The 144,179-nt window shown below is 43.8% G+C and overlaps 1 protein-coding gene across 1 annotated transcript; it reads left to right on the top strand.

Annotated features, from left to right (window-relative positions):
- Positions 1–28,265: 28,265 nt before the first annotated feature.
- Positions 28,266–80,688, top strand: LOC122928370 (protein NDNF-like). The gene is made up of 4 exons (XM_044281145.1): positions 28,266–28,385; positions 42,791–42,984; positions 75,599–75,699; positions 78,940–80,688. Exons 2-4 carry the CDS (start codon positions 42,830–42,832, stop codon positions 80,307–80,309), a joined length of 1,626 nt encoding a protein of 541 aa, XP_044137080.1. The 5' UTR covers positions 28,266–28,385; positions 42,791–42,829; the 3' UTR covers positions 80,310–80,688.
- The last annotated feature ends 63,491 nt before the right edge of the window (positions 80,689–144,179 follow it).

The following is a 144,179-nucleotide window of genomic DNA, read 5'->3' as shown; positions in this document are numbered from 1 at the left end:
TAGTGGGGTCATTCGTTCTTTGAAAAACAGGTGTCAATTTTTGCCCTTATTTAAGGAAGGAAGACAGCAAATGTTGTACATTTCTCTCTGAAATTCTGAGGAAATTGGGTCGTTTCAGACATTGTTCAGAAGAACAGCGTACCTTGAATCCTCAATTAAAAAGTTGATTGGAGAGGAGAAAACATATAAAGAAGTGCAGAAAATGATAGGCTGCTCAGCTAAAATGATTGCAAATGCTTTAAAATGGCAACCAAAACCTAAAAGACGTGGAAGAAAGCGAAAAACTACCATTCGAATGGATAGAAGAATAGCCAAAATGGCAAGGACTCAGCCAACAATCAACTCCAGGAAGATCAAAGAAGGTCTAAAGTTACCTTGTGAGTACTGTTACAATTAGAAGACGCCTATGTGAAGCCGAGCTATCTGCAAGAAGCCCCTGCAAAGTCCCACTGTTGAAAAAAAGACATGTGCTGAAGAGGTTACAATTTGCCAAAGAGCACATTGACTGGCCTAAAGGGAAATGGCGCAACATTTTGTGGACTGTTGAAAGCAAGATTGTTCGTTTTGGGTCTAGTGACCGGATACAGTTTGTCAGACGACCCCCAAACACTGAATTCAATCCACAGTACACTGTGAAGCATGGTGGCACAAGCATCATGATATGGGGATGTTTCTCATACTACTGGTGTTGGGTCTATTTACCGCATACCAGGGATCATGGATCAGTTTGAATACATCTGAATACTTGAAGAGGCCATGCTGCCTTATGCTGAAGAGGAAATACCCTTGAAATGGGTGTTCCAACAAGACAATGACCCCAAACACACCAGTAAACGTGCAACATCTTGGTTCCAGACCAACAAGATAGACGTTATGGAGTGGTCAGCCCAATCCCCGGATCTTAATGCACTTGTGGGGTGACATCCAAAATGCAGTTTCTGAGGCAAAACCAAGAAATAGAGAAGAACTGTGGAATGTAGTCCAATCATCCTGGACTGGAATACCTGTTCACAGGTGCCAGAAGTTGTTTGACTCCATGCAACACAGATGTACAGCAGTTCTCAGAAACAGTGGTTATACAACTAAATATTCGTTAAGTGATTCAAAGGAAAGCAAAATCTTCAAACATTTTTCAGTTTATATAGTGAATGTTTGAGATTGTAAAGAAGAATACAAACACTGATTTTTTTTAACAGTCTAATATTCACTACATTTATTTAGAGGAACGAGACAAATTTGATATATTTTTCTTCATGTTTTGATTTGGAATAGAATGTGTAGTGTTCCCAATGCATTTATGTGTATGGAAATAAAAGCTATTCAAAGGATTTTGAGATTTATTCACCTTTTTAAACACACTCTTATTATTTTGAACACAACTGTATATATGTGTATGTGTATATATATATATATATATATATATAATATATGCAATTGCAAATTTTAGGAAGTTTTCATGTTTTTTAGGACACATCTATTGAAGGATACAAGATCAATGACTCCCAGTGTGTTCATGTCGTCAAACATTCTTGAACAGAAAAGTATATTCATAGCTGTCATTCTTGAAATATGTGACATTTTCAGCTAGTAGATTGTGCTTTAGGCATCCTAAAGGTCAACATGTTTCATCAGCAAATAAAGATATCACCTCATTGCAGAGTTTATATGGACAGGCTGGGCACATTGAGCTTTTTGTGTAGTATACTGCATATACTGTTCAGTAAGCAAATGGGACTACTGGTAATGGACTTGTCTCCATGAGGAGTGCAGTCATAGGGTGGCGAAAGAAGACACCAGTATTGTAAAGGTCATCTGATTAATTAATAAATACAGACCCCAGATCAGACCTGAATATTTTGACTACATTCACACAATGTCAGTTTTTCATGGCCATTTTTCAAACATTAGTGTGTTTTTTGGATATTTGTCTGTCTTTAATGGCCATTAAAGACATACATTTAATTAGCTTTTTTTTTACCATCCCAACCCCTGCAGCTCCCTCAGTTTATATTATGCCACCAGCAGTGCCCCCTGGACATCACATGGCCCCCATAGTGCCTTCTCAATATAAATAATGTCCCCCTCAGTGCCCTTCAGTGTGTATATATATATATTGTAGGAAGGAACAAGGGGCCATCATTGATGGTCAGTACGTGTCACCGAGGTTCCTGGCTTTGGTGAGGTAAGAGACGTTTTTCTTCCCCCTGAAGTATCATTATTGCAGATTGCAGTCTGACACTTCAGCTGTTTAGTAAGGCTGTAAAGCTGATCCGGGACGGCTCTTACTGGGAGTAGCCAAAGTTCTTGGTGGGTGGCTGCTCCCCATGTTCCAGGCCAGGTCTTGGCAGGCTTATAAAAAGCAGTCAGCACTATCAGGTGGGGTGAATTTTCCACAGTGAAGCTGTGAAGTCCTCTAGGCTGAAGACTGCAAACAGGCCATGTGTGAACCGACACCTAGGATTGCAGGTGAACATTGTTTTGTTTTTGCTGTATGTGAACAAGCATCAAGACTGTTATGTTTTGCTGAATGTGAATAAAACACATTCGTTCTTTCTCTCAAGGGAAAGAATGTGCTCAGTGAACAGTTCCAAGTATTTGCTAAGGAGCCTTTAAACTAGGAAAGGGGGCAAAAGAGTGATAATCCAGCAGTCCAACTGCCCCCTGGAACAATGCCAGAAGATGCCAGTAGCACATAGGTTAAGAAATGACAAGCTCAGAGTCTTGTCTACAAATGCTCGCAGTTTAGGGAATAAGATCAATTAACTTGAGGCTATAATGGCATCTGAGAATATAGATTTAGTGGCTGTTACTGAGACGTGGTTCAATGGGAGTAATGACTGGGATATAACAATACCAGGGTTCTCTCTATATAGGAAAGACAGAGAAGGCAAGAAGGGGGAGGGTGGCCCTGTATGTGAAACATAGCATGAAATCTAATTTTATACAAGTTAGCGAGACCAATTTATAGTCAGTTTGGGTTACCTTGCAGCTTGATAATCATAAGGTAACTCGTGTAGGTGTGATATATAGACCACCTAGCCAAGTCATAGAATTAGATGATCTACTAGTTGAGGAAATAGCTAAAATGACATTGAAGGGGGAAGTTATCATTATGGGAAACTTTAATCTTCCTGATGTAAACTGGAAAACCAAAATAGCTAGTTCTGCCAGGAGTACAGATATTCTAAATTCCCTACTGGGATTATCTCTACAGCAAGTAGTTGAGGAGCCAACCCAGAAGGAGGCCATTTTAGATTTAGTATTAACAAATGGGAATTTGGTATCTGATATTACTGTAAGGGAAAGCTTGGGATGTAGTGATCACCAGTCAGTGTGGTTTATTATAAGTACAGTGACTGATTCACACCACACAAAAACAAAAGTTTTAGATTTTAGAAAAACTGACTTTTCTAAAATCTGATTAGTGGTATACGAGTCCCTATCAGATTGGAACAGTTTCAATGGAGTCCAGGAGAAAGGGGACTACTTAAAAGTGGCACTATTGAAGGCAACAGAAAATTTCATTAGGCTTGTCAGTAAAAGCAAAAAAAGGAAGAGACAACTGTGGTACTCAGCAGAAGTGGCCAAAATCATTAAAAACAAAAAGATAGCATTTAGTAATTATAAAAAAAAAAAACGAGGATGACAGGCAAATTTTATAAAAATTAGGCAGAGAGACGCCAAACAAGTTATAAGAGCTTCTAAAGCACAGACAAGAGAAATTAGCTCAGTCAGTGAAAAAAGGCGATAAAGACATTCTTCAGATACATAAATGAAAAAAGGAAACTTAAACAAGGAATTACCAAATTAAAAACAAAAGAAGGAAGGTACATAGAAGAAGATAAAGAACTAGCTGACTGCCTCAATGAATACTTCTGTTCAGTTTTTACAAAGGAAAATGAAGGAAAAGGACCTCAGTTAGGAAGGAAGACTAATGAATCTTTTGATGCATGTGCCTTTACAGAGGAAGAGGTTCTAAGTCAGCTGTCTAAAATTAATACAAATAAGTCACAGGGGCCTGATGGGATACACCCAAAGCTATTAAAAGTGGAACTAGCAAAACGATTAACAGATTTATTTAACCAATCGCTGGTAACAGGAGTCATCCCAGAAGATTGGAAATTAGCAAATGTTGTGCCCATTCACAAGAAAGGTAGTAGGGAGGAATGGGGCAACTATAGGCCAGTATGCCTGACATCAATAGTGGGGAAATTAATGGAAACCATACTTAAGGAGAGGATTGTGGAACATCTAAAATCCATTGAATTGAAAGATGAAAAACAGCATGGGTTTACTTTAGGGAGATCATGCCAAACTAATCTTATTGATTTTTTTGATTGGGTGACTAAAATAATAGATGGCGGAGGTGCAGTAGACATTGCTTATCTAGACTTTAGTAAGGCTTTTGATACTGTCCCACATAGAAGGCTTATCAATAAATTGCATCCTTTCGGCTTGGACTCTCATATTGTTGAATGGATTAAGCAGTGGCTGAGGGACAGACAACAGAGGGTTGTAGTCAATGGAGTATATTCAGACCATGGTCTTGTTACCAGTGGGGTACCTCAGGGATCTTTTCTGGGACCCATATTGTTTAATATCTTTATCAGCGAAATTGCAGAAGGCCTCGATGGTAAGGTGTGTCTTTTTGCTGATGACACAAAGATTTGTAACAGGGTTGATGTTCCTGGAGGGATACACCAAAATGGAAAAGGATTTAGGAAAACTAGAGGAATGATCAAAAATCTGGCAACTAAAATGTAATGTTGATAAGTGTAAGATAATGCACCTGGGGCATAAAAACCCAAGAGCAGAACATACAATCAGTGATACAGTCCTAGCCTAAGTATCTGAGGAATGGGATTTAGGGGTCATTATTTCAGAAGACTTAAAAGTCGGTAGACAATGTCATAGAGCAGCAGGAAATGCTAGCAGAATGCTTGGGTGTATAGGGAGAGGCATTACCAGTAGAAAGAGGGAGGTGCTCATGTCGCTCTACAGAGCACTAGTGAGACCTCATTTGGAGTATTGTGCGCAGTACTGGAGACCATATCTCCAGAAGAATATTGATACTTTGGAGAGAGTTCAGAGAAGAGCTACTAAACTGGTACATGGATTGAAGGACCTTAACATGTATAGCTTGGAAGAAAAACGAGACAGAGGGGATATGATAGAAACTTTTAAATACATAAAAGGGAATCGACAAGGTAAAAGAGGAGAGAATATTAAAAAGAAGAAAAACTGCTACAAGAGGACATAGTTTTAAATTAGAGGGGCAAAGGTTTACAAGTAATATCAGGAAGTATTACTTCCGTTTTTCCTTTTTATATTGTGAGTAAGTGCCTATTCCCATTGGACGAGCATCCATTAATTTACATCTGTCTGTGCTGCCATTTTTCTATGTAGTGAGTATTGAAGGTGCAAAGGGCGAGTTCAAGTGGATGAGCTGAGTATTTTTATTTTAACCCTTAAAAGGTCCTTGAAGCCATTTTTAACAGCTGTTAGACAGATGAACGCGTGTCTATGGGCCCATTTATTTCAATGGGGTCTGTTTGGCCATGAAAACTGCCCAATATATTTTGATGGCCACTACCATTAAAAAAATGCCCATGTGAATAGCCCCATAGACTTTAATTGGTTCTAAAATCAGCCATGTTAATGTAGCCTTAACCCCTTTCCAACCTATGCTGTAATAGTACGGAAGTTGGGTTTTTAAAGATGGCGCCCACCCGCAAGTGGAGCGGGCATCATGGCCGCCTGGTCTCTGCTGTTTCATACTGCAGACACCCAGGGCTAATTTCTGCGATTAGTGGTAATGCCAATCACAGGCATTTAACCCCTCAGATGCGCTGCACTTTTGGGCCTGTAACAGCTCCACCACGCAGCAATCGATGGAGCCATTTGTTGTTTGTGAAAGGCCAGTGTCTGCTGAGGCTCTGAAGCCTTTCACAGATACAGGGAGTGCAGAATTATTAGGCAAGTTGTATTTTTGAGGATTAATTTTATTATTGAACAACAACCATGTTCTTTGATTAATATCAAAGTTGAATATTTTTGGAAGTAGTTTTTAGTTTGTTTTTAGTTTTAGCTATTTTAGGGGGATATCTGTGTGTGCAGGTGACTATTACTGTGCATAATTATTAGGCAACTTAACAAAAAACAAATATATACTCATTTCAATTATTTCTTTTTACCAGTGAAACCAATATAACATCTCAACATTCACAAATATACATTTCTGACATTCAAAAACAAAACAAAAACAAATCAGTGACCAATATAGCCACCTTTCTTTGCAAGGACACTCAAAAGCCTGCCATCCATGGATTCTGTCAGTGTTTTGATCTGTTCACCATCAACATTGCGTGCAGCAGCAACCACAGCCTCCCAGACACTGTTCAGAGAGGTGTACTGTTTTCCCTCCTTGTAAATCTCACATTTGATGATGGACCACAGGTTCTCAATGAGGTTCAGATCAGGTGAACAAGGAGGCCATGTCATTAGATTTTCTTCTTTTATACCCTTTCTTGCCAGCCACGCTGTGGAGTACTTGGATGCGTATGATGGAGCATTGTCCTGCATGAAAATCATGTTTTTCTTGAAGGATGCAGACTTCTTCCTGTACCACTGCTTGAAGAAGGTGTCTTCCAGAAACTGGGAGTTGAGCTTGACTCCATCCTCAACCCGAAAAGGCCCCATAAGCTCATCTTTGATGATACCAGCCCAAACCAGTACTCCACCTTGCTGGCGTCTGAGTCGGACTGGAGCTCTCTGCCCTTTACCAATCCAGCCACGGGCCCATCCATCTGGCCCATCAAGACTCACTCTCATTTCATCAGTCCATAAAACCTTAGAAAAATCAGTCTTGAGATATTTCTTGGCCCAGTCTTGACGTTTCAGCTTGTGTGTCTTGTTCAGTGGTGGTCGTCTTTCAGCCTTTCTTACCTTGGCCATGTCTCTGAGTATTGCACACCTTGTGCTTTTGGGCACTCCAGTGATGTTGCAGCTCTGAAATATGGCCAAACTGGTGGCAAGTGGCATCTTGGCAGCTGCACGCTTGACTTTTCTCAGTTCATGGGCAGTTATTTTGCGCCTTGGTTTTTCCACACGCTTCTTGCGACCCTGTTGACTATTTTGAATGAAATGCTTGATTGTTCGATGATCACGCTTCAGAAGCTTTGCAATTTTAAGAGTGCTGCATCCCTCTGCAAGATATCTCACTATTTTTGACTTTTCTGAGCCTGTCAAGTCCTTCTTTTGACCCATTTTGCCAAAGGAAAGGAAGTTGCCTAATAATTATGCACACCTGATATAGGGTGTTGATGTCATTAGACCACACCCCTTCTCATTACAGAGATGCACATCACCTAATATGCTTAATTGGTAGTAGGCTTTCGAGCCTATACAGCTTGGAGTAAGACAACATGCATAAAGAGGATGATGTGGTCAAAATACTCATTTGCCTAATAATTCTGCACTCCCTGTATATTCCAATGTAGGCCTGCAAGTGTCAGCGCTACATTGCAATATGCTGAAACTTCTATTTGTCAATGGACTTATTTCCAATGATATATACAAGTGTCAATCTAACAATAGCATGACATTAGGTCCTTAGTGTGGCAGGCGCAGCACTATGAAGTGCCTTTTGCATTGTGGCATTAGAAGAATTTTGATATCTCCGACTTTTAGTCTAACCAGCCTGTCTATTGCTCTGTAATTCCTCTAGCGCCGTTCTATGGAAACAGTAGGTTTAAAGAGCACAACAAATGCTTGAAATAACTTCCTTATTAACTTCAACTTTTCCTCATATATAACACTACCACCTCCGCAGCAGATAGTCCATGTAAATAAGACGTGTTGAAAAGATAGCACAAAATGGCGGTATGCATAAGATGGTGGTTCAACTGTTCAATCTTGTCATTCAACATAAAATTGTGGATATCTTTCTCTCTTGAGTATCTGTACTCTCACTTTAAGTTTTTTAAAGGGTTTTTGTCATCACAAAATTCATTATGTAGCTGGCTGACATTAGCGATGTGCTAATGTCAGCAGTACATAACTGTGTAACTTTTATCTGCCTACATGCCGCTGTTCGCCCAGAAAACTAACTTTTAAATAATGCAAATGAGCCTCTAGGTGCTATTGGGGCGTTGCTGCAGCACCTAGAAGCTCCATCTCCTCACCGTTCGGCACGCCCATTTTGCTTTGATGGACATCTCTGCTCTGTGCTTTGAAAGAAAAATTCTGTGTGGACCCGTTTAGTGTTCAGCGCAGACGCAGTGAGTGAAGCACGCTCGCCTGCTGCCGGCTTCCTCACTGCGCCTGCGTCAAATATGTCACAGAGCTCCACGGAAGTGAAGACAGCCGGCAGCAGGTGAGCGTCCTTCACTCATTGCGCCTGCACCGAACACTAAACTGGGACCACACAGGCGCGGGATTTTACTTTCAAAGCGCAGAGCAGAGATGTCCATCAAAGCAAAATGGGCGTGCTGAACGGTGAGGAGACGAAGCCTCTAGGTCCTGCAGCAACGTCCCAATAGCACCTAGATGCTCATTTGCATATTTTAAAAGTTAGTTTTCTGGGCGAACAGCGGCATGTAGGCAGATTAAAGTTACACAGTTATGTACTGCTGACATTAGCACATCGCTAATGTCAGCCAGCTACATAACGAATTTTGTGATGACAGAAACCATTTAAGCACTTTATGATCTCTCTGAGAGGTATATCTGAGGTCTAACTAATAGTTCTACTTGCTGAATTTGGTTGCAATTTGCAGTATGCAGTTAGCATTAGCTATTTGCAGATTGGTTGAGTATGATCTAGTATGGTTGTATGCAATTTGGATTGCAATATGGAATTTGAATTTGGATTGTGAACTTTGTAGTTTGAAATTGAATTTGTAGTTTGCAATTGGTGAAACTGTAAGTAAACACGCAAAACTGGTTCAGTATACAGTTCTAATCACTATATTAACAGTAGGAACATTATATAACTGTTTTCAATAACTATTTTGGCCTCTCTGCTTTCATAAAACACAGCTCTTAGTGGAGTGAATGTCTGTTCAGCTTCTCTCCTCTGGTGGAATGATTCTAGCAACTCCTGCTAGGGGTATTTCCTACATAGGCTTTGTGTGAGGCTGGCTGTAATTGGTCAAAACTCTTGCTGTGTGTGAGGCTGGCTGTGATTGGCCAAGACTCCTGCCCAGCAACAACAGTTTAAATCTATGCTTTCTGTTGTGAACCCAATATATAAGAGTTTTATGACATCCAAACATGAAGTCACTGTAAATAACTCTGCTTTTGTCTTTAACACACAAACAGGAACTGAATTAAGGTTATTGGCAGGTTTAGCTGTATTAACATATAAGCTATATTAGCAACCTAGGACAGGTCTTAGCTGGCCAGCTACACTTGGGGGCCTAAAAGAAAGTAGAAAAATGTTAGTAGTTTAAAAAAAATATAAAAAAATAAAAAATTTATAAAAATTAAAAATGACCCCTTTTCCCCCCAGAATGAAAATAACAATAAACAATGAAAAAAAGGCATTGCTGGGTGCAAAACACCCGTACTATTAAAATATATAAATATTTATCCCATACAGCGCAATGGTAAAGTATTAAAGCACAAGAAAAACTATATAAATGTGGTATCTCCGTAATTATACTGACCTAGAGAATGAAGGTCACGAGTCAGTTTTACTGCATAGGGAACATGGAAGAAAGAAAACCAATTTCACCCCATTTGGAATTTTAATCAAGCTTTCCACTATTTTGTATGAAATAATAAATGGTGCCACTGGAAAGTAAAACTTGTCCTGCAAAAAACAAGCCCTGAATAATCTATGTGAATAGAAAAATAAAAAAGGTTATGGCTCTGGGATGGCAGGGAGTAAAAAACGAAATTGTAAAAATGGGAAATTGCGGGGGTAGAAGGGGTAAAATGAAGACATGCTCATGTAGTCGATACATCCTGCTTTGCTGTCACCTCAAGCTGCACCTTTAAAAGGGTTCTTAAGATTTTTTTTTAAATAAAGCAGGGAGTTGTGTAAAATGAAAAAAACACACCTTTATTCACCTTTAAAATGCCCGCCACTACCGCTGAGCCTGAAGTGTCATATGTCCAGCATTCACATGACGCTGCACTCAATCAATGGCCTCAGTGGTCATGTGTCATTCGTGCACATGTGACCACTGAGGCCAGCAGTTGGCATGAACTATAAACTGGATGTAATCACTCCAAGCTCAGCAGGGACTGGAGTGGCAGCACAGTAAGAACTGAACATTTTAAATATATGTAATCTTTTTATTTTCTCCCATATTCTCTATCTATTCAAAGAAAAATATATATTCGGGCACCCCTTTAATTTCTGTGTTACCATATCTATGCAGTAAGCTTGATTTTACTACCATAAATATGCAGTAAGCATTTTTAAGAGAATGCTATGTAACCAAATAAAGCACATTGTGCTGCAGAGAGCATTGCATGTTGCTATTTTCTCATCACATTTGATATGGGCTGGTGAGGTTTCTGTGCCAGAGCTTCTCTTTAGTCCCAGTCCGGCTCTGGTTGATTGCCACTGTGAAGTTGGGAGCCATCAGCACCCTGATTCACCATTTAAATCACAGCTGCAATGTTGTGCAGATGCAGGTCAGGTCTCTGTTGTCCAGGCCTTCGTCTGTGTAACATGGGAGGGGATGTGATGACATCACTGCACCGCGTGCAGAGACAAGTCGTGGCAGGAAGATGTCATCATGGTCGTCTGAATCAGACAGAAAGAAAGGGAAAGAAAGTAACTCCAAAAGAGACATCATCTTTAAAGAGGACCTTTCACTAATATACAAACTAAAAACTAACTCTATCTGTGGGCAGAGCGGTGCCCAGGGGTCCCCCTGCACTTACTAGTATGCCTGGGCGCCGCTCCGTTCGCCCGGTATAGGCTCCGGTGTCTCAGCTCCGTCTGTTGTATTGGACTGATTTTTTTGTAGGAGGCATGTCCCTTGCTGCAGTGCTGGCCAATCGCAGCGCACAGCTCATAGCCTGGCTATGGGAAAAGGGGAACAGAAACCCCTCTACACAGGCGCAGATGAGACCGCAGGCTCGGTGCCTGTCCTACAGGGATGCTGGATGGTCGGTCCAGATCCCCAGCCATCTCCGCAGGGATACCAGGAGGAGAAGGTAAGCGAGCCCTCCCCTTCCCAGCTACTTCCCAACAGAGTTCTGGGGGCAGGGGATGAGCCTGCGATACCCACTGATCTCTCCAACCGAGTTCTGGGGGCAGGGGATGAGCCTGCGATACCCACTGATCCCTTCCCAGCGGAAGAGCTGGCATCCGGGCAGAGCACCGCTAGCCTCTGCTCCACCGACTCCCTTGTTACAGGGCTGGCTTGCACCCCCCTCACCCCAGCAGAAGAGCTGGCATCAGGGCAGAGAGCCGCTAGCCTCTGCTCCACCGACCCCCTTGTTACAGGACTGGCTTGTACCCCCCTCGCCCCAGCAGAAGTGCTGGCATCAGTGCAGAACACCGCTGGCCGCTGTTCCCCAAGTAGCCCCAGCGGTTTGCCTAGCTGCACCAGGGAGACTGAGGATGCGGAACTGTTTCACCACAACCTGGGACCTACAGACCAGTACTGTCCCTGGTAGGTGAGCTACCCTGTTAACTATATACTGTGGGTGGGCAACTCTGCTAATGTTTCTTTGTGGGGGAGCTTCCCGACTAATCTAGGTACTGACCGACAGGCGGTCAGATACCTGTTTAGTCTTAACCCCAAAGGGAAGATATGTGACAAACTCCCCTCTTTTGAGGTTGCAACGAGTGCTTGGAGAGGACTACTTGCCAGCCTCTTACCATGTGATTATGGTCCCATGTTTTATGCAATAGCGGCATAGTTATATAAGTTCATGTAATTTTCTGTCTTTGGAATTGTATTGTATGTTATGTGAGAGTACCTAGCTAGCTAATTTTAGTGTATTCGTGTAGTCTGAGTGCCATTTACCTAATAATATGCACTCAGACTTGAACAATCTGGGGATATGTTAAATGTCTGTGTTTACTGTAAGGGTTGTGACATTGTATGTTTAAATGGTGATTTCTGTCCTGTTGTCTCCACATGTGTATTGGCGATTCCCCTTTGTCCTGAGAGATAATTGAATTGCTCCTCGAGTGTCTCCAGGGCAGAGAGGAGGAAACCATGATGCATTGTGGGGATGTATTGTGTCTGTGTATCCTGAATTGCTGCATATCTGTCCTGTGTCACAGTCTTCCTTCTGGTCCCCTAGGGGAGGGTCCACCTGATGGGGACCTGCATAAATACGGGCGGGTAGCCCTCAATAAATAGTTCCTATTTTACATTCAACATACAGCCTCGTCTCATGTGTGTGGGGATTGCTATACGTGTATACTCCCCTGGCTATTACTACTAGCTCTTGTAAGAGCTGTTCCTGCTCTCTGGATGTAGGAGAGGTTCACCCACTGGAGCCTGGAGCCTTGTCGTAGGTCCAGGGTGGGTAGGAGACGGTGAGACCTCAACCACGCTTCGGCGGTTTGTGGGGTCTGCAGCGCTTACAGTGTCAAGTGGAGTGCTTGGAGTCCTCGGGAAGCACTAAGAGCATCATTCGATGGAGGTACCCAGTCGGGGTGCCAGGAGTTCCGTTACAGCCAGGAACTGGGAATTGTCAAGACCAAATTTGTCACGCAACTCCGGAAACGTCAGGTATCTCTTCCCTGAAATATGGAGCACATCTAGAAATGTGTGGATTCCTCTGGTCCTCCAGATCTTAAACATTTTGTTTTGTGCCCCTAGGGGGAATTCTGGGTGACTCCAGAGTTCCATATTCCTGGAAGCCAGGAATGGTCTCTTGGCTAACTTGCATACCTCTTTCCATGCAACTATGATGTCCCTTAGTATCAGGGACTAGATGGGGTGGGAGTGTCTGCCTCTTAGTATGCAGTAAATTCACCAGCGGCCATTCAGCAGCCAATTGTTGCTCCAGAGTGGGGTCTGAGCAAAAATGAGTCTTATGTGTCCAGTCCAGGCAGTGCCTGAAGAGACAAGCAAGGTTATAAAGCCACATGTTTGGGATATTTAAACCCCCTCGGTACCTGGGCAGCATTAATTTGGACAGGGCCACTCTGGGTTTTTTCCCCGACCACAAGAATGATGTGAACATTGACTGGATACCCTTGATGTCAGAGTGTTTCAAGAGTAGCGGCAATGTTTGCATGGGGTACAAAAGCTTTGGGAAGCATATCATCTTGATGAGATGACCTCTGCCCGTTAATGACAGTGGCAGATTTTTCCACCTCTCCAAATCGTATCTGATTGCTTTAAATAATGGGGTATAGTTCAGGGTGTAGAGTGATTCAGGGGTTCTCCCTATTTTAATACCTAAATATTTGATATACGTATCAGCTACTACAATCTGACTACATGACTCCGGCAATTTAAGTTTTGACGAAGACGATCTTAGTGTGAGTAACATACATTTATCCAGGTTTATCTTAAAGCCTGAGACCGGGCCGAATGAGGTTAAGAGTCGCAGCACTTTCTCAGGGTCCGGCAACGGGTCGGCTAGAAAAATGAGCAGATCGTCAGCAAAAAGCGACGTCCGCACCTCTTGATTCCCTACTCTTATACCTTGAAAAATATCCCCCTCTTCTAACAACCTAATCAAAGGCTCCAGCGCTAGATTAAATAATGGCGGTAAGAGGGGTCTGCAGCGCTTACAGTGTCAAGTGGAGTTCTTGGAGTCCTCGGGAAGCACTAGGAGCCTCCAATCTATCCAGATCCATCTGTAGCAGTATACTGTCCTCTTCCGTGTCAATCACTTTACACAGTTTAGTGAAAAACAGGGATCACAGCAGCATATCCGGTGCGTCTTTTTATTGGAAGCCTTGAGTGCACACACAAGCAAAGTACTGACATTTCTGCTACGCAGTAGCCTTTATCAAGTATACAAATAATAAAACTGGCAACCATAAATACTCATAAGTGGCCACTCCTATATCATAATAGAGCCAATCACCTAAAGGCTCAGCTCAATCAACACATGTGCATAATTAAAAACAGCCCAAACACTGATCAGACTGTCTGTGACTCATTATAATAAAATGTGTACCTGATCCATATTAAATAGCATCTGACTGTGCCGCGTGTATTTGCGCTCCAAGTCGGCATCTCTCTAAATGTACTGCGCATGCCCATGACATCATCACCCCCGCTGTCATAGGGTATCGCCGTCCAGGATCAAAGAGATGCGCGTACGTCTCCTACTCACAGTATGTGTGCACGTCTGATGACAGGATTCATGTGCATCACGTGTCACACAGTCAATCCCCGATCACATGATCATCACATGACAAGCGTAAGGTCCTGCACCCGTCATGCGAATATAGTCCTATGAAAGACCATATATGCGGAGATCACTGATGGCTATATATGCATAAATGGGGACAATGTGTCTCACACATACTATTGCACCATAAGGCCAGGTTTATTATTAAAAAAAAAATTCAAAGTGATCATCCATATTTTTATTATAATGAGTCACAGACAGTCTGATCGGTGTTTGGGCTGTTTTTAATTATGCACATGTGTTGATTGAGTTGAGCCTGTAGGTGATTGGCTCTATTATGATATAGGAGTGGCCACTTATGAGTATTTATGGTTGCCAGTTTTATTATTTGTATACTTGATAAAGGCTACTGCGTAGCCGAAACGTCGTACTTTGCTTGTGTGTGCATTCAAGGCTTCCAATAAAAAGACGCACCGGATATGCTGCTGTGATCCCTGTTTTTCTCTATTGTTCTCCGGACTGCTGTGGATCTGTGGTCCTATAGCGGCTGGTGCATTCCTGGATTGGTCGATGAGGTCGTTTGTGCTGCTCTGCAACTCTTTTTGTTTACACAGTTTAGTGTCATCTTCAAAAATGACCAAAAAAAAATTACTGTGCAAGCCTTCTACAAGATCATTAATAAATATATTGAAGAGAATAGGGCCCAGTACTGACCCCTGAGGTACCCCGCTAGTGACAGTGACCCAATCTGAGTGTGTACCATTAATAATAAACACCCTCTGTTTTCTATCATTGAGCCAGTTACTTACCCACATACAGACATTTTCTCCTAGTCCGAGCATTCTCATTTTCTATACTAACCTTTTATGCGGTACAGTGTCAAATGCTTTGGAGAAGTCCAGATATACGACATCCATTGATTTGCCGCGGTCAAGTCTAGAACTTACCTCCTCATAGAAACTGATTAAATTAGTTTGACATGACCGATCCCTCATGAAGCCATGCTGATATGGCGTTATTTGCTTATTTTCATTGAGGTGCTCCAATACCCATGACAGATGTTAAACTTACAGCCTATAGTTTCCGGGCTCTGTTTCTGGACCCTTTTTGAATATTGGCACTACATTTGCTATGCGCCAATCCTGTGGAACACTTCCTGTCAGTAAAGAGTCCTTAAATATCGGAAATAAGGTTCTGGCTATGATATTACTTAATTCTCTTAGGATACGGGGGGGGGGGGGTCCTGGTGATTTGTCTATTTTAATCTTTTTGAGATGCTGCTGTACTTCTTCCTGGGTCAGACAGGGCACCTTTAATGGGGAATTTACTTTTACATTCTGCATTTCATCTGACAGTTTATTTTCCTCAGTGAATACAGTGGAGAATAAAATATTTTACAGCTTTTCTTTCTCCTCGTCGCTCTCTGCAACTCCCTCCTCATTACTCTGTAAAGGGCCGACACCTTCAGATTTATACTTTTTACCATTTATATAATTGAAGAACATTTTAGGGTTAGTTTTACTCTTTGGCAATTAATCTCTTGGTCTCTAGTTTGGCCGCTTTGATTTGTTTTTTACATATTCTATTTTTTTCCCTATACCTTTTCAGGGTTACCTCACTACCCCCCTGTTTTAGTGATTTAAATGCTTTCTTTTTGTCATTTATTGCCTTCTCTACAGTTCTATTTATCCACATTGGTTTCTTCTTGTTCCTTAACCTTTTATTCCCATAAGGTACGTACCTCTCACAATTAGATTTTAGGATGCTTTTAAAAATATTCCATTTTGTGGCTGTATTTTTATTTTTAATGACTTTGTCCCAGTTAGTTAGGCCTATGGCCTCTCTTAGTTGGCTAAATTTAGCTTTTTTGAAGTTTGGTATTTTTGTTCCTCCCTGTTACAGATCAGTGAGTGTGGACCCACTGTACCAACTAACTGGTTTGGCTTTGGGCTAAACCCTAAGGATGTTATTCCAGTGCTCCCATGGTATTCACCCTTTAATCCTTGGGCAGGAATCTGGATTTTGCTGAAGGAGAGCATCCAGACTGCTATCTCTATTTGATAGCTGACCCACTGGGCTCAGGGAGGCTGGTGCAAGCACAAAGAGCTCAGAATAACAAAACCTCCCCATAAAGGCACTAAAACTACAGGTACAGTCTGAACAACTACTTATACCGATATACTTATGTGGTCTTTGGCAGAACTTAACTCTAGGACACTTGGCGGGATGGCTGAGATGCAAGGGATCCGCACCACTATCACAGAAACAGTCATAACAATTTCTAATACGGGAACTGCAGATATTTGCCAAAACTTAACTGGAAACACTAGGAGAGCTTGTGGGGTAGTGGTGGATACAGGAACAAGGTGGGCAGGAGCCAAGACTGTACAGGACAGACAGACTCTGAGAACTTAAACACAGACTTCAACTAAAAGCTGGACTGTGAGGTCAGGAATACACAGTCAGGATGGATACACAGCAGGAACACAGACTGCATAATGCAGGAGAAAACACAACAGAATCGCTGAAGCACTAAGTCTTCCAAACAACTTTTCTGGTCACAGGGAACCTTAACGCTCTCCAGGCAGAGGGTGCCTTTACTCCTTAAGGACCCATGACGTACATGTATGTCATCTCTGGCCGTGACTTAAGGACCAGAGAAGTAAATATACATCATAGTGATTGGGTGGGTGCAGGAACTGCGTCTGCCCAATCAGTGGCAGGGGTCCGGTAGTCACTGATAGATGGACCCCTGCTGCATGTGCATTAACCCCTGCACAGCCGCAGTCAGCGCTGACCGTGGCACGTGCAATGTCCGTGCAGGGAGGAAGCAGCCATCGGGGGGCCCTGTGCTGCTGTGACGGGACCCAATGGCATGGAAGGCAGCCCAGTGCCTTCCTTAGGCATCGTGGCTGCCTTCCGGGAGAGCCTGTGAGATCTAGCCCCCTGGATCTCACAGGCAGGAAGGCTGTAAGTGTATTACAGTGTGTAATGCACTTACAGCCAATGTATAACAATACAGAAGTACTTAAAGTGAAACACCAAGCGATCAAAAAGGCCGTATTCCCCCCAAAAGAGTACCAATCTAACAGTCACCTCATTCCGCAAAAAATAACCCCTACCTAAGACAATAGCCCAAAAAATTAAAAAATTTATGGTTTAGAATATAAGGACACTAAAACATATTTTTTGTTTCAAAAATGCTGTTATTGTGCAAAACTTAAGTAAATAATAAAAAGTTGACATACAGTCCTTATCAAAAGCTTAAGACCACTTGAAAAATGGCAAAAAAATCAGATTTAGCATGGCTGGATCTTAACAAGGTTCCATGTAGAGCTTCAACATGCAACAAGAAGAAATGAGAGTGAGACAAAACATTTTTTGAACATTCAATTTAATGAAAACAACTAATAAACTGAAACAGGCTGTTTTCAGCTTATCAACAGTTTAGAAGCACACCTCCCAAAAAAAACTAAACCACCCCCAAAACAGAAATCCAACTTCCAAACATGAACTCAGTAATGAGTAGCTCCGCCGTTATTGTTTATCACTTCCAAAATTTGTTTCGGCATGCTTGATGCAAGCGTTTCCATGAGGTGAGTGGGAACATTTCTCCAAGTGGTGAAGACGGCCGCACAAAGGCCATCTACTGTCTGGAACTGTTGTTCATTTTTGCAAACTTCCCTTGCCATCCATCCCCAAAGGTTCTCCATTGGATTTAGATCAGGGAACACGTAGGATGGGCCAAAAGAGTGATGTTATTCTCCTGGAAGAAGTCCCTTGTCCTGCAGGCATTGTGTACTGTAGCGTTGTCCTGTTGAAAAACCCAGTCGTTACCATACAGACGAGGGCCCTCAGTCATGAGGAATGCTCTCTGCCACATCTGGACATAGCCAGCGGCCGTTTGACGCCCCTGCACTTCATTGAACTCCATTGTTCCACTGTAGGAAAAAGCACCCCAGACCATTATGGCGCTCCCTCCACTGTGGCGCTTAGAAAACATCTCAGGTGGGATCTGCTTGTCATGCCAGTAACGTTGGAAACCATCAGGACCATCAAGGTTAAATTTTTTCTCATCAGAGAATAAAACTTTCTTCCACCTTTGAATGTCCCATGTTTGGTGCTCTCTTGCAAAGTCCAAATGAGGAGTTCTGTGGCGTTCAAGGTGACAAGGTCTTTGAAGACGTTTTTTGTTTTTGAAGCTCTTCAGTCTCAGATGCTGTCTGATGGATATGGGGCTGCAGTCAGCACCAGTTAGGGCCTTAATTTGTGTCGAGTATCATCCAGTGTCTTGACGGACAGCCAATTGGATCCTCCGGCTCAGTGCTGATGAAATTTTTTTGGGTCTTCCACTTGACTTTTTGTTCCATAACCCTCAGGATCATTTAAGAAATTCCAAATGACTTACTGCATCCCACCTCAGCAGCGATTGCGCTTATGCAGTTCAACAACCCGACTACGTTCAAAAAGGGAGAGTTTTTTTGCCTTTGCCATCACAACGTGTGACTACCTGACAGAAAATGACAATGAATCCACATCTTTGCACAGATTTGGCCTTTTAAAGGCATGTGGTCCTAAACTTTTGATCAGCTGAAAAACAGCCTGTTTCAGTTTATTTGTTGTTTTCATTAAATTAAATGCTCCAAAAATGTTTTGTCTCACTCCCATTTCTTCTTGTTGCATGTTGAAGCTCTTCTTGGAACCTTGTTAAGATCCAGCCATGCTAAATATGATTTTTTGACATTTTTCAAGTGGTCTTAAACTTTTGATCAGGACTGTATTAGGTATTGCCACGTCCGTAACAACCTGCTCTATAAAAATACCACATGACCTAACCCTTCAGATGACCACCGTAAAAAAATGAAAATGGTGTCAAAAAAGCATTTTTTTTGTCACCTTACATAACAAAAAGTGTAATAGCAAGCGATCAAAAAGTCATATGCACCCCAAAATAGTGCCAATCAAACCAAGTCTTCCAAACAACTTTGCTGGTCACAGGGAACCTTAACGCTCTCCAGGCAGAGGGTGCCTTAACCCCTTAAGGACCCATGACGTACATGTATGTCATCTCTGGCCGTGACTTAAGGACCAAGGAAGTAAATGTACATCATTAGCCCCTGCACAGCCGCGGTCAGACTGTGGCACGTGCAATGTCCGTGCAGGGAGGAAGCAGCCATTGGGTCCCTGTGCTGCTGTGATGGGACCCGATGGCATGGAAGGAAGCCCGATGCCTTCCTTAGGCCTCGTGGTTGCCTTCCGAGGGAGCCTGTGAGATCTAGCCCCCTGGATCTCACAGGCAGGAAGCCTGTAAGTGTATTACAGTGTGCAATACACTTACAGCCAATGTATGACAATACAGAAGTATTGTCATGCATTGTAAAGGGGATCAGACCCCCAAAAGTTGAAGTCCCAGAGTGGGACAAAAAATAAAGTGAAAAAAAAAAAGTTACAATAATAAAGTTTCCCCTCCCCCAAAAAATTTAAAGTTTCAAGTAAAAAAAAAAAAAAATAATAATATAATATCCAAGTCGACATATTAGGTATCGTCGTGTCCGTAAGCGATCAAAAAGGCATATACCCCCCAAAAGAGTACCAATCTAACAGTCACCTCATTCCGTAAAAAATGAGCCCCTATCTTAGACAATAGCCCAAAAAATTTAAAAATTATGGCTCAGAATATAAGGACACTAAAACATATTTTTTTTTGTTTCAGAAATGCTGTTATTGTGTAAAACTTAACTAAATAAAAAAAGTTGACATATTAGGTATTGCCGCGTCCGTAACAACCTGCTCTATAAAATACCACATGACTTAACCCTTTAGGTGACCACCATAAAAAATATAAAAACGTTGTCAAAAAAGCAATTTATTGTCACCTCACATCACAAAAAGTGTAATAGCAAGCAATCAAAAAGTCATATGCGCCCTAAAATAGTGCCAATCAAACCGTCATCTCATCCCGCAAAAATGATACCCTACCTAAGAAAATCACCCAAAAACTGAAAAATCTATGGCTCTCAGAATACGGAGACACTAAAACATGATTTTTTTTATTTTATTTTTTAAAAATGATATTATTGTGTAAAACTTAAATAAAGAAAAAAAGTATACATAGTAAGTATTGCCACGTCCGGAACGACTGGCTCTATAAAATTATCACATGAACTAACCCCTCAGGTGAACACCGTCAAAAAGTTTAAATTAAAACTGTGCTAAAAAAAAAAAAAAAATTGTCTCCTTAGATCACTAAAAGTGCAACATCAAGCGATCAAAAAGGCATATGCCCCCCAAAATAGTACCAATCTAACCGTCACCTCATCCCGCAAAAAATAAGCTCCTACCTAATACAATCGCCACAAAAATATTAAAAAACTATGGCTCTCAGACTATGGAGACACTAAAACATGATTTTTTTTTGGTTAAAAAATGATATCATTGTGTAAAACTTACATCAATACAAATAAGTAGATATATTAGGTATCACCGTGTCCGTATGAACCTTCTCTATAAAAATATCACATTATCTAACCCCTTGGGTGAATACCGCAAAAAAAAGAAATAAAAACGGTGTCAAAAAAGCAATTTTTTTGTCACCTTATATCACAAAAAGTGTAATAGCAAGCGATTAAAAAGTCATTTGCACCCCAAAATAGTGCCAATCAATCTGTCACCTCATCCTGCAAAAATGATTCCCTACCAAAGACCTCTTTCACACGAGCATGACGGATTTGCTCTAGATGCATTCAGGGTGCGTTCAGTGAAACTCGCACCATTTTGCGTTCAGTTGTTTCGTTTTTTCTGCGCGGGTGCAATGCGTTTTGATGAGTGTTTCACGTGCCTGAAAAAAAACTGAAGGTTTACAAACAACATCTCTTAGCAACCATCAGTGAAAAACACATTGCATCTCCACTTGCTTGCGGATGCAATGCGTTTTTCACTGAAGCCCCATTCACTTTTATGGGGCCAGGGCTGCGTGAAAAACGCTGAATATAGAACATGCTGCGTACAATATGTGATGAGAAAAAAATCTCAGAATGGCTTTGATAAGTAAAAGCATTTTAAAGTTCTCACCGCATAAAGGGGCACATGTCAGATTTGCAAATAATGGCCTGGTTCTTAAGGTGAAAAATGGTAGGGTCCTTAAAGGGTTAAATACCCAGGGATCCTCAGCCATTTGCTGGGGAAGCTTTAGTAAGCCTGCGCACTAGTCCTAAGCAAGATGATGGAGGCTGCAACATGGAGAGGATATTGGCGACCAAGATGGCAGATGGCATGGTGAGTGGAGCGGCATTCGTGCCCACAAGGGACAGCAGGAAGACGATTGTTACTTGTGATGTAGTTATATATGAGCATGGTGTGGCACCATTACCACTGCACATGCACAGTATCCTCTCCATTCTCTGCTGTGAGACACCTGAAAACAGCTGAGCCAATGCTTCAAAAGTCCCAAAGCTGTTAATGGAGGGGTAGCCATGCATGTACAGTTTACTCTTCATTCACTTCAGAGCCCCACTCTTACGAATGGTGCAGCTCCCAGAGGTAGGACTTGTACCATTGTTCATTTATAGCATATCCTTTTGATATGCCATAAACAAGCCAGATGGGACAAACCCTTTAAACAAAAGCTGTGCATTCCTTTCTCCATAAAATTGGTACATTTTAAAACGGATGTTACAAATTTAGTGTATTTAATCTCCTATAACGGTTGTGGAGGTGTGTCTAGGGGCACCAAAAAGACTTCATGTACAGGCTGCCCTGTAACTTAGATATATTAAATAAAGAACCACATGTGATTTGCTTCCACTCCTTTAAGGATCATTTTAAGACCTCTTACTCATCATTTGTGATGGCCTTGCAGTTCGCGGTGAACTTTACGCGTTCGCGATCCTCCGAACATGTGAAGATATGGCGATGTCCTCGCTCACCATATTCTTTGACCCATGACACATCCATCAGGTGTGACAGGACAGCCAATTGAGATGTTTCAGCACATGGACACACCCCCAACCCTATAACAGAACCCTATTTGGCAGCCATTTTACATTATGTCTTTTGCCAATGTAGGGAGAGGTTGCATTTTGGAGCGGGGACAGGCTGTTAGGAACTTAGGGACACCAAACGCTAGCTAATAGGGCACAAAAGTCCTTTTAAAGACTGGTAACGTTGTGCTATCGATAGGTGTGATACACAGAGGGGTGTGATATACTTATAATATACTTTCTAGCATAGAAAGTATATTATAGTGCATTTGTATGCTTCCAGAAAATACTGATTGAGGGCTGCGATATATCAGCTTCTACAAAATAGTGTCTGAGGTTTGCCATATACCTGCGTCCAAAAAATTACTGCTTGAGGGTGATATACCAGCTTCAACTAACAACTGATTGAGGCCTGCCATATATCAGTTTCCACAAAATAGTGATAGAGGTTTTCCATATACATGCATCCACAAAATTACTGCTTGAGGGTCATATATCAGCTTCAACTAATAACTGATTAAGGTCTGCCATATATCAGCTTCCACAAAATAGTGATAGAGGTTTTCCATATAACTGCGTCCACAAAATACTGATTGCGGGTTTTGATATGCCTGCTTCAACTAACTGATTGAGGCCTGATATATAATAGATTCCACAAAATAGTGATAGAGGTTTGCCATATACCTGCGTCCATAAAATTACTGCTTGAGGGTGATATACCAGCTTCAACTAACAACTGATTGAGGTCTTCCATATATCATCTTCCACAAAATAGTAATAAAGGTTTTCCATATACCTGCGTACACAAAGTTACAGTCTGACGACAGTACCCAGATCAGCCCAAGTAGGGTTGTCCCCGCTGTTGCTGAATACTCCAAGATCTCTAATGTCAGTGGTGGTGAAGGTGTCAATGATGACGTGCGGATAGAGGTCACGTGGGTGCCCACAAGAGAGGAAGAGGAGGGGAGTTCAGAGGGAGAGATGGAGCAGCAGACCGGGAGGAGAAGGAGGAGAAGCAGGCAGAACTTGCAGTGTACAGGAGTCAAAAAGCAGACTGCAAATGTATCTGGAGCGAGCCATCCACCATGCACATCTTGCGCTCCCAGGATGCCGGCACATGGCTCCGCAGTGTGGGCTTTTATTAAATTATCAGCTGCTGACAATAGTGTTGCCATCTGCAGTCTGTGCTATCAATGCATAAGTCGCGGTAAGCCCAACACTCACCTAGGGACGACTGCCTTAAGAAGGCACCTGGCACAAGGCAGGCTTCCGTGGCCAAAATGTTCGAGTGTAAAAAAATTACGCCAGATAATCCTCTTGCCCAACGGCTGACCGCTGGCTTGTCGGAACTGCTAGCCTGTCAACTACTGCTATATAATTTGGTGGACTCGGAGGCCTTTAGAAAATTTGTGGTCATTGGCACACCGCAATGGAAGGTCCCCGGAAGGAAATATTTCTCCCAGAAGGGCATCCCTGAACTATATGGTCACGTTCAGCAGCAAGTTAATATATCTCTGGCACACAGTGTCGGTGCCAAGAAACATCTAACCACAGACACGTGGTCTAGCAAACACGGGCAGGGAAGGTACATAACTTTCACTGCCTACTGCGTGAACCATCTGACGGCCATCAAGCATGTAACCCGTGGCACCTGTGTAGATTTGGTGTTACTGCCACAGATTGCATGCAGGCCTGCCTCTTCTCCTTCTCCTCTTACTCCATCCTCCGTCTCCTCCTCGGCTCACTCCTCCTTTTCCATTGCTACAACCTCTTCCGCTGCACCCCCTAAGCTCCCCAGAACCTATTCAACGTGCCAGGTGAGACGTTGCCGCGTCGTGCATGGCACACATCTTGAACTTAGTCGTGCAGCTATTCGTTACCAAATACCCCGGATGTCTTTCGGCAGGCCAGGTAAATCTCTGGCAATTTTAGAAGACATTACACGGCCATGGCTCGCCTTGCTGACGTTCAGCGGCGACACCACTTGCCCATCAGTCATCTGATTTGTGACTGCCTGACGTGCTGGAACTCCACTTAGTATATGCTTGATAGGCTGCTCCAGCAGAAACGTGCCGTTAAAGACTACCTGTACGAACTCTGCGGTAGGACAGGTTCTGGAGAGCTTGGTTTATTTTCACCGCCCCAGTGGCTGCTCATTTTCGAAGCATGCAGACTTCTGCAGCCATTTGATGAGATCACCAAACTGGTCAGTCGCAGCCAGGGCGCCATCAGTGACATTGTACCTTATGCCTTCTTTCTGGAGCATGCATTGCGTCGTGTCATTGATCAAGCCGTCGTGAAGCAGGAGCTGGAAGATGAGGAAGTCGCAATGCTTAATGAATTCCCAGGGGGGGCTACTCCATCTGAGACAAGTCAGCAGGAGTCTAAAGAGGAGTCAGAGGAGGATGGTGCCTGGGGGGAGGAGGAGGAGCAAGAAAAGCAGGCTTTAAACTTTTCCATGGCTGGGGGGTTGAGACCAAGGACGACATTCTCCTGGGCGATGAGCAGGAGCCAGGGTGCTCCACCATTTCCAATTTAGTGCAAATAGGGGCCCTCATGCTCCAGTGTTTGAAGAGGGACCCCCGTTGTAATGACCGGCAACACGCACAGGGAGGAAAAAGGGAAAGTCCTGCCCAAGGGAGAGGGAAAGGTGGTGACCCCTAACTCTCCTTGCGGCTGGCACCTGACTGCCCTGACGTCCCTAGACGGGTTCCTCACCCGTGCGGCGATCACGTGCCTAAACCCTGGCTTTCCCTGAAATGAACCCTAGATAATGAACAGGCCGGTGGGATCGCTAGTCCTCACCACTGCACTAAGAGGAAAACACCAGGGAGAGGACAGACAAACACAGACAAACACAAACAGCTAGGTGGACGACAACAACTGTCCACAAAGGTCCAACAGGGATCCAGAGGGTAGCGTTCTAAAGCAACAATCAGAGAACGCAGCAACACAGCTCCAGTGGGTCAGAATAGATGTCCAGGCAGGAAGCTCTATATCTGGCAACCAGAGAAGTGTGAGAGGGGAATATAAGGAGGATTGGGAGTGCTGGACAAGGAACAGCTGAGAGAAGGAGCTACGGATCCCTGAGTGAGCCAAAAGGGTTTGCAAAGCAAACCCAGAAAGCTACAATAAGGAAACATCCCTATCTTACATAGAGCGTGCAGCCAACCGCTGCGACCTCCTGACCCCGGGTACAACAGAGTCAGGCGCGGCTCTTGACACCCTCGTGACACCCGTATAAAAGCATAAAGGTCAAGGACCAGTATTGGGTGGCAACGTACTTAGATCCCCAGGACAAACACAAAATGGCGGACATGTTATCAGCATCACAGACGGCTGTCAGAATGCAGCACTTCCAGGCCTTGCTCAAAGAAATGCTAAATTCTGCTGTTGCGGGCGCTGGCAGAGGAATTTCCACCCACAGCGTAACAGGTGCGGGTACCAATTCTACCGCACCTGCAAGAAGAGGGCGGTTTCAAGATGTGTTGGTCACTTCGGATATGAAATTATTCTTACAACCAACCCATCGACAACCACCATCTGGATCCATCCTCAGGGAACGCCTAGACCGACATGTGTCCGACTACATCGGGTTAATGACCGATGTGGATGCTCTGAGAAGCGAGGAACCCCTTGACTACTGGGTGTGCAGGCTTGACATGTGGCCAGAACTGGCACAATTTGCCATGGAACTCTATCCGAAAGGATGTTGAGCGCATCGGGGGGATCATGATCGATAAGCGCGCTCGCCTAGCTCACGACAGTGTGGACTGCCTCACATTTTTAAAAATGATTGAGGCATGGATCTCAGAGGAATTCAACACCTGTGATGACCACGTGTAATTTAATTTCCTCATGCCAGCCCACACATATGCGCCACAACCCAGAACAAAGAATGGTCCTTGCCTTATGTATATACAGCAGCATAAAAGGCCTTTTATGTCAGGTGAATGCCTAATTTTTTAGGCCTGTACTTGCCGACAGTTACATATTTATCCTGTGACTGCCTAATGTGCCTCCAGCCACAGAATCCAAAGTTCTTTGCTGTCAGGTGAATGCCTATTGACTAATTTTTGGTGCCTGTACTGGGCCAACAGTTACATATTTATTCTGTGTTACCGCCTAATGTACGTCCAGCCACAGAATCCAAAGTTCTTTGCTGTCAGGTGAATGCCTATTGACTAATTTTTGGGGCCTGTACTGGCCGACAGTTACATTTTTTATCTCTAGCCACATAATCACACCCTTGTCTCACTCCTCTGCCTCTCATTATGGTGGCGTATGAACCGCATTCACCATAGGGACCTTCTAATGTCACAGGGTCATGTGACTGTGCCCCCACCCAGTACTGTGCCCCTTTATACCCTGCATTGTGCCTTCTTACCACACCCTGTGCCGTGCTCCTTGTCATTCCCTGTACTGAGCTCTCTTATACACTTTTATCCTGTCACGGTATGGCGGTGTTATCCGGTCAATGTATGGCGGTGGTATCCAATAACTAGATGGCCGTAACTGTATCCCTTTCCCTGCGCACGCCATCCTTTTTTAAACCTGGCATGAGCGTGAAAAATATGCAGATTGCGGTGCTAAGGACCTTCGCGCCACAATCTGTGTCAGAAATACGCCAAACATAGACTTATTTCTATATAATAAATGACCACCTAACTGTATTATCATTCAGGGGTAGTGCTAATATCTTTATATTATATAGATTATAGTGTATTATACTGTGCCCTGTATTTCCCAGTAGAAAATGATCCTTGGGAAACACAGGCCTCATCCCTGACCACCAGAACCAGGTCGCGCTGTCAGTACATGGCGGCCTCCCCTCTCCGCCATGCTGCTCCGATTTGTACTGGTGCTTAATCTGACACTAGGGCTGGGTTCACATCCTATTTTTGCCATCCATTTAATGCATACCAAAAATTTATGCGTTAACAGATGCCTCAGACTGATGCCGTACAGTGGCATCCGTTCACCAAACAGTTCCATGGTAGAAAAAAAAATTACGTTAACGTATGCATTTTTTTAATGGACTCTGCAGGATACAGAAACGTGGAGTGCTGCACATTTGTATACATCAAACCGATAGGAAATAAAATCTTTCTAGCAGGGCACATTTTTGAGAGTTTCCCTTTATGATGCATAAAAATGGCCCCTGATTAAAATACATATTTTTTCTATTAAAATAAATATTTTGTGTGGGAATTTTTGCCAATGATCCCCCTCTGTTATATCACTGTCCATGTTGTGGGACTATTTGTGTACTTCTAGTAAGTGTTTGCTGGCTGCAAATATGACCTGAAGTTTTTTCAGGTTCGCCTGCCATTAAGGTGAATGGCGAACGCGCGGTTCGCAAACATTTGATCACGAACACGCATTCGCCGATGTTCATCCATCACTACTCATCATATCATCACATGTGTGCAGATGCCAACTTTGCCATTCTTAAAGACTATCTTATCTTCACCAATCTGTTTATAATATACACTATAGCACAGGTGCTCGCTCTCTGCGGTTCTTCATCATTCATGCCCTCAAGCATCAACTGAACTAGTTCTAACACCAGTCTCTAAATGTTGCTTTTACAACCATACAGCCATTTCATACATCTACATCAAACACATACTTTAACCCAGTGCTGCTCAGCAACTACCACGCGAGTATCTGTAGTTATCCTTTTATTGTCCTTGACCAACCACATAATTAACAGCAAGTTCTACCACTAGACTATGTAATATGGTCAAAAGAAATGTTTTTTTGAAGGAACGTGCAAGTGCACTTGTAAGTTGCCTTAATAGCCCAGGACAAAGTTTGTGACTTACTTTACATGGGTTAAATATCTCCGAGGTACAGTACATACTTATTATACAGGCCGGCATTCCAGTTTTTATCATATGTAGATTTTTTACTGATTGCATGCAAACCTGCAGGTGTGTCTGCACACGGGGCGCGGTCGCGTCAGGAGAACATTGCTACATTTCTGTGTGTGCTCCGATACATGGAACAGGTAAATAGACCAGAGCAGAATAGTCATTGGACAGATCTGTTACGGCACAGTCACAGCAGATTCTGCAGAGCATAAGGCCTCTGGACACCGAACCTTTTCAGGTAAGGCAAAAAAATATAATGCTTTCTTTTTCCTGGACTGATATCAAGCTAACACCTTAAAGGGGAACTCCAATTTTGGAGCACTTCATCCTGGATGCAGTAGTTGTACTATTTAAGATGTGGGGCCCTCAACCAAAACATGTTCTCATTGAAATAAACTGTATATATAGTCAGAGAGCTCCTAAGTTCCATAGGGAAACATACAATTTGCATACAACATGAGGATTGCGTTTTTCTTTTGTGTCTCCTTTTAGTCTTGCAAAGATTAACTGAAAATGGATGAAAACAAATAACAATAGATGATTTTTGAGGCTATTTTACCACATTGGTGGTCCCAATCCAGAAAAATGATTGTGCATGTGTCTTTTATTTTTGCACCCAGGTTCCATTTACTCTAATAGTGTGTGCCAGTGACAGATACCCCATAAATACATAAACCTCAGATCCCTTCATAAATGACTTAGGTCCCCCCATCCAGTGTCCCATATTCCCCATAGAATAAGTCCCTATGACTCAGGTGACCAAACAAGTGTCTCAGGTATCGGTACCTCCGTTTTGGATTCCTCTGGTCCAGCCATGTCTTCTTTTATTCCAAAACCATCCTAGATTTTGGCAATTGTCCACTTTTGGATACCTCCAACATCCGACCTACCGCTATACACAATACACATGTACTTCTATTAAATATGACTGATCCATATCTTAAGAACATATTGGGGATATTGCTTAGACAGCAATTCTGTAAAAATATTATTTCTTGTGGAGTCTTGAAGAGTCTACTTATCCTAAGATGTATCCCCCTTATAACACATTTTTACTCATAGAATTAATCTGTATAAAAAGTTCAGTAACTTTGTACTATAAATGTGTATGTTTCCTTAGGTATCTTGTACTTATCCTGACTTAAGCCTGTATTAGACTAGGCGATTCTTGGTCAGTCCATCGTTAATGAGCATTCGCAGGAACACTCGTTAGCAAATATCTGGCAATCTCATCCTGCCGCCCGTTTATCAGGCAATTCAGATTTTTAAGCATGTTGTGGAGGAGATCGCTGCATGTAATAGCAGTGGGCCCCTCCACTGGTGAGCAGGCGATTGCCAGGAAGGCATGCTTCCCTCCCGACAATAATCTGCTAGATTGTTTAATCTAATACAGCCGTCACAGTCTGTATTATACTCTAAAGCTGCATGCATAATTCTGCAGGCGTTCACAGCTGTAATCATGGGCGGACTGGCCATACACCCTATAGGAAATCTCCCAGTGGGCAGATAGCCAGGGGGCTGCCTAAGCCCTACTCATGGCCGCTGGCCAAGTACATAATGATCTGATGCTCTCAACATTAATTAATGCTAGGAGTATCAGGTACTTATGCACTGGCCAACAGCCACAGGTGCCCTCCCGTATCAGCGTCCTCAGTATGTTTTATGCTGTGGTTTAGCTAGGGTGGTATTTTATGCTGCACTACGGTACTGCTAACCCTAACTACTTCTATTGTCCCTGCCGACTTGTGTTGCCCCGCCTTTTGTCAATTTGGACTCTCCTACAATTTGGGAGAACTTTTAGTTTTTTTTTTCCAGGGCCACTTTAAGTTCCCAGTCTGTTCCCTGGCTGTAATCTCCCAGTATTCCTTTCTGCATTGAAAATGTAGTGGGAGATTTATCAAACTGGTGTAAAGTAGAACTGGCTTAGTTGCCCATAGCAACCAATCAGATTCCACCTTTCATGTTCCAAAGGAGCTGTCCAAAATGAAAGGTGGAATCTGGTTGGTTGCTATGGGCAACTAATCTAGTTCTATTTAACACCAGTATGATAAATCTCCCCCGTAGTCATTACACTTAAAGGAGTTGTCTGAGTTCAAATTTATTTGGGAAAAAACTGCAAGGAGGCTGTTAAAATAATAAATAATAATAAATAAAAAAAACACAGTCACCTTCCCAAGCCCCCTCCGATCCAGTGCTGCTCCATCCTCTCCGCTGGACTGCAGCCGTGAAGTAAAGTTTTGGCTGCACCTATATACTGCAACAGACTATTAGGATATGGTATGAGACCCCCGAGGTTAGTGATTGGCCGCAGCAGTCATTTTTAGTATACAGGTACGTCGCCACTGCAGCCAAAACATTACTCCATGGCTGCATCCTGGCAGAGAGGACAGAGCAGTAGCGCTGGATTGGAGGGGGGGACTTTAGATTTCTTTCATTATTTTAAGAGCCTCCCTACAGTCTAAGGCTAATTTCACACTAGCGTTTTTTGGTGATCCGTCATGGATCTGCAAAACTGCTTCCGTTACAATAATACAACCGCATGCATCCGTCATGAACGGATCAGTTTGTATTATCTGTAACACATAGCCAAGACAGATCCATCGTGAACACCATTAAAGGTCAATGGGGAACAGACCCTTTTTCTATTGTGCCAGATTGTCAGATAAAAAACGGATCCGTCCCCATTGACTTACATTGTGTGCCAGGACGGATCCGTTTGGCTCAGTTTCGTCAAGCGGACAGCAAAACGCTGCATGCAGCGTTTTGGTGACCGCCTCCAGAGCGGAATGGAGACTGATCGGAGTCAAACTGATGCATTCTGAGCGGATCCTTTTCTATTCAGAATGCATTAGGGCCAAATTGATCCGTTTTGGACCGCTTGTGAACGCGAGCTTAAGGATGGCCATACACATCACATGGCTGTTGACCCAGAGCTGAACGTTATCTCTTCCAACCCGTCATTCAAGCATGCATGTGCTTTGAACAGTAAAAGGTAAAAAATCCACTGCCAGAAATGTCTCATCAAAAACAAAAGGATTGGGCAGTTGAAATGTAAAGCCTGTATTAGACTGGCCAATTGTCGGGCAGTTCATTGTTAGTGATGATCTGACAGTTTAATACTGCCGCCAATTACCAGATGAATGAGCAAACCTTCACCAGGCAATCCAGATCTTTAAGGGTACTTTCACACTTGCGGCAGGACAGATCCGACAGGCTGTTCACCATGTCGGATCCTTCCTGCGGCTATTTCGCCGTGCCCGCGGACCGCCGCTCCGTCCCCATTGACTATCCGGCGCAGCACGGGAACCTGTCACCTCAAAAATGCATCTACACCCACCAGCAGTACTTCATAGTAGCCCACAGCCTGTTAATAATCATATGTTTCATCCTGTTGTCTGATGCTGCGTAAGTTAAAAAAAACATGGTTTTATTCTCCATCAGCGCTATAGTGTCGGCCAGCTTGAAGTCAAGGGGGCAGCGGCCTACTTGCTTCAAGTCAAGGTAACCACGCCCCCTAACCGTCCCATCTTGCCTGAGAGTGACAGCCTGCAGTGCGGTCGTGATTCCCCAAGTCTCGCGCATGCGCAGTGCACTCTGTAATAATGCGCTATCCCATCTCCTGCTGCCGCTGTTAGCCAGGTTTCAGCGGCGCAATGCGCATGTGCGAGACTTGGGGAATCGCGGCTGCACTGCAGGCTGTCACTCTCAGGCAAGAGAGTACAATTAGGGGATGTGGTTACCTTGACTTGAAGCAAGGAGGCCGCTGCCCCCTTAACCTCAAGCTGGCCGCCACTATAGCGCTGATGGAGAATAAAACCATGTTTTTTTAACATACGCAGCATCGGACAACAGGATGAAACATATGATTATTAACAGGCTGTGGGCTGCTATGAGGTACTGCTGGCAGGTGTAGATGCAGATAACAGCAGCGGTCTCCTCCACTACCAAGCAGGTAATTGCTGGGAAGGACCTCTTCCCTCCAGACAATGGCATGCCTAATCTGGCTGTCTATTACAGCCTTTACTGCCTGGTGCTTATCTCCTCTGCCATCTGCCATCAGTAGAGAGTGCCGAGAGGCCCCATACACGTTAGATGGTTAGCTGGTCTGGCTGACATTTATCTAATGTATATGGCCAGTTTATCATGTGAAGTAAACTGCTTTATGGGCAAAAATAACCCAAACAACATTAGCTTAGCTGTTAGGGGTGTGTATGTCAATAAGCTAGTCGACTGTTTCCATTAGCGACCAGTAGAATTGTGAATTCAGCTCTGGACTCTGTACAAGATAATTAAATGTAATGGGAATATTACTCAACTTTTTTCTAGCTTAAACTGAGGTGTTTAAAGGGAGTCTGTCATCAAAATGTCACCTTCTGCTCTGCTTACATAACGCTGTAGCACAAATAAATATGATTTAAATGGCACCTTTGTTCTTTTCTTCCAATGTTCATAAACAGCAAAAATGTGGTTTTAATGATATGGAAATGAGGGCTCGGAAATGCCCAGGGCGGCGTTTGGGCAGTAAGTGCCCAGACCCCTCTGCCTTCTGCATGCATAACTTCTCCCTAACCCCTCATCTGGCCCACCCTGCAATCCCTGCATCATCCTGTTGAGTGGCCGAGATCCTGCGAGTGAGTAGATCACCGCTGGGTCCAGCGCCAGCTATCCCTAGTAGAATACCGTTAGCATGCGCACTGCTCTGAGCGCCCACCGTGGTTGAACATTTTGCACGCCCGAGCCTGGCCGTGAACTGCACAAACACGGCATCTCGGCCACTTAACAGGATAATGCAAGGGGGTTACAGAGCGGGCCACACGAGGTGTTAGGGAGGAGTTGTGCATAAAGAAGGGTGTTTGGCAGGGGTGCACCTAGCCTTTCTGCTGCCTGAGGCAAAAATTGAAAAAACTAATTCTTAACCTAACCCCTTCCCTCCTAACATAACGTATATCACTACAGAACATACAGGGTAATACAGCGCCACATACCTCTTACATCCAGTGTTGTCACCCTTGATGTAGATGTTATCTTCCCTCATCTTCTCCTTTCAGACCATACCATCATTTTTCAGCCATTACTCGTCTCTGCAGTTTGACAAAAAAAATCTTAGTTTACTACTTTTACATCATCCTCCCATTTTCTGGACAAATCATCCTACCACCCCCAATACTATGCCGCTGTGCTCCCAAATATTATACTGCAGAAAAAGATAAACATCCCCCCCCCCCCCAATAGTACAGTCCTGATCAAAAGTTTAAGACCACTTGAAAAATGGCAAAAAATCATATTTTACATTGTTGGAGCTTAACAAGGTTCTACGTAGAGCTTCAACATGCAACAAGAAGAAATATGAGTGAGACAAAACATTTTTTGAGCATTGAATTAATTGAAAATAATGATTAAACTGAAACAGGCTGTTTTTCAGCTGATACAAATTTTAGGACCACATGCCTTTAAAAGGCCAAATCTGTGCCATTGTCATTTTCTGTCAGGTAGTCACACGTTGTGATGGCAAAGGCCAAACAACTCTCCCTTTTTTAACGTGGTCGGGTTGTTGAACTGCATAAGCAGGGTCTTTCACAGCGCGCCATCGCTGCTGAGGTGGGAAGCAGTAAGACAGTCATTTGGAATTTCTTAAATTATCCTGAGGGTTATGGAACAAAAAAGTCAAGTGGAAGACCCCAAAAAATGTCATTAGCACTGAGCCGGAGGATCCGATTGGCTGTCTGTCAAGACACTGGACGATCCTCGACCCAAATTAAGGCCGTTACTGGTGCTGACTGCAGCACCATAACCATCAGACGGCATCTGAGACTGAAGGGCTTCAAAAACAAAAAACTTCTTCAAAGACCTCGTCTCCTTGAACACCACAGAACTTCTCGTTTGGACTTTGCAAGAGATCACCAAACATGGGACATTCAAAGGTGGAAGAAAGTTTTATTCTCTGATGATACAAAATTTAACCTTGATGGTCCTGATAGTTTCCAACATTACTGGAATGACAAGCAGATCCCACCAGAGATGTTTTCTACGCGCCACAGTGGAGGGGGCGCCATAATGGTCTGGGTGCTTTTTCCTTCAGTGGAACAATGGAGCTTCAGGAAGTGCAGGGGCGTCAAACGGCCGCTGGCTATGTCCAGATGTTGCAGAGAGCATTCCTCATGACTGAGGGCCCTCGTCTGTGTGGTAACGACTGGGTTTTTCAACAGGACACTGCTACAGTACACAATGCCCGCAGGACAAGGGACTTCTTCTAGAAGAATAACATCACTCTTTTGCCCATCCTGAGTGTTCCCCTGATCTAAATCCAATTGAGAACCTTTGGGGATGGATGGCAAGAGAAGTTTACAAAAATGGACAACAGTTCCAGACAGTAGATTGCCTTCGTGCGGCCGTCTTCACCAATTGGAGAAATGTTCCCACTTACCTCATGGAAGCGCTTGGATCAAGCATACCGAAACAAATTTTTGAAGTGATAAACAATAACAGCGGAGCTACTCATTACTGAGTTCATGTTTGGAAGTTGGATTTCTGTTTTGGGGAGGTTTCGTTTTTTTTTTTGGAGGTGTGGTCCTAAACTTTTGATCAGCTGAAAAACAGCCTGTTTCAGTTTATTCGTTGTTTTCATTAAATTGAATGCTCAAAAAATGTTTTGTCTCACTCCCATTTTTTCTTGTGGTCTTAAACTTTTGATCAGGACTGTACTAGTGCCATGCAGATAGTGCCCTTTAATAGTTATTGGCACGCAGTGTCCTAAAGCAACTACACCCAGCAAATAGTGCCCCATACACTAATAGTATAACGTCCCCCAAAAATAATTGTGGTAAGCTGATACTGTGCCAGGGTGCCCCCACAGTAATAGTGCTCCCAAAAGTCCCACCAATAGTAATAATTCTCTGCTAGAGCACACAGGGTAGTAATAGTGCTCCTACAGTGCCCCCAACATGTCCCCACTGTGCCCCAGTAATCATGTTCCCCATAGACCCCCAGTAGTAATAAAGCCCATAATACCCCCCAGTAGTAATAATTATCCTAATAATGTGACAGTACAAAAAATGCCCACTTATAATATGTGCCAGTGCAAACAAATACCCCTTTTTAATGCCGCCAGTTGAGCTAATGTCCCCATAGTGCCCCCATAATGTGCCAGTATAGAATGCTCCATATATAGTGCCCCAGTAGATGCCCTCAGTGTCCCCCATAATTTGCAAGTATAAAATACCCCTTCTTAGTGCCCCCAGTAGATGACTCCATAATATTTCTCTCCCCCCTTCCCCATAGTACCCACCATAATGTGTCGCAGTATAAAATGCCCCTATACAGGGCCCCCTATATAAAATACCCCTTCTTTGTGGCCTCAGTAGATGCCCCCATAGTGTGCCTCTCCCCTTCCCCCATAGAGCCCCCCATATAAAATACCCCTTATTTGTGGCCTCAGTCGATGTCCCCATAGTGCCCCCAATAATGTGCCAGTAAGAAGTGCCCCATAGATGCCCCCATAGTACCACCCAATAATGTGCCAGTAAAAAGTGCCCCCATAGATTCCCACATAATGCCCCAATAATGTGCCAGTAAGAAGTGCTCCCATAGATGTCCCCCAATAATATGACTGTAAGAAGTGTCCCCCATAGATGCCCCCTCAGTCATGTGCCAGTAAGAAGTGCGCCCCCATAGATGCCCCCCTAATCATATGCCAGTAACAAGTGCCCCCACAGTGCTCCTCTCCTGTATTGTACCATATAAAACAAATAAACTCACATAATGTGCCAGTAAAAAGCACCCCCATAGATGTCCCCCCAATAATGTGCCAGTAAAAATTGCCCCCATAGTGCTGCCCAATAATGTGCCAGAAAGAAGTGCCCCCATAGATGACCCCATAGATGCCCCCATAGATGCCCTCAATAATGTGCCAGTAAGAAGTGCCCCCATAGATGCCCCCCAATAATATGCCAGTAAGAAGTGTCCCTCATAGATGCCCCCAATCATATGGCAGTAAGAAGTTTCCACTCACAGATGCCCCCCCCCCCAATCATGTGCTACTAACAAGTGCCCCCACAGCGCTCCTCTCCTGACTTGTACCATATAAAAAAAATAAACTTACATACCTACCTCCATCAGGCTGGCAGCAATGAGATGCAGGCCTCTTCTGGCTTGTGTCCTGCGCTGTACGGCTCAGGCTGCGCAATGACGTTATCGTGCCGCCTGCACCAGCCTCTGAATGTCTGCCGGAATGCGGAAGAGAGACGCCTCTCCCCTTCTCCGCAGCATCCATCTGTATCTCTGTCCTGAGGACGGCGATACAGATGACTATGGGGATGAGTGCTTCCACAATGGAAGTGCTCATCTCCCTGTGCCCTGCCGCCGCCCCCACTTGTCACCAGGGCCGCGCCACCTAAGGCGATCGCCTCGCCTCTCCTAATTGGCGGTGCGGCCCTGGGGTTTGGGCATTTACTGCCCGAACATCACCCCTGGGCACTTGTGAGCCCTCATTTGCATATCATTAAAACCATGTTTTTGCTGTTTATGAACATTGGAAGAAAAGAAAAAGATGCCATTTAAATCATGTTTATTTGTGCTACAGCGTTATGTAAGCAGCGCAGAAAATTACATTTTGGTGACACTCCCTTTATCTTATGCATTATGATCAGTGGGAATACATCTGTGAAGGTTCTCATTTATCCAGGTCATGGTATATCTGTAAAGAATAAATCAAGGCAGAATTGAGAAAGCTCGTTGGAAGAACGAGTGAAACGTTTTCAAGAAATCTGCAGTATGTCCAGTTGCCTTGATTTATTCTTTACAGATAGTGGGAATACAGTCCCACCATAATACACTTTTCTGTCATCTGCATCTCTAATAATAAACCTACTTTAGCAAGCTCTGGCAGGCCATTAAAGGTGTTATAGGTCATGGGTGCGGCTGAAAATTGGCAGATTGCCATTGTCACACCTGAGATTCTTAATAAAAAATGTCACAAAAAGCAAAATCAGAGCTGAAAGCTGAACAACGGCATGCATGTTGAGTAGCAGAAAACACTTTCCTTTCCTTATTAGGAGCCTTTTGTTAGTCAGCAATCTAACGACACAGGCTTTTGATTATCTCTTGGTTTCCATGGCAACTGGAACAGCACAAAAAAAAGCAAATAATATATTTTATCAAATTCTCAGAGAACGGTTCAAAATCTCTTTCTCAATATATATTCTACCAGTAAAGCTAGACATAGTTATAATGATATTTTACGTAGTATACCCAAAGGCTGTAATTATCATCTCATGTATTGTTGCCCTTTAAGGATGACATTTAAGAATATGAAAAATGTCTTAACACCCATCGGGTCAAGAGCATTTTGCCTAAAATAATATGATCTGTAAAAAGTCACTTGCAAGAAAATAATTCTGTATATTATGAACAGTTGTTCCTCAGAAAGCTGACCAACAAACATTTTAGCTTAGGCACAGATTTTCAAACACCATTCCTAGACTTCAAAATGACAAATCCATCTAGATATACACATTATAATGATCACTTCCTAATTTCGACATTGCAGTATTTAGCTCATGAAGGAAGTCATGTGTCTTGACTGGCTTGGTGGGTATATGAGGAGTATGATAAGCTGTCTGTACAAGTATTCCTCACTGCTGTCACGGGTAAAAGTGGGGATTTATCAGAGTTGCAAAAAAAGGATGGTTATTGGCTTTTGGGCCAAGGGTGGCAGTGTTTCTGAAACTGTGCAGTTTGTGAATTGTTCACGTGCTGCTGTGGTGAAAGTGAATGGTGAGTGGACAGATAGCACCACAGCAAACGTGAAAAATGCAGAGCACCATGTGCCATTAATGTGATAGGTGAACGTCAGCTACGGAGAAGTTGCATAAGCAGTAAAGCCCTCAATTTATGCGGCAGTATCAGGATTGGACCTCCGTTAATTGGCAAAGGGTGCCTTCTCTGATGAGTCACATTTTGTGCTTCATTAAACGGATGACCATTGGCGTGTCAGCCGAGAAACATTAGAGAATCAACATCTTGCAACCATTGCTGAAGGAAGACAAGCTGGTGGTGACAGCGTTATGGTCTGAGGAATGTTTTTGTGGCATTCTCTAGGCCCACTCATCCATTTGAAGGCTCAACCGATTTGGGCATGAAATTATCCTTGCAGATCATGTACACCCATACATGTGCAGTGGCTAAGTTTGAGGTGGTCCCGATACTATGCTGGGTCACCTAGACACTTTCGAGGTGTCACCTTGTGTTACTGCTCACTGGAGGAACTCACATGAAAAAAAGCACAGGCAAAAGACTTAGCTGCCTTCTCCAGTCTCCTCCCTGGCAGAAGAAGGTTCTGTGCTGAGGAAAGGCCTGAGCTAGCAGTCTGTCTTTCTCTCTGTCTCAGAAGGCTGGTACCCTGACCAAAAGGCTGATGGACCATGGTCTGTGGCTTAATCGTCCGACTGGCCCTCTGGCTAAAAGACTGGTAACTGAGGGTCTATGCCAGAGTATCCTCATCTCAGCATGTTCTTCTAGACACTCATGCAGTCTGACACATTCTCTCCTACTAAACACTGGTCTATCTGCAGACAACTTAAGGCTCTAACTGCTGTCCTTATATATAGTTGTCCGGATCCGTTGTGTACTCCATTTGCTGGAATTACACGCCGGATCCGGAAAAACGCAAGTGAACTAAAAGCATTTGAAGACGGGTCAGTCTTCAAAATGCGTTCAGTGTTACTATGGCAGCCAGGACGCTATTAAAGTCCTGGTTGCCATAATAGTAGTGGGGAGCGGGGGAGCAGTATACTTACCGTCCGTGCGGCTCCCGGGGCGCTCCAGAATGACGTCAGAGCGCCCCATGCGCATGGATGACGTGTCCATACGATCACAACATCCATGCGCGTGGGGCGCCCTGACGTCACTCTGGAGCGCCCCGGGAGCCGCACGGACGGTATACTGCTCCACCGCTCCCCACTACACTTTACCATGGCAAACAGGACTTTAGCGTCCTGGCAGCCATGGTAACCATTCAGAAAAAGCTAAACGTCGGATCCGGTAATGCGCCGAAACGACGTTTAGCTTAAGGCTGGATCCGGATTAATGCCTTTCAATGGGCATTAATTCCGGATCCGGCCTTGCGGCAAGTGTTCAGGATTTTTGGCCGGAGCAAAAAGCGCAGCATGCTGCGGTATTTTCTCCGGCCAAAAAATGTTCCGGTCCTGAACTGAAGACATCCTGATGCATCCTGATGCATCCTGAACAGATTCCTCTCCATTCAGAATGCATGGGGATAAGCCTGATCAGGATTCTTCCGGCATAGAGCCCCGACGACGGAACTCTATGCCGGAACAGAAGAACGCAAGTGTGAAAGAGCCCTAACTCAACTAGAACCTTCTAGTGGGAGAGTGGAGTGGATAATCACAGCCTAACAAGAAACATTGTTGCAATGTCAGTCTGCCATAGACTTGTATTGAGTTTCAATACAAATCTATAGCAATGACTAAGCAGTTTTTCCAGATATAAACAAGTCTTCAGACGTAAACAACTGAGCTAAACCAGACAGTCAGAAGGTCAGTGTGGTGTTTTTTTGTTTTTGTTTTCTCTAAAGCTTTGTATGGTATCTTATAGTAACTGTGGAAGAATTCTACGTTCTTGGTGGGAAATGTTTATTCTCCTGTATGTTACAAAGGCAAATGATGTCAATTGTAGTGAAGGTAATATTTTTACTGGAGACTGTATTTGTTAATTATCCATTTCTTTCTGGTCCTCACCTGTGTCATGTGACCTCCACTCTGACTCTTCAACTGACACAGAGTCTTACATGTGAACAGAAAGTTAGTCGTAAAGAATGTCAGTTAGAGAGTCAGAGTGTCAGTCAAATGAGACAGTGGATAACTCACAAATACAATCTACCTTTCTAATGGGTCAGTGAATAAAAGTTTTTGTGGGAGTGCTTCTTTAACTTATTTTTCTATACAAAATAATTTCAACTGGTGGGTAGGTATTCTACCATGAACTGCTCACTTCAGGTCCTTCCACAACATGTTTAGTGGATTAAGATCAGGACTTTAACTTGCCTGTGAAGAAATCCCCCTTCTCTTTCAATATTTCTTCCTATGCCATTCGGTAGGTGTAACTACCTAACAAGACCACCCTCCCTGGCTTGGTAAACCTGAAAAACCTCTTCAATTAAGCCCTCTTCGTGTGCGGCCAGTGTTCGTACTACCGAACACCACGAGGCTGAGGAGACCGCGGCCATCTTTCCTTGAGCCGAACAAAGGCAGCAGGACTTGGTGGTCGAGTGTCTGGAACTAAAATCGGACACTAGACTCCCCGAACACCGGTTTCAAAACAAACGAACGCTGGATCTATATGTACCGAATAGCTCGAAGAGTGCTATTCGGTACTTTTGTGTGCATATGAAGGAGGGGAACAATCGCTGCTAGGAGCCAGGGGAATCCATGCTGTACTTTATTCCTTTTTCCCTTTTTCTAAAGTGACCGGCATTCTTTATTAAGGGAATCATCTTATAAAGTTATTGGCATTTTGGAGGGAATTCGTCTACTTCAACTCCCGAACGGAGCGCTATATTCACCAGGCTCTGGCGGTTCAGGAGGAAACTACCGAATGTGGTTTAAATATACTTGGTTTCCTTACATTGCCCATTAGAAAACTTTAACCATCCTTTGGTAGAGCAACTTGTGTGCTTAGGGTAATTGCCTTGCTGCATGACCCGCATTCTCATGAAATTTACCTTACGAGAGATGTCCTGTCATCTTCCTTTAAAATATGCTGATATCAGAAGTTATTGTTTTATCCATGATGGCAAACCATACTGCCTTAGATGCAGCACAACAGGCCCAAACAATGATACTGCGACCACTGTGTTTCACAGATAGAATTATGTTTTTATGTTGGAATGTAGTATTTTGCTTTCTCCAAACAATGCTTTTCTTTCAAACCAAAAAGTAAAATCTCATCTTTCTACAAAACATTGTTCCAGTTGCCTACTGGCTTGTCCAGGTGATCTTTGGCAAACTGCAGATGGGCAGCAATGTTCTTTTTGGAGAGCATAAGCTTTCTCCATTCAATCCTGTCATGCACACCATTTCTATTCAGTGTCCACCTAATGGTGGATTCATGAACATTAACATATGATAATGCGAGTTGCTTAGAGGTTACCTTGGGTTCCTTTGTGACCTCAAGGACTACACACTTTGCTGTTGATGTGATCTTTATTGGACTACTGTATTACACACCTTTCTCTTGGCCTGAGCTATTGACTGCTAGGAATGGTATTAATGAACTTGAATTTCCTCCATTTGTACACAATCTATTTGACTGTGGATTGGTGAAGTCCAAACTCTTTAGAGATAGTTTTGTAACTTTATCCAGACTGATGAGCATCAACAACTCTTGTTCTGAGGGCCTCAGAAATTATTCGGACCATGGTACACATCCACAAATATGTTTTGTGAAGAGCAGATTTTAATATAGCCCTGATCTTTCAGTAAAACAGGTCATCCACTCACACCTGATTGTCATCCCATTGATTGAAAACATGACTAATTTTACCTTCAAATTATCTGCTAATCCTAAAGGTTCACATACTTTTGCCTCTTGCAGACATGATATTGGATCATTTTCCTCAATAAATAAGTCTAAGTTTGTGAATAATTTGTTTGATTTGGTTATCTCCATCTTCTTTTTTTATCTTTTCTGAAAATCTGATATAGTTTTAGGTCAAACATATGCAGAAATGTATAAAATGACTAAAGGTTCACAAACTGTTTAGCACCACTGTATATCCTTCTCTGCAATGTGGAAATTAGACCCTCAAGAGTTCAGGAACCCAAAAATACAATATTGGTTTATCTTTTTGCAAAAAATAAGTGCATACCAAGCCAGGCAAGAAACTTAAGACTGTAGAAGTGAAGGGTGGGATTAAGTTTAGACCAGTTCCTCCTTTCCTTGTTTGTTAAAATTTCTCCAAGTGTGTATGTGAAGCCCATAGTGGAGCTGTGAGCAGAGTGCAGGAAACAGAAGCCCAGAGCAAGAGATCAGGAGGGAAGAAGAGGACACCAGCTGCTGAGATGCCTATGCAGAGGGTGTCAGGAGAGAGTGGGATGATCTCCCGAAAGTGAGTGGATCATGACACTTAGTTGGGTCCTTTATTGATGTAAACATGGCACAAGTCAATTGTTTACCTAATGAGTAAATTGTGACAACAAGTAATGGTAATAATGGTAATATTATTTAGTAATAAATACTACTGAGTGCTCAGAGGTGTAACTAGGTTAATCAGGGCAATGTTTAGGGTGGAGCCTAATTCTCTGTTGCTCGATAAAATCCACTAGCTATTATCGGTAGGCAGCCACCTTTGGTACTGATACAACTGAAAACCGCATATGTTGTTCCTGCCTTCATATATTATCTCAGGGCATTCCACTTGTTTGTGAATTTATACAGGCAGTCAGGCAGCATTCGTTACTACAGTACAAACATTATATATGGCAATGCTTTCTTCTCCAGTACAAAACACTGGTATTTTAAGAACAGATGTATAGAAATAAGGCAACCCCATAATGTATTGTGTTGTCTTTCAGTACACAGAATCTAAAATGTTTTTCCATAGCTAACATATGTCATTTTCCATTTCAGGGCAGACTTCCTCACATGCCTACATAATTCCCCAAAATCATGGAGAAAGTGATTTTGATCCTATGTCTCTCAATTTCCTGTTACATGGCTAATGCATTATCTCCATTGCACTCTAATCGTATGGGAGATATCAGGAGGCCTCTTCCCGTGGGGCAAAGAGTCGATGGATTTCTGCTCTTGGATACACCAGTCAGGTATGCATTGTAAGCAAGCACTCGTATACTCTTGTCTAGGGTAATGAGTCAGTAAATGCCAGACACAAGGTGAATTATATCATTCATCATACAGTTCTTATTCCAGACATATGATCATATGATGTCAACTATTTGTCAAGTCCAGAAAAAAATAACATCCATAAATTCTGTACAGTACTAATATTTATGAATATACTTGAAATGAAATGGATCTGGGATGGGCGTTATTAATTTTCAGTGCACATTCAAGTTCCCTCAAAACTACATGATGACACGCTGAGCCTCCTAGTGCTACTTCTGCACCCCCTATACTTACATCCCTGCATTTGCCACTGAAAATACCGGAGTGGCAGGAGGCCCTTTGGGCCCTCTTAGGAACCAGGTGTGACTTCTGCACTTCGTATAGCTATGCCCTGGGGGTGGAGCTTTAATGAGGGCATTGTAATCCTTTTTGATGATATTGTAAGGTGGATGTCCTAAGTAGAAATAGTGTATGTTAGCTGAATAGTTGGCACCATCTACAGTTGTATTATAGTATTAAAGAGCATCTGTCAGCATGAGTAACCATATTAAACCAGACATATTGCCTGGTAGGGTACCCAATTTATCTTTGCAGGTTGCAGTGTCGTTTAGATATAAGGATTTTTATCTTTATACAAATCGGACAGTTGGAGCACCAAGGGGCAGGCTGTAGTTTCCAGCACCACTACAGCTATGTCCCTAGTGCTCATTACACTCCCTATGTGCTGTCACTCACAAATAATAATTCATGGTCCAGTTTTATTGTGTTATATGGAGTTATTGGCTTAAATGTATGCGATTATTGCTGGCAGTGGAGCTTCTGTAAATGGGAGTGAATGCAGTACACAAACCTGGGGGTATCTGCAATTATTTCATATGTATTTTAATATCATGATATGTTCTTTCATGCATTCCAGCAGAGGATGTATGGTTGGCAGGAACAGGGCTAACCACCCTGTTCCTCCTCTCTTGGTAGGCATGGGCTGGTCCTACTTCCTGCTTTCCAAAAAAACACACTGCAAAAAGTCAGCAGAGTGACCAGTCTCAGCTTTACAGACCCTGCTGCAGGCGAGAGAATACAGATCGTACACCCATCACCTAGCTAACAGCCAGGCCAGTTTAGCTCCAGGCATGTATCACACAGAAAACACCTATACCCACAAGTGCCTGCAAGAGCCATTCAATTGACACGCAATGAGCCTCCATGCAGAAACTGCACCTTTTACCTATTACTGTTGGATGTGCCACAAGTTTTATTTTATATTAATTAAACAGAGACTTTTACTTCTGGCCTGATTCTTCAAACCACCTTTCCAATGTACCGATCACCAGGGAGCAATGGCCTGAGGAAGTACACCGTGATACAACACCTCATCTGGGCAACTACCACTCCCATCCTCTGCACTGGCTCCTCAGAGGCTCATGACACAATGGCTGTGTAAGAAGGAGAGACTACTTACCTTTCTGTCCTCCCAGCAGCTGCGTTCCACCACTGTGTGTAAAGCCACCGACATCTCCATATCTAGGTGGAAGGACACGCCGATGGCTTCAGACACAGCGGAGGAGCTAAGCTGCTGGCAGGATGGAAAAGTAAGTATTCTCTCCTTCCCACACCACGCTCGCTGCATTATTTTGATTAAACCTACTCACACCAATGACTCCATGTAATACAGTATATTAACCTTGGACCACCAATGAGTATTAGTGAGTCACAGCTCAGCCACCATTAGACAAGGCTTGCAACCCTGTAACTCAAAGGGGAGGAGGGACTGTAATGAGCACTACGGGCTTAGCTGTAGTGGTGCTAGAAGAGCTACAGCCTGGCCCTTGGTGCACCAACTGCCTGATTTGCATAAAGATTAAAATCCTCATATCTCCACAGTGCTGCAACCTAAAAAGATAAATAAGGTTAATTAATCCTACCAGGCAATATGTCTGGTTTAATAGGGTTCATCATGCTGACAGAGGCCCTTAAACCCCTTCGTGCATTATCACATACATGTGTGTGATAATGTGTAAGCAGTTATATGGAGCGGGCTCAGCGCAGCAACATGGTGGGTGCTGGCTGCATAATACAGCAGGCATCTAGCTGCAATAACTGGGATCGACAATGGCACTGGACCCGGTTATTTACCCACTTTGAGTGACAGGGTCAGGTATATGAATGTTTTCCCTGCCTGGTCCTGTCAATCAAAGTGGAGAGGGCGCGGCAGTTGCAGAGAGAGCTGAGCCTCTAGGTGTAACAGCTACGCTCCCACTTTGCTCCCATATGCTCATTTGCATATATATTAAAACATAATTTTTCTCAGCAATGCGGGCACATATGAACATGGAACCAACACAGATGCCTTCAGCTGCCAAGTGACAGATGCCATTCAAATCATACACATTGTCATTAATAGGAGTCTGTATGCAATGACCTGAACCACGTAGACACTTGTTGTCTCTGTGTATGGCTTTTTACCTTTATGCATAATCCAAACTATGGATTTTTATGGAAGCTGGATTTCTCCATAATTTTGTGTCAGGATTGGTACTCCCAATCCTGGTGTTATCCATGCTTCCAGGAATTACCCACAGGAGAGCTGGACTTGTGCTTTATATTTATATGAATAGAACACAGCCAAAAATGCTACCACAAAATTGAATAACATTCTGTTTTTTGGCATGATATAATTGTAAAGTGGTAAGAATTGTTCCCTGCAGCACTGTGGTCCCACATTTCCAGCATTGTGGCCCAACATGTGCGCTCAGTGCTGTCCATAGGCAGTGTCGGACTGGGGTACCTAGGGCCCACCAGTAAAATTTATTTTGGGGGCCCACCGTACCATACATTCGAATATAATAAATAATTTAACAAGTTTTTTATATGAACATAGGCTGGTTGAGGTGCTGTATATTGAATATATGTATATAGCACAGTAAATCTAATGTGTTATGTGCCACTTGTGCAGGGGGTGGGAGACTAGGGGCCCACCTTGCTATGGGGCCCACCGGGGGATTCCCCTGTACCCCTGTGGGCCAGCCCGAGCCTGTCCATAAGACATTATAATCTTATTAGGGGCTGAGTGTTGGAAATGGTGCCATGAATGGCACAAGGGGACCTGCTGCAAAATCAAAAATTCTCTGGCTAGCCCAAGCCTGCGTCCAGGTACTTCAATGTCCATCAAAACTCAAAGAACATAAAGCTATCTAACTTGGTTCCCTATGGAATTGACAGTAGCATGTACATGTGAGATAAAATGATTGAAGAGGGACTAATATGACCATTCAGAGGATCATAAGCTAATTTTCTAATAGTCTATACCAGTGATGGCTAACCTTGGCACTCCAGCTGTGTTAAAACTACAACTCCCAAGATGCCCCGCTTGCTTGGCTGCTCTCAGAACTCTATAGAAATAAATTGAGCATGCTGGGAGTTGTAGTTTTACCACAGCTGGTGTGCCAAGGTTAGGTCTATACTAATATAACATCTTGCCCTAGTTGGCTTGGCCACTGGATCTTAAATTGGATGGCACGTGTGATTGCCCATGGCAAAATAAAACATTCCAATAAAGGATTTAACTAGTTAACTATTTGCAAGGGAGTGCACCACTGAATGCATATTTACTTATACTACCAGGGGCATCGCCAGCTGGTTTTGCAACCTTTGATCTTGAGTCAATTTTAAATGTAGCTCGTATAATTCCATTTATTACTTATTGGAGGGAAATTACAGGTAATCTATCAGACACGTGACTTAATGGTTTAGTAACTGTGTAACATGTATCTAAGTTTCTGTAGCTCACTAATAGTAATTAGCGGAATGTCATAGGTGGCTTCAAATGTGAATGAGTAGTAGTAAAAACAGGAGCGGAACGGTGTAGAGAAAATGGGATAACTAACACCCGTGCAAGACCTAGACCAAACATTTTTAGCAGATAAACTATTTAATGCAAATAGAAGAAAGTAATTTACTCTAGAACATCTAGGGTGTGGAGTAAGGATTTATGGAGAGATAAGCTGTGATAAGCCAGATGTGTACTAAAGGCACACAGTATACTGAAAAAATATATGCTTCGTGTAGGCGTGGAGGCTTCGGTGTAACTGTCTATTCAATATTGGTTTTCTTTTTGCTGAAGATTGATATTATATTTGGAAATTCTAAGTGAACATGGGGGGGGGGATCTTGAGGACCCTCATTTACATGCCTAAGCAGAAAATGGCTGCAAAGAGCATCTCTCACTCTGGAGGACCTGACTTGGCCATGCCAAGATCTCAGTGGGGATCATGTAGTGTTTCTTTTCCTCCTGTGGTGGCACTGTAGGGGAATTGAACAGCTGCTGCATGATCCATCTATGGATTACAGCTGATTCCTGAAGGTCACAACAGCAGAATGTAGGACTTTCTGTGATCTTTTAATCATTGAGGACCCATCTAACAAAAAGGAATTGTCCAAAGCAGACAACTCTTTTAACATTTGCACTAGGATAGTCTCCGATTAGTATTGAAAAAAAAGTGGTTCAGTTAGGTCAGTGTTGGCGAACCTATGGCACGGGTGCCAGAGCCGGCACTCAGAGCCCTCTCTGTGGACACCCACACCCTGAAAAACGTCTAGGGTGTACCAATATGCCTTAGACTTTTCCTGACATTCATCAGCGCAAGGCGCACTATGAACGGCAGGGGCAGTGCACTGAATGTAGGCGGAATATTATAGCTAAATGATAAAGTACCTGGAAGATATACTATTGGACTGTAGTATTCAGGTTACATTGCAGTGTTTGCACTTTGTGATAAAAAAGTGTGTTTTGGGTTGCAGTTTGGGCACTCGGTCTCTAAAAGGTTCGCCATCGCTGAGTTAGGTAATAAAGTAGCATTTAGTAGGCCAGAGTAGAATATGTTCCTGGACATAGCCATGATAACCAGTGGGAAAACATCTGTTATTTACATTGCTGGCTGCATTCAGATAATTGAAAAATAGGCCCGATCACAAATAAGGCTTCTTTCACGCTCACATACGTTCAGATAATACAACCGTCTGCATCCGTTCAGAACGGATCAGTTTGTATTATCTGTAACATAGCCAAAACGGATCCGTCTTGAACACCATTGAAAGTCAATGGGGGACGGATCCATTTTCTATTGTGCCATCATGTGTCAGTGAAAACTGATCTGTCCCCATTGATTTACATTGTGTGTCAGGACGGATCAGATTCGTCAGCCAGACACAAAAATGCTGCAAGCAGCGTTTTGGTATCGGCCTCCAAAGTGGAATGGAGACGGAACAAAGCCAAACTGATGCATTCTGAGCGGATCCTTATCCATTCAGAATGCATTAAGGGCAAAACTGATCAGTTTTGGACCGCCCTGAACAGATCTCACAAACGGAAACCAAAACGCCAGTGTAAAAGTAGCTTAAGATTTCTATTACAAAGTTACTTTTTTTGTCATTTCATGAACCTCTTCAACTCATAAGTAAAATTACCTTTTAACTAAAAATAATTTATTTATATTTCTCGGATTGATATAATCCTAACTGGACACCTTAAAGGAACACTAAGGAATATAAAAATGCCATAGATAAATATATAAATAAATCTTCTCTATGTGGCCCAGCCATGGATCACCCATGTCCCCCACCACCTTTATCGTCCACCTCCGCACTGTCCTGCGCTGGGCTGTAAGACAACCCACTGAAGCAGGAACCTTCTTTCTCTACCTTGTGTACAGTAGGAAAAAGCCCACCCCTCTGTCTAAGTCACACTCTTTGTTCACTAGCGAAAAAATAAAACAGATCAGTAGGAAATGAGCCATTGTGTGCAGAATTTCTAAAAGACTGTTTCGGGGCATTAAGAAAATCCTGCAGACTGTGTGGTTGCAAGATTATCTCCTGTTTACTTTAATTACTCATTTCTAGGTCTAGTGCTCCTTTATTATAATACCATAAAAGAAAAGGGAATGCTTTTATCATGATATTTTAGATATACTGTATGTAGCATTCTACAATTATTCTATCACTGCTGTGCTGTAATTATAAGGTGTGCAGAGGATGCGGTGCCACCCAGTCTCTGTAGTCTGAGTGGGCCAAAAAGATCCTGCTGCCTTAGTGAGTACTATAAATGATGTGTGATAGTTGGGGGTCCTCTTACTGCTTGTGTATTGGGACTCTGTATCACTGTAATGGGAAGGTTTTATTGTGGCTGCACAAGCACTGATAAGGACTATGGAAAGTATGGAAAGTGTTACCTGCAATGAACCTCTCAGTCCTGTCCTTGTATTACCCTACACTGAATTGGGCGGATGTAATGAGTAATACGACTTTTCTGTCTCTCTCCATATAGTAATAGACAGCTATAGACGGTTCACATTATTACTCACAGCTGCTTGGTGTGTCTTGCGGAATTCATTTCTTAAGATATTTGTGAATAGTTGGCTCAATGATCTCCTTGGCACTCCTAAAGAGTGACACATTAAAGGGGGTGTTTGAGAGTAGAAAAACATGGAATAATTTTGGTTGCTGGTGGGGAGCAGACCACATATTCATGGTTGCTCTCCATGCAGTTTAATGGGAGTGGTTGTGCAACATGCTCAGTGAGCACCCTCATATGGTAAATTTCAGGAGAGCGTGACATGGGCAATGGGCTACAGCCGACACATTCTTGCTAGAGTCTTAATGATCCCCTTGTCTTTTCTATTCCTAGACCTACCTACTGACAGCTATCCATGTCTTCTCCTTATAGTGTAAGCCTAAATCCCACGATAATGCCAGCCACAGTGTCCACAAATAAAGCCAGTCAAAATATCCTGCTCGTCCTCCCGTGCTGTTTATATCCCCAATAATTCCAAAATACCCTCTTACACTGGCAGCCACTACACATTTTACCTACTTGGCTTTGTTATGGGATGCACTGAGGTTGGCATTTTCTAGTGGAGCAGTATGGATTGGTATTGCTATTTACTTTAAAGGAGTTGTCCCTATTGTTCACAAAAAATTAAGGAGCAACTGGATCTGAATACTTGTATTTGCATGTAATTAAACATTTTGTATAGCCACTGAGTTATTCAATAAAATCTGTATAGCACCACCTGCTGTTAGTACTCTTCCTTATTTCCCTGTCCACCTCACTGAGGATGTGCATGATTAGTTCCATGCAGAGGGCAGATTGGGAATTCAACGTGGCCCCTGGAAAAAATGTAGAAGTGGCCCCATGTTGTAGGCTGAGCCAAACTGGTAGAAGGCATGGCCAAGCCAAATAGTAGGGGTCAGCAAACCAGCCTGTTTTGCACTTTAATGACCAAGCAATATTGTCGTGTTCCATTATTTATTTATTTTATGTTATTTATGTAACTAACATCACTCCCTTCCTTCAGCCCCTCCAACATACAGTCCATGTAAATAACATAACCACCTTCATTTCAGTCATCTCCAACATACAGTCCCATGTAAATAGCCACTTCCCTCATTTTAGTCCTCTCCAACATACTGTTCTTTGGAAATATTTTCACTCCTTTTGCCCCCTCCAACATACAGTCCCGTGTAAATAGCATCACTTCCCTCACTTCAGCCCCTCTAACATACAGTCCCGTGTAAATAGCATCACTTCCCTCACTTCAGCCCCTCCAACATACAGTTCCATATAAGTAGCATCACTTTCCTCACTTCAGCCCCTCCAACATATAGTCCCATGTAAATAATATCACTCCTCTCCATTTAGCCCCTCCAACATACAGTCCCATGTGAATATCCTCACTTCCTTCACTTCAGCCCCATCCAATATACAGTCCCATACATGTAAGTAACATCACTCCCTTCCTTTCAGCCCCCAACATAGAGCCCCATGTAAATAGCATTACTTCCCTCATTTCATCTTTCCTCCAACATACAGTTCCATGTATCTAATATCACTTCCCTCATTTCAGTTCCCTCCAATATACAGTCCTATGCTCCATCCACATACCAACCTGCAGCAACCCACTCCTCTCTTCATTAACATGCAGTGAAGTGTCCCCCTTAATCTGGTGGCCCTGCCCAGTAGACCTCTTTCTGTGACACCATACCTACTAGGAGTAATGCTATTCTCGTCAGGACCCACACATTATGGCAGCGCTGCCAACGGCCTGTGATGTATATTATTTGTATTGCAGCTCCAATGGGCCGCTGTCACCCGGCCTCACTTACATTGTGGCTTAATGACAATGACAGCAGGGTCTCTGCAATACCTCACAGGCCGGTGGCCGCTCTGCTGTTCTGTTATTATTTTGTGTATGATAATGACAGCACAGCAGGGCTGCCGGCGACTTGCAATGTGTATGGCAGAGACACTGCTGCACTGTCATTATAATGTGCAGCCACAAAGTGTGGAGTAGAGTAACTTGTGCAGCGACAATGTGTGGAGTAAAGTAACTTGTGCAGCCACAAAGTGTGGAGTAGAGTAACTTGTGCAGCCACAATGTGTGGAGTAGAGTAACTTGTGCAGCCACAATGTGTGGAGTAGAGTAACTTGTGCAGCCACAATGTGTAGAGTAGAGTAACTTGTGCAGCCACAATGTGTGGAGTAGAGTAACCTGTGCAGCCACAATGTGTGGAGTAGAGTAACCTGTGCAGCCACAATGAGTGGAGTAGAGTAACTTGTGCAGCCACAATGTGTGGAGTAGAGTAACTTGTGCAGCCACAATGTGTGGAGTAGAGTAACTTGTGCAGCCACAATGTGTGGAGTAGAGTAACTTGTGCAGCCACAATGTGTGGAGTAGAGTAACTTGTGCAGCCACAATGTGTAGAGTAGAGTAACTTGTGCAGCCACAATGTGTAGAGTAGAGTAACCTGTGCAGCCACAATGTGTGGAGTAGAGTAACTTGTGCAGCCACAATGTGTAGAGTAGAGTAACTTGTGCAGCCACAATGTGTGGAGTAGAGTAACCTGTGCAGCCACAATGTGTGGAGTAGAGTAACCTGTGCAGCCACAATGAGTGGAGTAGAGTAACTTGTGCAGCCACAATGTGTGGAGTAGAGTAACTTGTGCAGCCACAATGTGTGGAGTAGAGTAACCTTGTGCAGCCACAATGTGTGGAGTAGAGTAACCTGTGCAGCCACAATGTGTGGAGTAGAGTAACCTTGTGCAGCCACAATGTGTGGAGTAGAGTAACCTGTGCAGCCACAATGTAGTGGAGTAGAGTAACTTGTGCAGCCACAATGTGTGGAGTAGAGTAACTTGTGCAGCCACAATGTATGGAGTAGAGTAACTTGTGCAGCCACAATGTGTGGAGTAGAGTAACTTGTGCAGCCACAATGTGTGGAGTAGAGTAACCTGTGCAGCCACAATGTGTAGAGTAGAGTAACCTGTGCAGCCACAATGTGTAGAGTAGAGTAACTTGTGCAGCCACAAGTGTGGAGTAGAGTAACTTGTGCAGCCACAATGTGTGGAGTAGAGTAACTTGTGCAGCCACAATGTGTGGAGTAGAGTAACCTGTGCAGCCACAATGTGTAGAGTAGAGTAACTTGTGCAGCCACAATGTGTGGAGTAGAGTAACCTGTGCAGCCACAATGTGTGGAGTAGAGTAACCTTGTGCAGCCACAATGTGTGGAGTAGAGTAACTTGTGCAGCCACAATGTGTGGAGTAGAGTAACTTGTGCAGCCACAATGTGTGGAGTAGAGTAACTTGTGCAGCCACAATGTGTGGAGTAGAGTAACCTGTGCAGCCACAATGTGTGGAGTAGAGTAACTTGTGCAGCCACAATGTGTGGAGTAGAGTAACCTGTGCAGCCACAATGTGTGGAGTAGAGTAACTTGTGCAGCCACAATGTGTGGAGTAGAGTAACCTGTGCAGCCACAATGTATGGAGTAGAGTAACTTGTGCAGCCACAATGTGTGGAGTAGAGTAACCTGTGCAGCCACAATGTATGGAGTAGAGTAACTTGTGCAGCCACAATGTGTGGAGTAGAGTAACCTGTGCAGCCACAATGTGTGGAGTAGAGTAACTTGTGCAGCCACAATGTGTGGAGTAGAGTAACTTGTGCAGCCACAATGTGTGGAGTAGAGTAACTTGTGCAGCCACAATGTGTGGAGTAGAGTAACCTGTGCAGCCACAATGTGTGGAGTAGAGTAACCTGTGCAGCCACAATGTGTGGAGTAGAGTAACTTGTGCAGCCACAATGTGTGGAGTAGAGTAACCTGTGCAGCCACAATGTATGGAGTAGAGTAACTTGTGCAGCCACAATGTATGGAGTAGAGTAACTTGTGCAGCCACAATGTGTGGAGTAGAGTAACTTGCCTAAACTGAACTTGGTAGGTCAGCTTGGGTTAGTATTCTCGTAGGTCTCTGTTTACCACAGCTGTATTCTACTAAGGCCTTCCCCAGCCAACAGTACAGACACCCAGACACCTACCGGGAAATGGTGTAGAACATCTTGCAATGGTTCCAGTTGCACCTCTGATTAACGGCTCTGCTCAGACATGGCATTTCTAAGCAAAAACTCAGCCAGTTCAGGCCAAGATGAATGGGCAAAAGTTTACCACCCAACAAGATCTCTGGATAGGGAGCTCCAGCATGGTGGCTGGCTGGACCTGACTCAACTCTTGCAGACGATGCAGTTGCATTTTTCCGGCAACAACCCAGTCAATATGGACCATTGGTGAACTGTAAAATCTGGATCCAGTGAACTCCAGCAGGCAGTTCTCTGCTGGAACAGCCTGCCGGATAAGTTCATTGAAGATTTCAGTTTAGCCTTAGGCTACTTTCACACCTGCATTAGGTGTGGATCCGTCTGGTATCTGCACAGATGGATCCTCACCTATAATGCAAACAATTGTATCCGTTCAGAACTGATCCGTTTTCATTACCATGAAAAATAATAATAATAAATAAATATAATTTTTTTTGTTCATGATATTGCAAACTTACACTGAAAGTCAATGGGAGGCGGATCCGTTTTCAATTGCACCATATTGTGTCAGTGAAAACGGATCCTGTCCCCATTGACTTACATTTTAAGTCAGGACGGATCCGTTTGGCTCCGCATCGTCGGGCAGACATTAAAACGCTGCAAGCAGCGTTTTGGTGTCCGCCACCAGAGCGGAATGAGGCTGAATGGAGGCAAACTGATGCATTCTGAACGGATCCTTATCCATTCAGAATGCATTGGGGCTAAACTGATCCGTTTTGGGGCCGCTTGTGAGAGCCCTGAAACGGATATCACAAGCGGACCCAGAAACGCCAGTGTGAAGGTAGCCTAATTCCTCTATGTCTACACACACATGCATGACAAAACAAGTCTTATAGACAAAGTTCAGGTTACTGCAACATATTTGACATGTTCTTGCTCAGATTTGTACATATCTATTTGCATATATTTTTGCAGAAATACCTTTGAACTTCCCAGGTGTCATCTACAAGATTAGATACCTTTGTATCTTGAACTGTGAGAAGTTCGGTTGAAGTCATATATTGCACATAGCTCCCATTCCTGTACCCCTTGTTACACACAGCATTGGTGTTTTCGTGTGATAAAGAGGCTGTCAGGGCTGTGTTAGGACAAAGTTTACTGACTTGTTCCCAGTAACCATATGCAAACAAATAGGAGAGAAATAGCCAAGTCTGCATTAACTGTTTGATTCCCTTTCACTGACTGCAACATGTTTATCTTTCTCTTACGGAGGAATGTATGCAGAATTTTTCTAATGTGCTTCTACTGAGGTCTACGAATGCAGATTTCCTTTGGTTTCACGGAATGGTTTCTTCAAATTATCCAAGGGGTTATATAGAAAAATGTATTTTGGAGGCCACATGATTGGCTAATAAAGATGTTGTCCAGTCTAGAAAATCCACTTATTATACCCTATTAGGAATTTATAGGAGGTGGAAAGTGTCTACAAAGAGTGTCTCATGCTCTGGAGGACCTGTCCTGTCCTGTCCTGTTGTGTCCTGCATTACGCAAACACATAGCTGTGGTTCACCTGATTAAAACACTTTTTGTTTTGTTCATCCGAGGCCCCGTTCCTAAATTATACTTTGGTGCAATGAGGGAACCACAGTTGCTTTTGTTGCCCCAAGCTCCGCTCCGTTCTGTGGCCATCACCTTCTTTGCTGCTTTGCCACTGCCTGGTCCTGTAAATCAAAGCAGCCAGGTAGGGGCTGGTTATAGAGATGAGTGGAGCTTGGGTGCAACAAGAGCAATGGTGATGCCGTCATTGCACCAAATGCAAAATTGACATATTAACAAAAAGTATAATTACTTGAGAACAGAGACTCGGATCAACAAAAGAAAAACAGCATTTTAATCAGGTGAACCACAGCTATGAGACTATGCAATCCATTGAATAGGGAGGACACCCCAGTGTAGTTTGCCTCCTATTCCAGTGTGACAGTGGTCATCAAGTTGCTGTGTATCATGGAGGCAAATTATACTCAAACTGTAAACCACAATTGTTATGCAACTTTTCCCAGCAACATTGGAGTCCATCAAGTGTAGAACCGTATAACTCTGAAAATGGAGGGTTATTGTGTTCCAGAAGCACCAAGAGCAGAGTGAACAAGGTTTTCCTGCCCTTTCGTGGTATCTAAATACCCTGTGGCTTTTGTTGCTTCCCTGCAACCCACCAGAAAGGACAAATACCCACCTACAGTAGAACATACTCCAGATACACCCCTGATCAAAAGTAATAAACTGTTCTTCAGTTCATTCAAGGTTCACCATTCGTGGGGCAATGCATGTACGGTATGATGAAATATAATGAAACTTTCAGGTGAAGGGACATTAATATTTCTTGACCACTAGTAGGGATCAAAGTATCTTCTGGTCATGGGTGAAGCAAGATAGTGGTGCATTATTGCATAACGATTGAGTCCACATCTACTGTATATAAAGTGTTCCAACGAGCCTGACAAAATACTTTTGTTATTCTGGGGGCCTATGCCCACAGTTGTCCCACTTCTCTATGAGGGCACAGGTTCCACATCAGTCACTGCCAGCAGTCCAGATCCACTGCTCCTACTCCTTTCAGCAGCAGGTCCGGGAGCTGGTGTTCCACATGCAGTCCACGGGCTACTACTTTTGCCATCAGTCAGTGTTACCCAGTGTTTATCATTTAGTATGTACTGGCGACATGTATTTTTCCTTCCCATGTGCATAAACTTACATTTGTCAGTGTTAAACCTCATCTGCCACTTCTCTGCCCAAGCCTCCAATCTATCCAGATCCATCTGTAGCAGTATACTGTCCTCTTCTGTGTTTATTACTTTACACAGTTTAGTGTCATCTACTGTGCAAGCCTTCTACAAGATCATTAATAAATATATTGAAGAGAATAGGGTCCAATAATGGCCAATGTGGTACTCCACTAGTGACAGCGACCTAATCGGAGTCTGTTCCGTTTATAACCATCAGGGCCAGCTCCAGCTTCATGTGGGCCCTTGGGCGATAAAGTCTCAGTGGGCCCCCTTGTGGCATTTTGCACAGCGCTTACAGCAATGAAACTGCATTTATTATAGATTAAATACCTTAGGGTCCATTCACACGTCCGTAGTGTATTGCAGATCCACAATACACCTGGCCAACACCCCAGAGAACTGCCTATTCTTGTCCGCAATTACGGACAAGAATTGGACAAGTTCTATTTTTTTCCGGAGCCACGGACCGGAAGATTGGGGCCGCGCTCGGGAAATGCAGATGAGGAGAACACATAGTGTTTGGCGCTTTCTTGGCGCTTTTTGAAAGGCTGCAGAGCAGCCAATCAACAAGCGTTTAACTCTGTGCCCTTAGAAGCCATAGCAGCCATGCCTACTAACGGCATGGCTATGATTGGCCAGTGCAGCATGTGACCCAGCCTCTATATAAGCTGGAGTCACGTAGCGCTGCACCTCACTCTGCTGTTACTAGTATAGGGAGAGGATGCTGCTGGTGAGAATAGGAGAGAATCTTTGTTCAGAACTGGAATCTAACTCAGCGATCTACATACATTTAGATCTTTTTAGCCTGCCCTTAGCCCAGTGACAGAAAAAAAAACACTTTTATCCGTCTGTTAGTTAGGTGGATGCTGGCGGCGGCCATTTTATGCAAGCTCAGTGCACCAGCACTGCATCTGAGCTTTTGTGACATTGAAATCCAAGCTTGAAAAACTGCACTAATAATCTGGTTTTAAAAAATCAACCTTTTTTTGGCAATATACAACATCTAGTGCATTTCCAGGATTAGTCAGTGTGCAAATTAAGCTAGACATACAGTCATAATTTTCTGGGTTTTCAAAAACACCCTTTTTCTTGGCAAAATCCACTATATTACATATCTGCACGTGTGAAATTCAAGTTTAATATATACAGCTTTCATATTCTGTTACAAAAAAAAACACACTTTTTTGGCTATATACAAGATCTGGATCATTCAGTGTGCAATTTAAGCTAGAAATACAGCCATAATTTTCTGGGTTTTTAAAAACACCCTTTTTTTTGTAAAATCCACTATTTTACAACCCTTGCAGCATCAGCACGTGTGAAATTTAAGGGTTATATACAGATTTTATATTCAGTTAGTAAAAAAACAATTTTTGGGGGCAATATCCAACATCTGGATTAGTCAGTGTGCAATTTAAGCTAGAAATACAGCCATAATTTTCAGGGTTTTTAAAAACACACTTTTTTGCCAAAATACCCAATTTTACAGCCCTTGCGCATCTGTCAGTGAGAAGAGTTCAAGGGTTATATACTACTGTCATATTCTGTTATTAAAAAAACACCCATTTTAGTCAAAAAACTTAAATTGCGGCCTAGTCTGGATCAATACGTGTGAGATACAGTCTTTACATACACCCGTTTTGTGCAAAAAAGTTTATTTTGCTGCCTTTGCTGCATATGTCATTGTGAAATACAGCCTTTACATAGTTTGGTTCTATTCAGGTATTAAACAAACACCCATTTTGGGCACAAATCTTTAATTGCGGCCTAGTCTGGATCAGGGCGTGTGAGATACAGCTTTTACATACTGTGGTTCTATTCAGTTATTTAAAATACAGCCATTTTGGGCACAAATCTTTAATTGCGGCCTAGTGTGGATCAGGACGTGTGAGATACACCCTTTATATACTGTTGTTATATTCTTCTATTAATAAAACACCCTTTTTTGGGCAAAATACAAAATTTTTCTGGCCTTGCAGCATCAGCACGTGTGAAATTCAAGGGTTATATACTGCTGTCATATTAAGTTATTAAACAAACACCCATTTTGGGCAAAAAAGTTTATTTTGCAGCCTTTGGTTTTTGCAGCCTTCAGCCCAGTGGGAGGGGGACACGAGGGTGCCCCACTCCTAACAACTATATAGTGCCAGGAACATGAGTTTGTTTTCCTGGCACTATAGTGCTCCTTTACCACCAGTACTGCACAGTGTCTTTTCTCTGCAGGAACAGGCTATAGACACCAGTACCACTACATTAAAATGTACTGGTTCTGGGACTATAGTGTCTTTTTAATGTGAGGTAAATTAGTTTACAATGTAGTATTAATAATTAAACAATTTAGTAATATCATATTGCATTGTCTACTTACCACCAGGACAATAAGATGATCTGGTCTCTGGCTGCAGTCTGGCTCTTGGTCTGGCTCTGTGGACTCCCTTGTCAGTCTCTTCTCCCCCCTCCCTCCCTTGTCAGTCTCTTCTCCCCCCTCTCTTGTCACACTCTTCTCCCCCCTTCCCTTCTCACTCTCTTTTCTCCCCCCTCCCTTGTCACTTTCCCCCCCCCCCTTGTCACTCTCTTCTCCCCCCCCTACCTTGGCACTCTCTTCGTCCAGTTTCTTATTCACTGAAGTTGGTTTCTTATTCGGCAGTTTCTTATACATTACTATGACAAATAAACCTTTTTTCCTCTTATTCCTCTGCAGTAAATCTGTTTTTTTCTACATAAATGTTAAATATTATTTGTGAACAATCAGATTAATAAAAAAATCTATATTATTTGTGTTTTTACAAAAAAAAAACGATAGTGAAAAATGGATGAAAAAATATGCATTTTGAATAAGTAACTGAGGAATTTAAGGGGTTAAACGCTGTTAGGCCACTGATCTAAGGGTGGAAATAGAAAGAGTAAGGACCCCTCCATAACACCCAACTGTACCCAGCCTGGCCCAAACTGTGGATTGGCAAGAAAACAGGTGCCAACCTTGCCAACTATATACATTTTCAGCATTTTGAATAAGTAACTGAGGAATTTAAGGGGTTAAACGCCGTTGGGCCACTGATCTAAGGGTGGAAATTTAAAGAGTAAGGACCCCTCCATAATACGCAACTGTACCCAGCCTGGCCCAAACTGTGGATTGGCAAGAAAACGGGTGCCAACCTTGCCAACTATATACATTTTCAACATTTTGAATAAGTAACTGAGTAATTTAAGGGGTTAAACGCCGTTGGGCCACTGATTTAAGGGTGGAAATATAAAGAGTAAGGACCCCTCCATAATACCCAACTGTACCCAGCCTGGCCCAAACTGTGGATTGGCAGGAAAACAGGTGCCAACCTTGCCAACTATATACATTTTCAGCATTTTGAATAAGTAACTGAGGAATATAAGGGGTTAAACGCTGTTGGGCCACTAATCTAAGGGTGTAAATATATAGAGTAAGGGCCCCTCCATAATACCCAACTGTATCCAGCCTGGCCCAAACTGTGGATTGGCAGGAAAACAGGTGCCAACCTTGCCAACTATATACATTTTCAGCATTTAGAATAAGTAACTGGTGATTTTAAGGGGTTAAACGCTGTTGAGCCACTAATCTAAGGGTGGAAATATAAAGAGTAAGGACCCCTCCATAACACCCAACTGTACCCAGCCTGGCCCAAACTGTGGATTGGCAGGAAAACAGGTGCCAACCTTGCCAACTATATACATTTTCAGCATTTTGAATAAGTAACTGAGGAATATAAGGGGTTAAACGCTGTTGGGCCACTAATCTAAGGGTGTAAATATATAGGGTAAGGGCCCCTCCATAATACCCAAATGTATCCAGCCTGGCCCAAACTGTGGATTGGCAGGAAAACAGGTGCCAACCTTGCCAACTATATACATTTTCAGCATTTAGAATAAGTAACTGGTGATTTTAAGGGGTTAAACGCTGTTGGGCCACTAATCTAAGGGAGGGAATATAAAGAGTAAGGACCCCTCTATAATACCCAACTGTATCCAGCCTGGCCCAAACTGTGGATTGGCAAGAAAACAGGTGCCAACCTTGCCAACTATATACATTTTCAGCATTTAGAATAAGTAACTGGTGATTTTAAGGGGTTAAACGCTGTTGGGCCACTAATCTAAGGGAGGGAATATAAAGAGTAAGGACCCCTCCATAATACCCAACTGTACCCAGCCTGGCCCAAACTGTGGATTGGCAAGAAAACAGGTGCCAACCTTGCCAACTATATACATTTTCAGCATTTTGAATAAGTAACTGAGGAATATAAGGGATTAAACGCTGTTGGGCCACTAATCTAAGGGTGTAAATATAAAGAGTAAGGACCCCTCTATAATACCCAACTGTATCCAGCCTGGCCCAAACTGTGGATTGGCATTAAAATAGGTGCCAACCTTGCCAACTATATACATTTTCAGCATTTTGAATAAGTAACTGAGGAATTTAAGGGGTTAAATGCTGTTGGGCCACTGATCTAAGGGTAGAAATACAAATAGTAAGGACCCCTCCATAATACCCATTTGTATCCAGCCTGGCCCAAACTGTGGATTGGCAAGAAAACAGGTGCCAACCTTGCCAACTATATACATTTTCAGCATTTAGAATAAGTAACTGAGTAATTTAAGGGGTTAAACGCCGTTGGGCCACTGATCTAAGGGTGGAAATATAAAGAGTAAGGACCCCTCTATAATACCCAACTGTACCCAGCCTGGCCCAAACTGTGGATTGGCAAGAAAACAGGTGCCAACCTTGCCAACTATATACATTTTCAGCATTTTGAATAAGTAACTGAGGAATATAAGGGATTAAACGCTGTTGGGCCACTAATCTAAGGGTGGAAATATAAAGAGTAAGGACCCCTCTATAATACCCAACTGTATCCAGCCTGGCCCAAACTGTGAATTGGCATTAAAACAGGTGCCAACCTTGCCAACTATATACATTTTCAGCATTTTGAATAAGTAACTGGTGATTTTAAGGGGTTAAACGCTGTTGGGCCACTAATCTAAGGGTGGAAATATAAAGAGTAAGGGCCCCTCCATAACACCCAACTGTATCCAGCCTGGCCCAAACTGTGGATTGGCAGGAAAACAGGCGCCAACCTTGCTAATATACATTTTCTACATTTTAAATAAGTAATGGAGGAATTTAAGGGGTTAAACGCCGTTGGGCCACTAATCTAAAGGTGGAAATATGAAGAGTAAGGACCCCTCTATAATACCCAACTGTATCCAGCCTGGCCTAAACTGTGGATTGGCATTAAAATAGGTGCCAACTTTGCCAACTATATACATTTTCAGCATTTTGAATAAGTAACTGAGGAATTTAAGGGGTTAAACGCTGTTATGCCACTGATCTAAGGGTGGAAATATAAAGAGTAAGGACCCCTCTATAATACCCAACTGTACCCAGCCTGGCCCAAACTGTGGATTGGCAAGAAAACAGGTGCCAACCTTGTCAACTATATACATTTTCAGCATTTTGAATAAGTAACTGAGGAATATAAGGGATTAAACGCTGTTATGCCACTAATCTAAGGGTGGAAATATAAAGAGTAAGGACCCCTCCATAATAGTGGCATAACAGCGTTTAACCCCTTAAATTCCTCAGTTACTTATTCAAAATGCTGAAAATGTATATAGTTGTCAAGGTTGGCACCTGTTTTCTTGCCAATCCACAGTTTGGGCCAGGCTGGATACAGTTGGGTATTATGGAGGGGTCCTTACTCTTTATATTTCCACCCTTAGATCAGTGGCCCAACGGCGTTTAACCCCTTAAATTACTCAGTTACTTATTCAAAATGCTGAAAATGTATATAGTTGGCAAGGTTGGCACCTGTTTTCTTGCCAATCCACAGTTTGGGCCAGGCTGGGTACAGTTGGGTATTATGGAGGGGTCCTTACTCTTTAAATTTCCACCCTTAGATCAGTGGCCCAACGGCGTTTAACCCCTTAAATTCCTCAGTTACTTATTCAAAATGCTGAAAATGTATATAGTTGGCAAGGTTGGCACCTGTTTTCCTGCCAATCCACAGTTTGGGCCAGGCTGGATACAGTTGGGTGTTATGGAGGGGCCCTTACTCTTTATATTTTAACCCTTTGATTAGTGGCCCAACGGCGTTTAACCCCTTAAATTCCTCAGTTACTTATTCAAAATGCTGAAAATGTATATAGTTGGCAAGGTTGGCACCTGTTTTCCTGCCAATCCACAGTTTGGGCCAGGCTGGATACAGTTGGGTATTATGGAGGGGTCCTTACTCTTTATAATTCCACCCTTAGATCAGTGGCTCAACGGCGTTTAACCCCTTAAATTCCTCAGTTACTTATTCAAAATGCTGAAAATTGTCATGGAACCATGAACCAGACGTACAACAAGAGATAAGTGGAAAATAAGAAGGTTTTATTGAAGAGCAAGCCGTAAGCAAAGTCCAAACGGATGGCTAAACCGAAGCAGGGTCTTGCGGAGACAGAGGTCAGGAACCAGAAGGGTAGTCAGACGAAGCCAGGAACAGGAACCAACGGGTTAGTCAGACGAAGCCGGAATCAGGAACCAACGGGGTAGTCAGACGAAGCCGGAATCAGGAACCAACGGGGTAGTCAGACGAAGCCGGAATCAGGAACCAACGGGGTAGTCAGACGAGGCCAGGATCAGGAACCAGAAGCAGCAGCAGTCTTGGAAGCATGTGAACACAGGAGGACCAAGCAAGGAACTGAAGCCACAGACCTCCTATATATATGAGCTGGGCATCCAGCTCCTCCCAGTGGGAAGGAGGAGCCGCAGGGTGGGAGGCTACAAGAAAACCCAGAAACCAAGATGGCCGCCAGCACATGTCAAACGAAGGGAACAGCAAGGAGGTAAGACCATGACAGTACCTCCCCCTCAAGGGCCCCTCCTCCGCGGAGTAAGGAACGGTTTCTGAGGGAAGCGTGCGTGGAAGGCTCGGAGCAAAGCAGGAGCATGGACATCTGCGGAGGGAACCCAGGAACGCTCCTCTGGACCATAACCACGCCAATGGACCAAAAACTGCACCCGGCCGCGGACCAGGCGTGAGTCCAGGATATTGCTCACCTCATACTCCTCACGATTGCCCACTTGGACCGGACGAGGCCGAGGAATCGAGGAAGTGAAACGATTACACACCAGTGGCTTCAACAGGGAGACATGAAACACGTTGGAGATCCGCATGCCAGGAGGAAGCGCAAGGGCATAGGCTACCGGGTTTACCCTGCGAAGCACTCGGAAGGGACCAACAAAGCGAGGCGCCAGCTTGGGAGTGGGCACTCGAAGGTTGAGGTTGCGGGTGGACAACCATACGCGGTCTCCGACCTGGTAGGAAGGAGCGGGCGCTCGTCTGCGATCAGCCTGGAGTTTCTGGCGCTGCGCAGAGACCTCAAGGGACCTCTGGATCTGTACCCAAGAAGCACGTAGGACGGAAAGGTGATCCTCCACAGCCGGAATATCCTGGGGAGAGAATACCTCCGGTAACACGGCAGGTTGGAACCCATAATTGGCCATGAAGGGAGACGTCCCAGAGGAAGAGTTCACCGCCGTGTTCCTGGCAAACTCAGCCCAAGGCAGGAGGTCAACCCAATTGTCTTGGTGATCGGAGACATAGCAACGAAGGAATTGCTCCAAGGCCTGATTGGATCGTTCTGCGGCCCCATTGGACTGAGGGTGGTAGGCCGAGGAGAAAGAGAGATGAATCCCCAACTGGGAGCAAAAGGCGCGCCAGAACCTGGACACAAACTGACTCCCCCGATCCGACACAATCTCCTTGGGCAAACCGTGCAACCGGAAGACCTCCCTGGCAAAAATCGAGGCCAACTCTTGTGCAGAGGGTAACTTCTTGAGAGGAACACAGTGGCACATTTTGGAAAACCGATCCACAATCATGAGAATGACCGTATGGCCTCGGGATGCAGGGAGGTCCACAATGAAATCCATCCCCAGGTGTGACCATGGACGCTCCCCGGTGGCTATGGGTTGCAAAAGGCCCAACGGAAGGTGCCGAGGGGACTTACTCTGGGCACAAACGGAGCATGCCGCTACATATGCGGCGATGTCGGAACGTAGAGAAGGCCACCAGAACAGACGTGAAACCGCCCAGGACAGCTGATTCTTTCCAGGGTGCCCCGCGGCCTTGGAGTTATGGTAGGTTCGCAACAACCGAGTGCGCAACTCCTCAGGCACAAAACATCTGCCGTTGGGTCTCCCAGAGGGAGCACCAGATTGAGCCGCCAAAATCTGCTCACCCAGAGGAGAAGTCAGGCTGGTGCGAATAGCGGCCAGGATCTGATTCGGGGGTATGACCGTAGTCGGAATCGACTCCTCCCCGGACAGCTCGGAGTACTGCCGTGATAAGGCATCCGCTCTGATGTTCTTGGAGCCGGGTAGGTAGGAGACCACGTAATTAAAACGTGACAAGAACAGAGCCCATCTGGCCTGACGTGGTGTCAATCTCTTGGCCTCAGAGAGGTAGGTCAGATTCTTGTGGTCCGTCAGGATGAGAACCGGAACCACCGAGCCCTCGAGCAAGTGCCTCCATTCTTTAAGGGCCTGCACGATGGCCAATAACTCCCTGTCACCAATCTGATAGTTGCACTCCGCGGAAGACAGTTTCCGGGAGTAAAACCCACAAGGAAGCAGAGGACCCTCTGGTGTTCTACGCTGAGACAGGAGGGCGCCTACTCCCGTCTCAGACGCGTCCACCTCGAGGACAAAAGGCAACCCAGGGTTGGGATGCGACAGAATCGGAGCCGACACAAAGGCGGACTTTAGAGCCTCAAAAGCTCGGATGGCCTCGAGCGGCCAGACCTGAGGATTACTGCCCTTCCTGGTCAGATCCGTGAGAGGCTTGGCTAGCATGGAAAAGTCCCTGATGAACTTCCGATAATAATTGGCGAAGCCCAAAAAGCGCTGCAGGGCACGAAGCCCACTGGGCTGGGGCCACTGTAAGACAGCCGAAACCTTCTCAGGATCCATGGAGAACCCCTCAGCGGAAATGATGTAACCTAAGAAGGTTACCTGGGATCGGTGAAATTCGCATTTCTCAAGCTTACCGAACAGCTTGTTCTCTCGTAAGCGTTGCAACACTCGTCTGACATCCAGAATGTGGGCCTCCATGGATGCAGAATATACCAAGATGTCATCCAAATAGACCACCACACACTGCTGCAACAGGTCACGGAAAACATCGTTGATGAATTCCTGGAAGACTGCGGGCGCATTGCACAACCCAAAGGGCATAACCAAGGATTCATAATGACCGGTCCTGGTGTTAAATGCGGTCTTCCACTCATCGCCCGCCTTGATCCTTACCAGGTTATATGCCGCCCTCAGGTCGAGTTTGGTAAAGACCGTGGCCCCTTTGAGGCGATCGAACAGCTCGGAAATCAAGGGTATCGGGTAAGCGTTCTTGATCGTGATGCGATTGAGACCCCTGTAATCGATGCAAGGCCTCAACTCGCCGCCCTTCTTTTTCACAAAGAAAAATCCAGCCCCTGCCGGGGACGAGGATTTGCGAATGTGTCCGCGTGAAAGCGCCTCCCTCACGTACTCCTCCATGGCCTCATTCTCCGCTACCGACAGTGGATAGACTTTGCCACGAGGAGGAACGGCACCGGATTGTAACTCTATGGCACAATCGTATGGGCGGTGCGGAGGTAGGGCAACCGCGCGCACCTTATCGAATACATCCCGGTACTCTTCGTATTCAGGAGGCAACAGAGAGTCCGAGGAAGTACACAGCAACTTGACAGGCCCATGGATGCAACTAGCCCCACACTGCGGTGACCACGAGAGGATCTCGACCGATCTCCAATCGAAAGTCGGATTATGCTTCTGGAGCCAGGGGTACCCCAAGACCACCGAGTAGTGTGGAGACGAAATAACCTGGAGACAGACCGACTCTCTGTGAACGGCACCAATGGCTATCCCCACTGGAAGGGTCTCATGAGTCACGTGTGGCGGCAGAAGGGGTCTGCCGTCTATCGCCTCAAGAGCCAGTGGGGAACCTCGAGGCTGCAGAGGAATGGAATTGGCGGCAACGAACACTCTATCAATGAACAAACCACCAGCACCAGAGTCCACCAACGCCTGGGTCGTCACCGAGCCCCCGACCCAGGAGAGGACAACCGTGATCAGTGGTTTGTCAACACGGGAAACCGGGGACGAGGAGACTCCACCCAAGATCTGCCCCCGACAGGACCTCAGGTGCGAGCGTTCTCCCGGACGGTTCGGACATGCCAACCGAAAATGCCCACCGAGACCACAGTACATGCATCGGCCCTCGCGTCTCCGGAGTGCCCTCTCCCCCTCGGACAGGCGAGCAAACCCCCTCTGCATGGGTTCACCCCCAGACAAGTCATCCCCAGGAGGCGTGGGAGGAGAGGGAGGCACGGGTGGGACAGCAAACGTAGGCGCCAATCTGTTAGGAGACCTCCGCAGGCTCTCCTTAAAGGAAGGTCTCTCCCTGAGTCTGGTGTCAATCAAAATCAGGAAAGAAATAAGAGACTCGAGCTCCACTGGTAGGTCCTTAGCTGCAACCTCATCCTTCAAGGCATCCGAGAGACCATGAGAGAAAGCAGCGACCAGAGCCTCATTATTCCAGCCCACCTCTGCTGCCAGGGTACGAAACTCAATGGCGTATTCAGCTACGGATCGTGAACCCTGTCTGATGGACATAAGGAGCTTCGCAGCAGAGGCAGCACGAGCCGGCACATCGAATACCTTCCGAAGAGAAGCAACAAAACCGGAAAACTCGGCAACCACCGGATTGTTGTTCTCCCATAAAGGGCTGGCCCAGGCCAAGGCCTTGTCCGAGAGCAGCGAGATCAAGAAGCCCACCCTTGATCTCTCAGTAGGAAAGGCATGTGGCAGCAACTCGAAGTAAATGCCCACCTGGTTAAGGAAACCTCGGCACTGAGTTGGCTCTCCCCCAAAGCGCTGTGGAAAGGGGGCAGAACCGGTCATACCCTGAAACACCACAGGCGCAGCAACAGGTGTCAGGGTAGACTCTGGCGCAACAACCGGAGTGGCAGTAGGAGCGGGCCCAGGAGCGACAACCGACCCATCGGCAACGGAAGCTAAATGAGCCGTGCGTTCAAGCAGGGTTTGCAACGCCACAGCGAACCGACCCAACAGGTGATCCTGCTGATCAAGTCTGGCAACCAGCGTAGGTAGCGAGGGTGGCCCTGTACCGTCAGAATTCATGGCTTGGTCCTAATGTCATGGAACCATGAACCAGACGTACAACAAGAGATAAGTGGAAAATAAGAAGGTTTTATTGAAGAGCAAGCCGTAAGCAAAGTCCAAACGGATGGCTAAACCGAAGCAGGGTCTTGCGGAGACAGAGGTCAGGAACCAGAAGGGTAGTCAGACGAAGCCAGGAACAGGAACCAACGGGTTAGTCAGACGAAGCCGGAATCAGGAACCAACGGGGTAGTCAGACGAAGCCGGAATCAGGAACCAACGGGGTAGTCAGACGAAGCCGGAATCAGGAACCAACGGGGTAGTCAGACGAGGCCAGGATCAGGAACCAGAAGCAGCAGCAGTCTTGGAAGCATGTGAACACAGGAGGACCAAGCAAGGAACTGAAGCCACAGACCTCCTATATATATGAGCTGGGCATCCAGCTCCTCCCAGTGGGAAGGAGGAGCCGCAGGGTGGGAGGCTACAAGAAAACCCAGAAACCAAGATGGCCGCCAGCACATGTCAAACGAAGGGAACAGCAAGGAGGTAAGACCATGACAAAAATGTATATAAATGGCAAGGCTGGCACCTGTTTTCTTGCCAATCCACAGTTTGGGCCAAGCTGGATACAAATGGGTATTATGGAGGGGACCTTACTATTTGTATTTCTACCCTTAGATCAGTGGCCTAACAGCATTTAACCCCTTAAATTCCTCAGTTACTTATTCAAAATGCTGAAAATGTATATAGTTGGCAAGGTTGGCACCTATTTTAATGCCAATCCACAGTTTGGGCCAGGCTGGATACAGTTGGGTATTATGGAGGGGTCCTTACTCTTTATATTTCTACCCTTACATCAGTGGCCCAACAGCGTTTAACCCCTTAAATTCCTCAGTTACTTATTCAAAATGCATATTTTTTCATCCATTTTTCACTATCGTTTTTTTTTTTGTAAAAACACAAATAATATAGATTTTTTTTATTAATCTGATTGTTCACAAATAATATTTAACATTTATGTAGAAAAAAACTGATTTACTGCAGAGGAATAAGAGAAAAAAAGGTTTATTTGTCATAGTAATGTATAAGAAACTGCCGAATAAGAAACCAACTTCAGTGAATAAGAAACTGGACGAATAAGAAACCAACTTCAGCCTCGTCCTCCCTTGTCATTCTCTTCTCCCCCCTCCCTTGTCACTCTCTTCTCCCCCCTTCCTTGTCACTCTCTTCTCCACCCTTCCTTGTCACTCTCTTCTCCCCCCCTCCCTTGTCACTCTCTTCTCCCCCCCTCCCTTGTCACTCTCTTCTCCCCCCTCCCTTGTCACTCTCTTCTCCCTCCTCCCTCCCTTGTCACTCTCTTCTCCCCCTCCCTCCCTTGTCACTCTCTCCCCCCCCCTCCCCACTCTCTTCTCCCCCCTCCCTCCCTTGTCACTCTCTTCTCCCCCTCCCCCCTTTGTCACTCTCTCCCCCCTTGTCACTCTCTTCTCCCCCTCCCTCCCTTGTCACTCTCTTCTCCCCCTTTCCCACTCTCTTCTCCCCCCTCCCCCCTCCCCACTCTCTTCTCCCCCCTCCCCACTCTCTTCTCCCCCCACCCTCCCTTGTCACTCTCTTCTCCCCCTCCCTCCCTTGTCACTCTCTTCCCCCCCCTACCTTGGCACTCTCTTCTCCCCCCTCCCTTGTCATTCTCTTCTCCCCCCTTCCTTGTCACTCTCTTCTCCCCCCTTCCTTGTCACTCTCTTCTCCCCCTTTCCTTGTCACTCTCTTCTCCCCCTCCCTTGTCACTCTCTTCTCCCCCCTCCCTTGTCACTCTGTTCTCCCCCTTCCTTGTCACTCTGTTCTCCCCCCTCCCTTGTCACTCTCTTCTCCCCCTCCCTCCCTTGTCACTCTCTTCTCCCCCCTCCCTCCCTTGTCACTCTCTTCTCCCCCCTCCCTCCCTTGTCACTCTCTTCTCCCCCCTCCCTCCCTTGTCACTCTCTTCCCCCCCCTCCCCACTCTCTTCTCCCCCTTTGTCACTCTCTTCTCCCCCTCCCTCCCTTGTCACTCTCCCCCCCCTCCCTCCCTTGTCACTCTCTTACCCCCCTCCCTCCCTTGTCCCCCCTCCCTCATTTGTCACTCTCTTCTCCCCCCTCCCTTGTCACTCTCTTCTCCCCCCTCTCTCCCTTGTCACTCTTATCCCCCCTCGTCACTCTCTTTCTCACCTCGCTCCTTGTCACTCTCTTCCCCTCCCTTGTCACTTTCATTCCCCCCTCCTTTGTCACTTTCATTCCCCCCTCCTTTGTCACTCTCATTCCCTCCCATCCCTTGTCACTCTCATCCCCCCCATCCCTTGTCACTCTCATTTCCCCCCTCCCTTGTCACTCTTATTTCCCCCCTTGTCACTCTAATTCCCCCCCTTGTCACTCTAATTTCCCCCCCGTCCCTTGTCACTCTCATTCCCCCCCTCTCCCTTGTCACTCTCATTCCCCCCTCTCTTGTCACTCTCATTCCTTCCCCCCACTCCCTTGTCACTCTCATTCCCCCCCCCTGTCACTCTCATTCCCCCCACCTCTAGTGTAGCGTGGCCGATCTCTGTTCGGTCCGCGGTACAGGAGAATTTGTTTTCTGTTCCTGGTCGGACTGAAAGGAAGTGCACACTAAGTGAGCACTTCCTGTCAGTCGGGGCGGGTACAGGAAACAAAAGATCCTGTACGGGGACCGAACAGAGCTCGGCCACGCTACATTAGAGGCGCTTTCCTCCTGTCAGTCCCTCTCTTTAGGCTGCGTCCGGGCGGTGCACAATCATAGACGCGCCAGCCCGGGCAGTCCGGCAGCCGCGCATTTCACCAACATGGTGGAGCAGTATGTGTGCACATGCCTAAACGTACTGAATGACGGGTCTGCCCCCTTCAACTTCTGGGTCTCTAAATTGGGCACATGGCCTGAGCTTGCCCTTTACTCCTTGGAGGTGCTGGCCTGCCCTGCAGCCAGTGTATTATCTGAACGTGTGTTTAGCACGGCAGGGGGCGTCATCACAGTCAAGCGCAGCCGCCTGTCCACAGCCAATGTAGACAAGCTCATGTTCATTAAAATGAACCAGGCATGGATCCCACAGGACTTGTCCATACCTTGTGCAGAATAGACATGTATACCGGCCTTAACCAGCCATTGTTATACTGCAGCGCAATTTCTCATTCTTGTATTTTGGATATTTCACACTCTTTTGGAGTGTACCCTAATAAAAAAAAATTAAAACCAAAAACCAGTGTTGGCTACCTCTTCCTCCTCCACCGCCGCTTCCACCTTCACTGCTATGTCCACCGCCTCCTCAAACTCCTACTCCATATGGAACACCTCATAAATAAATAAAAAATTATTCTATTTGTATGTATTCTATTTTATTCTAGGTCATTTCACTACTTTGTCAGTTACATTTTCGGGTGATATTCACCAATTTTTGGGTGTGATGTACTACTGTGATACCTAGTAGACAGGTAAAAAATTAATAAAAATTGTCAGTTACATTTTCTGGTGAAATACACTAATTTTTGGGTGTGATGTACCACTGCTGTACCTATTAAACCGGTGGGAAAAAAAATAATAATTTGAAAATTACATTTTCGGTTGAAATTCAACAATTTTTGGGTGTGATGTACCACTGCTATACCTAGTAGACAGGTAAAAAAATAATAATATTTTACCCCTCCTCTACCTAGTTGACAGCCTAATACATTTTAATAATTTTTCTTTTACATTTTTGGGTGACAATAAACAATTTTTTTTTTCATATACCCCTGCTCTACCAAGTAGACAGGTTAATACATTTCTGTAATTTTTCTGTTACATTCTTGGGTTGACATTTTACAATTTTGGACGTGAATAAACCCCTGCTCTGCATAGGTGACAGGGAATAAAATTTCAGAAATTCTTCTTTAATTGATGCGCGCCACCGCCTTTCATTCAATGCTGAGTTGTCCCACATTTCCGCTTTACAAATTTTTCCCACATTTGCGCCTCAGTAATTTGTCCCACATTTGCACCTCAATAACTTTTCCCACATTTGTGCTTCAGTAATTTTTCCCACATTTGCACCTCAATAACTTTTCCCAGATTTGCGCCTCAATAACTTTTCCCACATTTGCGCTTCAGTAATTTGTCCCACATTTGCGCCTCAATAACGTTTCCCATATTTGCGCTTCAGTAATTTGTACCACATTTGCGCCTCAATAACTTTTCCCATATTTGCACTTCAGTAATTTGTACCACATTTGCGCTTCAGTAATTTGTCCCACATTTGCGCCTCAATAACTTTTCCCATATTTCCGCTCGATCCGTGATCAACATGGTAGGCTCAGAAAAGAACATCGAAAGTTGATAGAGAAGATATCCAAATGGATGGTGGACGTCACAGGGACGTGCGATCAGGCAGAAGTTAGCTAGAGTTAACAAAGCGCCAGCAGGGCCTCTCCTGGCTAACGTTTACAAATCAAAAATACCCTTTAATTTTTTATTAATCATTCCAATAACAGGGCATCTTAAGAGTCCTGTATTGTTATTCATCCTCACTACCTCCCCGAGTCGGGAGTGGGTAAATGCAGCGAGCCCCCTCCTTAACTTGGAAGCTTATGCTTCAATACTTTGTCTCACAGTTCTGCTCGATTACATTTAATTTCATCTATTGACCTCCCTTGCATGAGGTATCCTTTTCTCAGGCTCCCTCTCAGGCCTGGAACCCTGATTCCCCGCCACCCATGATCACCATGGTAGGTGCATAAAAGAAAATCGAAAGTTGATAGAGCAGATATCAAATTGGATCATGAACATCACGGGGACAAGCAACATGGTGGGGCAGTAAGTATGTACACGCCTATACAAACTGACTGACAGGGGTCAGCCCCTGCAACTTTTGGGTCTCCAAATGGAGCACATGGCCTGAACTTGCCCTTTAACCCTTGGAGGTGCTAGCCTGCCCTGCAGCCAGTGTATTGTCTGAACGTGTGTTTAGCACGACTGGAGGGTTATATTTCCAAATTTTTTGGGGTGTACCCTAATTTAAAAAAAAAATTAAAAAAATTAAAAAGAAAAAGCAGTGTAGGCTACCTCCTCCTCCTCCACCGCCGCTTCCACATACATCGCCACATCCACCGCCTCCTCAACCTCCTACTCCATATGGACCTCGTCCTCCTAGATCAACATTATTATTTGTTATTTTTACATATTTTATGTTATTTAAAGTCATTTCCCTATTCACATTTGTTTGAAGACTGTTTGCCATGCTCTTAACCTCATTTTGATGCCATTTGCAGCCCTCTAGCCCTTTCCATGACATTTTAAAGCCATTTTAGTGCTCAAACGTTTGGGTCCCCATTGACTTCAATGGGGTTCGGGTTCGGGGTCAAGTTCGGGTCAAGTTCAGTTCCTGAACTCAAACTTTTTTGTGAAGTTCGGCCGAACCCCTCGAACCCGAACATCCAGGTGTCCGCTCAACTTTATTGGTCACTATTTCCCAGTTATCCCCTAACTTCCACATCTGTTGTCAGTTCTATTGGTTAATACTAAGTCCAGTATGGCTGGCCCTCTGGTTCCTGAACCAGTTGGGAACCTGTTTCATTTATGAGTTCTACAGGTTTCAGTTTCCCAGTTTATATCTAGGTAATTGAAGTTCCCCATAATAACAATCTCATTATGATTTACTGCCTCATCGATCTCCTTTAGTAGTAGATTTTCTGTGGACTATTAGGTGGCTAATAATAAACTCCTATTAGTATTTATATTTCTACACACAGTGACTCCACATGTTCATGTCCCTCATTTATATATTCCCAGAGTGTGGGCTTTAGACAGGACTTTACATAAAGGAAAACCCTGGTTTTGATGATCCTTTCTAAATGGACTTCAACCCTGTGCTTTAACTGCCCAGTCATAGCTATCATACAGCCATATCTCAGTTATTACCACTATGTCATAGTCCTCCTCACACATCACTAATTCCAGTTCCCCAGTTTTACTAATCAGGTTTAGGCATTAGTGTACATAAAATTGAGAGGTTTATGTATATTTTTTTTACCCTACACCTTTTCTTATGAACTGTTCTAGTCCCTCCTTCCATTCCTCCCCCAGTTCCATTACCTAGCCCCAGGTCTCTATCTGCACTATCTTCCACTCCTATAATGTAATTACCCAGTCCCTAGATTAAATACTCCTCCAACCATCTAGCCATCTCCCCCCCCCCCCCAAAAAAAAATGCTGCACCTTCCCCATTGAGGTGCAGCCCATCCCTACGATAGAGCCTGTAGCTGACAGAGAATTTGTCCCAATTCTCCAGGAACCCAAACCCCTCCTTCCTACACCACTTCTTGGGCCACTTGTTAACCTCCCTAATCTCCAGGTTCCTTTCTTGTGTGGCTTGTGGTACAGGTAGTATTTTGGAAAACACTACCTTTGAGGTTCTTACCCTAAGCTTGTGACCTAAAACCTTAAAATCATTTTTAAGGATGCTCCATCTACCTCTAACTTTGTCATTGGTTCCAATATGGACCATGACTTCTGGATCTTCGCCAGCCCCTCCCAGTAATCTGTCAACCCAATTCACGATATGTTGAACTCGAGTGCAAGGAAGACAACACACCATTCGACCATCCCGATGTTTGTGACAGATCGCACTATCTAGTAACATAGTTTATAAGTCTGAAAAAAGACATCTGTCCATCCAGTTCAGCCTGTTATCCTGCAAGTACCCCTAATAATTGAGTCCCCCACTACTAGCACCTGACTGGCCTGCCCTGCTCTCCTGGTTCCCTGCTTACTGAAGCTGACATTTCCCTGACTGGCCGAGGAAGTGTCCCCCTTATCTGCCAACCTTGAAAACTTGTTGGGGTGTGTCAGATCTGGGCTAGCCTCTCTGGCACTCTTCCATCTACCCCACTTTCAGCTATCTTCCTTACTTTCCCGAGCCTCCATGCTACCACCATCCTCCATATCTACCCCATAGAGTGCCTGCTCAGTGAGCAGCAAACTCTTTTCCAAATTGCCAACGCTTCTCAGTGTTGAAACTCGCTTGTTTAGATGCACGATGTACGAATCCAAACGAGCAATTGGCTCACATTTTGAACAAAGATATGTAACCTCAAATGGCTGTTCCAGGACTGCATACATTAGACAAGATGTGCACTGGACTTCACTGTCAATAATGGAACTCATACTAATGGGAATTGCACAAGAAAAGGGAAAGGAAAAAATACAATACAGTTCAAGGATAAGCAACTCACTTACTGTAGTCCCATCCTAAAATCCCTGAATCTCAAGTCACGTAATCTAAAGTCACACACTGTAAATCAAACACACGAACGCTCACAAACGTGCGTTGTTTGTCTGCTTGTATAGGTGCTGCTCCCAAACAACTTTAAACCAGACTGCTTTTTTCCTCTGGATTCAAAGGACTGAGCCCTCTAGACTGGCTATTTAGCCTCTCCTAATTTGACAGCCACACCCTAATTACTCACCTGTGCAACACCTTGGAGAAGGAAGAGAAAAAAAAATGAATCACAGTATACTCTCAGCTGCTATGCAATAAACCTGGCAACAAAAGGAAGTCACAGTGTATAAGCTATACTACACTGCTCTGACTTGGTATAGAGTACAATAAAGTCAGGCACAGCCACTTAGCAATGCACACAAATAATTTAGCAGACTCTCACAGATACTCCCTCACATAATCTAAAGTCAAACACTTAATATAATACAAACACACACTTGAAATCAAACACGTGAGAGCTCACAAACTCACGTTGTTTGTCTACTTGTATAGGTGCTTCTCCCAAACAACTTCACACCAGACTGTGTTTTTTCCCCCTCTGGATTCAAATGCTTTTTCCCTCTGGTTTCCTGATCTCTTAATGCTTCGCATCCCTTGTGGTTTAGCAGCCAACCACACGGGACTATTCCAAGAAGTAGCAGCCTGGTCGCAATCCTGCTGCCAAGATCACTTCTCTGTATAGGGTTAATGGGTGAAAACCAGGGGACTGCCAGGAAAACGCCCTGAGGAATAGTACAAAGCCAAACCTGTTGTTTGGCACAGTGGGTCAACATCCACTGTCTACAAAAATTCCTGCTTTTTAGCTTTTACATAATTTATCTTTCTATTAAGAGCATAACTTGTGTTGCATATGAATGTTCCAACTATAAGTCTGTATTTGGCAAAAATAATTTAATGTTTCATCATTTATTTAAGATTGTCTGATGTCATCTTTCTTTTCACCATTGTACCTTTGCTTTTCTTCTGCAGGTATTACTTTACAGTGAACAAAACTCAGAGTGCAGTAACCATAAGAGTGACTCCCTGTGAATCGCCAATCTTGTGGACGGTGTCTGTCCTCTCCACTCAGGGTATGATGTAAGAAGTAATTATAATATCATATATACAGGGCATTAAAGGCTATGTACACCTTTGGTGGCAATTCTTTTTTTATTATTGCATTGTACTCATTTTGAGCTAAAAAATTTTTTTTAAATGGTCTTTATTAAAAATGATTAGCTGTTTTCCCTGCACAGCTTTCAGTTTATCTACTAGCAGGATCTGTATTTTCTCTCTGCTGCATCGTGCAGGGAGCTGACGGGCTCCTTATCTCTGATCTCTTACCTGATAAACACTCATTAAAGCTCAGTTCTCATCTTACGGATAAGAATGTGGTTTAAATAAGTGTTTATGACCTTTTAGTAATTTAGAGATAAGGGTCATTAGATGAATGGCACAAAGTGAAAGTACCATTCACACAGCTATAAAACCAGTTGACCATTTGTGACAGAATGGCTCAATATTTTTAATGTAGCCTAAAATGAGTAAAATGCTATCATAAAAAAAAAATATTGTCCCCAAAGGTGTTCATAGCCTTTAACCCTTTCGCTACCAGCGCCGTACATGTACGTAGCGCTGTGCGAAAATTAAGTCATGCACACTCCAAATGGTATCAATAAATACTATAAATTGTCCCGTAAAGAATGAGCCACTAAACAGCTCAGTAGACATAAGTATAAAAAAGTTTTGGGGGTCAGAATATGGTGATGTAAAAAAAAATCGTAAATGTAAAAAGTTTAAATGTATTTTTACACTATTTACACATAAAAAACCTATACATATGGGGTATTGTTGTAATCGTACTGACCCATAACTTGAAGGGCATGGGTCAGTTTTGCCGTAAACAAAACACCGTGAGAACAAAACCCGTAAAACTGTGGTGGGATTGCATTTTTTTCCAATTCCACCCCATTTAGAATTTTTTTTCCCGCTTCCCACTACATTTTATGGCATAATTAATGGTGGCATTAGAAAGTACTTGTTCCGCAAAAAGTAAGCCCTCATACAGCTATGTGACTGGAAATATAAAAAAGTTATGGCTCACGGAAAATGGGGAAGAAAAATGAAAACGCAAATATGAGAAAAACCTCTGGTATCCTAAGGGTTAAGACTGGTGCAAATTAACATTTATCGGTATATGATGGAGTGCATGCTATGCTAACTTTGGATGCAATGTTCTCTGTCCATACACTCTGTAGGCCATGAGGAAACAATATTCCAACAGCAATACACATCTAGTTTTGTATAAGAGAGAATGGATGAACTAAACATGTTGTCTGGTACTAGTAAAAGGGAATTAACTTTTTCTTCCAGTAACTGTAACCCACTATTGTCTTGGCTGAGTCTGGTAATGCAACTCGGTGTTCATTGGCAAGAGTGGTGCAGTTTCTGGAGCCTGAGGTGGTGAGTAAAGGATTGATAGCAGGTATTAACCCCTCAGCTATCTAAACTATTGAGGAAATGGGTATTAATGGGTATTACAATAGACCAACAGAGAAGCAAACATTATACCTTTTGCTATTCTCATTCACTAGCGGGTTTTTTCCCCTGCATTACACTAGATTACCAGGGAACCAACCATAAACCCCAACACTTCTTTAGACCACTGTAACGGATATCCTGGGCCCCCGACTGGGTACCTCCGTTGATGGATGCTCCTAGTGCTTCCCGAGGGCTCCAAGCACTCCGCTCGACCCTGTAACTACCACAGGAACAAGGAACAGGAACAGCTCTTACAAGAGCTAGGGGTCATAGCCAGGGGAGTATACAGCGTATAGCAATCCCCACACACATGAACCGAGGCTCTCTGTTGAATGTAAAACAGGAACTCCCTTTATTGAAGACCAACTCAATATATATACAGTTCAAGAAGTCTAACAACATAACGCAATCAACCATGAACAACATGCAAACAGACATCCCCCCCCCACTCTATAATGAATGAATAGGTAGAGAGGAGACACATGTGATGGGATTATCTCCTGAGTGTATGATAGGGTGATCTACTCATCTAGGAGTCGGATACTTAATCCCATCACTAACACAATCAGTGGGAGTCTCAGTGCAGAGTTAACCCCTTTTTGTGTTGCTGAATTCACACCCTGCACCTTTAATGGGCAATAGGAAATATGTGTCATATAAATTCCACACATAAATCAGGGTCCATAGTTCCTTGTAACACCAAAAGGTCTGAGGGGGTCTCCATAGTTCTGGGTCCATAGTCCGTAGGAAGGAGGCTGGCCCTCAGGCTTCTCCAGCAGCCCCAGTGACAGTTCAGTCCATCACAACCACCAAGAATGGTGATCTTATTTCTGCCCTGAACCGCAAAGGAGGTAGGCATTAACTTCTCCAGTACCTTAAGGGCATTTTACACAAGGTGATAATCGTTCCCAACCATTTGCCAGTGTAAAAGTGCAGTAAGTAAACAACAAAAGATAATTCATTTGTTGTTGATTGTATTTTTTATACTGACCCAAAAATGATAGATTGTAGGCAGTACATCCATTTGAAGAGAACCTGCCACCACAAAATACAGTGCAATGTGCTGGTAGAATGTTACAGAGCAGGAGGAGCTGAGCAGATTATTATATAGTTTTGTAGGAAATGATTCATCAAAGCTTGTAACTTTTTACATATAAATCACTGTTCTTTCTGAGCTCAGTTGTTCACTGGGGCTGTCTTATTAGTGACTGACATCTATCTCTGTATACACTTAAACAAGGAAAACTATTAAATTAATTTAAATTTAAAGTTATACTGAATGTTATCCCACAGAGTCAATTAGCTGAGCTCCTTCTGCTCTATAACATGCTGCCAGCACATTGCTTAGCATTTCATGTTGACATAAACAGTCATCTAAGTGTCTTTTGTAATAGAAAGAGCAAGAGCACAGAAGCGATCACTGGCACAAAAAACCCACATAAATATGCAAGTCTAATAAGAATGAATTCTTTCACTACGCTAGGCCAGAAAAGGAAGCTAGCATTAATCGCTCCTCTACCCTAGACCATTGAGAAATGAATTTTTTGTCCTTGTCTAAACATGGATGTGTCCTGTAGTTGGATATAGCAATCTATGTGGCCTGTTTGGGGTAATGTTTAATTTTTCTGCCTTGAGATATAAGATTGAATAATTTTTGAAGTAATCACAATTTGTAATGTAATCATAATGTTTTATGGTTTTCACTGTAAAATCTTTACATTTCATCTTAAAACAAATAAATGCATTTCTTACAATAAATAATTCAATTATTACAAATTATTTTTTCCTAGATTATTCTGAGCACCTCATTCCTCAAAAAAAGTATCATCACATAGGCCCTCAGAGAATATTTGTTTTCAAAGGAAATGGAGAAGAATCATTCTCATCCAAAGTGAGGTCCGATGGCTATTACTTTCTTGATTTCATGTCACTCGAATCCGACACAAGTATACAGGTCTTTGTCTGGAACCAAGGGGATCAATCTGTCCCATGGCCTAGACTCCCAGAAAATCCTCGGGTACATATCGTTTCAGTAGAAGAAAACAAAATTGATTTGTCTTGGGAACAAAGCTTGGGGCCTGCTAAGGCTGAGTTTGAGTACTGCTTGTTTATCAATAGGAAACATAACTACAAGACATTGTGTGCGACTGAGCTAGATGCAAAGAATGAACTTGAATATCATCAAGACAATTTAGATACCAAAGTAAAGAAATCACTAAATATAATTACGGAGAAGTCCAAAAGGAAAGAATATTTTTACCCAAAGTCCTATGTGAAGGTTTCAGATATGGTGGAAGATGATAACTTTTTGTCTTCTAAATCTTTGGCTGGAGGTCAAAGAATGTGTGTGGGGACTTCCCTAAATGCTACTATACATGATCTAAGACCTAAAAGCCTTTACTATGTTGATGTCTTTGCCGTGAATCCTAAGGATGGTACTAGTGTGGCTTATACTGGTACTTTTGCTGAGACCAAATCCCAAAAAATAACCCAGATACCAAAACTTCCTGATGAAGAAATGGTGAACATTTTTCTGAAACGTAAAGGTGTTAAAATAATGAGTATCAATCCATCTATCAATAGATTAAGATGGCTTTTTGTCCATTCCTGCCTCTATAAAGCTCATATACAAATCATGGTAAATGGTCGAATAGAAGTTTCTAGAAGTGTGCAAGGAGCCCACAATTTCAAACTTCTTGGAAATCCAATGGATAACTTTATCATTAGCTTAAAATCAAGTAAAGGAGGTGCAGGCTTGGTGAAGCTCTTTACTACTACTGCTCATAATCATTTACCATTTTCCAACTTACCTCCTGACATCAACTTGTCTGTATCTAAGAGATCATGCTCTTCTGCCACAGTGACCTGGACAGGAACTGGTCCTGGAATCAAGTACTGCATCTACGTCAGACACCTAAAGCATCATTTGGATCTGAAGCTGATACACAAACATCAGAACAGCTGCCTAAACACTAATGCTAGATCAAGGACTGAGAAAGTTGTTTGTCGACAGGCTGGAAGTCAAACTACTTTGGAAGAGCATATAACAGATTTGAAACCTGGCAAAACCTATCTCATTGATCTGTACTTTATTGGCCTCCATAACAACACAATAAAGTTCCCAAGTCAGGTTGTGAAGGCTCAGGAATGGTGTACTTAAGTTGATTAGGAGGAAACCTGACCTTAAGAACCTTGCTGTCTGCATTCTCACTTAGCAATTACTCACTTATCACATACATACTCTTATAGAATGATGGTTAATATTACTGGGTGACTATTTCTACCTTTTAATTGCTAAAATATAAAATATACCTTGAACATAAGCAGGTGGTGGCTGCTGTTAAGACAATGAGGAGCAGATTTATTAAACAAATGACTGTAAATAAGTGTGTTGGAAACATACCCAGATTCCTTACATTGGTTTCTATCTGTCTCTGAAGGACTCAATGTGTATTATATATACAGCTCATTTATTTCGATATACAGTCATGTGAAAAAATTAGGACACCCTTTGAAAGCATGTGTTTTTTTGTAACATTTTTAATAAAAGGTTATTTCATCTCCGTTTCAACAATACAGAGAGATTAAAGTAATCCAACTAAACAAAGAAAACTGAAGAAAAGTCTTTTCAAGATCTTCTGTAAATGTCATTCTACAAAAATGCCTATTCTAACTGAGGAAAAAGATAGGACACCCTTGCCCCTAATAGCGAGTGTTACCTCCTTTGGCTGAAATAACTGCAGTGAGACGGTTCTTGTAGCCATCTACCAGTCTTCGACATCGGTCTGAGGAAATTTTACCCCACTCCTCAATGCAGAACTTTTTCAGCTGTGAGATGTTTGAGGGGTTTCTTGCACGTACAGCCCTTTTCAAGTCACCCCACAGCATCTCAATGGGATTCAAATCTGGACTTTGACTTGGCCATTCCAGGACTCTCCATTTCTTCTTTTTCAGCCAATCTTTGGTTGATTTACTAGTATGTTTTGGGTCATTGTCATGTTGCATGGTCCAGTTCCGCTTCAGCTTTAATTTTCTAACTGATGGTCTCACATGTTCTTCAAGCACCTTCTGATACACAGTAGAATTCATCGTGGATTCTATGATGGTGAGCTGACCAGGTCCTGCTGCAGCAAAGCAGCCCCAAACCATGACACTTCCACCTCCATGCTTCACAGTTGGTATGAGGTTCTTTTCTTGGAATGCTGTGTTTGGTTTACGCCAAACATGTCCTCTGCTGTTGTGTCCAAATAATTCAATTTTGGACTCATCTGTCCAAAGAACATTATTCCAGAAGTCCTGGTCTTTGTCAACTTTATCTCTGGCAAATGTCAGTCTGGCCTCGATGTTTCTCTTGGAAAGCAAAGGTTTCCTCCTTGCACACCTCCCATGCAAGTTAAACTTGTACAGTCTCTTTCTGATTGTAGAGGCATGTACTTCTACATCAACAGTAGCCAGAGCCTGCTGTAGTTCTCGAGATGACACTTTAGGGTTTTTGGAGACGTCTTTTAGCATCTTGCGGTCTGCTCTTGGGGTGAACTTGCTGGGGCGACCAGTCCTGGGCATGTTGGCAGTTGTTTTGAAAGCCCTCCACTTGTAGACTATCTTCCGGACAGTGGAATGGCTGATTTCAAAATCTTTTGAGATCTTTTTAAATCCCTTCCCAGACTCATAGGCTGCTACAATCTTTTTTCTGAAGTCCTCTGACAGCTCTTTTGCTCTCACCATGGTGCTCACTCTCACTTCAACAGTCAGGAGCACACCAAACTAAATGTCTGAGGTTTAAATAGGGCAAGCCTCATTCAACATGCAGAGTAACGATCTACTAATTATGTGCACCTGGTGTGATATACCTGTGTGAGATCTGAGCCAATTTAAGAGGGAATACATGTGAGGGTGTCCTATCTTTTTCCTCAGTTAGAATAGGCATTTTTGTAGAATGACATTTACAGAAGATCTTGAAAAGACTTTTCTTCAGTTTTCTTTGTTTAGTTGGATTACTTTAATCTCTCTGTATTGTTGAAACGGAGATGAAATAACCTTTTATTAAAAATGTTACAAAAAACCACATGCTTTCAAAGGGTGTCCTAATTTTTTCACATGACTGTAGACTATGCAATGTTTAATTTCCATTGTGGTGGTGCTGAAGGAGAATTGAACACTTCTTGCCATGTTGCCCCATAGACTGCAATTGATCACTGGGGATCCAAGGAGCAGGATAACCTGTTATCTTATAATTTGGAAACCCTTCTAACATAAAGACAATCCTATTAATCTGTCAGAATCCTGGTTCTTTAATGTTACTTCACTCTCCCAGATGGCAGGTTGCAATAATGTACTAAATTTCATGTTATTATATGACATGATATTAGTTAGAAATGCACGTGTAGTTTATATTCCTTTATTATATCCAGTGTTTTATTTATATAGCATCACTGTGTTCTGCCAGAAAATGCTATTCATACACATTAGTACCAGCAGAACATACAAGATTAGAAGGTGTTGCCACTATCCAAGTCACAATGGACCAAACAGCATTAGTTCTATGTGGCATCTATGTTCATCCATTGACTATAAAAGGCAGACCATGAAGCCTGGAAAAAGTCATGCGTAGTCAACAGAAGATGAAGTAATATGATGCTAGAGCCAAAGCCACTTCATTCTAGTGATCAGCTGGGTTTGACAACGTTTGGACTACCACTTAGTGAACCTTGATGACATATTACTAATCTCCTAGAGACCCCCTCAGGGGATGTCTGGGAACCTTAAAATATAGCTCAATACTGGAGCAATAGACACTTAACTTGTTAACATATTGTCCATCAAAGATTGGTTTCCATCTGATTGATCATGCATGGAAAGAATTGTTGGTTTACATAAAGCTATTCATAGATACAAATAGGAAATGGCTATGTTATGTACATGTTACATCAACATACAATTATGTTATAGAGGACAGGAGAAGACAGACTCACTGCTTACAAGAGCATCTAGAGAGATGCCGTAAAGGATTAGTTGGCTCCTCAGAAAATTGGCTGAGGGGACATGTTAATTTGCACACAGTGATCACTAAGACCCCACTAAGACTTCAGTAAATTTCCGTGGGATCTAAAGATTTTCTAATTAAAACCATTTTCTTTTTCTGATATTCAAAGTAAGGAAACATACAACCCCAAATTGTATTACATATAGTATTATGTTATTTGAGGTCCATTTGTATACTCCTGAAGCTCCTATTTAAGAATTTAGCGGCTAAATGTTAGTTTCACTTTCACTGCCTTTTTTATTTTTATTCTGTCAATGTAAATAAATTAAAAAAATCTAAGCAAATTTGCAAAAGGTTAAAAAAAAAATCCAACTATTACCATTTTGTTTCTACAGCTCATATGTAGACTATGAATCTCCTTGGTAACAGACAACAAAAGACCGTATCTGTCCTCTACTTTTGGTTAACCTACTAAATGTAGGGGATAAATGCAAGAGACTACAAGACTACAGGAGCTTTAGTAATAAAACAATAGGGAAGACCTATTGCAAAGTTGCTTCAATTTTCATTTTAGATATATTGAAACAATACAAATAATAGAGATTGAAAAACACAAACACCATGACACGCTATAATATGCAATTATCACATCAACCCCATGTGGGGTTTTGCCTTTGCTCACATGTTATTTGGCATTGTACCAGTAACAAAGAATATTTATTGTATTTTTTATTCTTTCTGTTGAAATATGTGCACAAAGTAAAAGAAATATGTACAATAATATAAAATATTATGAGATATTTTACCTTAAAATCAAGAGGCCTATTATACTATGGTGAAGTTCCACCATGATTAGGTTTGCCTAAAGAGACTATTTAAAATAACTATAAACACACAAAATCTACAAACTATACCCTGCCATTTACTATCTTCATCTCTGCCTTTTTTTTGGTTCTGTTTGACTTATGTTACAATGAAAACCGAGAAATATATAAAGAAATCTTTTCTCTGTGTCACAAGAGCTCAGCCATGCCCCTTTCTGTCCTATGTCTGACTGTAAGATAACTGGCTGGAGCAGAACCCCCCAGCCCCTTTCCCTCTGCACTGTCTGCAGCAGGACAATAACATTGTTAAGCTTCACCAGTTTGCTAGGGTCATCCTTGTTGACCACCAGCTGACAATAAACTTAGCAGGAGAGTAACCCCTATATCGTTGGAGGATTTCTATGTTTGTTCTGCAAACTGGGAAGCCATGGGGAAACTATATTTCTTGTTTACTTTTATCATTTTAGATTTAAAGTTCATTTCAAGTGGTATTCTAGTGACACATGTTTAATTAAAGGGAACCTGTCATGTTGATATTTGATTATAATCTAACTAATTATATACAATCATTAACTACTAAAAAGTGCATTAGATGTATTCACTTACTGGTGTGACAGGTGGTTACCTCATAATATACACACAAATATGCCACATGCTAATGAGCTGATTTGAGTCCAGCGTGATGTCAGTGAGTCCAGCGTTTATTTAATTCAGCGATATAGCCACTCTCCTGCCCACCTGCTGCTGATTCATATGGAAAAAAACTGTCAATCAGCAGCAGGTAGGCGGGGAGAGTCAGGAGCTCATGAATATTCATGACTCATCATTATCAGCTGGAGCTTTTCAATACAAGATGTTGGCAGATTGACTGGGTCAATTAAAGAAAGTGACTCAACATTTTGCTAAGAGAATCAGTCACTTATTTATGTTGCCCTTAGTTAGGACGCCATAAAACTGGTGACAGGTTCAGTTTAAAAATGGGGTTAAAGTAGGGTAAAATAATAGTCAGCACTCACCTTACTGATAACTATCTTTCTAAATTTCCTGTTCTCAGCCTCAACACACTAGAAATGGCTTGGACTGTCTGCTCAGACAATCACTGGCTCGGGTAGATCCTGCTATGTCCAATAATTGGCTAAGCAAGTAGTCCAAGCCATATTCGGCATGTTGAGTGTAAGAACAAGAAGCAGAGTAGAGTGTGGACTGGCAGATGCAATAGCATAAGCGGGGATCAGTAAGGTGGCTGACTTTTTTTTATTTTACTCCAAAATACCCCTTCAACTTCTAGCAACTTTGAATTATATTTCCAGCCCCTTTAACCTCTTAAGGACATAGGGCGTACAGGTACGCCCTTGTGCCCTGGTACTTAAGGACACAGGGCGTACATGTACGCCCTGTGTATTTCTGATCACTGCCGTGCGGCTGGCAGTGATCGGAACCCGGTGCCTGCTCAAATCATTGAGCAGGCACCTAGGCTAAATGCGCGGGGGGGTCCCGTGACCCCCCCATGTCGGCGATCGCGGCAAACCGCAGGTCAATTCAGACCTGCGGTTTGCTGCGATTTCTGCAGTTTCTGATCCCCGCGGTCCCTGACCGCGGGGATCAGAAACTTTAGGATTCCAAAAATGTTCCTGCATCCCTCCCCCCTGCACCCCTGAGTTATTTGAGCACGGTGGGAGGTGCAGGGGGAGGGTTGCGGGCGGTGCGGGAGGCGGGCGGTGCGGCAGGCGGGATCGCGATCCCCCGCCCGCCTCCCTTTGAATAATCGTTGGTTTCTAGTGGGTATACCAGGGTGCCAGCACATTGCTGGCACCCTGGTATAAACGGCTGACATCTGTGCTGCGATGTCAGCCATTTAACCCTTTCCATACCGCGGTCCGTACGGACCACTGTATGGAAAAGGTTAACAGCGCAGGGAGCTCCCTCCCTCTCCCATCGGGGGGCTGCTGTGCCTTTGCAGCCCCCCGAATGGAGAGGGAGAGAGCTCCCAGGCAGCCCCCCAAGCCCCGTCCTTACCCTTCCCCATCTGTGCAGTTCTGACCATAACTGAGCAGACGGGGAAGGTTCCCATGGCAACAGGACGCCTTCTCAGGCTTCCTGCTGTCCATGGTGCTGAACAGATCTGTGCTGAAAATAAAGTAAAAATCAAAAAACACATTTATCACTGATTACAAATAAAAAAAATTAAATTCCCTACACATGTTTGGTATCGCCGCGTCCGTAACGACCTGATCTATAAAACGGTCATGTTACTTTACCCAAACGGTGAACGCCATAAAAAGAAAAAATTAAAAACTATGATGAAATTGAAATTTTGCCCACCTTACTTCCCCAAAAAGTTAATAAAAGTGATCAAAAAATTTGTATGTACTCCAAAATTGTAACAATCAAACCGTCATCTCATCCCGCAAAAATCATACCCTACCCAAGATAATCGCCCCAAAACTGAAAAAACTATGGCTCTTAGACTATGGAAACACTAAAACATGATTTTTTTTGTTTCAAAAATGAAATCATTGTGTAAAACTTACATAAATAAAAAAAGTATACATATTAGGTATCGCCACGTCCGTATCGACCGGCTCTATAAAAATATCACATGACCTAACCCCTCAGGTGACCACCGTAAAAAAAAAACAAAAAAAAACGGTGTAAAAAAAGGAATTTTTGGTCATCTTACTTCACAAAAAGTGTAACAGCAAGTGATCAAAAAGTCATATGCACCCCAAAATAGTGCCAATAAAACCGTAATCTCATCCTGCAAAAAATGAGACCCTACTTGAGATAATCGCCCAAAAACTGAAAAAACAATGGCTCTTAGACTATGGAGACACAAAAACTTTTTTTTGTTAAAAAAATTTATTCATTGTGTAAAACTTACATAAATAAAAAAAATTGTATACATATTAGGTATCGCCGCGTCCGTGACAACCTGCTCTATAAAATTACCACATGATCTAACCGGTCAGATGAATGTTGTAAATAAAAATATAAAAAAAACGGTGCCAAAAAAGCTATTTCTTGTTACCTTGCCGCACAAAAAGTGTAATATAGAGCAACCAAAAATCATATGTACCCTAAACTAGTACCAACAAAACTGCCACCTTATCCCGTAGTTTCTAAAATGGGGTCACTTTTTTGGAGTTTCTACTCTAGGGGTGGATCAGGGGGGCTTCAAATGGGACATGGTGTCAATAAAACCAGTCCAGCAAAATCTGCCTTCCAAAAACCGTATGGCTGTTAACCCTTGCTTTGTAACTGTAAAAAAAATATTAAAATGGAAAATCTGCCCAAAAAGTGAAATTTTGAAATTGTATCTCTATTTTCCATTAAATCTTGTGCAACACCTAAAGGGTTAACAAACTTTGTAAAATCAGTTTTGAATACCTTAAGGGGTGTAGTTTCTTAGATGGGGTCACTTTTATGGAGTTTCTACTCTAGGGTTGCATCAGGGGGGCTTCAAATGGGACATGGTGTCAAAAAAACTGTCCAGCAAAACCTGCCTTCCAAAAACCATATGGCGCACCTTTCACTCTACGCCCCGCTGTGTGGCCGTACAGTAGTTTATGGCCACATATGGGGTGTTTCTGTAAACGGCAGAGTCAGGGCAATAAAGATACAGTCTTGTTTGGCTGTTAACCCTTGCTTTGTTAGTGGAAAAAATGGGTTAAAATGGAAAATTAGGCAAAAAAATGAAATTCTCAAATTTCATCCCCATTTGCCAATAACTCTTGTGCAACACCTAAAGGGTTAACAAACTTTGTAAAATCAGTTTTGAATACCTTGAGGGGTGTAGTTTCTTAGATGGGGTCACTTTTATGGAGTTTCTACTCTAGGGGTGCATCAGGGGGCTTCAAATGGGACATGGTGTCAAAAAAACAGTCCAGCAAAACCTGCCTTCCAAAAACCATATGGCGCACCTTTCACTCTACGCCCCACTGTGTGGCCGTACAGTAGTTTACAGCCACATATGGGGTGTTTCTGTAAACGGCAGAGTCAGGGCAATAAAGATACAGTCTTGTTTGGCTGTTAACCCTTGCTTTGTTAGTGGAAAAAATGGGTTAAAATGGAAAATTAGCCAAAAAAATGAAATTCTCAAATTTCATCCCCATTTGCCAATAACTCTTGTGCAACACCTAAAGTGTTAACGAAGTTTGTAAAATCAGTTTTGAATACCTTGAGGGGTGTAGTTTATAGAATGGGGTCATTTTTGGGTGGTTTCTATTATGTAAGCCTCGCAAAGTGACTTCAGAGCTGTAGTGGTCCCTTAAAATTGGGTTTTTGAAAATTTCTGAAAAATTTCAAGATTTGCTTCTAAACTTCTAAGCCTTGTAACATCCCCAAAAAATAAAATATCATTCCCAAAATAATTCAAACATGAAGTAGACATATGGGGAATGTAAAGGCATCACAATTTTTAGGGGTATTACTATGTATTACAGAAGTAGAGAAATTGAAACTTTGAAATTTAAAATTTTTTCCAAATTTTTGTTAAATTAGGTATTTTTGGGTGCAAAAAAAATATTTTTTTTTACTTCATTTTACCAGTGTCATGAAGTACAATATGTGACAAAAAAACTATCTCAGAACGGCCTGGATAAGTCAAAGCGTTTTAAAGTTATCAGCACTTAAAGTGACTCTGGTCAGATTTGCAAAAAATGGCCTGGTCCTAAGGTGTAAAAAGGCTGTGTCCTTAAGGGGTTAATATTGATTTCTCTTGATATTTATTCTAATTATTTCTATTGGAAAACCGCCAGCACATACATTGCCAGGTGGTGGGAGATATATGACCATAGATAAGAATTCTACCGACAACCTAATCACTTTTTATTTCTCCCTTTAAAAAAAAAAAAAAAGGAAGAAGAAGCGAGCCACAAGATAACCTGATTGCCTCAGGTCTCACTTTGGAAATCCCTGGTTATCAGCTGAGTCATACATTTCCCCTAAAGGAACAGGGCAAGTGTAGTACTACATGGTAGATAAATGGATGGCACAAAAGTCTCTCCTCTGGATTACAGAGAAAGTGTTATGTAGGGCAGTGTTCCTCAACTCCAGTCCTCAGGGCCCATCTGCCGGTCATAATTTGAGAATATCCCACAGAATAAAGACCTGTGGTACGTCCTGATGTATTAACACTAATTATATCACCTGCTCAATACTAAGGACATCCTGAAAACAGGTGGGTCCTGAGGACTGGAGTTGAGGAAGACCGATGTAGGGGACCTCATGTGCCCTAATTTGGGATTGTTTTCATGAGAATATCCCTTTAATAGTATGCAAAACATAGATATCAAAATGTAACATCATTCATTATATGCAATATACGGTCTCAATTCCCAAAAAGTTGGGGTGATGTGTAAAATGTTAATAAATGTAAATAAATACAGAATGCAATTATTTCCAAATCTCACAGATCCATATTTTTTTCACAATAGAATACATATAAGATACTGAAAGAGAGACATTTTACCATTTCATGAAAAAATTAACTCATTTCGAACTTGATGGCAGCAACGCATCACAAAAATGTTGGTACAGGGGCAACAAAAGGCTAGAAAAGTAAGTGTTACTAATAAAAACGGATGGAGGAACAATTTTCTACTAAGTCACATGACTGCTTTAAAAAAACATGTTAGACAGGCAGAGTCTCTCAGAAGCAAAGATGGGCAGAGGTTCACCAATCTAAGAAAAACTGCATCTAAAAGTATTGAGCAATTTCAGAAAAATTATAACATAAAATTGTGAAGACTTTAAATATCTCACCATCTACAGTATAATATATGATCAAAATATTTTAAAAAATCCATATGTGCAAGGGACAAGGCCAACGGTCAGTATTGGATGCTTGTGATCTACGGGCCCTCAGGTAGCACTGCATTAAAAACAGGCATGGTTCTGTACTGGAAATCGCTGTATGGGCTCAGGAGCACTTCCAGGAATCATTGTCTGAGAACACAGTTTACCATGCAGTCCATAAATGCAAGTTAAAGCTGTATCATGCAAAGAAGGAGCCATATATCAACATGATCCAGAAAAGCTGCCATCTTCTCTGGGCCAAAGTGGACTGAGGCAAAAAGGAAAGATGTTTTGTGGTCAGATGAAACAAAACATTAAAATTCTTTTAGGAAACCATGGACGCCGCCGTGTTCTGCAGACTCAAGAGGAGAGGGACCATCCAGTTTGTTATCGGCACACAATTCAAAAGCCCGCATCTTATGGTATAGAGTTGCATTAGTGATTATGGTGTGGCCAGCTTACACAACTGGAAAGGCACGATCAGTGCTAGTGTAGGTTTAAGAACAACATATGCTCCCATCTAGACAATGTTTCTTTCAGAGAAGACCTTGCATATATCAGCAAGACAATGCTAAACTACATACTGCATCTATCACAACAGCATGAGCATGACTTTGCAGAAGAAGAGACTGGGTGCTGAACTGACCTGCCTAAAGTCCAGATCTTTCACCAATAGAAAATACTTTGGTGCATCATGAAGAGAAAAATCCAGCAAATACCTTATTTTTCGCCCTATAAGACGCACCTAGGTTTTTGGTGAGGAAAATAAGAAAAAAATATTTTTAACTAAAAGGTGTGCTTTTGGTGGGTTTGGAACTAATGGTGGTCTGTGGATGGCACTATTACTGGGGATCTGTGGATGGCACTATTATGGGGGATCTGTGAAGGACACTGTTATGGGGGGATCTGTGAAGGACACTGTTATGGGGGGATCTGGGGATGGACACTGTAATGGGGGATCTGTGGATGACACTGTAATGGGGGATCTGTGGATGGCACTGTTATGGGGGATCTGTGGATGGCACTGTTATGGGGGATCTGTGGATGGCACTGTTATGGGGATCTGTGGATGGCACTGTTATGGGGGATCTGTGGATGGCACTGATATGGGAGATCTGTGGATGGCACTGTTATGGGGGATCACTTCCCAGATGTTTGCAGACTGCTGTTAAAAGAAGAGGAGATGCTACACAATGGTAGACATGGCCATGCCCCAACTTTTTTGAGATGCATTGCTGCCATCAAGTTCTAAATGAGGTTTTTTTTTCATGAAATTGTTAAATGTCTTACTTTCAAGATCTGACATGTGTTCTATGATCTATTGTGAATAAAATTTGGGTCTATGAGATTTGTAAATCATTGCATTCTGTTTTTTATTTACATTTTAAATGGTGTCTTTTTTATTTATTTCTTTTTATTGAATGTTGGATATTGCCCTATAAGCCAGAAATGGTACTTGATTATATTTTTTTCATCAGTTCCTTGAAGGAGTTTCTGTTTTTCTCATACTTAGCAGAGTGTACTTTTTTATTATATACAACACACCCATAATATTAATATGGGAAGTACAAGCCAAGAGCTTCCTAAACACAGACTCTGTATGTTAATTACAATGTCCATTATTAGTGTGGGAAGGGATTAGTGGTTCTCTGGTTGTGGATCTCTAATGTGGTGACTTGTCGACCTCTAGTGGTGAAAATGGAACTACAGTCAGTATTAAAAAACGACTGCTTAGCCTACAGTTTCTCTGTCGTGAGTAGAGATGAGCAAATTGTCAATTTGCATATATGCTAATGAAAGCATACAATTTGAGAATGAATTTAAATCTAAGCTTGCTACATTTCTGCAGGGAATGCTCTTTGTGTCCACTGAGGCTCATCATCTAATTCACTATCTCAGACACGCTCTACAGCAGGCTATATCTCAGATGGGGCGCTATCTGAATGGCTTGTTATTCATGGTTGGTTTGTGAAGGTTGTCATTTGGATGACAATGCCAATAATTAAAATAATAATTTGCAGATTGATTTCTGCTGTGATCTGCAGCATAGCCTGCACTAAAGCACCCGACAATAATCAAAAGAATAAAACAAGACAGATATCCACCACTAATCAGCATCTGCCATGCTTGTTTGTGTTACCAGTGGCGTACCGCCCATAGAGGCAGACCACGCCACTGCTATGGGGCCCGCGGCACTGGGGGGCCCGTAGCGCAGATAAGGCCCCGCCCACTCATGACCTGTAGCCGGCTATGCGGCTGCTTTTCTCCCCAGGGCCCCCCCCCCCATGTTTAGCTGAATCGCCTCCCAGAGGCGCGGCTAAGGCCCTAGACACCCGCCCCCCTCCTCAGCGCCGCGGTCTGCAAACACCCGATCCTCCTCTCGTCGGCGTCCCAAATCCCGCGCAGGCGCAGTGCCGGCGATTGCCTGCGCCTGCGCTCTGATAATACGGCTGAGGGCAACAGCTTCAACATCGTCACTGGGCATGCGCCGAGCCCAGTGACGATGTTGAAGCTGTTGCCCTCAGCCGTATTATCAGAGCGCATGCGCAGGCAATCGCCGGCACTGCGCCTGCGCGGGATTTGGGACGCCGACGAGAGGAGGATCGGGTGTTTGCAGACCGCGGCGCTGAGGAGGGGGGGCGGGTGTTGAGGACTTAGCCGCGCCTCTGGGAGGCGATTCAGCTAAACATGGAGGCGTTAGAGTTTTCATATTTAGGCGGGCACGGCACTTCAGAGGGGCACCGTGGAGAAAGAAAACCGCCCCTCTGGGCTCCAGTCCTTACAGCGTCATTTGCTTATCCTAAGAATCGATTTTTAGAAGAAAGGACAAGACTGACATGGAAAAGAAGAACACAGATGGAAAAAAGGTACTTTATTAAACATGGATCCATGAGTACCTTTTTTCCATCTGTCTTGTTCCTTTGATTGTGAGTCTTGTCATTTCTTCAAAAAATCGATTCTTATGATATGTAAATGACGCTGTAAGGAGCCCAGAGGGGCGCTATTCTTTCTCCACGGTGCCCAGGAACGCCCCTCTGAAGTGCCGTGCCCGGCTAAATTTGAAAACTAATAACGCCTCCAAGTTCATCTAAATCGCCTCCCAAATCCGATCCTCCTCTCGCTGGCATCCCAAATCCCGCGCAGGCGCAGTGCCGGCGATTGCCTGCGCTATGATAAGATGACTGACGGCACTACGCCTGCGCGGGATTTGGGATGCCGGCGAGAGGAGGATCGGGGTGTTTGCCGCAGAGCGCGGCACTGAGGAGGGGGGTGTTGAGCACTTAGCCGTGCCTCTGGGAGGCGATTTAGATGAACTTGGAGGCGTTATTAGTTTTCAAACTTAGCCGGGCACGGCACTTCAGAGGGGCGTTCCTGGGCACAGTGGAGAAAGAATAACGCCCCTCTGGGCTCCTTACAGCTTCATTTGCATATCATAAGAATCGATTTTTTGAAGAAATTACAAGACTCGCAATCAAAAGAACAAGACAGATGGAAAACAGGTACTCTGTTAAACATGGATTCACGAAAAAAAAATTGGGGGTAAATTGCTAGTGACAGATTCCCTTTAAGGCTACTTTCACACTTGCGTTCAGAGCGGATCCGTCTGGTGTCTGCACAGACGGATCCGCACCTATAATGTAAACGCTTAGATCCGTTCAGAACGGATCCGTTTGCATTAACATGAACAAAAAAAAAAACATATTTTTTTTTTTGTTCATGATAGTGCAAACGGATCCGTTTTGACTTTACATTGAAAGTCAATGGGGGACGGATCCGTTTGAAAATTGAGCCATACTGTGTCAACTTCAAACGGATCCGTCCCCATTGACTTACATTGTAACTCTGGACGGATCCGTTTGCCTCCGCACGGCCAGGCAGACACCCGAATGCTGCAAGCAGCGTTCAGGTGTCCGCCTGCTGAGTGGAGCGGAGGACAGATGGAGCCATACTGATGCATTCTGAGCGGATCCGCATCCACTCAGAATGCATTAGGGCTGGACGGATCCGTTCGGTGCCGCTTGTGAGAGCCTTCAAACGGAACTCACAAGCGGAGACCCGAACGCAAGTGTGAAAGTAGCCTAACATGGCACCCCAAATAAGGAGACCTGCAGGCTGCAGCAGATATCCCATGTGACAGGTCACCCCCAGGAAACCCCTAACAGTTTCTGTAGGTCATGTATAAATTTATTTAATGGGGGTGTGGCATGGGAGGAGCAAAGTCAGGAAGTGGGAGGGGCCATGGTGGGTAGTGGGCGGGGTTAAGGGGCCCAATTCAGATTTTTGCTATGGGGCCCAGTGATTCCTATGTACGCCTCTGGGGGTACCTACCATAGAAGCAGACTATGCAACTGCTTATGGGGCCTGGTGGTTATGGCGCTAATCTGCTGCTTTCCAATGTAGATTCACAGCATTTTCCATTAGTTGCCACTAGGGAGAGCACAGTGAAAAGAGATTATTTACACCTTCCATTAAAATGAATGGTAACTGCATACACACCTATGCACTGGGCACCCTCTAGTGGTGGTCACAGGCAGCCAGTTACATAATATGCTTTGTGAAGGGAAGCAGATTTATCAGTTTATTCATGCCACTTGTATGCTGTAAACACATTAAGTAGTATGCTGTTACGATTAAGTGCCATATTTATGAAGCTCCTGTTCCACTTTTTCAGACACAGAAGTCGGATAGAACAAGTGAGGGCGGAGGGACATCAATTTTTTATAAGTACAATTTTTTTAAATGAAAGATTTCTTCCACTTACTAAAAACATTTGCAGAAATTTGAGGAGTTTCCCTTTGCATTCCATGTTACCTGGAAGTGTTTTACATACATATACTGAGAAACTTGGGACAGGAGGGCTCATGCTAACTTTTTCTATGGGGCCCATTGAAATCTGTGTACACCCTGACACACAAAACCTCTGTAGTAAAAAGTTGGCAATCGGCCTCTCGGGAACATAGTCAAACAACGCTCCTTTTCTCAAAATCCAGCTTCCACCAACATCATGTTCTTTACCCGGTTTCTGGCCTGGGCTAAAGATGGGACATTACTTCCGCTATGGACAATACCAGAACGTTTCCTGTCCTTCCACATTCACTGATGAGGTGGATTCAAGAGTAGGGATGAGCGAACCCGAACTGTATAGTTCGGGTTCGTACTGAATTTTGGGGTGTCCGTGACACGGACCCGAACCCGGACATTTTCGTAAAAGTCCGGATTCGGGTTCAGTGTTCGGCGCTTTCTTGGCGCTTTTTGAAAGGCTGCAAAGCAGCCAATCAACAAGCGTCATACTACTTGCCCCAAGAGGCTATCACAGCCATGCCTACTATTGGCATGGCTGTGATTGGCCAGAGCACCATGTGACCCAGCCTCTATTTAAGCTGGAGTCACATAGCGCCGCCCGTCACTCTGCTCTGATCAGTATAGGGAGAGGTTGCAGCTGCCACGTTAGGGCGAGATTAGGCAGTGATTAACTCCTCCAAAGGACTTTATTCAGTGATCGATCTGCAGCTGTGGATGATTGAACTGCTGCTATTGAATTGCTCACTGTTTTTAGGCTGCCCAGAGTGTTTTTCATTCACTTTTTTCTGGGGTGATCGGCGGCCATTTTGTGTCTTGTGGTGCGCCAGCACAAGCTGCCACCAAGTGCATTTAACCCTCAATAGTGTGGTTGTTTTTTGGCTATATCCTACATCAGGGTCAAGCTGTCACACCAAGTGCATTTAACCATCAATAGTGTGGTTATTTTTTGGCCATATACTACATCAGGGGCAAGCTGTCACCAAGTGCATTTAACCCTCAATAGTGTGGTTGTTTTTTGGCTATATCCTACATCAGGGTCAAGCTGTCACACCGAAGTGCATTTAACCATCAAAAGTGTAGTTATTTTTTGGCCATATCCCAGTCTAATTCTGACTGTAAATGTATTCCTGTCACCCAGCGCTTAAATAATAGGCCTCAAATTTATAGTCAGCTAAATCTGTGGTTATTGCTGTGGCTGGGCAAGTTATTTAGTGTCCGTCAAAGCACAGTTTTTGTTCTGGGTTAAAATACAATTCCCAATTTAGCAATTCTCTAAATTAGTGGTTTCTGCTGTATCAGGCCTACTTTAAATACATCCCTAAAAGGGTATATCAGAATCAAGGTGCTGATAGGGTCATTCTCAATAACTTGACACACACGCTACTGTGCATATCCCAGTCTAATTCTGTCCGTAAACGTATACCTGTCACCCAGCGCCTAAATAATAGGCCTCAAATTTATATTTATCCAAATCTGTCATCATTGCTGTAGCTGGTCAAGTTATTTAGTGTCCGTCAAAGCACAGTTTTTGTTCTGGGTTGAAATACAATTCCCAATTTAGCAATTCTCTAAATTAGTGGTTTCTGCTGTATCAGACCTACTTTAAATCTATCCCTAAAAGGGTATATTAGATTCAAGGTGCAGATAGGGTCATTCTCAATAACTTCACACGCACACACGCTACTGTGCATATCCCAGTCTAATCTAAATATATGACAATGGACTGTTACAGTGGTGGCTGACGTGAAGCCTAAATCTCTGCTATGACATGCAGACTGATTCTCTGCTGACATGAAGCCAGATTCTCTGTTACGGGACCTCTCTCCTCTGCCTGGGTGCCTGGGCCTAAATATATGACAATGGACTGTTACAGTGGTGGCTGACGTGAAGCCTGATTCTCTGCTATGACATGAAGACTGATTCTCTGCTGACATGAAGCCAGATTCTCTGTTAAGGGACCTCTCTCCTCTGCCTGGGTGCCTGGGACTAAATATCTGACAATGGACTGTTACAATGGTGGGTGACGTGAAGCCAGATTCTCTGCTATGGGACCTCTCTCCAGTTGATATTGGTTAATTTTTATTTATTTTATTTTTATTTTTATTAATTTCCCTATACACATTTGTTTGCAGGGGATTTACATACATGTTGCTGCATTTTGCAGCCCTCTAGCTCTTTCCTGGGCTGTTTTACAGCCTTTTTAGTGCCGAAAAGTTCGGGTCCCCAATGACTTCAATGGGGTTCGGGTTCGGGACGAAGTTCGGGTCGGGTTCGGATCCCGAACCCGAACATTTCCGGATCTCGAACCCGAACATCCAGGTGTTCGCTCAACTCTATTCAAGAGTTTTCACATGTGCCAGGAGAGGCATATTTCTGGCTTCATCCAAAGTGGAAGTGATGACCCGTCTGTCCATAGCCCAGACCTCCTCTATAAAGTACATACAGTCAGGTCCATAAATATTGGGACATCGACACAATTCTAAAATTTTGGGCTCTATACATCACCACAATGGATTTGAAATGAAACAAACAAGATGTGCTTTAACTGCAGACTTTCAGCTTTAATTTGAGGGTATTTACATCCAAATCAGGTGAACAGTGTAGGAATTACAACAGTTTGCATATGTGCCTCCAACTTGTAAAGGAACCAAAACTAATGGGACAATTGGCTTCTCAGCTGTTCCATGGTCAGGTGTGTGTTATTCCCTCATTATCCCAATTACAATGAGCAGATAAAAGGTCCAGAGTTCATTTCAAGTGTGCTATTTTCATTTGGAAATCTGTTGCTGTAAAACTCTCAGGATGAGATCCAAAGAGCTGTCACTATCAGTGAAGCAAGCCATCATTAGGCTGAAAAAACTAAACAAACCCATCAGAGACATAGCAAAAACATTAGACGCGGCCAAAACAACTGTTTGTAACACTCTTAAAAAGAAGGAACGCATCGGTGAGCTCAGCAACACCAAAAGACCCGGAAGACCACGGGAAACAACTGTGGTGGATGACCAAAGAATTATTTCCCTGGTGAAGAAAACACCCTTCACAACAGTTGGCCACATCAAGAACAGTCTCCAGGAGGTAAGTGCATGTGTGTCAAAGTCAACAATCAAGAGAAGACTTCACCAGAGTGAATACAGAGGGTTCACCACAAGATGTAAACCATTGGTGAGCCTCAAAAACAGGAAGGCCAGATTAGAGTTTGCCAAACGACATCTAAAAAAGTCTTCACAGTTCTGGAACAACATCCTATGGACAGATGAGACCAAGATCAACTTGTACCAGAGTGATGGGAAGAGAAGAGTATGGAGAAGGAAAGGAACTGCTCATGATCCTAAGCATACCAACCTGATCAGGGAAGCATGGTGGTGGTAGTGTCATGGCGTGAGCATGTATGGCTGCCAATGGAACTGGTTCTCTTGTATTTATTGATGATGTTACTGCTGACAAAAGCAGCAGGATGAATTCTGAAGTGTTTCGGGCAATATTATCTGCTCATATTCAGCCAAATGCTTCAGAACTCATTGGAGGGCACTTCACAGTGCAGATAAACAATGACCCAATGCATACTGCAAAAGCAACCAAAGAGTTTTGTAAGGGAAAGAAGTGGAATGTTATGCAATGGCCAAGTCAATCACCTGACCTCAATCCGATTGAGCATGCATTTCACTTGCTGAAGACAAAACTGAAGGGAAAATGCCCCAAGAACAAGCAGGACCTGAAGATTGCGTAGAGCAAGTTGCAGTAGAGGCCTGGCAGAGCATCACCAGGGATGAAACCCAGCGTCTGGTGATGTCTATGCGTTCCAGACTTCAGGCTGTAATTGACTACAAAGGATTTGCAACCAAGTATTAAGAAGTGAAAGTTTGATTTATGATTATTATTCTGTCCCATTACTTTTGGTCCATTAACAAGTGGGAGGCACATGTGCAAACTGTTGTAATTCCTACACCGTTCACCTGATTTGGATGTAAATTCCCTCAAATTAAAGCTGACAGTCTGCAGTTAAAGCACATCCTGTTCGTTTCATTTCAAAACCATTGTGGTGGTGCATATAGCCAAAAATGTTAGAATTGTGTCGATGTCCCAATATGTTTGGACCGGACTGTATGTACAGGGTATAGGAGCATATGAAATTATGTAAAAATTTCAGAATTCTCTTTATAAAATCTGAGACACGCAGGGGAACAAAATTTCCCATAGCTGTGTATAGTTGCTGTAATATGGCTACGTGCATGAGTCCTTATGTTTATGGACAGCTTTAGGGCCTTGGCTGCATGACAAAGACAAATCATTATCCAGCCTGTTCACTGTGGTATGAAACCCAAGTACAGCAAATTCTCATCCCTTCGTCCCTTTTTCCTCACCCGCAAGATCTTCCATCCCCCAACTGTGTATAATATTTTTGCTGTGTGCACACAGCTCTGCACCACAAACAGGATGTCAGATCACTGGATATTTCTGCCTCTGGGGACACAGGTCACATGTGGAAAAGGTCTGCATCATAAGTGCAAAATTCTACAAAATTCAATCCAGAAATAACAACATATGGGCTCTGTCCGGCGTGTAATACTGGATAATGAGATAAGTCAGAGTGAGGGACATTTACAAAAAAATAATGTCAGTTTTATGCAGAGACGGACTGGGAACATACATTGGGCCTGTTAAAACTTAAAGTGGCCCCAATGTTGTAGGTGGGTCCAAAACGACACAAGGTGGAATAGCGCAACTAGATTGGTCCAATACAAGTGGATAGGGTCAGTAATACATAGAAACATAGAATGTGTCAGCAGATAAGAACCATTTGGCCCATCTAGTCTGCCCAATATACTGAATACTATGGATAGCCCCTGGCCCTATCTTATATGAAGGATAGCCTTATGCCTATCCCATGCATGCTTAAACTCCTTCACTGTATTTGCAGCTACCACTTCTGCAGGAAGGCTATTCCATGCATCCACTACTCTCTCAGTAAAGTAATACTTCCTGATATTACTTTTAAACCTTTGCCCCTCTAATTTAAAACTATGTCCTCTTGTAGCAGTTTTTCTTAAATTTTCTCTCCTCTTTTACCTTGTTGATTCCCTTTATGTATTTAAAAGTTTCTATCATATCCCCTCTGTCTCGTCTTTCTTCCAAGCTATACCATAGATCAGCACAAAAATAACATCCCAAAGAAACAAATACCACAGTGTAGCACAAGATACCTCCCCAGAAGCTGTCCCTCTGTGGTGGCCATCAACAGCTGCCACGTTTTGCTTCTCCACCAATTGTGTCTAATATGGATATAGGGCTGGGGTCTTAGGAGCTGAGATATGGGCCACAACATCAAGCCAGGACAACCTTCAGCATGCTGCCTGGAATTCCTCTAATGATAACCCCAAAAATTATTCCAGTACCCGACTAACAGCAGTGAGGAGGGCCCGGGTGGCCCTACGGGCATTGGCCTGCCGGGAAAATTCCCTGTAGGGTGTATGGTCAGTCCGCCCCTGGTTTTATGTCTGTACAAATGCCAGAAAGTTTAATGTATGTGCAATGTATTCCAAGGAGTGAAGCATGGGCATCTGTTACTTTGATGCAAGTGGCCAAACGTGGGTGGACACCCGACCGTTACACTTATATCAGCTTGTTGGACACCATGTTCCAAAATCATGGGCGTTAATATGGAGTTGCACCACATCTCATGGCTATAATTATCTCCCCTCTTCTAGGAAGGTTTTTCACATAATTTTGGAGTGTGTCCATGGGAATCTGTGCCCATTCAGCCAGTAGAGCCTTTGTAAGGTCAGGTGATGTTGGATGGAAACATTTGGCACACAGGAATGGGGATTGGAGCATCAATGGGTAACCAGAGAGTGTGAGTAATGCTTCTTTTTTTTAAATCCATTCGTATTGCTAATTGCGGTCCCCAATGCACTGAACTGCCGGGTGAATGAGCACTTAAGGCTACTTTCACACTAGCGTTCGGGGCTCCGCTTGTGAGTTCCGTTTGAAGGCTCTCACAAGCGGCCCCGAACGGATCCGTCCAGCCCTAATGCATTCTGAGTGGATGCGGATCCGCTCAGAATGCATCAGTCTGGCAGCGTTCAGCCTCCGCTCCGCTCAGCAGGCGGACACCCGAACGCTGCTTGCAGCGTTCGGGTGTCCGCCTGGCCGCGCGGAGGCAAACGGATCCGTCCAGACTTACAATGTAAGTCAATGGGGACGGATCCGTTTGAATATGACACACTATGGCTCACACTATGGCTCAAAACGGATCCGTCCCCCATTGACTTTTAATGTAAAGTCTGGATCTGTCTGAGGCTACTTTTACACTTAGAAATTTTTACAATATAATGCAGACGGATCCGTTCTGAACGGATCCACCATCTGCATTATATGAGCGGATCCGTCTCAGACGGATCCGCTCTGAACGCAAGTGTGAAAGTAGCCTAAGCTGTACACGAGGCACAGCTCAGTTGGCAGAGAGGCAGAATCCTTTTCACTATAATAGATCTCTATTATGGTAAATGGGACAAGGGATCAAAAGATCTCAGGTTCTGACTCCATAAGGGGGATAAAAGTTATTGTTTAATGCTGTGGTCACATTTGACCAGGTATCTGTGTGTGATCGATGTTATGGTGGCCACTGTGCTCGCGAGCAGGCACCATATCTGAATGCCTGATCGCCAACATAAATTTACATTAGACGGTCAGAAAGGGATTAAAGTAAGCCAACAAATTGTTGGTATAAAAACAGAGAAGAGGCCTGAGGAAGCACGGTTGGCTGCCTGCCAACTGTGCTGTAACCGCATCCAGTATGTATTTAAGGACAATTGGGAAAAATAAAGCTTCTGAAAGATTGGTGAGTGCCGCTCATTTCTGTTTTCTTTTGGAGTCAGAGAAAAGTTCCTGTCCCTGCACCAGATTTATTATCCAGCCTGAGCCCCTGTGATAAATCTGACGCAGGTCTAGACAACCTAAGTTTACACCATCTATAAGATTAGAAAATGTGGGTCACTGACTTAATTTGTGTGGCCAATACTATTGATGACGCATTACTGTGTGCTTGATATTATGGATCAGTTTGCAGTGGGTGTTGCTGAAACATCTGAACTCAGTAATTAGGAGACTTTGATGCCACAGAAGTGACGTTACAAGATTGCAAGTGTAGGCTGCAAACGATATTTTCTGCCATAATTTGCAAGTGGTGATGAAACAGTGGGGGCTTAATAGGAGTCGTGGCGCCTCCCACAGGCCACCATGTTTACTATTATACAGTTTACTATTATTTACACCAGTTATAGCTCAAAATTTGAATTTCTGGTGCAGAAATGTGCCTAATTTATTAAGAGGCAGTGACTCTTAGACGACTGCCACCATATATGTACAGTGGAAGTCATCCATTTAAATATAGAGCCCACTCACGAGCACAGCAGGCTCCATACCTGTCAGGGTTTCATCTGTTTCAAATAGCAGAGGCCCGAGACTGATGTCAGCGATTGGCCAATAACGCAGAGTGCAGAAATTAAACCCTTCAGATGATGGGCTCATATGTGACTTCCGGGCATGGAACAGCTCTCCCAGGTGTTAGATCATGTGCTGGGTCTCTATGAAGAAACCCAGCGTATTAGTGCTGTAGTTCCTATGTAGGCCTGCAGGTGGCATTGATCCATAGGATAAAAGCAAATAGGACTTACATTGCAGGGCTAATGCACTGCATTATGCTAAAAAAGTTATACCCCTTTCACCAGCATAAAAAAGAATATAATAAAAAACATCATTGGCATCGCCACGTCCCCAAATTCTCAAACTATATAAATGTATTTATCCCGTACGATGAAGGCCGTCACGGAAAAAAACAACGAAATGGCTGATTGATATTTTCTCATTGCTTCAATGAAAAGAGAATAACAAATTATCAAAACGTCACTTCAAAATGGTATCAATAAAAAGTACACATCGTCCTGCATAAAATGAGCCCCCACACAGCTACGTAGACATAACTATGGCAAAGATATGGGGGTCAGAATATGGAAATTAAAAGAAGAAATTAAATTTTTTTTTTTTTGCAGTATTAAAACACAAAAAAGACTATATGTGTTATATTCCTGTAATTGTACTGACCATGAGAATGAAGTAATAGGTCAGTTTTACCACATAGGGAATGCTGTGAAAACAAAACCCGTAAAACTAAGGCGTAATTGCGTTCTTTTCAATTCCAATTTTTCTTTTCAATTTGGAATCGTTTTTCAGCTTCCCACTAAATTGTATGCAATATTAAATGGTGTCATGAAGAAGTACAACTTTTCCCGCAAAAAACAGGCCCTCTTAGGCCTCATGCACATGGCGGTTGGGCAGCCGTGGCCGTATTGTGGCCCGCACACGGCGGGTCGGCAATCCACGGCCAGCCGGCCGTGTGCACCCTGCATCACGGATGCAAACCCATTCACTTGAAGTTCACTCCGCAATTTCGGAGATGCGGAATAGAGCCACGGAACAGAACACCGGAAGCAGTACTTCCGTGATGTTTCTTTACAGTTTGATAAATGACCCCAAATGTTCCTATAGTGTCTACAGCAGCTATAATGTCCCCTAGAGTGCCCCCAGTAATAATAACATCCTATATTGTGCTCCAGGCAATAATCCCTGTATAGTGTCCCCAGAAATAATAGACTGGCCCCTACAGTGCCTCCCCAATAAAAAGGCCCCCATGCTGCCCCCCACACAGTAATTTCCCCCACACTGCCTGTCAGGATTCAAACCCATGACCGGCCATGTCCCAGGTGGTAGCTCTAGCCACTAGACTACCAACCCTTCTGGACTTTTCCTTCTACTGAACTCTTTGATCTACCTTGTTCCAGCCTTGCCTTGTTAATCTCTGGGATTCCTTGCACCTGCTACTTCCTCTTTATAAGCCCAGCCTCTTGCACCAGATCCCTGCTGGTTATTGTTCTTCTGGACTTGATCCTGCTACATCTACTGCTGTTCCTCTGTTGCTACTGCTACCAACTCGACTGCTGCCGACCTCGGAATTGTCCCCGACTACTCTTCTGCTTGTCCCTACCAACTGAACTGCTACCACCGTACCCGATCCGGATTGTCTGACCACGCTCACTGCCGCCTGCCCTGACCCACCGCCTGCCAACCGATTATGCCTCTGCCTGACTTCCTGCAACTACAACCTGCCTGCGGTCCTTGCCACTGGGCTCCCACCTCCAGCCAGCTGTCCTCTGACTCAGGTGAGCCTGTAGGATTGTAAAACTGCCCCCCCCACAGTAGTGTCCCACACTGCTCCCCACACAGTAGTGTCTCCCACACAGTAGTGTCCCCCACACTGCACCCTACACAGTAGTGTCCCACACAGTAGTGTCCCCCACACTGCCCCCTACACAGTAGTGTCCCCCACACTGCCCCCTACACAGTAGTTAGTTAGATAATTTTGTACTCTGCACACCTTGGATCCAGTGTGGGTGCCTGTGAGTGGTTTAGACAATATAAGTTAAATCCATGGCACTCCAAAAGTTTTTTTTGCAAAATAAAGTTTCACATTTTAATTCTTAGTATACAGAATATCATTCATGTACATCCAGTGCAATTCATTTACATATAGTAAGTAAGTGCCATATCAGATAATTCCTGAACGTTTCGGTCTGTACGACCTTCTTCAGCGGGCTCTGTAGGCAGGGTCAGGAGGCAGGCGCTGGATGTAGCTACATCCAGCGCCTGCCTCCTGACCCTGCCTACAGAGCCCGCTGAAGAAACCCCCTACACAGTAGTGTCCCCCACACTGCCCCCTACACAGTAGTGTCCCCCCACACTGCCCCCTACCTACACAGTAGTGTCCCCCCACACTGCCCCCTACCTACACAGTAGTGTCCCCCCACACTGCCCCCTACCTACACAGTAGTGTCCCCCACACTGCCCCCTACCTACACAGTAGTGTCCCCCCACACTGCCCCCTACCTACACAGTAGTGTCCCCCCACACTGCCCCCTACCTACACAGTAGTGTCCCCCCACACTGCCCCCTACCTACACAGTAGTGTCCCCCCACACTGCCCCCTACCTACACAGTAGTGTCCCCCCACACTGCCCCCTACCTACACAGTAGTGTCCCCCACACTGCCCCCTACCTACACAGTAGTGTCCCCCCACACTGCCCCCTACCTACACAGTAGTGTCCCCCCACACTGCCCCCTACCTACACAGTAGTGTCCCCCCACACTGCCCCCTACCTACACAGTAGTGTCCCCCACACTGCCCCCTACCTACACAGTAGTGTCCCCCCACACTGCCCCTACCTACACAGTAGTGTCCCCCCACACTGCCCCCTACCTACACAGTAGTGTCCCCCCACACTGCCCCCTACCTACACAGTAGTGTCCCCCCACACTGCCCCCTACCTACACAGTAGTGTCCCCCCACACTGCCCCCTACCTACACAGTAGTGTCCCCCCACACTGCCCCCTACCTACACGTAGTGTCCCCCCACACTGCCCCCTACCTACACAGTAGTGTCCCCCACACTGCCCCCTACCTACACAGTAGTGTCCCCCCACACTGCCCCTACCTACACAGTAGTGTCCCCCCACACTGCCCCCTACCTACACAGTAGTGTCCCCCCACACTGCCCCCTACCTACACAGTAGTGTCCCCCCACACTGCCCCCTACCTACACAGTAGTGTCCCCCCACACTGCCCCCTACCTACACAGTAGTGTCCCCCCACACTGCCCCCTACCTACACAGTAGTGTCCCCCCACACTGCCCCCTACCTACACAGTAGTGTCCCCCCACACTGCCCCCTACCTACACAGTAGTGTCCCCCCACACTGCCCCCTACCTACACAGTAGTGTCCCCCCACACTGCCCCCTACCTACACAGTAGTGTCCCCCCACACTGCCCCCTACCTACACAGTAGTGTCCCCCCACACTGCCCCCTACCTACACAGTAGTGTCCCCCCACACTGCCCCCTACCTACACAGTAGTGTCCCCCCACACTGCCCCCTACCTACACAGTAGTGTCCCCCCACACTGCCCCCTACCTACACAGTAGTGTCCCCCCCACACTGCCCCCTACCTACACAGTAGTGTCCCCCCACACTGCCCCTACCTACACAGTAGTGTCCCCCCACACTGCCCCCTACCTACACAGTAGTGTCCCCCCACACTGCCCCCTACCTACACAGTAGTGTCCCCCCACACTGCCCCCTACCTACACAGTAGTGTCCCCCCACACTGCCCCCTACCTACACAGTAGTGTCCCCCCACACTGCCCCCTACCTACACAGTAGTGTCCCCCCACACTGCCCCCTACCTACACAGTAGTGTCCCCCCACACTGCCCCCTACCTACACAGTAGTGTCCCCCCACACTGCCCCCTACCTACACAGTAGTGTCCCCCCACACTGCCCCCTACCTACACAGTAGTGTCCCCCCACACTGCCCCCTACCTACACAGTAGTGTCCCCCCACACTGCCCCCTACCTACACAGTAGTGTCCCCCACACTGCCCCCTACCTACACAGTAGTGTCCCCCCACACTGCCCCCTACCTACACAGTAGTGTCCCCCCACACTGCCCCCTACCTACACAGTAGTGTCACCCCCACACTGCCCCCTACCTACACAGTAGTGTCCCCCCACACTGCCCCCTACCTACACAGTAGTGTCCCCCCACACTGCCCCCTACCTACACAGTAGTGTCCCCCCACACTGCCCCCTACCTACACAGTAGTGTCCCCCCACACTGCCCCCTACCTACACAGTAGTGTCCCCCCACCTGCCCCTACCTACACAGTAGTGTCCCCCCACACTGCCCCCCCTACACAGTAGTGTCCCCCCACACTGCCCCCCTACCTACACAGTAGTGCCCCCCACACTGCCCCCCTACCCTACACAGTAGTGTCCCCCCACACTGCCCCCTACCTACACAGTAGTGTCCCCCCACACTGCCCCCCTACCTACACAGTAGTGTCCCCCCACACTGCCCCCTACCTACACAGTAGTGTCCCCCCACACTGCCCCCTACCTACACAGTAGTGTCCCCCCACACTGCCCCCTACCTACACAGTAGTGTCCCCCCACACTGCCCCCTACCTACACAGTAGTGTCCCCCCCACACTGCCCCCTACCTACACAGTAGTGTCCCCCCACACTGCCCCCTACCTACACAGTAGTGTCCCCCCACACTGCCCCCTACCTACACAGTAGTGTCCCCCCACACTGCCCCCTACCTACACAGTAGTGTCCCCCCACACTGCCCCCTACCCTACACAGTAGTGTCCCCCCACACTGCCCCCTACCTACACAGTAGTGTCCCCCCACACTGCCCCCTACCCACACAGTAGTGTCCCCCCACACTGCCCCCTACCTACACAGTAGTGTCCCCACACTGCCCCTACCTACACAGTATCCCACCATATTCCCCCCACATCCTCCTGTGTGCACCCCCCTCATGTCCCCCAAAGTTGGCACATTATAAAATTAAATAAAGGTTTGCCCCCACACGTCCTCTGTCCTGTGTGCACCCCGGCCTGAAGCCTATGGCGGTGATCGGTGGCTGGGCAGGAAACTATGCGCTCCGCTCTCTGCCCCGCTGCAGTATGTGGGACTGGGTCATGGGTGTCAGCGATTCAGCAATGAGCGCTTCCATCTGTATTGATGGAAGCGCTCATTGCTTCTGGGCCTGCTGGCACCCCCATCAGAGCCGGCACCCGGGATACACCGCCCCTCCCTGAGTACGCCACTGTGTGTGAACCTTTTTTTTCCCCACATAGATTTGTGTACACATATACAATTATAAATGCCAGTGTGCCAATGTAATACCATTCTGATGTAAAGGAAGCCAGCAGCATGTCTAAGTAGAAATGTTGCATATTCTTTATAAACGAGGCTCATATTATTCTGTTATTTTTTTATGGCCAGAAATGATCTGTGCGCTCAGATTTGCTTTCCTTTAAGCTCCTTGGCCACGTGCTCTCTGGCAGTGCACAATAACACACTGTCAAGCATAGAAAGAAACACAACATCTAGTTTTGAATGATGAAAAGATAAGAATAGGGAAGAAGACAGAACCTGTTTACCAGTGGTCTCCAACAGGTCGTTCTCCAGCTCAAGGCTGCCTTCCAAATATAGAACCTAATGAAGTGACCACTGCCATACACTTAACACCTTAAAGGGAACCTGTCATGTGGATATTTGATTATAATCTAACTAATTATATACAATCATTAACTACTAAAAAGTACCTTAGATGTATTCACTTACTGGTGTGACAGATGGTTACCTCATAATATACACACAAAGATGCCACATGTCGCAGGCTAGTGAGCTGATTTGAGTCCAGCGTGATGTCATGGAGTCCAGCGTTTATTTAATTAACAGCTATAGCCACTCCCCTGCCCACCTGCTGCTGATTCATATGGAAAATAACTGTCAATCAGCAGCAGGTAGGCGGAGAGAGTCAGCTCATAAATATTCAGGACTCATCATTATCAGCTGGAACTTTTCAATACAAGATGTTGGCAGATTGACTGGGTCAATTAAAGAAAGTGACCCAGCATTTTGCTAAGAGAATCAGTCACTTATTTCTGTTGCCCTTAGTTAGGACACCATAAAACTGGTGACAGGTTCCCTTTAAGGAAGAAGATAATGTGGAAATAAAATTGTAAACCATAGGGGTGTAAGCAAGTGGTTCCAAATAGGTGGCGTCAGGGTAATTTGTACCACAATATGCAAAGTTCTTATATAAGGTAAAATCCAATATTCTGGTATAAGATAATACTAGTACAGGTGATCAGTCTGTCTAGTAATTTACTAAAATACAAAAATGCAAAATACACATCACAGTGGGCTTCTATATACCCAGCTGGCAATGACGTGGATATCCGGATATCCAATAAAATGAACAATAAAAACAGATTGTGTCAAGTGGTGTAAGGGTCCCTTGTTATATCCAAATAGATAGACAGTCTGTTATATATCGAGGCTGGAACAGTCTTACCCCGTTTAAGATGTACCCAAGTAGGTGATGTATACTGGCGGTGGTCCGATCCTGGGGAGCATTGGTGCGCACATATCTTGCAGCTTGTTTGGCGTCTCTCTCCGTTGTGGCGTCTCCTACTTCCGGCGTCTCTGGTTGTGTCCTACGTGGTGCAGAGGATGGCATCTCACGTGACTCGGGGCGTATCTCCGGCGTCGTGGTGAGCATATGTCACTTCCCTGCTATCCAGAATCCCAGCGTGTCTGTTGGCAATATCTTCATTCTTTTTCTCCCGCTTCCTAAAACTCCACATGGAGAAAACTGAATTTATTGTCTTTCTCCCATGTGACTCTGCCTTTCTACCTAACCTGTCCATTACAGTTAATAGCACAACGCTTTCTGCAGACTGATAGGTCCGCTGCCTGGGGATAACATTTAATCCTGCCCTGTACACACATTCAAACCCTCACATCTGCCTGCCATTTTAAACTTAAGAAAATTTTTCGTATTCACAGCTTCCTCCCCCCTGAGTCAACTAAAATACTAGTGCATGCTCTCATCATCTCCCACCTGGACTACTGCAATATCCACCTGTGTGGCCTCCCATCCAGAACTCTCGCTCCCCTCCAATCTATTCTCAACTCCACTGCCAGCTTGCTATTCCATACTCATGGGGTCTCATGATTGGCAGGGACCCCAGCTGTTAGACACCCTCTGATCAAACACATTCCCTATGCCATGGATAGGGGATGTGTTTCTTGTGAGACAAGAAGAGAATTTTCATTGTATTATTTATTATTACATAAAATTAAATTGCTGTTAGTTTACCTTTTACCTTTCCCTGACCATGTCATTGTGTGGAGGTTCAGAAGTTACTGATGATAGCCCTGCTCCAGCTATTGCAAAATTACAATTACAACATTTAACGAGCGCTCTATACAATTTCATGCACTACCGTCATACCTTTCTCTGTAGGAGTCAGGGACAGATTCGCCATAGACCTTACAGTGAACTTTCCCTGTGGGCCGATGCCAAGGGGGCTGCCTGGGCCCGCCTCACGGACGGCCACTGGAAGTTTTTTGTGCTGCTGGCGGCAGTATTTTGTGATGGACTGTGGTATTTGGCTCTTTTTGGGTGATATAATGTGCCACAGTATGGTATTGCTGGCCCCGCCTACTTGTGTTGGCTTTGCCTTCCATCTATTTGGACCTGACTACATAATGGGGCCCCTTTTAGTATTTTTTCCAGGGCAACTTTAAATTCCCAGTCCACCCGTGATAGGAGTGATCAGAATCTTAAACCATTTCTTTGGCCAATGCAAATCAGCCTAGCAGGAGTCCTAGACAGGAGTCCTAGACAGGACCAGACAGCAGCCCCCAGACTACTTATGGCTCCAAATTACATTGTCTTTTAAACAAAAGCACTCCGATTGACTGCAATGCAGACTGTTGACTTCATTCCCTCTGTTGGACAGACAGTAGCATTGCAGTAATTGCAGTGCATAAAAGGCAATATTCTTACAAACTATGTAAGGAATTAAGTCTATTTATGTAATTTAGTGACGCACCCCTTCTATGATCGGCTGTGGAGTGATAATCCTATGATCAAGTTACTTATTAAGTACTCTATGGACTTATACAGTATGTGCTGGATTGATGTTTATTACGGCATTGTCTCCAAATTCCTTGGAAACCTGGCAAAACAAATGAAGAAAAAACTGGCAAACAGGAACAGAGCTGGTTGAGATCTCCTCCTGTACACCATCAATTCTATTTATTAGCGAATTATAAATGAGTCACGCCGGGTCACAGCTGTCTGAGAATTAATGCGATGACGCAGTCACTTTACCAAAAGGCCAACTCCCTGTATTATCTTTTTATTTTCTAAAGCTTTAATTATATTATGAAAAAGGGAAATCTGTAAAGATATTTCTTGAGTGATTTAGGGTAAAATTATCTAGAAAATTGTAGTAATATCATTATAGCCTAATTAGAATGGCAAATGCAGTTAACAGTCTTCTAGCAGAGGTCTAATGACGGAGAAGATTAGCAGAGGTGTCTTAAAGGGAGCCTGTCACCATGAAAAAACAGTCCGATCTGGCAGCATCATTTTATACAGCAGGAGGAGCTGAGAAAATGTATATATACAGCAATTATGTATAAAAAGGCTTGTACGTTTATAAATCCATAGTCTGACCACACACATGGAGTATGGTTACAATTCTGGTCACCTATACATAAGAAAAACATAGCAGAGCTTGAGGGCAACTAAAATAATACATGGAATGGAAAAATTATAAAAAATAAGAACTATTTAGTCTAGAAAAACGAAGGCTGAGGGCAGATCTAAAAGCCAAGTCAATACAGAGATCTTTCCCATCATCTATTTATACCCAGGACTGTGACAAGAGGGACATCCACTACAACTAGAGGAAAGAAGGTTTCTACACCAACATAGAAGAGGATTTTTTACGGTAAGAGCAGTGAGACTATGGAACTCTCTGCCTGAGGTGGTGGTGATGGTGAGTACAATAAAGAGTTCAAGAGGGGCCTGGATGTATTTCTGGAGTGTAATAATATCACAGGTTATAAAAATGAAAATGAATAAAATGCAAGTTAACTATTTTCCCCAAAAACTATACATCAATCAGCTCTGCTCCTTCTGATCTGGAACATGATGCTGGCAGATCATTTTATGTAAATCTGTCTATTTAATTCCTCATCTAACAAAATTAAAATATTATCCTTACTTGCTGACTCTTTAACGTTGCAATGGTATCAGATGGAGATGAAGGGGCCAGTATAGTTCTGAAACGTGCTGTATATACAAAATAAGCGTATATTGATTATCTATACATAAGTAAACATCCTTGAAAGCAATGCTGCCATATATAGTCCCGATTTTGGTTATCTGTGTATCATAAACAAACCAAAGTTCCAACAGCTTACCGCGTATATAGTGTATGCATATACGGTTGTTGTGCATCGACACATCAATCCCTCGGATGATGCATGGATTTCTATATACCTGACAAATGATTTCTATAATTCTAAAAACCCAGCACCAAGGATAACATTTTCATCTTTATTTCTTCATAATAAAAAGGCATAAACTGTTTACATGAAACGCATAAGGAAGAAATAAAGTTGAAGATTTTATCCTTTATTCTGGATTTTTTTTTTTTAGAAACCATTTATCTGGATCGGCGAGGGTGCCGGGTTTTGGACACCCAACGATCAGACATTGATTACCTTTCTTGAGGATAGATCATTAATATCTAAGTACTGGAAACATTTCAAAGTGGGATCAACCCTATAACTGAAAAGGACAGTATTCTTCTAAGTTCCTATGTCTCGGCCCGCAAGCTCTTGGATGGCATACCCACAGTCATCCTTTATGGAGGTGACGCTTTGTAGTTCTACTGGTATTATACGTCAGTAAAGATGAGTAAAAAAAGTGCTGGAGTCAAATGAAGGGTCAGCTCTGTTAGTGGAAACTGAGGCCTCATCTAAGAAAATATTTAGATTATACCAGGGACAAACCATTTACTGTGAAAGCACGGATCGTTTCGACAGGGCTCCAAAGCCACAGACTCCTTACAAGGCCCTGTGCATGTTACTTAAACCCTTTCTGATTTTGGACCTAAAGGACACCTTTTATCAATTTTGTGCATGTGGGGTGGATTATTTAGACTGTCAACATTATCGTCTCATTGTTTTTCCATAAAACATGTCTTCTCGTACTTTTTTTTTTATAGTAATAATTATCATCTCATCGTTTTCTTCATGAAACATGTCTTCTGATACTTTTTTTTTCTTACTTTTAATAGGGGTATTTTATTTCTTAATTATTTCAATTTGGAAGCTTATTAAAAAATAAAGCTATATACCATAGCCATTTTTATTTTGGTTGATTTGATGTATGATGTGCATAGTCGTGAGTGCACGGGGTGACTATGGTGACAATTTGATTTGGTACGGGAAGTGTAGGTTATTTCACTTTTTTGTTTTACTTGTTATTGTAGGTAATATTTTTTACACAATAAAGACCTCTGTGGGACATCCATACTTAATATAAAGTTTTTTGTTATTTTGTAGTATTCCAATGGGGACATTATAATAGGGAGAGGCAGAGTGAAAATGGCCTTCTGTTGTGACATTTGTCACAGGCTCTGCCATGCTAACAGATCATGCAATCGCCAGGTCCCATATAGACAGGAGCATTGCTGCCTCTGTTCGTAGTACAATACTCATTAGGCAATGTGTAAGCCACACAAAGCACTTCTGTCTTCTCCTCAGGGTCCCGACTGTCTCTGACAATTAGGGAACAGACCTGCTCCTGCTAGATTGCAGGAGCAGTACATTTACAATGGTACAGGTTTAAAGCCTGGTAGGACCACACTAGCTATCAGCTTAAAGGGAGGGTCCCTAATGAAGATTATTTGCAAGCACTGGTTATATTCAAAAAGGGTATTTTGCAGCTTTTTCTGCCTTTAAGGGCTTGTTCACACGACCGTGTGAAGCCCGTGCTGTGGACCGCAAATTGCGGTCCGCAATACGGCAACGGGCAGCACACGTTCATGTGAATGAGCCTTAATAGTGTGGAAGCCAGGGCAAATTAATTCATCACTTTCAGGATCCACAGCAAATGATGATGGCATTTGTACAGCACTGCAGGATATGTCCTGTATAAGTGCGTAAAATAAATACATTATGTGGAGATGTGGCCTAAGTATACGTGTAAAATATCTGTCATTACAAATGTTAGCCATCTGTATATTTATGAGTTGTTCAGAGATGGTTGATATCTCTGGTGACTGTGTTAAACAAACTACAGCAATAGCGTATTAGCACTGGAGGCAGTTATTAAAATTTTCATTAACCCTATTACAGCATTATGAGTAGAGATTAGCGAATTGCATATTTTGAAATTCGTTTTCCCTTTGTTTGGTGGTAAAAGTAGAATTGCGTTATGGATTCCGTTACTACGGACTATAACGCAATTCTATGATGGAATGTATAACGGAATGCCTTTACAGGTATTCTGTTATTCATTCCGTCATTATAGAAGTCTATGGCCTGCATAACGGATCCGTCCCGTTTCCGTTAAGCAGTGGAGCCCTCTCCTGCATATCAGAAACGGGATGGATCCATTATGCAGGCCATATAATTCTATTATGACGGAATGAATAACAGAATGCCTCTAAAGGCATTCCGTTATACATTCTGTCATAGCATTGCGTTATGGTCCGTGGTAACGGAATCCATAACACAATTCTACTTTTACCACCGAACGGAGCGCAAATGAATTTCATAACATGAAATTCGCTCATGCCCTAATTATGAGTTAATAAAGAGGGGCAGGGGGAAATGCCCTCTGTTCAGGACCATCATTTCTTGACCAGAGAGGAAAGTGGCTACAAGGAACATCTCCAAGGACAGTCCACTGATTTGTATGGGAAATGGGCAATGCATTATTTCCATGTGGTGGCAAGTCAGGGAATTTAAACACTTATGGGGTCATTTATTAAGACAGGTGATTTAATATCCCTGCACTGGCGGTGGATGCGCCTAAGTTGTACAGAGCCACAAGCTCCCTCTAGCTCCCTTGCTGGTGTAGATTTAAGCCATTTACTACACCAAAAGCTGGCGTAGAAAATAATAAATGAGACCGATCCGCTGCCTCACCATCTTACACGCCCAAGCAACACCCCATTTTATCGGCACTGGTGTGAGTGTCGTAAATGGGGGAAAAATCGCAGATTTTGCTGCAAAACACCTTTGCGACAAAATCTGCGCCTAATATACGTAAAAAAATTGCATATATTGGTTGATAAATGACCCCCTTAGTGCTATGCTTACATAGTTTGTCCCATCTTGCTGTTTCCACTGTGAGATGGGAACAGGTGCTGTCCTAGGTGGCCTGCGCATAACTAATAGACTCTACACAAACAGCATAGCAGAAAAGACTATGCTGCTTCCGCAACTCCTATTCACTACAATGGCAGCTACAGAAACAGTAGAGCACCGGCCCATTTGGCTGCTTCCGTAAAATCCATTTACCTAGGTCTGGTGCTTTGTCATGTCTTGTCATGGAAATAGTGAAATGGGACAACCCCTTTAAAAGGCCTATTCAAAGAAATGCTCATTTACGATAATTGTCTTGTATAATCGTGAAGCCGATTTGCTGATTCATCGGCTGATAGGCACCCTTCATCGGTATGAAAGATGTCCGATTATTGGCAGTACATCTCCCTGTGTAATCGAGGATGTGCTGCCAATGATCAATAGAACTGAATAAGGGAGGAACCACTTCGGTCAGGCCAGTGTAAACGAGCGCCGATGGATGTGTTCATCAGTTAGTGTAATAGCACCTTTATACACGAGGTGTTCTGTGGCTGAGATGATGTCACACCATCAGATTAGACTATACATTCTTTTGACTATGTCTCACTTCAAGGTGCTCTATGAAATCTCACATTTCCTTGAAAGGCAGGAACCACTTCCCCAAATGTCCTTACTCATCTTCTGAGTTCCGTCATCATCATCACCCTAATGCCACTTTCTGAAAAGCAGCCGTCGTTTCTTTAAACATGATGAGGCCTGCGTGTATACAGCTTGGAATTCTCAGCAGAGCCTGGCTGTGATCTATTACTTTCCTCATACTGCATTCTTAGTGTCTCCAAGGATTCCAAGTTTCCTCTGGAGACTAAGAAATGATTTCTTTCTTCTAAACTCATGAATAAAATGACACTTTTATAATCCGATCTTCATTTTCTAAGAACTGAAGATGAAAACTATGTTTTAAGAAAGAGACACGTGTCTAGGCTTCACTACATAGAAAGTAACTAAGTAAATCACTATTTAAGTTACTAATTGACATTCTCATACTTTGTATTGTAGTATTCCATGCCAATTACAGTTATCTCAGTGGATTCATCTCACAGATGTCATCATAATATATATAATCAATTACAAGTTTTGAAAAAATTTATTCGAATTTTGAAAAGAAATTTGATTTGTTACGAATTACTTTGCCACAAATCACTTTCAATTGTATGGAGCGGGCACAATGATGGGGAACGGTGATCGCACCACCCCCGGTCATTTAATCCCACAGATCCTGCATTCAACAGTGACTGTGGAATCTGACTCGCATTCAGCTGCTAAGGTGTTAATCAGGGGTTAAAAAATAATTATGCTCACCTCATCCACTTGATCGCAGAGAGGTTGCTGGCTCCTGTCTTGATAGAGGAAAACCTGCCAAAGGACCTGCGGTGAGCAAGATGACGGCACCATGTGATCACGCTGGACGCGTGCGTTGGATGAGGTGAATCATTTTTTTTTTTTTTACTTTCAGACACCATTTTAGGAAAAATTGATCAGTTATCCGAAATACGGCTTCATGACAAATCAAATTTGTCCCTGAATTCAGATCGAAGTGCACTATGGATACTTCGATTCGCTCAACACTAAGTATAATATATTCCCATAATAAAATATTGTTGCTCTTTTTACTAGATAAAGTAGAAAACCCCGGAAAAGTGAAAAAAACAACTGAAAATTAGATCATGCAAATAGACCATTTATGAGCAGCATTAGGACAGAGGCCATTAGCAGTATTAGGCAATGTATCTGCACAAACGCGTCTGTTCAGAACGGATCCATTTGTATTATTTTTAACATAGCCAAAACAGATCCATCTTGAACACCATTGAAAGTCTTTTTTATTTTTTTTATAACCTTTTATTCTTTTCTTTTTTAAGACATAAAATCTTTCATCAGATCAATAACATAGCATAATAGAACATATTCCATATTACTACTATAAAAAATATCATGTAATATCACCCAACCACCCACCCCCCACCCCAGGGGAGGAGGAGAGAGAGGAGAGAGGAAAAAAAAAAAAAAGAACACAACTCTACCTAGTATGGCCATTTGTTCCAAACCTCATCAAGTCCCGTTGGATTTTTAGTGTGGCACCCCGAAACCCGGTGGATTTTAATAAGGTTTTCTACTGCTGCTCGCCACTGTCCCACTGTGGGCGGGTCTTCTTTTATCCATTTCCTAAGTATAAGAAGTCTAGCCTGAAATAGTACTTTACTCAGAACCACTCGAACCTCCTTTTTTTAATTTCAGATGTTCTATTGCTCCCAATATACATACTACTGGATCTTCAGTCACCTGAACCTCCAGGAATATCGCAACAGTCTCTAGAATCTCCTTCCAATATCTAAAAAGTCCATTGAAAGTCAATGAGGGACAGATCTGTTTTCTATTGTGCCAGATTGTGTCAGTGAAAACGGATCCACCCCCATTGACTTACATTGTGTGTCAGGACGATCAGTTTGGCTCAGTTTCGTCAGACGGACACTAAAATGCTGCAAGCAGCGTTTTGCTGTCCACCTCCAAAGCGGAATGGAGGCGGAACAGAGCCAAACTGATGCATTCTGAGTGGATCCTTATCTATTCAGTATGCATTAAGAGCAAAACCGATCCGTTTGTCAAAATATCTGCAATTACCAATAACAGCTTTCATTAATGTCCTCTGTCCATTTCCATTGCTCCCTTAAAAGACCATTGCTAGGGCTTGTCTGTCTTCCCTTTAGTGTAAACAGAAGACAGAAGGGAGGTACTTTACACTGCATGCCTGCATTAGGCTTCAGAGTGAGGAGGCGTGTCTCTCAGTAATCCAATCTAATTGGCTGGCAGGGAGCTTCTAGCTACAGCAAGTGTGTATGTGAAGTGAGGGAAAGCAGTTTTAGACTCAAAGAACTGCCAGAAAAGCCATCTTGAGAAGGTCCTCATATTGTAAATGTTTAAACATCCGTAAATAAGGGAAAAACTCAAGGAAAACAGTAGTATGTGCAGAAACTAAAGATTGCTTTATGCATACTGCTGCTGCAGCAGTAACATATGCTGAAATTGATTTTTTTTTTATGAAAACATGACAGTTTCCCCTTAAAGGGGTTTTGTCACTTCAGCAAGTGGCATTTATCATGTAGAGAAAGATAATACAAGCCACTTACTGATCTATTGTGATTGTCCATATTGCTTCCTTTGCCGTCTGGATTCATTTTTCCATCACATTATACACTGCTCGAATCCATGGTTACGATCACCCTGCAATCCAGCAGTGGTAGTCATGCTTGCACACTATAGGAAAAAGTGCCAGCCTCTCTGGTGGCCGAGACCATGGGGGTGCACATAGGCTGGATTGCACGGTGGTTGAAACCACGGATACGAGCAGTGTATAATGTGATGGAAAATGAATCCAGGCAGTGTAGGAAGCAATATGGATAATAAAAATACATTAGTAAGTGTCTTATATTAACTTTCTCTACATAATATATACTATTTGATGAAGTGACACAACCCCTTTAAATATATTACGCTATTATAAATATATTCCCAAATACCTTTCATTAGTAACAATAGCTTGTTTTCTCTGGGGAGCAATTAGTAGGAAAAATAAAATGGCCTCCGTCCTATTAGTACACACAAAACCTGTCCTAATCACACAGCAGGACAAGTTACTTCACAACACTGAGCTAAAGAGCTGCCTCGTCCTCCTCTCTGCTCTACCTGTCAGGGATTATGATCCTGAATACAGTTTAATACGATCTTCAGCTGAATCTCTGTAGGAATGGAGGTCATGAGGAGACAAGAAGTACAGAGAGGAGATACATGAAAGACTGTGGTAATGTGGGGCTGTCGTAATGGAGACTGCATACAAGTGCAGCTGCTCATTAGCCAAACCCGGCCCTCCTCTCTGTACTTCATGTCTCCTCATGAACTCCATTCCTACAGAGATTCAGCTGAAGATCATATTAAACTGTATTCAGGATATAGTTAATCAGCTTCCTCCTGAGCTCTTCACAGGTCACATTAGCATACCTATGGTAGATTCTTTCCTGTCCATTGTCTATAGCCCATGTGGCTGCTCTCAAAGAACACAAAATCTTGACATATTTCAGTGGCCAGTGTGAAAACTGCAGGATTTTATTATTTTTTTTTAATACATGGAAATATGGACATGGAAAATAAATTAAAAACTCACCAAAAATTATAAACAAATATGTTTAACATAAAAGCCTGATTTAAACAATATGCAATTTTCTGATGACATATTCCCTTTTATTTTAAATAGGAATAAAGAAGTACAGGTCCTTCTAAAAAAAATTAGCATATTGTAATTAAGTTCATTATTTTCTGTAATGTACTGATAAACATTAGACTTTCATATATTTTAGATTCATTACACACAACTGAAGTAGTTCAAGCCTTTTATTGTTTTAATATTGATGATTTTGGCATGCAGCTCATGAAAACCCAAAATTCCTATCTAAAAAAATTAGCATATTTCATCCGACCAATAAAAGAAAAGTGTTTTTAATACAAAAAAAGTCAACCTTCAAATAATTATGTTCAGTTATGCCCTCAATACTTGGTCGGGAATCCTTTTGCAGAAATGACTGCTTCAATGCGGCGTGGCATGGAGGCAATCAGCCTATGGCACTGCTGAGGTGTTATGGAGGCCCAGGATGCTTCGATAGCAGCCTTAAGCTCATCCAGAGTGTTGGGTCTTGCGTCTCTCAACTTTCTCTTCCCAATATCCCACAGATTCTCTATGGGGTTCAGGTCAGGAGAGTTGGCAGGCCAATTGAGCACAGTAATACCATGGTCAGTAAACCATTTACCAGTGGTTTTGGCACTGTGAGCAGGTGCCAGGTCGTGCTGAAAAATGAAATCTTCATCTCCATAAAGCTTTTCAGCAGATGGAAGCATGAAGTGCTCCAAAATCTCCTGATAGCTAGCTGCATTGACCCTGCCCTTGATAAAACACAGTGGACCAACACCAGCAGCTCACATGGCACCCCAGACCATGTGGGTACTTGACACTGGACTTCAGGCATTTTGGCATTTCCCTCTCCCCAGTCTTCCTCCAGACTCTGGCACCTTGATTTCCGAATGACATGCAAAATTTGCTTTCATCCGAAAAAAGTACTTTGGACCACTGAGCAACAGTCCAGTGCTGCTTCTCTGTAGCCCAGGTCAGGCGCTTCTGCCGCTGTTTCTGGTTCAAAAGTGGCTTGACCTGGGGATTGCGGCACCTGTAGCCCATTTCCTGCACACGCCTGTACACGGTGGCTCTGGATGTCTCTACTCCAGACTCAATCCACTGCTTACGCAGGTCCCCCAAGGTCTGGAATCGGTCCTTCTCCACAATCTTCCTCAAGGTCCGGTCACCTCTTCTCCTTGTGCAGCGTTTTCTGCCACACTTTTTCCTTCCCACAGACTTCCCACTGAGGTGCCTTGATACAGCACTCTGGGAACAGCCTATTCCTTCAGAAATTTCTTTCTGTGTCTTACCCTCTTGCTTGAGGGTGTCAATGATGGCCTTCTGGACAGCAGTCAGGTCGGCAGTCTTACCCATGATTGCCGTTTGGAGTAATGAACCAGGCTGGGAGTTTTTAAAAGCCTCAGGAATCTTTTGCAGGTGTTTAGAGTTAATTAGTTGATTCAGATGAATAGGATAATAGCTCGTTTTGAGAACCTTTACATGATTTGCAAATTTTTTGAGATAGGAATTTGGGGTTTTCATGAGCTGTATGCCAAAATCATCAATATTAAAACAATAAAAGGCTTGAACTACTTCAGTTGTGTGTAATGAATCTAAAATATATGAAAGTCTAATGTTTATCAGTACATTACAGAAAATAATGAACTTTATCACAATATGCTAATTTTTTTAGAAGGACCTGTATAGTGCAGTATATGGGCTAACATAAATTCTACCATCTTATGATCAAATTTGAGTGAAGAATTCTGAACATATTTTTCAAAATATTTCTCCTACCTCTTTTTCTCAGTGCCTCCTTGATTTAAATGGTATTGTGGAAAAGACCCGATCAGTAATTATTTCTTATAACAACCAAGTTCCTCCTTTAAGCAAGGACTAAAGGCTGTATTACACCAGCAGATTCTGCAAGTGATTATCGAGAGTGAAGTGTTGCTAGAGGAGGAGACCTCTGCTATTACATGAAGTTATCTCCTCCACAGCATGAGGCATGCCATCACACATCCCTATGCTGTCTAGTTATTTGCCGGCTGCAGATCGTAATTACACAGCACGATCTGCCGCCGGCAAAATTGTGATCTTTCAGCATACTGAAAGATCACAATTGCCTGATGAACAAGCATTTGCTCGTTCATTGGGTAATCGGTGGCAGTATTAAACTGCCAGATCATCGCTAATGAGCGCTGCTACGAATGCTCGGTGGCAATCATCTGGCAGGAAATCTGCCTGTGTAATACAGGCTTAACAATTTATCAAGTCTATTATGGGAAAAGATTCAAGCAGAAACATTTTATTCTGTAAAGAAAGGACATGCGACATAATTGAAAATACATAAAATAATCAAATTGAGATAGAGAAAATTCAGTAATCTAAACCTTAAATGATTTAAAATTGCCTTCTGATAAGATTTGAGAAACAAAGAAAAAAACTTTTTTTCTGCCAGAAAATTCAGGCTTCAAGGAGGAAATGTAGATGGTTTCAGAGTGGGGAGACCTTTGTAAAGTGATGGATTGAAAATATATGTTTAACTTTAGGCTAGACCTCACACAACTGGGCAAATAATCTATATTTACCCACAGACAGCTAGCCTGACTCTAGAATTTGGAGAAAAAAAAGTCTTCATAGTTCAGGAAAATATAGTTAGGTCCATATATATTTGGACAGAGACAACATTTTTCTAAATTTTTGTTCTGTACATTACCACAATGGATTTTGAACAAAACAATTCGGATGTAACTGAAATTCAGACTTTCAGTTTTAATTCAGTGGGTTGAACAAAATGATTGCATAAAAATGTGAGAAACTAAAGTATTTTTTAATCTCAATCCCTTCATTTCAGGGACTCAAAAGTAATTGGACAAATTAAATAATTGTAAATAAAATGGTAATTTCTAATACTTTGTTGAAAACCCTTTGTTGGCAATGACTGCCTGAAGTCTTGAACTCATGGACATCACCAGACGCTGTGTTTCCTCCTTTTTTTAATGCTCTGCCTTTACTGCAGCAGTTTTCAGTTGCTTTTGTTTGTGGGCCTTTCTGTCTGAAGTTTAGTTTTTAACAAGTGAAATGCGTGCTTTATTGTGTTCAGATCAGGTGACTGACTTGGCCATTCAAGAATATTCCACTTCTTTGCTTAAATAAACTCCTGGGTTGCTTTGGCTCTATGTTTTGGGTCATTGTCCATCTGTATTATGAAACGTCAACCAATCAGTTTGGCTGCATTTGGCTGGATTTGAGCACAGAGTTTGTCTCTGAAAATCCCAGAATTCATCCACCTGCTTCTGTCCTGTGTCACATCCTCAATAAACACTAGGGACCCAGTGACACTGGCAGCCATGCATGCCCAAGCCATCGCACTGCCTCCTCTGTGTTTTACAGATGATGTGGTATACTTTGGATCATAAGCTGTACCAGGCCTTCGCCATACTTTTTTCTTTCCATCATTCTGGTAGAGGTTGATCTTGGTTTTATCTGTCCAAAGAATGTTCTTCCAGAAGTGAGATGTTTTTTTTAAGATTTTTTTTTTTTTAACAAAGTCCAATCTAGCCTTCTTATTCTTGAACCCTCTGTATTTACTTTCATGCAGTCTTCTTCTCTTTATGGTATATTTGGATATTGATATGCCTATATCCTGGAGATAGTTATACACTTGGTTGGCTGTTGTGAAGGGGTTTCTCTTCCCCATGGTAATTATTCTGTGATAATCCACCAATGTTGTCTTCAGTGGGCGTCCAGGTCTTTTTGCATTGTTTAGGTCACCAGTGCTTTCTTTCTCAGGATGTACCAAACTGTAGATTTTGCCACTCCTAATAGTGTGGCAATTTCTCGTATGGGTTTTTTCTGTTTTCGCTACTGAAGGATGGCTTGTTTCACCTGCATGGAGAGCTCCTTTGACCGTATGTTTACTTCTCAGCAAAATCTTCAAAATGCAAGCACCGCACCTGAAATCAACTCCAGGCCTTTTATGTGCTTAATTGAGAATGAAATAATGAAGGAATTGCCCATGAAAAAGTATTTGAGTCAATTGTCCATTACTTTTGGTCTCTTTAAAAATAGGGTGCCCCATGTAAAGGAGCTGAAAATCCTAAACCCTTCATCCAATTTTAATGTCGATAACCTCAAATGAATGCTAAGTCTGGGCTTTATGTCCATTCTATTACTATAACTTGAATATGTTTTAGTAAACGGGTAATAAAAACTAAATGTGTGTAAGTGTCCAAATATATATGGCCCTAACTGTAGTTCAGTTCAGCAATATTCCTCAAATAAAGTGCCGACAGAGATGGTGAAAAATGCTAAAGCTGGGTGTCAAAGAAGTACAATCCCAATTAGGAACAACAAAAAAATGAATAGTGGTAATTTATCATGAAGGTAATATTTAAAATTACTTTTAAGTCTGTGTTGCCATACTTTGTGCCACATTTATCAAATGATGTATGCTTGTGTCTAAAAATGCTACCCCCTACTGGAGTGAGTTTGCAACTATTTAAAACGGTTGCAGAGGTGGAGTGAAACTAAAGGTAGCTATACACATTAGGGCTAGTTCACATCTGGGTTAGAAGCTTCATGTTAGGCTTCTGTCACAGATTCCATCAGTTCAGCTCCATTGGTCTCAGTTATATGCTGGATCTGGCACTTCCATTATTTTCATTGTTTTGCACCTCTAATTGAGTAGAACAAATTAAATCAAAACTTTGGTGTGAAAGAGCCTTTACATAGAAGTAGATTGATGGTAGAACATCAGTTGAACAAATTAACCTCTAGTGAACGGCCATTTCCCAGACACAGCCATACACATTTAAGTCCATATGTTCATAATGGCCATGAATGTTCAATGAAAACAGGCAATGGAAGAATGATCTTTCTGAGAATGTTCTTTCCGAGAAAGATTTTACTGCGAAAGATCATTTTTTAAATGAAAGATCATTTGTCTGACACACCTACATACTCTTCCTGAGTGTTGGGGGTCCGTCACATAGCTCATTCCTGGTAGATCTTCCTTTGTACTGAGTACTGACCTCATCTTGTTTCGTGATTAACCTTATTTGGCTTCTTTTGATGCTACTGGCTTAGACTCTGTGGCTTGTTTCTGAATAAAAGAAGTTGTCCCATTTCATAGTTCCAACGGTGAGATGGGACTAAACGCAGTCCCCAGGTGGCCTGGTTTACGGAAAAAGCCGAGTGGGCCAGTATTCCACATTTTCATTAACTCCCGTTGTAGTGAATTGGAGCTATGCAGAATATCTTGAGTCAAGAAAGCAGCATAGCTTGTTCTATCACCCTGTTTGTATAGCTCCTATTCAATACAATTGGAGATACAGAAACAGCGGAGCTCTGGCTGCAGCCTTAGTAACAGGACGAAATGGTCTCCTCTCTGCAGCGGGCGAGTGCTGGTTGAGATTAGCAGTGGGCTGATTAGCTCAGCTGCTCTATTACTGTCTGCTAGTGTTTCTGACTAATGGAGCGTCATGGACCTATCAGGTTCTCAACCAGGGACCTGGTGCTTTATTTGAATCCTCTCCTGGCCATACACCATTGCCAGTGATAGTCTAGTTTGGTTCGCTAGCTAGGTTTCTTGTTCCTTGTTCCTGTTTTGCTTATTGATGTCCTGTGTTTCTGACTTTGGCTTATCTTCTGAGCACTCTCCGTTTACCATTCTGGTACTGCATAGCACATCTGGTTCTAACCCATTTCTGACGATTCTAGTATTATGTTTGTCTGTCTGCATTTGTTTGTCTGTCTCTGCACTTAAGTAGCGTAGGGATTATCAACCAGTTGTGGTCTAGCCATCTAGGGCTTGTACTGCAAGTAGGTAGGGACAGTGAGGGACTGCAATCCAGGGCCTCATTATCCTTGTCCGTATCTACTCTACTGAAGTGACATTATAACTAGCCTTCTAAAATAAGACTTGGTATGTGTACTATTATGGACGCCATGGCAGTATTACCCTCACAGATGGAGGGTATTGCTCAACTGGTGCAGGATTTAACAGAGAGAGTCCAGCAGCAAGAATCCCATCATACTAGTTCCCCTGCTCGTGCACCCCTGTCATCAGTAGAGCCTAAGATTAAGCTCCCCTGTGAAGGGCACTAAGAGGACATTCTATTGCAAAGGGGGCATAACTACTCGATGGGGGCACTAAGGGGGCATGCTTACTATGTGGGAGAAACTAAGGGGGCATGACTACTGTGAAGGGGCACTAAGGGGGCATAAGTACTGTGTGGGGGCACCAAAAGACATGACTTACTGGCAGCAGGGCTTACTGTAAAATAAACCGTTGACTCCTCCTACTGTCCAGCCTGGGACTAGCCACAGGAAGGGAGTTGCAATGAGTTGCCCAAGAGGGAGTGGGGGAGGGGGTTGGTGGTGATGCAAAAATTTGCTATGGGGCTCAGCCTTTTCTAGTTACTTTCTATGAAGATGGTTGTGTAACTTGCTAAATTATTGGTCAGTTCAGTTTTATTAGTACATGAGGGCTTCCTGCTGTGTATAGTAATGGAAAAATCTTTTCTTGTATAAAACCACCGCAAGTAACAGCCCATGGAGAGAGGAAGGTATGTTTATTCTAAAAGGAATAAACCAAAGGAACAGAACTATTGTACCCACTAAATTATACTATTTATACATAATAGGAAAGCCAGGCTGTGATCTAGTAATAAGGAATGCCTTATTGAATAGGACACAATATACAGCCATTAAGCAAATGTGTACATGTCGACGGGAGAGGATGAAGAGCGGTTTTGTTCCACACAAATCACAGTTTTACCAGAGAACATTTTGTGCTTTCAGACTCCTGAGATGCACATCCAGTATTGAGTCTAAAACCTGTAATTTTCTTTTAAAATAACAATAAGAATAATTAATAAGCTGTAGCCTTTTGAAAGAGCAATATAGCAATGATGTCATATATGACCCTCTAGCCTCACGTGTGTAGTTCCAGTGATAAACTTAATAGTCCATTAGACCCTCGTGCAGTATCTGGATCCTTGCCCTTAAAGGGGCTGTCTCACTTCAGCAAATGGCATTTATCATATAGTTAAAGTTAATAGAAAGTTAATACAAGGCACTTACTAATGTATTGTGAATTGTGATTGTCCTTTGCTGGCTTGATTCATTTTTCCATCACATTATACACAGCTCGTATCCCGTTACAACCACCCTACAGTCTAGTAGCTGTGGCCGTGCTTGCACACTATAGAAAAAGTGCCAGCCTGTGCACACTCCTATGGTCCTATCCACCAAAGAGGGCCTATAGGCACCATTTCTTATAGTGTACAAGCATGGCCACCAATGCTGAATATCAGGGTGGTCGTATAATGTGATGGAAAAATAAATCAAGCCAGAAAAGGAAGCAATATGGATAATCATAATACATTAGTAATTGCCTTGTATTAACTTTGTCTATATGATAAATGCCACTTTAAGAGCTAAGCTATTTGTGCAGCAAACCTCATCTTAAAGGGGTTGTACCACGAAAAACATTCTACAATTTCCAAACCAGCACCTGGATCTGACTATTTTTGTAATTGCATGTAATAAAAAATGTTGTATAGCTACTGAATTATTTAATAAAATGTATCTGTATAGCGCCACTTAATTTCTTATTTCTTTGACTGGCTCACTAACAAGGCCGCACATGCTCAGTTTCATCTTTCAACTTTTCTGAGCTGTGATAGGCAAAGAGCTGCAGTGGAATGGACACGCCTCCTGAGCTGCAGCAGAAAAGACACTCCCATCTTGATCTAAATATAGCAGAGCAATAGAGCAATGAATGGGGAGATCTCTAGATCCATATGAGGTACAGGGCTGGTTCTAGCTTTGTGCGAAAGGTATTTTCATGTACTGTATGCTGTCTGATTTTCATTTTTTACACAATTCATGGGATAACCCCTTTAATTCACTAAGTGTTCGTTATTCATCAATTTCAGCCCAGGACGTGCACCAATTGATGTTATAACTGGACAATCAGTGCGGTTTTAGAGGGCATTATTCATGGGACGATGTCAAAAGTATGGAATATAAAGTTAGTAAATTCATTTGTCCCCTAAACAGTTTGCCTATTGTCGGCAGCACTTGCCATGTATATATAGATATGCTGCAGACAAATGATTATTTATATGTTAACAGAATGGGAAACACTTCTTGCATTAAAATAATTTTAAATAAATATATTGCATTCCAGACAACATATATGTATTGAACAATAGCCCATATAAAGCCACGCAGAAGTTGTAGGAGGTAGATAAACAAGCGTGACCACATAGCCAGTCACATTTTGGGGGTTGAAATGCAGTACATTGGAACAGAGGGTATCTGCAAATGGTTCGTTCTTTAATGTTGTGTAATGTGATATCATGTTAATGTATTGTAATGCCTTGTATACTCTCAACATAGCTTTGCATGGTAGTGACGGAGTTAACAAACTCTGAAACAGCTTTTTGCAAGAGGTTGCTAGGTGGTGGCTGGCTCAACCCCTAGCTCTAGTGTGTTCTATGAGGGTTTGGGGATGGAGCAGGGAGAGGAAGGAAGCAAAATCCATGTGCTCAATCTCCCTGGGCCTCAGGATTCAGAGACTAACAGTTTGACTGCTGCAAGATCTACAGTAAGCGAAAAAAGAGAGAAAGGATAAGGTTTAGAAATCTGCATGGCCAAGCGAAAAGAGTCAATCAGTAAGGTAACTGTTGTTAAGGGCAATACATACTTTACTGCCATGGCTGCAGTGGTCATGCTTGCACACTATAGGAAAAAGCGCCAGCCTATGTGCACTCCCATGGTCTTAGTTCTCAGAGAGGCTGGGGCTTTTTCCTGAAGTATGCAAGCACGACCACTGCTGCATTACAGGCATAATTACAAAAGTACTGTCACCTGCCATAGATTCTACTGAGATAAACTTTATCAAGATAGAGAGGAAAGAGAGACAGAACTCCCATGCTTGCTTATTTTGCACTACAGTAAAGAGACATATTATTCTTCTAAATCTGAGTACTGACTCTTGCACTGTATGCTGGCCGTTGCACTTTACAATCTACATGCTGTCACAACCAGACTGCTGAGAAGCTCTGACAGAGGCTTTTCAGAACCTCCTCCTTGAGTTTCTGTGTTGTGGTATTCAGTTCCTCCTCTCGTTAGCCTCTCTCAGCTGTCATGTGTTGGACTAATTGCTTCCCTTTAAATTCCTCCCCAGAATGCTTTTCTGGGCGGCTTATACTTCTTCCTGGAGTGTGTGTGCATGCTGACCTTGTTCTCCTGTCTGCTACAAAGCTAAGTGTTGTACCTTTATCTGTTATTTTCTGTTTGCTGGATCCCAGGTGACCCTGACTCCCTCCGTATCTTGTGTAGGGAGCCGGTGGTCGTGTCCCCTCACTATTGTAGGGTGCTCAGGGCTTTATAGTCAAGGTTCGTGGATATGCAAACCTCCACCATTAGGATCTTTGCATAGGCTGAGCAGCCAGGGAAAGTGCCAGGTCTTCTGCAGGGGTCTCCCTTGGTTCCTTAGCTTTTGGATCCAGCGAGTCATTTATACATGTTGCTTTGCCTTGTTTCCTGTACACCGTCCGTGACACATGCATTGCCATGTCATACACCTAACATCACGGACACCCCAGCTAACATCAAACAGAGCCCTAGAACCAAGGTGTGCTTTGAGGGAAGAAAGGGTGTCTCTCCCTTGCGCTGCATGGCCCTAGGGAGCGACAGTGAAAGGACATCCACTGTGATGTGTTATAACAGGAGCCACTACCACTCCCATCCTCTGCTCTGGCTCCTCAAGGGCTCACTGCAGAAATCCCTGAATTGATGCTGTGTGTGTGTGGTGAAACTTAGTTGTCTACCTCCTAAAAGGTGAAGGAGAACATCACATTGGAGGCAATTGTCTCTACATACGGTCATGGGTTGACAGCACCCACCTTTAAGTTGAACATCATGGAGCGCCATATGTTGAGAGGGTCAGTTTGTCATGAGGGACCAACTCGAGGGGCCTTCATACAACAGCCAGATGATCCAGGATGCAGCTCAACAATTTTATTTATAATCCAATATAACAGTGATATCTCAGGAGATGGCCTCAACACACATCTACCAGAGCCGCAGATCCTGACCCTTCCAATACACAACAGCAAATAAAGCTACAACCCCCAGCTTCCTCTACTTTGTCTTTTGATCATTTCCCCTGGCTGATCAGCCCATGGGCAGGTAGAGGCATGAATAATTATTATCTCCAACCATCCTTCTGCTTTTCAGTCCAGCATCCACTAAGGTCCATAAGCAACAGGTGAGGAAGTCCATGCCATCTTCTCTCCTCCATCATATTCCAGGTTCTGTCTCCGGACAGTCTTCAGGATTTTTATTTAGTGAAGTCCCCAGTATTACATCCTCTTCCTCCCTGATCTGTGTAGGATAAGTGAGAGAACAGAATTCAAAGTCACAATGAAAATGAGTAGTTGGACACAGGGGAGAATCCAGTACAGAGACAAAATCATTGTGATGCGTCCTCACGTCCAACTTATTTCTTCTCAAAATGTGTTTTCATGTTGACTACCTTTCTAAATTTGTCAGCTAATCAGCCTGGATAATACGACAACACAGCAACAAACAAATCTCATACACTGTAAGAGACCATGAAACTGCAGATCCCACAATACACAGATAATACCATAGACTAGAACAAGACAAAATTGTGGAGCTACAGATTCCAGAATACAGAACAAAGCACAAGCTATCTGGAAGAGAATGTCCCTAATAAACACTATACCCAACAAACAGAGTGGAATATGGCTGGGTTCACACCTGAGCGTTTTACAGCGCGTTCATACGCGCTGTAAAACACTCAACGAGGAGAAACCAATGATTCCCTATGGGAATGGTTCTCACCTGGGCGTTTTACAGCGCGTACTATCGCGCTGTAATACGCCCGACGCCCCAAGAAGTACATGAGCTTCTTTGGGGGCGTCTTGTCCCGCGTTCCTATACATAGACTTTCGGGAACACGCGACAATGGGCGTTCGCTTGTCTCTGTATGCGCGATTGCAAACGCCGGTACAATCGCGCATACAGAGCGCTCCTTTCAGAACGCTCAGGTCTGAACCCAGCGTATGACTAGACAATAAGCAACTCCACCCTAATCAAATAGGGAAAGCTAGGAAATAACCAGATACAGATATGTGTCTCAAAACAAAATGAATAACTAGGTGAACATGAAGCAACAGGAAGACCTCTGTTGTTCATAACAGGGATTGTCCAAAGAATAGAACCACTTTAATGACATCAAGTCTAAAACCACCAGTATCCTTTCCCCACTGATTTTTGTCAATATCCATGAAAGATGCTTATGACTGCCAGAAACAGTGAATGTACATGAATTCTTTCCAAGCATAACCCCTGGTGGGGTTCGTGCTACAGAATACAACTGCAGCCTACTAATTGAAAACAGAGACTGCAGTAACAATCAATACTTTATGTAGAAACTATGCATAAAAATCTCCAAGGGGCATAAGAAAACATCCTTCCTGTATGTTTTAGTGAAGACTTTCACTTAAAAAATGTTAATTATTGTTAGTTTTTGCAATTTGGTTCTAATAAAAGAAAATGTATTTCCCTTCATAACACTAGGCAAGCCTTTTAAATTGTACCGCAGTAAATGTTTTCAATAGTGGAGGTAGGAAAAAACTAATTTTTAAATGGCCACATCTTCTATTCTAACCCAAAAATTGTTAAAGGGTAATACCCATCTTAGACATTGGTGGCATATCACTGGGATGTGCCACCAAGGTCAGAGAGGTACGGGTCCCACCTGTGGCGTTTGCTCTTATCTCCTGAATGGAGCCCCAGTAGGGAAGGAGAGTACACCATGCATTCACTTCATGCTCCTATTCACTTCTATGCAATGAGTTCATTTCAGAAGTCCCATAGAAGTAAATGGAGAGCCCACAGTGCATTCACAGCCATCTTTCCATCCACCGCTATGGAATTGCCAGAAATAGCTGAGCCAGGCTAGTTTCACACTGGAGTTTACTCCTTACAGCAGGGGAACAGCCTGCCGGATCCGTACTACAGTTTGCCGTGCTGTAGTCGCATCTACGCCATTACCAATTATGATTAATGGGGCTAGGCGGACTTCCGGCAGCACACGTGTGTACACTGTAGTACGGATCCGGCAGGACGAGTAAACTCCATTGTGAAACTGGCCTAAGAAGGGTCTCAGTGGTTAATTACAGAGTGCAATTCAGTTGTATATAGCTCTTAGCTTACTTGTATAGGTGAGGAAAAATTACTACTCACTTTTCATGAAGTGCATGAGTAAGGGTGCGTGACCCCCGAAACTTCGCACATGATGGAGTAGGTTACAACTCGGCGTCTCAGAAACATAGGCCTGCGAGCCCACAAATTGCTTTAGCGCTTGCAAATAAAGGACTGAAAGTGCAAGCACTTCATGAAAAGTGAGTAGTAATTTTTCCTCACCTATACAAGTAAGCTAAGAGCTATATACAACTGAATTGCATTGAGAGTATTGACACAGAGCCGGAGTGAGACTCGAAGTCAGTTGTTTTATACAAGTGGGAGTAATCTGATATTTTGCACTGATCACAGAGGGCCCCACTGCTACCATTCCTAACGATCAGCAGTAATCTGTACGGAGACATAGCTGCATATGTTAAATTCCCCTGCAGCACCGCCTCAGGTTAAATTAAGCATTACACATTGCAATCAGTAGAGTGTCTATGTAATCATAGACATTGCAGACATCATAGGGCGACATAGCAGAACTTGTTATGGGACCAGCACTGAGATTTCTGACAAATATATCATTTTTATTATTCATGAAGGAATATTTCAATAAAAAAGTTACTTTCCCTGACTTCTATATCAGAAAATTGGAACACGTGCTGAATGAATATGGTGCTCATTCTAAACACCATATTTGTCTATGTGTTAACACCAGACAAATCCCTCACTGTCCTTTCAACAAACTCTGCGTAAATCAATAGTATGCGTGAATATTAGAAACTTTGTAATATTTCTTATTAGAATTTTTTTCCGCTTTTCTTCAATTATGCCCACTACTTCTCCTCCAGTGCATCCTCCGCTGATCATTCACTTTCAACACTCAAAAAAATCTGTCTTGAGAGGTGAGACAGATTATCAATTCACTAATGCATCACATTACATGCTGCCCATAGATAGAAGTACATGCTGCAGAGGGAGAGCAAGGCAGAGACACTGCTGTAATATGTTTTCTTTCTCACCTCAGTACTGGATTCACAGCTACACTGCTCAGGGCTGCTGTACAATGTCTTCCATGCTGCCAATGCTCCTAAGGGTGTGATACAGAGAGATATGGAAACAAGATCTCTTCTTCTCATAACAGATAGTCTCCACCTTCCTGGATCTAAGCTTAGGAAAAAACACTTAAAACTGGTGATAAATTCAGGATACAGTTCATATAATGGCAAGATATAGTGCTGCTCCTCATGTACACACGAGAGCACATTTGAAAAGCCACCTGAAAGGACACATATGATTTAAGTTAAAAAATAAAAATAATTATATAAATGTGCAATTATTATAAATGAAGAACACAAAGTGGGATTTCAGATTAGTGAAAATCTCAACTTGTAATCATTTAATTGTTTATGTTTAGTATCCCAGTATTGTGATCACTACATCCTCAGGCTATTCATGAAACGGTTGACTCATGCCTCTGAATAAGCTATTAAAAAGTTATATAATGTTGAAAGCAGTTACGCACATTGACGTGTTTATACAGCTGCTACAACAATACTTATAAAGAGGGCACTCCTCGGCTATGTTGAGATATCTAAAGCTTGATCTTGATTATTGATGACAAATCACTTTCCTACAGGACAATGGTCATGTTGATCTTCAGCAACAACAAAACTCCAATGTCCAAGATGCAAAGGCTGAGAGCAAGGAAGTAAACAGAGGTCAAGTAGCTGTATCTACTAATACAATTCAAAAATCTAAGTATTTCCTTGGACAGCTCTAGAAGAACACTAGATGTATTGCAATGTATTACTGGGTTTCTCATCTGTTTTATTTTCGTGTTTTTATCCCTCTGCATGAACCTGCATTTTTCTTTTTCCATGTCTACTCTACTTCTGGTGTGATAGGAGAGCAGTGCTCAGCCATAGAGATGTTTTTCCACTGCTGTTCCACATAGAATGGATTCATGCACACAACCGTATCCGCTTTCGATGTAGTTCCGTGTGCCCTCCGCATTTTTTTTCTGAACCAGTTGACTTCAATGAGTCTGTGGTCAGCATTTTGCTGACATATGCTACCTTTTTGCAGAATGGACATACAGATGTGGAAAGCAAATGGATGATCCATGTGCTTTCTGCGTCCGTAAGTCCGTTCCGCAAAAAATAACTTTAAGCTTTTTTTTTTTTGCAGACTTGTGTGCATGAGGCCAAAGCTGTAGATGCATCTCCCTTTCTCCTTCTTCTCCCAATTCTGCTACTTTATTACTCTACACAGATTTTGTGGGGGGACTGAAGAAGTTTCTGCCTGCTTCATCAGAAATCTTTCAGAGAACAAAGGTGTTAATTTCTAGTGATGGACGAACGGTTCGCAAACGAGATCGATCAAATGTTCGCGAACCACAAGTTCGCAGCGGGCCCCATTCACTTTAATGGCAGGCGAACATGAAAAACCTTCAGGTCATATTTGCAGCTACCAAATACTTACTAGAAGTGCACAAATCGTCCCACAACATGGACAGTGACATACCAGAAAAAATTCACACAAAAAATATGTAATTTAATCAGGGGCCATTTTTATGTGTCTTAAAGGGAAACTCTAAAATATGTGCCCTGCTGGAGCCTAGAATTTTATTTTTTAGGCCATGGGAGTACAAGCCCCAAACATTAGGCATTCACCTGACAGAAAACATCAAGTGATTATGTGGCTGCAGGTAAATTAGACAGTCATTGGATATCAATTTTACTGCAGGCCAGTGGAGTACAGGCCCCAAAAAGTATTCATTCACTGTACAGAAAAGAACAAGTAATTATGTGAATGGAGGTATATTAGACGGTCATTGGATATCAATTTTACTGCAGGCCAGTACAAATACATGTCAAATACAGGGGCAGACATTCCTCCTGTGCAGCCGTTTCAGCGGCACAGGGGCCCAGCCTATGAGGGGACCCTCCAGCTCAGCTGTCTTTGCCTCCACAGGCGGCACAGACAGCTAATTGTAATGGTGAAGCAGAGAGCAGCAGGCTCCCCGCTTCACCATTCATCATCACTCCATCCAGCATGTAGAAGGTGCCCACCTCACTGACTTCAGTCTCAGGACCTACCGTGTCATCCACAGGAGCAGGGCCTGGGCAGCATGTCCTGAGCTGCATCTGCGATGGTCCCGCCTCCTTACAGCTCAGTCCTACCATGTGGTGGGCAGCGTCATGAAGAGTTTGACACCAGCTCAGCCAGGCCTGTGCTGAGACACTTCACTATGTCCTAGCTCCGCCTCCCACGATGTCAGTAGCCCCGCCCCATCTAGTGTTGCTGTAGCTCCACCCCCTAAAGTCCTCACCTAGCGCTCCTGGTGCTGAATGTGTGAAGCCTGCAGCAATTTAGGAGGAGGTGAGTGAGGACTGGAGGCTTCCTGTGTGTCCACTGTCCCAGTCAGGCACTGAACCTGACTTGGTATTGTATTTTTTTTACCCCACCCATCCCTCCTGTGACTGTCCCTTACCCACATACTGTCAGGGTACATTCTAATGTATTTTGCGGTCCGCAATCGGCAAGATATGGATGCCGTCCATGTGCGATCTGTATATTTTTGCAGACCCATTAACTTAAATGTGTCACATTTTCCATCTTGTGCAGAATGGACATATAGATGCAGAAAGCACAAACAAGTCATTTGCTTTCCACATTTGTATGTTTGTTCCACAGAGAATAGAAAATGTGACATCCTATAGTGGTCCGCAACATGCAGGCTAGTTAATGGGTCTGCAAAAAAATGCAGATGGCACATGGGCGTCATATGTAATTTGCATATCACAAAATACATATTGTCTGTGTCGTGTAAATGGGTTAAAAGTGTTGCCCAGACACTCAGGGGGTCATTTATTAAAACCGGGGTTTTAGACACTGGTCTTAATAACCCCGAAACTGGCAGTGGTTCTGCCAAAGTTATGAAGAGGCGCCGGCCTCTCCATTACTTTGGCGAATCCAGCGCCAGTGTAAATGCATAACATCTAGACTAAATCCTGACCCATTTCAATGGGTCTGTGTGGGGTTCGCATATCTGTCCATAACTACTCTAAAGGGGGGCACATATCTAGAATAATTACTGTGAGGGGACACATAATCTGTCCATAGTTACTGTGAAGGGGGCACAATGTGGAGATTACTACTGTGTGCTGGCACAAAAGGGCAAAAATTACAGCGTGGGGGCATTAAGGGGGTTATCCAATAGTAATACAACACAATAGAAGCTCCAAACGAATGTAGACTTCACCAGCACTCCAGTAACAATCAACAAATATGCCCCCAGAGAGGGAGGAGTAACATACACTAAAATATACATTTTAATTTAATATGCAACTAAAACACACCACTTTGATGCAATATCTTAAAAACATATGGGGTCCAAGCCTGGTACCTCAGTACTGGTAGAGAAATAATAAACCTGCTCCAACTGGTGAAAGGTGTGAGCAGTCTTACCAAACCAATAGAAATGCTGGGATCAGTGAGAGTTTCCGGGTGGGTCTGTCCAAGGACATCAGATGTAGGTCAGGTACGAGGTCACTCTGTGGGGTGGCATCTGTAAATGCAGAGCTGTGCCCTAAATGACCCCATGAAAGGGGACTAGTTTCATTCTGCCTTGTCTATACAGAGCACCTGCCCCGATATGGTCGACCCCGTCCAGATACCTGTCCCTACCCCGGACCTGATCCCTGCTTCTAGAAATGACATCAGGCACTGAGGCATTGAGGCCTGCCTTGACTTTCCAGGACACCGACATGCGGCGGAGTGTGTCACCTGAAGAACGTCTTATTATTACTTTAAGGTAAGACTATATATTATCAGACTCATACATAAATGACCCACTGTTTGCCAATACATTGCTGTTTGGTCTATGGCCTGTGTCTTCTGAACTTTCCCTCTTCTATGTATAGGTACTTAATAGTAGTCACAAAGTATTGTATATATTGATTTTTTTTTATCATAAACAGTGTGTGCTTTTGGCGCTGCCGCTTTGTATTAAGTCACTTGGTGTACTAACAAGTAATTGATTAGTCACACAAGAATCCAGTTCCACGGGGCTTAATGATTAAAATCTTGGTTGTAATGATGAGGATACTTCACCTGTGTATATCTGGTAATGGTCTGGAAGTTGTTTTTGCTAAATGCTCTTAACTTTCTTTAAAGTATGTATGAATATAAAGTATTGATTTCTAATCTTGGAGCATGGGCTATTTACATTTCAACTTGCCAGACACATTGCTATTAAATTATGTAAATTAAAGAAATAGATTTTAACACTTTTGCTGAGTAGTGTATTAATTTTTTTTAATTTTTTTCATTTCAGATATCTTGCGACAGGAAATTATTTTTCGTCCTTACATTTTGTTTTTAGAATGGGGACCTCCACTATTGCTGGCGTGGTATGGGCTACATGTGCCGCCATTTGGTTGACACTGAAGGCTTCAGTGCTGCCACCTCCAACTAGGCAGCAGTGACTTGATATAGCCCAGGGCTTCGTGGAGAGGGCTCAATTCCCAAATTGTATTGGTGCCCTTGACGGGAAGCACATACGGGTTAAGAAGCCACCAAACTCAGGGTCCCGATACTATAATTCTAAGCAGTTTTTCTCTGTAGTTTTGTTGGCCTTGGCTGACACAAACTACAGGTTTATAATTGTAACTATTGGGTCCTATGGAAGTACTGCAGATGCTCGCATCTTCAGGGCTTCCAGAATGGGTCGCTGGCTTCAGTCCAACCAACTGGACGTACCACAGCCAGCAAACCTTCCTGGCTCTACTGGGCCACCAGCGCCTTATGTGGTTGTAGGGGACGAGGGTTTTGAACTTTCAAGCCACCTCATGCGCCCTTTCCTCGACGAGGTTTGGATGCCAAGAGGCGCCATTTTTATTTTCGCTTAAGTAGAGCCAGAAGGTTTGTGAAGTGCGTCTTTGGCATTTTTTTTCATAAATGGTGTGTTTTCCTGTCGCCCATCCAGCTGGCCCCACAAAATGTGAATATGGTGATCAAGGCGTGTGTAGTGCTGCATAACTACATACGTACCTATGAGTCAATAACTGATGAGGACACACAAGTCTACAGTCCGCCATCAGGAAGAGACACTTTACCACTTGGAGGATCTGGATCTGCTGGACTGAGAGTGCGGGAATTATTTTCAGATTATTTTATGTCCCCTATAGGTTCTTTCCCTTTTCAGCAGTAGACCGTGACTCATGGACGTGTGTTTTTGCCAGTTTTTTTTTTACCTGGATGGATATCTTTTAGTTAGCTTTTGTTTTTGGTAGTTAGGGACTCGCAAGATAATGAGGACCCTTGACGTGGGTTGCGAGCTTACATATTTTTCTTACACATACAGTACAGACCAAAAGTTTGGACACACCTTCTCATTCAAAGAGTTTTCTTTATTTTCATGACTATGAAAATTGTAGATTCACACTGAAGGCATCAAAACTATGAATTACACATGTGGGATTATATACATAACAAAAAAGTGTGAAACAACTGAAAATATGTCATATTCTAGGTTCTTCAAAGTAGCCACCTTTTGCTTTGATTACTGCTTTGCACACTCTTGGCATTCTCTTGATGAGCTTCAAGAGGTAGTCACCTGAAATGGTCTTCCAACAGTCTTGAAGGAGTTCCCAGAGAGGCTTAGCACTTGTTGGCCCTTTTGCTTTCACTTTGCGGTCCAGCTCACCCCAAACCATCTCGATTGGGTTCAGGTCCGGTGACTGTGGAGGCCAGGTCATCTGGCGCAGCACCCCATCACTCTCCTTCATGGTCAAATAGCCCTTACACAGCCTAGAGGTGTGTTTGGGGTCATTGTCCTATTGAAAATAAATGATGGTCCAACTAAACGCAAACCGGATGGAATAGCATGCCGCTGCAAGATGCTGTGGTAGCCATGCTGGTACAGTATGCCTTCAATTTTGAATAAATCCCCAACAGTGTCCCCAGCAAAGCACCCCCACACCATCACACCTCCTCCTCCATGCTTCACGGTGGGAACCAGGCATGTAGAGTCCATCCGTTCACCTTTTCTGTGTCGCACAAAGACACAGTGGTTGGAACCAAAGATCTCAAATTTGGAATCGGACCAAAGCACAGATTTCCACTGGTCTAATGTCCATTCCTTGTGTTCTTTAGCCCAAACAAGTCTCTTCTGCTTGTTGCCTGTCCTTAGCAGTGGTTTCCTAGCAGATATTCTACCATGAAGGCCTGATTCACACAGTCTCTTAACAGTTGTTCTAGAGATGTGTCTGCTGCTAGAACTCTGTGTGGCATTGACCTGGTCTCTAATCTGAGCTGCTGTTAACCTGCGATTTCTAAGGCTGGTGACTAGGATGAACTTATCCTCCGCAGCAGAGGTGACTCTTGGTCTTCCTTTCCTGGGGCAGTCCACATGTGAGCCAGTTTCTTTGTAGCGCTTGATGGTTTTTGTGACTGCACTTGGGGACACTTACTTGGGGAGTCGGACACTTTCAAAGTTTTCCCAATTTTTCGGACTGACTGACCTTCATTCCTTAAAGTAATGATGGCCACTCTTTTTTCTTTACTTAGCCGCTTTTTTCTTGCCATAATACAAATTCTAACAGTCTATTCAGTAGGACTATCAGCTGTGTATTCACCTGACTTCTCCACAACGCAACTAATGGTCCCAACCCCATTTATAAGGCAAGAAATCCCACTTATTAAACCTGACAGGGCACACCTGTGAAGTAAAAACCATTTCAGGTGACTACCTCTTGAAGCTCATCAAGAGAATGCCAAGAGTGTGCAAAGCAGTAATCAAAGCAAAAGGTGGCTACTTTGAAGAACCTAGAATATGACATATTTTCAGTTGTTTCACACTTTTTTGTTATGTATATAATTCCACATGTGTTAATTCATAGTTTTGATGCCTTCAGTGTGAATCTACAATTTTCATAATCATGAAAATAAAGAAAACTCTTTGAATGAAAAGGTGTGTTCAAACTTTTTATATTGTTTTCAACACAGTATGTGAAATATCTACTAATACCTCATTCCTACACATTTTTAAAATTTCCCAACACATGTATGCATGCTTTCCCATCATCAGTAATAAAGTTGGAGTTGGCTGCATTTTGATGTCCCACCAAAATCTCATTAACATGTGTCATGGCACATAACTCCATCTGTATTGTGTTTACTCTAGTGTGTCTAAAAGGACATTCAATTGTGGAGACCATGTTATGTATATATATGTATAAGAATTAAAAATATGTTGAGTAAAGTGTTGCAAATTTAATATCTAGGTGAAATATACATTTATAATAATTTGGGTCTTCCAAACAATCTACACAATGTGTGTGTGTGTATATGTGTGAAGGCTTTTGCCTGGATTTGTGGGAGGGGCTGAGGTCCGCCTCCAGCCTATTTAGGGCACCCCTCTACCTGGCTCCTGCACCGTCCGAGGTCTGAACTTGAGAGAGAGAGTTGCTTGTGGAGTTAACTGGAGAGTTACTTACGAGTTGCTGAGTTTTCTGAAGTTCGTTGCTTTCGGGTCCAGGATTTGGAGCATTCTGGTTTCATCCGTCCGGCTTCACCTGGTTCTCTGCGGGTCGCGTTTGCCCGTTAAACTGTGAGTCATCCATACGGTACAGCACAGGGCCTCACGGTTGCCCCCTGTACTAGCTCAATTCATTTCACCATTTTTCATTTCACTCATGTCACGCTATTTTTGTCGCTCACAAGTCACTGGTTTCATGTCTGCCACACTTCGTCATGCAAGTACACCACTGCACTGCATCCCCACTCCAAGCAACTGCCAGCACGGGTACTGGTTCCCATGGCGGCCACCATTTCAGGTTCCCCTCCATCACCGGCACCTCTCTCACACATGTCCGTCCCCCCACCCCCAGGTCCAGCTCAGCGGCATGCCCGCACTCTCATATCCGCCACATGCCTGTCTCATTCCGGCCACTCCACACACACTCCCCCCTCCACAGTCAGCGCTGCTGCCACGGTTCTCATTCCCCCACCGCTGCACCGGCCCGCCCTCCGTCCTCCTGCCGCGCTGCCAATGGCGGCCGCCGCGTCCTGGCACCTGGTCTGCGCATGCGCGGCTGGGGTGCTGCGCGTGCGCGGCCTCGCCGGCGCATGCGGCAGCCCGGCGGCCGGCATCGCGTGCATGTATGTGGCACCGGCATATCCCGGCACCGGAATCCCACTGCCATGCCCCAGGGACGTTTCATGTGGCCCCCAAATTCCCTCATCTCCACAGTGCAGCCCATGGGCAACATGACCAGCGCCAGCATGATCACATGACAGTACTCAGCACAATGTTAGAATTGCAAAATAGCCAGGGGTCCATACACAGGAGGTTCCGTTACAATGGTGGCATGTTCAGGACATGTGAGCCCACTCTGCAGTCTGAAGGGTCATAAAATGTGGTGTTTTCTGCTTGTCGAAAAAAAAAAAAAAAAAAGGGGTGCATTAACATCAGAGAAAACCCGCCATCTAGTTAAAAGAGAAAAAAAAAAAAAGTGGGCATTAATATCAGAGAAACCCGCCATATAAAAAAAAAAAAAAAAAACTTTGCCAAGTGGTGCATTAATATCACAGAGAAAACCTGCGAAAAAAATAAACCCCCCTTTTTCAAGTGGTGCATTAATATCTCAGAGAAAACCCGCCCAAAAAACAAAACAAAAAAAACACCTTCCGCCACGGCACGGGGCCTCATTTCACATACCATCTACAATACCGGGTCACCGTTGCGGCTCACGGCGCAATCCTCTCAGGTCATGCTAACGTTCAGACCACAGTCAACTCTCGTCATAACACTTTCTGTCTACCCCTCTTTTAGGCGGTCAAGCTTAGACTTATTTACGCTGCACGTATCCAGTGACTTTTTCTTGCTACCAGGTACGTACACCTGCTCAAATCGTTTATTTTTTCCTACATTTCAGTCCATCCCGTTAGGGTCAGCGTGCTGGCGTTAGGGGCTCTGGAATCCCACTAGATTACCCCCTCTTGGCTTCGCCATCAGTTAGTGGTCCGCGAGGCCAACACCCCGCCTCACACGCTCGGAGGCAGCCGCCCATCGCACCACTGTTGCATAGAGAGGGCCTCACCTGTCACTCCCTTCCCCTAGTCCTGTCTTACAAGTCACCGAGAGGCCTCACACTCCTGCCACCACGTCAGTGGCCTCATCAACCCCTCGCGCCAACTCATAGAGCCTCTCAAGCCGCTCGGCAATTAGCAGGGCCTCATCTGTCACCATTCTAGGCTTAATTATTTCGCCATCCAGCATAGCTAGCTTGCCAGCACGATCCTGTGTTTCCCCACACTAACAAACTATTCTGTTTTAGCATGTCTCTGGAAGGAATTGAGAACTTTTCCCTTCCTGGCACTCCTGCTAGATCCATCACCTTAGCCCAGGGAGACGGTCTTGCCAGCCCAGCGTCCATCAGATCCTGGACAATTCCGCGTATCACGACGGAGTTGAGGAGACGGCAGATCCCCTTCCCCGCCACGGCAAGGAAAGCAGAGCTTTTCCGAATACAGCGCACGTCAACCAATAACGCGGAGGCAGGGGAAGGACCTAGCCAGTCCAGCACGGGGGATATACACGCCATGCTGGCCTCTTTGATGACATCCATGTCCAAGGTCAACGACAGGTTGGAGAGGCTAGAGTCGTGCACCACGACCCTCTCCTTGGCAGGGCCACCACAGGCAGCGTCACCGGCACCATCCTGTTTGCCAGTGGGCGTGCCATCCATCAACCTAGATGACCAAGAAGTCAGCCCGGCGCACATGATACCGGAGCACTTAAAAAGGGACATTCTGAAAGGTAAGGATGTGAACCTGGCCTCCCTCCTGATTGCCTCTCAAGATGTTGTCGAGAACAAAACTTATGCTTATGACGATGTCTCAGTTGTGGTCAAATCCAGGGATGCCCGCCTCAATAGGAAACTGTCTATTCCAGAATTTGTTTTGGCTTTCGGCATTTACAGGGATGTCATCTGTGCGGTCTACCCTAACAGAAGGGAGGAGTTCGACCTCTACATACACAAACTGGTTGACCTGGGCAACAAATATGGAGGGTCGGCATTTTATGACTACCATAGATCTTTTTCGGCAAATGTGGCAGGGGCTTTCTCCCAGTACGGAGTCCGCTCCAACTGGGCAAGAATCGACATGGTCATTTTTTGCCGGCACTTCGCAGGCCTGAGGACGCCAGCCTGTACGCACTGCTCCTCCACGGCCCACACCACCAATTTCTGCCCGAACATGGCGGACAGGCAGGCCCCCTCTCAAGCGGCCGGCCCCTCCGGGGTCACAGAGAAATCAGGCCGGGACAAGCTGGGGCGGCCAATCAAGTTTCTGGGTAAGTCCCAGATTTGCAACAATTTTAATGTGGGGTCCTGCAATTATAGCGGGTGTAGGTTGTTGCACATTTGTACCAATTGTTTCCGGGCACATGCCAAATCCATGTGTCCAAATAAAATGTTTTCTAAACCCTATCTATCGACCGTAAATATGCTGGTTTTTACAGCATTTATGTCTCAGCACCCATCCAGGCATCTCACGGATTTTCTCGTGACAGGGCTGACAGAAGGCTTCCACACGGGCATCCTGCACATGCCAACAGGCGCCCTGGAGTGTCCTAATCTCCTATCCGCCCAAGGCAACCCCACCGCAATTGACGCCCTCATAGCCCAGGAAGTCGCAGAGGGCTTCGTGCTAGGACCATTTGAGACCCCCCCATTCGCCACGTGGTGCACCAATCCCATTGGCATCGTCACCGGGAAATCTTCCCAGAAACAGAGGCTAATCATCGATTTGTCGGCACCACACGGTTCAGCCGACCCCAGTCTCAACTCCCTCATTCCCTCGGAGGAATTCTCACTCCAATACACCACCATAGATCACGCCATCACCGCCATCACCGCCATCAGGCAAGCGGGGGTCGGAGCATGGCTCAGCAAAACCGACATCGCCAATGCGTTCAAATTGCTACCAATTCACCCGTCGCTGTGGCACCTTCATGGCATCAAGTGGTCCGGAAACTATTATTTTTTCTCCCGGTTGACCTTCGGATCCAAGAGTAGCCCGGCCATTTTTGACACATTCGCGGAGGCGCTATGCTGGTTGCTCTTAAACGTAGCAAGATGCCCGATGGTATTGCATTACCTTGATGACTTTCTACTCGTGGAGGAAAACATCTCCCCTCCCGCCAGCCTCAGAGCCACCATCAAGCTGTTCGGGGAACTTGGGGTACCCATCTCCACTAAGAAAACAGAGGGGCCGGACACAGTCATCACCTTCTTGGGCATTCAGTTGGATTCTGCCTCTATGCAAGCCAGTTTGCCACCCGGGAAGATCCAGGTTATTCTCGACCACATAGACAACTACCTTCAACTCGGCAGCTGCAATCGCAAAGAATTACAGTACCTATTGGGTTCCCTGAACTTTGCCATGCGCATCATTCCCCAGGGTCGCTCGTTCATTTTACGGCTTCTGCGCCTTTTCCCCTTTTTCCTTCACGACTCTCACAGGCTGCCCCTGGATGCCCACGCCACTGCAGATCTGGGTATGTGGAGGAGATTTCTGTCCACCTGGAACGGCAGGAGCATGTTCCTCCCTCAGCTATCGGACTCTTCCCCATCTATCTGGTCAGACGCAGCATCTACCACAGGCTTTGCGGCCATTTTTGGGAACGATTGGCTGTGGGGTAGCTGGCCTCCTGCGGTCCAGGGTTTGGAAGGATTTTCCACTACCTCGGCTCTGTTCGAGATCTACCCCATCGTGGCAGCCGCCGTGGCGTGGGGTCATTCATGGGCAAACATGTCGGTCCGATGCTACTCAGACAACCAGGCAACCTGCCAGATCATTAACAAGGGTCGGTCCAAATCCCTCACAATCATGAGGTTCCTGCGAAGGCTTACTTGGTTGGCAGCTTGCAACAATTTCTTCATACACTGCTTCCATGTCCCGGGGAGGTGCAATACGGCAGCTGACAATCTGTCTCGTTTCAAATTTCAGGCGTTTCATCAGGCTCTCCCGTCAGCGTCACCCACGGCCTCCATCACCCCGTCATTTCATCAGCTCATTCTGGATTAGATGTCATCATGCGCCATAGCCAGTCATTATCCCATTCTGCACTATCAGACAACACACGCAGGTCGTACAACAGAGCGTTCGCACTTTTCAACAGGTTCCTGTTGGAACACAACATCACGCACCCATTTGTCATGACTTCCCTGCTGGGGTTTGCTTCCTTTTGCCACCTCAAGCTCAAAATGTCATACAACACCATCAAACTCTATGTCACCGGCATTCAACATCATATGCCAATCATACACCCTAACAACATCAGTTT

Source organism: Bufo gargarizans, chromosome 2 (assembly GCF_014858855.1).
Source record: "Bufo gargarizans isolate SCDJY-AF-19 chromosome 2, ASM1485885v1, whole genome shotgun sequence".
NCBI lineage: Eukaryota > Metazoa > Chordata > Amphibia > Anura > Bufonidae > Bufo > Bufo gargarizans.
Note: the sequence above shows the minus strand (reverse complement) of the source record. Positions and strands in the feature narration are given on the sequence as shown.

Coding starts and splice junctions, on each gene's coding strand:
- LOC122928370 (XM_044281145.1), top strand. CDS start 42,830: ATGGAGAAAGTGATTTTGATCCTATGTCTCTCAATTTCCTGTTACATG. Junction 42,985..75,598: donor CTCTTGGATACACCAGTCAG/GTATGCATTGTA, acceptor TTTCTTCTGCAG/GTATTACTTTACAGTGAACA. Junction 75,700..78,939: donor GTCTGTCCTCTCCACTCAGG/GTATGATGTAAG, acceptor ATTTTTTCCTAG/ATTATTCTGAGCACCTCATT.